The 118972-nt window shown below is 49.1% G+C and overlaps 7 protein-coding genes, 2 long non-coding RNA genes and 1 pseudogene across 17 annotated transcripts; 5 read left to right on the plus strand and 5 right to left on the minus strand.

Annotated features, from left to right (window-relative positions):
• Positions 1-905: 905 nt before the first annotated feature.
• On the minus strand, positions 906-44207 carry LOC105473001 (uncharacterized). The gene is made up of 3 exons (XR_011615349.1): positions 43935-44207; positions 12744-23241; positions 906-12128 (listed from the first exon to the last, which is right to left on the minus strand). It is a non-coding gene; the product is annotated as an uncharacterized lncRNA (long non-coding RNA).
• On the plus strand, positions 28214-42506 carry LOC105473015 (arachidonate 12-lipoxygenase, 12S type). 2 transcript variants are annotated; one of them, XM_071082257.1, is made up of 14 exons: positions 28214-28303; positions 29194-29395; positions 30566-30647; positions 30759-30881; positions 30997-31100; positions 31347-31507; positions 32381-32524; positions 33646-33855; positions 37420-37506; positions 38011-38180; positions 38626-38747; positions 41521-41621; positions 41730-41900; positions 42002-42498. In XM_071082257.1, the coding sequence occupies exons 4-14, from the start codon at positions 30829-30831 to the stop codon at positions 42179-42181; spliced, it is 1503 nt and encodes a 500-aa protein (XP_070938358.1). In that variant the 5' UTR covers positions 28214-28303; positions 29194-29395; positions 30566-30647; positions 30759-30828; the 3' UTR covers positions 42182-42498. The 2 variants fall into 2 exon arrangements, with proteins under 2 accessions (XP_070938358.1, XP_011724883.2); XM_011726581.3 differs by lacking the exon at positions 28214-28303 and adding an exon at positions 28342-28609 and having other exon boundaries at positions 42002-42506.
• A 134-nt stretch (positions 44208-44341) lies between the features above and the next one.
• Positions 44342-46264, plus strand: LOC139359432 (ribonuclease K). 2 transcript variants are annotated; one of them, XM_071082259.1, is made up of 3 exons: positions 44342-44500; positions 45402-45478; positions 45875-46264. In XM_071082259.1, the coding sequence occupies exons 1-3, from the start codon at positions 44423-44425 to the stop codon at positions 46014-46016; spliced, it is 297 nt and encodes a 98-aa protein (XP_070938360.1). In that variant the 5' UTR covers positions 44342-44422; the 3' UTR covers positions 46017-46264. The 2 variants fall into 2 exon arrangements, with proteins under 2 accessions (XP_070938360.1, XP_070938361.1); XM_071082260.1 differs by lacking the exon at positions 44342-44500 and adding an exon at positions 45105-45252.
• A 187-nt stretch (positions 46265-46451) lies between these two features.
• BACC1 (BPTF associated chromatin complex component 1) lies at positions 46452-49252 on the plus strand. Of its 5 annotated transcripts, none has more exons than XM_071082258.1 (6): positions 46452-46609; positions 46793-46887; positions 47510-47611; positions 48233-48423; positions 48642-48746; positions 48989-49252. In XM_071082258.1, the coding sequence occupies exons 1-6, from the start codon at positions 46589-46591 to the stop codon at positions 49051-49053; spliced, it is 579 nt and encodes a 192-aa protein (XP_070938359.1). In that variant the 5' UTR covers positions 46452-46588; the 3' UTR covers positions 49054-49252. The 5 variants fall into 5 exon arrangements, with proteins under 5 accessions (XP_070938359.1, XP_011724857.1, XP_011724864.1 ...); XM_011726555.2 differs by having other exon boundaries at positions 48993-49252; XM_011726562.2 differs by lacking the exon at positions 48642-48746.
• On the minus strand, positions 47061-51394 carry LOC105472943 (uncharacterized). The gene is made up of 3 exons (XR_981945.3): positions 51112-51394; positions 48801-49120; positions 47061-47750 (listed from the first exon to the last, which is right to left on the minus strand). It is a non-coding gene; the product is annotated as an uncharacterized lncRNA (long non-coding RNA).
• Positions 51395-54797: 3403 nt separating this feature from the next.
• LOC105473068 (BCL6B transcription repressor) lies at positions 54798-61394 on the plus strand. 3 transcript variants are annotated; one of them, XM_011726684.3, is made up of 9 exons: positions 54798-54852; positions 55414-55604; positions 55835-56056; positions 56153-56503; positions 56831-56955; positions 58223-58387; positions 58471-58601; positions 58716-58853; positions 59274-61394. In XM_011726684.3, exons 2-9 carry the CDS (start codon positions 55426-55428, stop codon positions 59388-59390), a joined length of 1428 nt encoding a protein of 475 aa, XP_011724986.1. In that variant the 5' UTR covers positions 54798-54852; positions 55414-55425; the 3' UTR covers positions 59391-61394. The 3 variants fall into 3 exon arrangements, with proteins under 3 accessions (XP_011724986.1, XP_070938362.1, XP_024645995.1); XM_071082261.1 differs by lacking the exon at positions 55835-56056; XM_024790227.2 differs by lacking the exon at positions 54798-54852 and having other exon boundaries at positions 54863-55604.
• Positions 61395-65758: 4364 nt separating this feature from the next.
• Positions 65759-71516, plus strand: LOC105473076 (solute carrier family 16 member 13). Its single transcript, XM_011726694.3, has 4 exons — positions 65759-68329; positions 68476-68619; positions 69545-70282; positions 70987-71516. Exons 1-4 carry the CDS (start codon positions 68131-68133, stop codon positions 71187-71189), a joined length of 1284 nt encoding a protein of 427 aa, XP_011724996.2. The 5' UTR covers positions 65759-68130; the 3' UTR covers positions 71190-71516.
• Positions 71517-72463: 947 nt separating this feature from the next.
• LOC105473079 (solute carrier family 16 member 11) lies at positions 72464-75322 on the minus strand. Its single transcript, XM_071082262.1, has 5 exons — positions 75009-75322; positions 74544-74751; positions 74162-74305; positions 73231-73998; positions 72464-73143 (listed from the first exon to the last, which is right to left on the minus strand). The coding sequence occupies exons 2-5, from the start codon at positions 74743-74745 to the stop codon at positions 72914-72916; spliced, it is 1344 nt and encodes a 447-aa protein (XP_070938363.1). The 5' UTR covers positions 74746-74751; positions 75009-75322; the 3' UTR covers positions 72464-72913.
• Positions 75323-81880: 6558 nt separating this feature from the next.
• LOC105474427 (peptidyl-prolyl cis-trans isomerase FKBP3 pseudogene) lies at positions 81881-82571 on the minus strand (annotated as a pseudogene).
• Positions 82572-104399: 21828 nt separating this feature from the next.
• LOC105473087 (C-type lectin domain containing 10A) lies at positions 104400-110369 on the minus strand. Its single transcript, XM_011726715.3, has 9 exons — positions 110122-110369; positions 108810-108907; positions 108037-108153; positions 106740-106835; positions 106581-106652; positions 105839-105925; positions 105590-105744; positions 105221-105327; positions 104400-105082 (listed from the first exon to the last, which is right to left on the minus strand). Exons 2-9 carry the CDS (start codon positions 108868-108870, stop codon positions 104914-104916), a joined length of 864 nt encoding a protein of 287 aa, XP_011725017.1. The 5' UTR covers positions 108871-108907; positions 110122-110369; the 3' UTR covers positions 104400-104913.
• Between the last annotated feature and the right edge of the window lie 8603 nt (positions 110370-118972).

The raw sequence follows: 118972 nt of genomic DNA on the forward strand, positions 1-118972 counted from the left end.
TAAAAAGGAAATGATTCCATTTGTGACCATCGTATAGACCTAGAGGGCACTATTTTAAGTTAAATAAGGCAAGCACCATCTAAAATGGTCAAATTCAGACCAGGCACAGTGGCTCACGCCTGCAATCCCAGCACTTTGGGAGGACGAGGCGGGCAGATTACCTGAGGTCAGGAGATCGAGACCAGCCTGGCCAACATGGTGAAACCCTGTCTCTACTAAAAACACAAAGATTGGCTGGGCATGGTGGCGGGTGCCTGTAATCCCAGCTACTCGGGAAGCTGAGGCAGGAGAATCGCTTGAACCCGGGAGGCAGAGGTTGCAGTGAGCCAAGATTGTGCCATTGCACTCCAGCCTGGGCAACAGAGTGAGACTGTGTCTCAATAAAAAAACAAGGGATGCAGGGAGGGGAAAATGAGGAGGTGGTAATTACAGGGTACAAAACTTCAATTATGCAAGATAAATAAGTTCTGGAAATCTACTATGCGGCATACTTCCGGTAGCTAACAATGCTATATTTTGTACTTAAAATTGCTAAAAGAGTAGATTTTATGTTAAATGTTCTTGCCAAAAAAAAAAAAAGCATCACACATCATCATCATCATCATCATTATCACAGACGGGGACAGGAGGAAACTTTGGGAGATGACGATGGGTTTGTCGTGTTGGTTTCCCAGGAATATATTTATCGGCAAATTCATTGATACGTGATCATTAAATAGGAATAGCTTTTCATATCAATCATATCTCAATAAAAGTGGTTTTAAACTTTTTTTTTAAGACTTCATTATTAACTTCTCATTGAAAACTCTCCTGACTCTTCCAATCTCTGTGCTCCTAGGCTTCAGTCAGGATTCTTCTTTTGTTTCTTTTTTTCTTTTTTTTTTTTGAGACAGAGTTTTCTCTTGTTGCTAGCCCAGGCTGGAGCGCAATAGAGCGATCTCGGCTCACCACAACCTCCACCTCCCAGTCCCAGGTTCAAGCGATTCTCCTGCCTCAGCCTCCCGAGCAGCTGGGATTACAGGCATGCGCCACCACCCCCGGCTAATTTTGTATTTTTAGTAGAGATGGGGTTTCTCCATGTTGGTCAGGCTGGTCTCAAACTCCCGACCTAAGGTGATCTGCCCGCCTCAGCCTCCCAAAGTGCTGGGGATTACAGGCGTGACCCAGCACTCACACCGGACCCAGGCCATGCCAGTCAGGATTCTTACACACTTTATTTTTGTTGTTACTGCAAGGCTTCTTTTCCCAGTAGACAGTGGGTCATAATAATAATACTTGTTATCATACACTAAACCAGTGCTTACTAGTTACTATTCCAATAATTTCATTCGTATTGATCTTTAATTTTCGCAAATATCATTCAATGTAGGTACTTTTTTTCACAATTTACAAATGAAGCAACTGAGGCACAAAGATGAAATAGCTTTCCTAAGGTGACACATCTAGTAATAACAGAGACAGAATTGCAAACACAGGTCGTCTGGATCTGTGGTCTGCGCTCTTAACCACTATCCTACGCAGAACAGCCTCTCCACACAAAGTGCTGGGTGCTTGGCTGCAACCTCTGCTGTACGTCATTTTAAGGTTTGCCAAATGTATTTGTCTAAAGAATGCATTTGGCCAGGCACGGTGGCTCACGCCTATAATCCCAGCACTTTGGGAGGCCGAGGCGGGCAGATCACCTGAGGTCAGGAGTTCAAGACCAGCCTGGCCAACATGGTGAAACCCTGTCTCTACAAAAATACAAAAATTAGCCAGGCATGATGGTGCGTGCCTGTAATCCCAGCTACTCAAGAGGCTGAGGTGGGAGAATTGCTTGAAACCGGGAGGTGGAGGTTGCAGTGAGCTGAGATCACACCATTACACCCTAGCCTGGGCAACGGAGCAAGACTCCATCTCAAAAAAAAAAAAAAAAAAAAAAAAAGATATCAATTCTTCCTAGGTTGATCTAGGCATCAATAAAAATCAAAACCTCAGACAGCTATTTTATAGAAGGGGACAAGCAGAATCTTAAGTTTAAATAGAAAAGCAAAAGATCTAGAACATCCAAAACAATCTAGAAAAATAAGAACAAAGTTGGAAGACTTATACTATCTGACTTTCAAGACTTAGCTAACTATAAAGCTAGCTCAGTAATAGATATTAATATATGAAACAGTAATATATATTATTAGCAAGAGTATTGGCATCAGGATAGACATATAGATCAATGGGACAGAGTCCAGAAATAGACCTACATGTATATAATTAATTGATTTTCAACAAAGGTATAAAGATAATAGAGGATAATCTTCACAAAAGGTGCTGGAATAATCAGATATCCATATGCAAAACAATGGCGCTCAACATCTCACACCATGTAAAAATAATTCAAAATAAATAACAAACCTCAGTATATGAATGGAAGCTATAAAACTTTATTTATTTATTTATTTATTTATTTTTGAGACAGAGTCTCACCCTCTCACCCAGGCTGGAGTGCAACGGTGCGATCTCAGCTCACTGCATTCTCCTTCTCCTGGGTTCAAATGATTCTCCTGCCTCAGCCTCCCGAGTAGCTGGGATTACAGGCACCCGCCACCATGCCCAGCTAATTTTTGTATTTTTAGTAGAGACGGGGTTTCACCATGTTGGCCAGGCTGGTCTCAAATTCCTGACCTCATGCCTCAGCCTCCCAAAGCTATAAAACTTTCAGACAAAAAACATAGGAGAGAAATGTGACTTTGGCTCAACCCAAGTTTTCTTAAATAAGACACAAAAATACAAGCTACCAAAGAAAAAAAAAGAACTTCATCAAAATTTAAAACTTGTTATCTTCAAAAGACACAGTTAAGACAATGGAAATTTCAAGTCCAACAAAGCTTTCTTTTTTAAAAGACAGCAAAAACTCAAGGCACTGACTGAGAGAAAAAAAAAATTGTAAAACATATATCTAATAAAAGATGGTATTCAGAATATATAAAGAACTTCTACAACTTCATAACAAGAAGACAGCCCAATAAAAAAAAAATGAGGACAAATTTGTTAACAGACACTTTACTGAATAAGCTATATGAACAGCAAATAGGTACATGAAAAGATGTCCAACTTCATCACTCACCAGAGAAACGCAAATTAAAACTAGAATGACTAAAACTTAAAAGACTATTAAAACCAAACATTGGGGAGGTTTGTAGAGCAAGTGGAACATCGCTGGTAGGAAAGTAAAATGGTACAACAGCTGTGAAAAAGAGTCTGACAATTTCTCATAAAGTTACACACACAATTACCACATGACTCAGCAATTCCACTCCTAAGTGTTTACCCAAGAGAAGTGAAAACAGCCCACACAAAGACCCAACAACATATGTTCATAACAGCATTAAATTACGTTCAAAGTGGCCGGGCGTGGTGGCTCATGCCTGTAATTCCAGCACTTTGGGAGGCCGAGGTGGGCAGATCACGAGGTCAGGAGATCGAGACCATCCTGGCTAACACGGTGAAACCCCATCTCTACTAAAAATTCAAAAAATTAGCCAGGCGTGGTGGCGGGCGCCTGTAGTCCCAGCTACTGGGAGGCTGAGGCAGGAGAATGGCATGAACCTGGGAGGCGGAGCCGAGATCGAGCCACTGCACTCCAGCCTGGGCAACAGAGCGAGACTCTGTCTCAAAAAAAAACAAACAAAAAAAATTACATTCAAAGCAGCACTGTTTCCTAAAGCCAAAAGCTGGAAACAATCCAAATGTTCGTCAACAGGCTGATGAAATGGATGATCAAATTGTGACATTTCTATACAATGAAATATTGCTCAGCTACAAAAAGGAATGAACTTAAGATTAAATAGATTGAATAAGTTCAAATAGAGGCACTTCTTCCTATACTTCTCACTAAGTATAGCTAAAACCATGGATATTATAGACAAAACAAACACTAAAAAGCTCTTAAAGGTGGAGAGAAGACGAGCGGGTGGAAGCCTTGGGACCTTGGGAATGGCATGGCAGTGAGTCCCCTGGGTTTTCTTTTCCTCCTCATATATCTGGAACTGGATGCTGGAGAAACCACTGGAAAGACCAATGGGCACAAACCAAAAAAAAAAAAAAAAATCCCCAAGAAATCCTGGTCTCTCTGGCCAAAAGACCAGAAAGGAGTAATTTGGCAAGACAGAAAACTTTTAGACAAAAATCACACCATCCTGGCCAAACATCATAGAAAGAACCACAACCCTGTTGCCATCCCATTAGCAAATGCTGAGTGGCAGCCTGGATTTCTACCCTCACCTGGCTGGGACAAGGCACACTTAAAATTCCCCTGCTGGGCTGGGTACAGTGGTTTAAGCCTATAATCCCAGCACTTTGGGAGGCTGAGGGGGGTGGATCACTCGAGGTCAGGAATTCAAGACCAGCCTGGCCAACATGGTGAAACCCCATCTCTACTAAAAGTACAAAAAAATTAGCCGAGCATGATGGTGCATGCTTGTAATCCCAGCTACACAGGAGGCTGAGGCAGCAGAATCGCTTCAATTTGGGAGGCGGAGGTCTCAGTGAGCTGAGATTACACTATTGCACTCCAGCCTGGGTGACAGACTGAGACTTTGTCTCAAAAAATAAAAAGAAGTTTCAATGACCAATTATAAACACACTTGAAACAAATAGAAAATGAAAACTATCAGCCGGGATATAAAAAATTTAAAAAGAACCAAATGGAAATTTTAGAACTGAAAAATAGAATAACCAAGGTAAAAAGCTCAGTATATGGGCTTAATAGCAGAATGAGGGAAACAGAGGAAAACTCAGTGAAATGCAAGCCAGAATAGAAATTGCCCAATCTGAACAACAGAAAGAAAATAGGAAAAAAAAAAAAAAAAAGAATCTCAGGGACCTGAGGGGCTACAACAGAGGATCCAGAAATCACATCACTTTAGTCACAAAAGGAAAGGAGACAGGGGGTGGAGCTGAGAAACTATTAAAAAATATAATAAATGAAATTTCCCCAAATTTGGCAAAAGATCTAAACCTACCTTAGCAAACCCCAAACAGAGTAAACTCAAAGAAATCTATGCCAAAGACACATCATCATCAAATGTCTGAAAACTATCCCAAGACAAAGAAAAAGATTTTGAAAACAATGGGAGAGGCAGACAACGTTATACCTTCAGGAAGAAACAATTTGAGTGACAGCAGATTTCTCATCAGCAATCACGGAGACCAGAAGGAAGAAGAATAGCCTTTTTGAAATACAATCGCACATCACTTAACCATGGAGATACATTCTGAGACGTACATCACTCTGAGAAATGCATCACTAGCCAATTTCAGCGTTGTGCATACATCATAGAGTGCACTTAAACCTACATGGTATAACCCACTACACACCTAGACTATATGGTATAGTCCATTGCTCAAAAAAACTGCACAGCATGTTACTATACTGACTATTGTAGGCAATTGCAACACAATTGTAAGTATTTGTGTATATCAACACAGAAAAGGTACAGTAAAAGTATGGTATTAAAGATTCAAAATGGCACACCTGTACAGGGCACTGACCATGAATGGAACTTGCAGAACTGGAAGTTGCTGTGGGTGGGTCAGTGAGTGAGTGGTGAGGGAACGTGAAGGCCTGGGACATTGCCGGACACTCCTGTACACTTTATAAACGTTGTACATCTCCCCTACACTAAATTTATCTTTAAAAACTTCTTTCGGCCAGGCACGGTGGCTCATGCCTGTAATCCCAGCACTTTGGGAGCCCGAGGCGGGCAGATCATGAGGTCAGGAGTTCGAGACCAGCCTGATCAACATGCTGAAACCCCGTCTCTACTAAAAATACAATTTAGCCAGGCATGGTGGTGCGTGCCTGTAGTCCCAGCTACTCAGAGGCTGAGGCAGGAGAATCACTTGAACCCGGAAGGTGGAGGTTGCGGTGAGCCGAGATGGTGCCACTGCTCTCCAGCCTGGGCGACAGAGTGAGACTCTGCCAAAAAAAAAAAAAAAAAAAAAACAGAAAACTTTTTTCTTCAATAATAAATTAACTTTAGCTTACTATAACTTTTTTACTTTATAAACTCTTAATTCTTTTTAACTTTTTGACTCATTTATAGTAATGCTTAGCTTAAAACACAAACATATTTTACACTTGCACGAATTTTTCCTTTATATCCTAATTCCATAAGCTTTTTTCTATTTAAATATTTTTTTACTTTTTGTATTTTATTTATTTATTTATTTTTTTTTTTTTTGAGACGGAGTCTCACTGTATCACCCAGGGTGGAGCATAGTGGCACCATCTCTGCTCACGGCAACCTCCGCCTCCCAGGGTCAAGCAATTCTCCTGCCTCAGACTCCCGAGTAGCTGGGATTACAGGCACCCTCCACCATGCCCAGCTCATTTTTGCATTTTTAGTAGAGACAGGGTTTCACCATGCTGGCCAGGCTGGTCTCAAACTCCTGACCTCAGGTGATCCACCTGCCTCGGCCTCCCAAAGTGTTAGGATTACAGGCGTGAGCCACCGCACCCCACCTATATATGCAGGTTTCTTACAAAGGTAGATTACATGATGCTGAGGTTTGGAGTATAACTGAACCTGTCACCCAGGTAACGAGCATAGTACCAAATAGGTAGTTTTTTAACCCCTGCCCCGTGCCCTCCCTCCCCACTCTTGTATTCCCCAGTGTCTATTGTTCCTGGTTTTATATCCATGTGCACCTAATGTTTAGCTCCCACTTATAAGTGAGAATATGTAGTATTTGGCTTTCTGTTTATGCATGAGTTTGCTTTGGATAATGTTCTCCACCTGTATCTATGTTGCAGCAAAGGACATGATTTCATTCTTTTGATGGCTGCATAGTATTCCATGGTATAGATGTACCGTGTTTTCCTTATCCAGTCCACCATTGATGGGTACCTAGGTTGATTCCACGTCTTTGCTGTTATGAATGGTGCTGCAATGAATGTATGGATGCATGTTTTATTGCTGGAATGATTTATTATCCTTTGGGTGTATAACCAGTAATAGAATGGCTAGGTGAAATGGTTGCTTAACTGTTAGTTTTTTGAGAAATCTCCAAACTGCTCTCCACAGGGGCTGAACTGATTCACATTCCCACCAACAGTGTACGAGCATTCCATTTTCACTGCAGCCCCACCAACATCTGTTATTTTTTTTACTTTTTAACAAAGCCCCTTCTGACTGCTGTGAGATGGTATCTCATTGTGGTTTTGATTTGCATTTCCCTAATGATTAGCGATTGTGAGCATTTTTTTCATATGTTTGTTGGCTGCTTTTATGTTGTCTTTTGAGAAATGCCTGTTCATGATCTTTGCCCACTTTTTAATGGGGTTATTTGGTTTTTGCTTGTTGATTTGTTTAAGTTCCTTATAAATTCTGCCGTTAGGCCTTTTTTGGATGCGTAGTTTGCAAATATTTTCTCCCATTCTGTAGGTTTTCTGTTGAATCTGTTGATGGCTTCTCTTGCTGTGCAAAAGCTTTTTAATTAGGTCCCACTGGTCAATTTTTATTTTTCTTGCAATTATTTTTGAGGATGTAGCCATACATTATTTGCCAAGGCCAATGTCGAGAAGATTATTTCATAGGTTTTCTTCTAGGGTTTTTACAGTTTAAGGTCTTACATTTAAGTCTTTAATTCATCTTGAGTTAATTTTTGTTTACGGTGATAGGTAGGAGTCCAGTTTCAATATTCTGTATATGGATAGCCAGTTATCCCAGCACAATTTATCGAATAGGAAGTCCTTTCCCCATTGCTTATGTTTTTTTTTGGCCGTGTCGAAGATCAGACAGTTGTATGTGCAGCCTTATTTCTGGGTTCTCTATTCTGTTCCATTGGTCTATGACTATGTTTTTGTACCACTAACAACTACCATGTTGTTTTGGTTACTGTAGCCTTATAGTATAGTTTGAAGTAAGCTGGTGTGATGCCTCTGGCTTTGTTCTTTTTGCTCAGGATTGCTTTGGCTATTTGAGCTTTTTTGTTGTTGTTGTTCCATATGAATTTTAGAATTTTTTTTCTAATTCCGTGAAGAATGACATTGGTAGTTTGATAGGACTAGCACTGAATCTGTACATTGCTTTGGGCATGATAGCCATTTTAATGATACTGATTCTTCCAAACCATGAGCATGTTTTTCCATTTATTTGTGTCATCTACAATTTATTTCAGAGTGTTTTGCAGCCCTCCTGTAGAAATCTTTCCCTATCTTGGTTAGCTGTATGTCTATGTATTTCGTTTTCTTTGTGGCTACTGGAAACGGGATTGTGCTCTTGACTTGACTTTCATCTGATTCTAGATGTTATTGGTGTATAGAAATGCAACTGATTTTTGTACATTGATTTTGTATCCTGAGACCTTGCTAAAATCATTTATCAGATCTAGTAGCCTTTTGGCAGATTCTTTAGGGCTTTCTCAGTATAAAATAATATTGTCAGTGAACAGATATAGTTTGACTTCTTCTTTTCCTATTTGGATGCCTTTTATTTCTTTCTCTTGCCTGACTGCTGTGGCCAGGACTTCTAATACATTATGTTGAATAGGAGTTGTGAGAGTGGGCATCCTTGCCTTGCTCCAATTCTCAAGAGAAATTTCTTCCAGCTTTTGCCCATTCAGTATGATGTTGGTTGTGGGTTTGTCATTGATGGCTCATATTATTTTGAAGTATATTCCTTCAATGCGTAGTTTGCTGAGGGTTTTTATCAGGCAGGAATGTTAGATTTTATCGAAAATTTTTTCTGCATCTATTGAGATGACCATATGATTTTTGTTTTTAATTTTGTCTATGTGGTGAATCACATTTATTGATTTGTGCATATTGAACCAACCTTGCATCCCAGGAATAAAGCCTACCTGATCATGGTGAATTAACTTTTAGATGCGCTGTTAGATTCAGTTTGCTGGTATTTTGTTGAGGATTTTTGTGTCTGTGCTCATCAGGAATATTGATCTAAAGTTTTCTTTTTTTCTGTCTCTGCCAGATTTGGGGATCAGGATGATGCTGGCTTTGTAGAATAAGTTAAGAGAGGAGTCCCTTCTCCGTGATTTTGGGGAATATTTTCAGTAGAATTGGTATGAGCTCTTCTTTGTACATCTGATAGAATTTGGCTGTGAATCCATCTGGTCTGGGGCTTTTTTGGTTGGCAGGTTTCTTTTATTACTGATTCCATTTCAGAACTCATTATTGGTCTGTTCAGGGTTTTAATTTCTCCCTGGTTTGATCTCGGAAGGTTGTGTGTTTCCAAGAATTTATCCATTTCTTCCAGATTTTCTAGTTTGTGTGTATAGAGGTGTTCACAATAGTCTCTGGAGATCTTTTGTATTTCTGTGGGGTCAGTTGTAATGTCATCTTTGTAATTTCTGTTGTGCTTATTTGAATCTTCTCTCTTTTTTTTTTTCTTTGTTAATCTAGCCAGCAGTTTATTAATCTTGTTTACCCTTTCAAAGACCAACTTTTGGTTTCATTGATCTTTTGCATGGATTTTATGCATTTCCACTTCATTCAGTTCTGCTCTGATTTTGGTTATTTCTTTTCTTCTGCTGGCTTTGGCATTAGTTTGTTCCCATTTTTCTAGTTCCTTTAGGTATAATGATAGAGTGTTCATTTCAGATCTTCCTAACTTCTTGACATGTTTAGAGCTATAAACCTTCCTCTTAACACTGCTTTGGTTCTTTCTTCCTTCCTTTCTTTCTTTCTCTTTCTCTTTCTCTTTCTCTCTCTCTCTCTCCTTCCTTCCTTCCTTCTTTTCTTCCTTTCGTTCTTTTTCTTTATTTCTTTCAAGACAGAGTTTCACTCTGCCTCCCAGGATGGAGTACAGTGGCACAATCTCAGCTCACTGCAACCTCCGTCTCCCGGGTTCAAGCAATTCTTCTACCTCAGCCTCCCAAGTACCTGGAATTACAGATGTGCACCACCATGCCTGGCTAATTTTTGTATTTTTAGTAGCGATGGGGTCTCACCATGTTGGCCAAGCTGGTCTCAAACTCTGGACCTCAAATGATCTACCCGCCTTGGCCTCCCAAAGTGCTAGGATTACAGGCATGAGCCACCGCGCCCGGCCTTAATGCTGCTTTTGCTGTATCCCAGAGATTTGGGTATGTTGTGTCTCTGCTTTCATTAATTCTGAACAATTCTGTGATTTCTGCCTTGATTTTGTTGTGTGCCTAAAAGTCATTCAGGAGCTAGTTGTTTAATTTGCATATAATTGTGTGGTTTTGATCTTCTTGGTAATTTTTTTCTTTTTAAACTTTTTTGTTAAAAACTGGCCAGGTACAGTGGCTCACTTCTGTAATCTCAGTAACTGAGGAGGCTAAGGCAGGAGGATCACTTGAGGCCAGGAGTTCAAAACCAGCCTGGGCAACATAGTGGGACCCCATCTCTACAAAAAAAACAACAAAAGATGTACATGGGACCTCTTAGTCCTATCTTTGCAATTTCCTGTGAATCTAGAATGATTTCAAAATAAAAAAGGTTTTAAAAATGAATGAGCTACATACGCCCCTTCAGAAATGAGATATTTTGTATATGATTAATTTTAGAAAGATTTTGAAGCTGGAATTTGTCCATGTTATTTAAGATCAAAGTATAGTATAGTATAATTATAATGTTCACATTATAATTTCCTATCATAATAGTCTTTATTTATATCTATTAAAGTATTGCTTTGCCATGTGGTTTGTTAAGAAATTTTTTTTTTTTTTTTTTTTTTTGAGACTGAGTCTCACTCTGTCTCCAGGCTGGAGTGCAGTGGTGTGATCTCGGCTCACTGCAACCTCTGCCTCCTGGGTTCAAGTGATTCTCCTGCCTCAGCCTCCTGAATAGCTGGGATTACAGGTGTACAAAAATTTTTGTATTTTTAGTAGGGACGGGACTTCATCATGTTGATCAGGCTGGTCTCGAACTCCTGACTATGTGATCCGCCTGCCTTGGCCTCCCAAAGTGCTGGGATTACAGGCGCGAGCCACCATGCCCGGCCAAGAAATTTTTTTAGGTAATGAATTACTGATAGCCACAATAAAGTGAATAAATTACAAAGACATGATGCTGAGTGGATAAAACCAGATACAGAAGAGTATATTATAAACAATTCTATTTATATACAGCTTTAGAAAAGACAAATCTATAGTGACAGAAAGCAGACCAGCTGTTTTCCTGGGGCCAGGGAGACTGACTGGTATGGGCACAAAAGAACATTGAAGGTAATGAAAATGTTCCCTATTTTTATGTAGTGATGGATACACGGGTGTATACTTTTGCTGAAACTTGGAAATGTACATTTGAAATGAACACATTGTATTGTACATGAGCTATACCTCAGATACACTTGATTTAAAATTCCTTCACAAAACATTAGAAAGATAATCAAATTATATCATTTTATGAAAAAAAAGAACAAAATAACATACAGTAAAATATTTAACTGTGTATTTTTGTTATAAAATATGGCATATTTGGCCATTTGGGTTTAAGATGATTGAGAGAGTCCAATCCAATTGTAAGACATATCCTACACATATCAAAAGCCTTACTAACATTGATATTTGATATTTGTATGAAACAAAGTCATATATTGTGCATCCTCATATTATCCTCAAAATCTGATAGGTGGAACCTTAAAGGCCTGTTTTCATTGATCAGTCACTTCACTGGCTGTGCAGAAGTGTATCCCACCATAAACCAGAAAGCAATCACAGTTGTACAGATATAATGAGGGGGAAATGCTGCTTCAATAGAAGACTTTCTTGATATACTCTACTCAGATTACAGGAGACTGAGATCCAGCTACTACTTGAAATATTTCACTTAGCCATTATACAAAAGTACAGGGTCACCACAAATAACCCCGAAGAGAACCCCAAACCTAAAAATTTTTAAACAAATTTCAAAACGTTGGTGATAAATTCTCTGTACTATCTTTGCAATTGTCCTGTAAATCTAAAACCATTCTAAAATTTAAAGTTTATTTTTTAAAGCTATTGTTTTATAAAATCAATCACGGAATATTTTTTAATGTTGGTCACACTGTGGCATGAGCGGGTAGTGTGACATTTCTGAATCACACATCAGTGGAATCTTGATGTCACCAATTTTACATGTCACTTTTTGAGGTTAGGTGGAGACCGCACGTCCTCACAGATTAATGCTGTAAAGTAGATTTATGAAAGGGAGACTTTAGCCGGGCGCGGTCGCTCAAGCCGGTAATCCCAGCACTTTGGGAGGCCGAGACGGGCGGATCACGAGGTCAGGAGATCGAGACCATCCTGGCGAACACGGTGAAACCCCGTCTCTACTAAAAAATACAAAAAACTAGCCGGGCGAGGCGGCGGGCGCCTGTAGTCCCAGCTACTCGGGAGGCTGAGGCAGGAGAATGGCGTAAACCCGGGGGGCGGAGCTTGCAGTGAGCTGAGATCCGGCCACTGCACTCTAGCCCGGGCGACAGAGCCAGACTCCGTCTCAAAAAAAAAAAAAAAGGGAGACTTTAAAAACCCCACCCAAGACACACTCCCAAAAAGAGTATTGCTGCTGCTTGCAAAAACACCTCCAGATACCAGAAACCACTGAAAAGATAATAAATATTACTATAAAATTAACACAAACTAGTGCCGAGCGTGGTGGCTCACGCCTGTAATCCCAGCACTTTGGGAGGCCAAGGTGGGTAGATCACCTGAGGTCAGGAGTTCAAGGCCAGCCTGGCCAACATGGTGAAACACTGTCTCTACCAAAAATACAAAAATTAGCCAGCCGTGGTGGTGGGTACCTGTAATCCCAGCTACTTGAGAGGCTCAGACAGAAGAATCACTTGAACCTGGAAGGCAGAGGTTGCAGTGAGCCGAGATCAGCCATTGTACTCCAGCCTGGGCGACAGAGTGAGACTCCGTTTCAAAAAAAAAAAAAAAAATTAACACAAACTAGCTGGCCAGCGGTAAGGTGATCTCTACATAATGATAGAGAAATTTGGAAGATTATCTGTGTAAAAATACAAGTTGAATAGGAGATGCCAAATCAAGGTGGCTGACTTTAAAGGACCTCCTGTAGGAGCTGGTGGACAGAACTGTCGATATGATTTGAATATCCGGCCCCTCCAAATCTCATATGGAAATGTGACCCCCAGTGTTGGAGGTGGGCCTAGTGGGAGGTGTTTGAGTCATAGGGGCAGATCCCTAGTGAATGGCTCGGTGCCATCCTTGAAGTAGTGAGCAGTAATGAGTTCATACAAGATCTAGTTGTTTTGAAGCATGTGACACCTTCTCCCTCAGTCTCTCTTGCTTACTCTCTTGCCATATGACATGCCTGCTCTCCCTTTGCCTTCCAACATGACTGGAAGCTTCCTGAGGCCCTCACCAAAAGCAGAGGCTGGCACTATGCTTCTTATACAGCCTGCAGACCTGTGAGCCAAATAAACCTCTTTTGTTTATAAATTACCCGGCCTCAGGTATTCCCTAATAGCAACGCAAAGCAGACTAATGCTAATACAACTGTCTTCTATCCCTCCTAAGTTTAATGGGCAGGAACCAATATAATAGTAAAATAATAGTAATAATAAATTCTCCTGAAAAAAAAGGGGATGACTACTTCCAACTACATAAAGAATTTAAAAAGAAATATTAAATAGTGAGTCAACATAAAACTATAAGGCCAGTTACCAGGCAATCTTCTCATACCCAAATGCATCGACATTTATCGTGGCTGACCCACCCATAGAAACATGAAAAAAAACCTACGAGGTGCCAAATTCCCATGCCTGAGGGGTGAAGGTCCCAGCAATTTCGAGAAAATATCCCCACAAAAAGGAGCCAGGTGGTTGGGCACGGTGGCTCACGCCTGTAATCCCAGCACTTTGGGAGGCCAAAGGGAGTGGATCACCTGAGGTCGGGAGTTCGAGACCAGCCTGACCAACATGGAGAAACCCTGTCTCTACTAAACACACACACACACACACACACACACACACACACAAATTAGCCAGGTGTGGTGGCGCATGCCTGTAATCCCAGCTACTCAAGAGGCTGAGGCAGGAGAATCACTTGAACCTGGGAGGTGGAGGTTGCAGTGAGCCGAGATCCCACCATTGCATTCCAGTCTGGGCAACAAACGCGTAACTCTGTCTCAAAAAAAAAAAGGAGGCAGGTATGAGAATAGCAAGAAATTCACTCCACGTGCAAACTTGCTTGCACAAATCCTGGACTGCCAGGAAGAATGCCACTTACAGGCTGCTACATTGTTAGTTTTGTAGCCCCAGTCTACAGCTGCCCAGGTGCTCCAGCCTAGAGACCGTACCTCTGCTTCACCTCTGGCATTACTCAGGGCTCTTTTGTCCACATGTAACAGAAAGTGAATTCAAAGTGGCTTTTAAAAATAGGCATTCTTAGGCCAGCAGTGGCTCACACCTGTAATCCCAGCAGTTTGGGAGGCCGAGGTGGGCGGATCAGCTGAGGTCAGGAGTTCGAGACCAGCCTGGCCAACATGGCGAAACCCTGTCTCTACTAAAAATACAAAATTAGCTGGGCATGGTGGTGCTTGCCTATAATCCCAGCTACTCAGAAGGCTGAGGCAGGGGAATCACCTGAACTGGGGAGGCAGAGGTTGCAGTGAGCCAAGATTGCACCATTACACTCCAGCCTGGGCAACAAGAGTGAAACTCCGTCTCAAAAAAATAAAAAATGCAAAAATAAAATAAAATAGGCATTCTTGTCTCACGTAAGTTGGAGGGAAACAGAAAAGAAACAATAAAAATAAAAGGAATTTATTGGTTCCTATAATATAAAAGGTCAGGGTTAGTCTGACCTCAGGCATGGTTGGATCAAGGGGTTCAAAGAATATCATCAGGACTCAGGCTCACTCTCTTGCTCCCTCTCCATGACCTCGATTTGCTTTCCTGTATGTTGGCTTTATTCTCTGATAGGCTTTCTCCAAGAGGGTCACTGGAGTCAACAGGCCTGTAGTCTACCAGCTTGGCAGCCACCATGGAAACACAAAGATTTCATTCTATTTCCATCAAAGCCCCAGAAAAAGCCTCTTTAGCTCTGATTAGCCCATCGTGGACCACATGTCCATCTCTGAACCAATCACTGTCCAAGAAGATGTGATACTCTCATCGACCAGCGTTCAATGAGGACCTACTCTCCTAGCAGTAGACTAGCAGAAAAATAGTAGGACACCCTGAGATTCACCAGAAATATCACAGGTGAGTAAAAGCAACAACAGCCAAAGAGAACAGGAATCTCTGGCTGACTGAGCAGGTTTTCAGGCTTTGTTCTTCCAAAGATAATAACCCATAAAACTTAACAAGCCTCTCTAAGGAGTCTGGGGTTGTTATGAGTTATTATATGTAAATAGCACTTAGGAAAATGTCTGGCCCAAAGTGAGTACTGTAGAACTGTTAGCGAACATCATGGAAGAAGGATCCTGGGGAAGGGAAAAGCACATACTCTAGTAGTCAGGGTGGAGGCACAGAATTGTGTAAATATGAAAAGGAGCGTAACCTAATTTTGTAACAAACTGGTGAAACAGGATATATGAGTTAAACTACTTTTTGCTTCTTTGATTCATAATTTGAGAATGACAAAACTGTTTTAAAAAAAATCTTTTCTGTCACCAACACAAGGGGATTTGATATAAAATAAAATATCTGGCCAGGTGCGGTGGCTCATGCCTGTAATCCCAGCACTTTGGGAGGCTGAGGCGGAAGGATCCCTTGAGTCCGGAGTCGCAGAGCAGCCTAGGTAACATAGGTTGACCCTGTCTCTACAACAGTAAGAAAATTAGCTGAATGTGGTGATGCCTGCCTATGGTTTCAGCTACTTGGGAGGCTAAGCCAGAAAGATCACTTGGGGCCAGGAGGTCGAGGTTGCAATGAGCTATGATCACATCACCACACTCCAGCCTAGGTGACAGAGTGAGACCCTGTCTCAAAAAAAAAAAAAAAAAAGAGAAGAAGAACAACAAAATATCCAATACTGGTTATGATGATGAACTGATACATACTGCAGTCTACCCTTCTACACCAAATTCTAACCACAGAAAGAATAGAAGCATATTATAAATAAATTAATAATTATGCTCAAAAACCAGAAATGCTTGCTGGACTGGGGAGAGAGAACATGCTAAAGGCAGAAATCATACTGAGGTAGGAGGCAGGTGGGACTCATCTCCAGACCAGATTGAAAACTGACTGAAGGCTGGGCACAGTGGTTCACGCCTGTAATCCCAGCACTTTGGGAGGCCGAGGTGGGCGGATCACCTGAGGTCAGGAGTTTGAGACCAGCCTGGCCAATATGGTGAAACCCCGTCTCTACTAAAAATACAGAAATGAGCCAGGTGTGGTGGTGCATGCCTGTAATCCCAGCTACTCAGGAGGCTGAGGCAGGAAAATCGCTTGAATCTGAGGTGGAGGTTGCAGTGAGCCAAGATCGCACCACTGCACTCCAGTTTGAGCGACAGAGCCAGACTCCATCTCAAAAAAAAAAAAAAAAGAAACAAAACTGACCAAAACCAGAAGAGGCGCTGAAAGAACCTCACTGCCCATCACCGTAAGACGCTCCTATCAGCACCATGACGATGTACCATTGCCACAGCAACACCCAGAAACTCCTGCCCGTTTCCTAGCTATTCCTGAATAACCTGCCCCTTCATCAGAACGTCACTAAAAGTGGGCATACATATGGCTTCACACCACCCTGGGCTGTCCTCTCGGACAGGCTCTGGCGTAGCCCTGCTCCCCGGGAGCAGTCACAGAGCTGTGACACGGCCACCTCCTCAGTAAAGCTGCTTTCTTCCAGCACTGGCTTGCTCTTGAATTCTTTCCTGAGCAAAGTCAAGAACCTGCCCTGCGTCAATACTAGACTAGATGGAAAGGGGGAACTGTAGCCTAGAGTACCTGCAGGAATACACAGGAATACACAGGAGAATTCTCCTTCAGGAGGAAGCAAAGAGCATGCCTTGAGGCGTGGTAGCCACAGGAAGCACTCCACAGGGAGTATGGAGCCATCACACCCAGCACACACGCCTCCCATACACCTCATGAGCAGCCCAACCCACCCACTCCCAGCTTTCAGTGAAAATAAATACCTATCAGCCGGGCGCGGTGGCTCATGCCTGTAATCCCAGCACTTTGGGAGGCCGAGGAGGGCGGATCACGAAGTCAGGAGATCGAGACCATTCTGGCTAACACGGTGAAACCCCATCTCTACTAAAAAATACAAAAAATTAGCCGGGCGTGGTGGCGGGCACCTGTAGTCCCGGCTACTCAGGAGGCTGAGGCAGGAGAATGGCGTGAACCCAGGAGACAGAGCTTGCAGTGAGCTGAGATCCGGCCACTGCACTCCAGCCTGGGCAACAGAGGGAGACTCCATCTCAAAAAAAAAAGAGAAAGAAAATAAATACCTATCATCCCATCGCCTAGGTATTATGTATTATGCCCAGCAATGCATTTGCTCTTTTTCCTAATGCTCTCCCCCTACCCTCTGCCCTCTTCTGACAGGCCCCAGTGTGTGTTGCTTCCCTCCCTGTGTCCATGTGTTCCTATTGTTGAGCTCCCACTTATAAGTGAGAACATGTGGTGGTTGATTTTCTCTTCCTGCGTTAGTTTGCTGAGGAAAACAGTTTCTAGCTTCATCCGTATCCCTGCAAAGGACATGATCTTGTTCCTGTTTATGGCTGTATGGTGTATAGGTACCACATTTTCTTTATCCAGTCTGTCATTGATGGGCATTTGGGTTGACCCCATGTCTTTGCTATTGTGAATAGTGCTGCAATGAACATAAGTGTGTATGTATCTTTAGCAGAGTGATTTATATTCCTTTGGGAATATAAATCCTTTAAATTTGGGAATATACCCAGTAATGGGATTGCTGGGTCCAATGGTATTTCCCGTTCTAAACCTTTGAGGAATCACCACACTGTCTTCCACAATGGTTTAATTAATTTACATTCCCACCAACAGTGTAAAAGCACTCCTATTTCTCCGCAACCTCACCAGCATTTGTTCTTAACTTTTAAATAATCACCATTCTGACATGGCACACATTTATCCATGTAACAAACCTGCACATCCTGCACATGTACCCCAGAACTCAAATGATTTAATTTTTTTTAAAAAAAGAAAATAAACACAACGTGCAACCCTGACAGCAGTGGCAGCACCCTCTCCCCAACTGAGCTGTGAAAGCCAAAACAGCAGTCTAGTAAATAACATCAACTGTAAACAGCTGTGCTTCAAAAAAGAATCACCAAACAGTTGAGAAGTTCCTAACACCATAAGAGAGAAACAAACTCAAAAAATTGGAGGAACTTACACCCAATAAAATTAATAAGGTATCAGGATATGACTTTAAAATAAGTATAATGAATATCTTCCAAGAGATAAGTGTGGGTAGTACAATCATGAAACAATAACTGGAAGTTACTAAATGAAGCAATTTGTGATCTTCAAAGTAAAAAATCAGAACAGTTGAAATTAAAACTCAATGGCAGGATGGATGGAGCTGAAGAGCCAACTTGTAAATTGGAGGACTCAGCTAAGCAGTTCTCTGAAAGTGCAACACATAGAAATAAGGCTTTGTAATGTGAGGAAGAAACATTGAAAAACATGGAGAATAGGTCCAGAAGTTCTAATCAGCTTTTAACAGTTCAAAAAGGAGAGACTAGAAAAATGGGGGGAAGGCACTATTTAAAGAAATAATGTATTGCAATTAATTGTGAAGGACTGAACCAATGCTCCCTTCTTCACTCCCCTCCCTTCCCATGAAAATGCCAGTTGATGGGTTAAAAAGGAAGGCATAAACCTACCAATACAAAAAGAATTGCAAAGGATACATGAGTATATAAGAGATGGCATCTGACTGGGTGTGGTGGCTCACACCTGTAATCTCAGCACTTTGGGAGGCTGATCACCTGAGCTCAGCCTGACCAACATGGAGAAATCCTGTCTCTATTGAAAATACAACATTAGCCAGGTGTGGTGGTGCATGCCTGTAATCCCAGCTACTCGGGAGGGTGAGGCAGGAGAATGGCTTGAACCCAGGAGGCAGAGGTTGCAGTGAGCTGAGATCACACCATTGCACTCCAGCCTGGGCAACAAGAGCGAAACTCTGTCTCAAAAAAAAAAAAAAAGAAAAAAGAAATGGCATCTACATTTTGGTAGCTGAAAGCAGATAAACAAGGGGTCATCAATTCGCAGACCAGGGAAAGTTAAAAGTCAAATGCCTGCAGTATGCAGAAGCAGCAATAAGCACAAACCCTGAGAAAGACTCAGGAAGGGGAGTACAGTCGTTCCCCCTTATCTGTGATTTTGCTTTCCCTGGTTTCTGTTTCCTGCAGTCAGCCACAGCCCAAAAATAGGTGAGTACAGCACAGTCAGATATTTTGAGAAAGGCCACATTCACCTAACTTTTTTTATAGTAGATTGTTATAATTGTTCTATTTTGTATTAGTTATTGTTGTTCCTCTCTTTTTTCACATTTTTCTTTTTTATTTTTCTATTTATTTATTTATTTTGAGATGGAGTCTCGCTCTGTCACCCAGGCTGGAATGCAATGGCACGATCTCAGCTCACTGCAACCTCCACCTCCCAGGTTCAAGCGATTCTCCAGCCTCAGGCTCCCAGGTAGCTGGGATTACAGACACCCACCACCACGCCCAGCTAATTTTTTAAATCGTTTTTTTCTTTATTTTTCATTTGCATTTATATTTGTTTATTCCTAATGTTCTTAATCTCTTACTAGGCCTAATTTATATATTAAACCTTATCATAGAGATGTATGTACCATATAGGAAAAAACATAGCATAGTATCCCTCAGTATCCATGGGGAGATTGTTCCAGGACCTTCCATAGTCTAAGACAAGTCTCCTCTCTCTTATACCAAAATCCTTGGATGCTCAATCCTCAAATGCTATATAAAATGGTGCAGTATTTGCATTTAACTTACGCACATCATCCCACACACTTTAAACCATCTCTAGATTACTTATAATACCTAATAGAATGTAAATGCTATATAAATAGTTGCAATACTATATTGCTTAGGAAATAATGACAGGAAAAATTCAAAAATTTTGAATTGTGGTCAGTGCAGATGCAAATTTTTTCTCATATTTTCGATACACGGCGGGTTGGATCTATGGGTTCTGCCCCCATGGATAAAGAGGGCTGACTGTATCTATAGGTTTGGTATGTCTATGGTTTCAGGTATCCACTGGGGATCTCGGAAGTTGAAAGGTCTCCCCACTAGATAAGGGGGGCTACTGTACCAGTAACTCCTGAAGGTGGGGGTACACATGAGGCTGAACACAGTAGAATTGATTGAAAGTCTATAAAAGTTCAGGCGCAGTCGCTCACGCCTGTAATCCCAGCACTTTGGGAGGCCGAGGCGGGTGGATCGCCTGAGGTCAGGAGTTTGAGACCAGCCTGGCCAACATGGTGAAACCCCATCTCTACCTAAAATACAAAAAATTAACTGGGCGTGGTGGTACGCACCTGTAGTCCCAGCTACTCGGGAGGCAGAGGCAGGAGAATTGCTTGAACCCAGGAGTCAGAGGTTGCAGTGAGCAGAGATCATGCCATTGCACTCCAGACTGGGAGACAAGAGCGAGACTTCGTCCCAAAAAAAAAAAAAAAAAAAAGAAAGTATATATAAAAAGCAAATGAGCCTCATATTCCTTTATCATCCATTCAGTGGGGCAGTTCCCCCTCCCCTCCTGCAGAAGACTGGAAGTTCATCATCTGATAGCAGAGGGATGCTGGACTTGGGACATCAGGCAGATGTGCCCTATGGAACAAAAGAAAATGTAACAAAAGCAACACACTGAATGGTGACTCCCCAGTCCTCTTCAAATACTGCCAATAATGCTGACGGTTGGGCATCTACACCCCAAACAGGAAATTAGAAGGTTGGTCTCTGAAGACACCAAGCATCCCAATAGAGAAGACCTACAAATACTGACCATGGGAGGAACCGTATCCATTATCAATTGACCAGATCTCTGCTCATCACATTGAAAAAACCCACAAACAGTCCTGATTATCTTTTTTGGTGCCTCGCTCTTAAACAAAGTCCAGGACCAGGTGCCGGGCGCAGTGGCTCATGCCTGTAATCCCAGCACTTTGGGAGGCCGAGGCGGGTGGATTATTTGAGGTCAGAAGTTCGAGACTTCGAGACCAGCCTGGCCAACATGGTGAAACCCCATCTCTACTAAAAATACAAAATTAGCTGGGCATGGTGGCGGGTGCCTGTAATCCCAGCTACTAGGGGGCTGGGGCAGGAGAATCGCTTGAACTTAGGGGGCAGAGTGCAGTGAGCCAAGATCGTGCCATCGCACTCCAGCCTGGCGACAGAGCCAGTCTCAAAAACAAAAAACAAAAAAAGTCAAGGATCAACAGATATTTAAAAAGAGGGACTCAGAGAGAACAGGAATAATGAAGAAACAGATTTTTTAGACTGTATTTACTATGTCCAGAAATACTAGAGAAGATCAGCGTCATTGAAACACAAGCAGGATGTTTTCTGAAAGCAACAAAGAACAAGACAGAAAAGGTTCAAGAGCAAAAAAATGTTTTAATTCAATAGAAGAGGTGGAAATCTTCAAGAAAGTGGTAAAAAAAAAAAAAAAAAGAGAGAGATGGAGATTAGAAGAGACAATGACAATATAATAAGTTTTTGTTTTGTTTTGTTTTAACTGAGTCTCTTTCTGTTGCCCAGGCTGGAGTGCAGTGGCACCATCTCAGCTCACTGCAACCTCCGCCTCCTGGATTCAAATGATTCTCCTGCCTCAGCATCCCCGAGTAGCTGGGATTACAGGGGCCCGCCACCGTGCCTGGCTAATTTTTGTATTTTTTGTAGAGATGGGGTTTCACCATGTTGGCCAGGCTGATCTTGAACTCCTGACCTCGTGATCCACTCACCCCAGCCTCCCAGAGTGCTGGGATTACAGGCATGAGCCACCATGCCCAGCCAATATAGAAACTATTAATCAGATGTTTAAGTCACTGTATTTGGGAGAGGTTTGTTACAGAGCTTAGCCTATACTTTCACTAACAAACATACATTCAAAACTTTGAGGGAAGTTTATTTCCCATCCAGGATTCTAGTCTTAGGCAAATTACCAGTCAAGTTTAAGTTGAATAGAGACAGTTTCAAATATGCAAATGTCAAAAAATGTACCTCTTAAGCACTCCTTCTCAGCAAATGACTGGAGCAAAGACTAATGTCACGTGCATGTGTATGTATGCTAGGTGCACAGTAACCAAGACATATGCCCAGGCACACTGGCTCACACCTATAATCCCAACACTGTGGGAGGCCAAGGTAGGAGGATCACTTGAGGCCAGGAGTTCAAGACCAGCCTGAGAAACACAGGGTGACTTTGTCTCTACAAAAAATAAAAATAATAATAATAATTAGCCTGGCATGGTGGTGAGAGCCTGTAGTCCCAGCAACTCGTGAGGCTAAGGTGGGAGGATCAGTTGAGCCTAGGATTTCAAGGCCATTAATGAAGAAACTAAAGAAGGAATAAATGAAGTTTATCCCTTCATTTGTTAAACAGATAAATAATATCTACCACTTAGGGTTTTCTAGGATTCAATTGAACACATTACTTTTCTTGCTTCCATCAAAACCATTCACACACACACACACACACACACACACACACACACACAGAGCCCTGATTGCAGCCAATTGTTCTTGAGGATAGGAAGGCAATGTATGAATCTTAAGAGAGTCCATCTGCATTTTTCAGTTTACAGACACTGGTGGAGAAGACAGTGAAACCTGAGAACTTGACCTTGGAAAAGCATTTATTTATGTTAAGAAGTAGATGGCCCATTATTATTTACGAAAAACCTTCAAGAGACATTTTGGTTTTGGAAAGAGGGCTGACAGAGCAGTGCTCGGAAAGGAGCACTGAGAGATAAGGAAAGGAGCACTGAGAGCTCGGAAAGGAGCACTGAGAAACAATGAGAGATAAGTTGTTTTACGTAATAAAAGAATACAGACTTCACCTGATTATACTAAACAGAACCGAGATAAAGTAAGATTTTCCACAACACGGCACTCAGGGATGGCGATGGAGGCGCTATGGATCAAGTCAGCCAGAGAGAAATTTCTGGGGGCTGGAACGGTTACAAAACAATGTTAAGAATATAGCCAGGTGTGATGTCACACCCCTGTGATCCCAGCTACTTGGGAGGCTGAGGCAGGAAGATGGCTTGAGGCTAGGATTTCAAGGCCAGCCTGGGCTACGTGGCGAGATGCTGTCTCTGAAAAAAAAAGAAAGAAAGAAAGAAAAGAATGTTAGGAAGATAGATGGCTAATATCAAGCTTTACAGCTGATCCTGTCCTTATTTAAAATTCTAATAGTTTGTTCATTATGGATTTCTTCCATTCATTTGGGTGTTTTAAATATTGCATTAAATTGTTATTTATTTGAAGCACTGAGTTTTTGGTGCCCCCTTAAATATGGCACTCAAGGAGAGTGCCTCGCTGGCTTCACCCTGGTCCCTGCCCTTCTAAACCTTCAGGAAAAGTCTGCGACATGGACCAGCTCTGTGTTGATGATAGCTGCCAAACTGGGTTCAGCTCAGGGTGGAACAAAGCAGGCAAGACATGAAAATTCTCTATAAATCAGTGAGAGCGATTTGAACAATGGAGGATTACAAGGTAAACCTTAGAGCAAAGAGAAAAGTAAACAGAGCATGGAATAGTGACGGGGTGTTGCTGGGGATCCCAGAGAAGAGGTGAAGTTTTGCTGTCCCCCGTGCCCACTGTTGGACCCTAAAGCTCAACCGTTCGTTTAGCTGAGCTTTTTCTAGATAGAATGAGAAATTCAAAATACCCTGGCCGGGCTTCCCGCTGGGTCCTGAAAGGAGAGTCCGAGGGTTGGGTGCTGGGTCCCTGAGGAATAGTCTAGCAGTGGGGGCTTGAAGTGGGGGGCCAGGATGGGCCTTCCAACCTCTTTACAGGAATGTTAGAGGCTGGGCGCAGTGGCTCACACCTGTAATCCCAGCACTTTGAGAGGCTGAGGCAGGTGGATCACTTAAGGTCTGGAGTTCGAGACCAGCCTGGCCAACATGGTGAAATCCCAACTCTACTAAAAATACAAAAATTAGCTGGGCGTGGTGGTGAACGCCTGTAATCCCAGCTACTCAGGAGGCTGAGGCAGAACAATCGCTTGAGCCTGGGAGGCGGAGGTTGCGGTGAGCCGAGATCGCACTACTGCACTCCAGTCTGGGTGACACAGTGAGACCCTGTCTCAAAAAAAAAAAAAAAAAAATAGAAATGTCGAGTAGAGCCAGTTCCAGAATAAGTGAATGCAAGGCGTTCAGAGATGCCATTCAGCGCACAGTATGTGTAGGATGGCTGTTTTGACATCATGTTTGCTTAAAATACAAATTGATAACAAATAAGAATGGTGCTCGTGTTCATCCCTGCTCCACCACTGATGTCTGGGGAGATAAGAACAAGGAAGGGGCTCCTGTCGGCCTCTGTCAGGCAAAGCCTCGGGGTACCTGTTCCACCCCTTAATGTTCTGATGAGTCCAATGTTTTATTTTTCCAGTGTCAGCAATCGAGCAGTGAGTACTACTAGAGGAATCATACCCTTGACTGGGCGCGGTGGCTCATGCCTGTAATCCCAGCACTTTGGGAGGCTGAGGTGGGCAGATCACCCGAGGTCAGGAGTTCGAGACCAGCCTAACCAACATGGGGAAACCCCATCTCTACTAAAAATACAAAATTAGCTGGGCATGGTGGCACATGTCTGTAATCCCAGCTACTCGGGAGACTGAGGCAGAAGGATCGCTTGAACCTGGGAGGTAGAGGTTGCAGAGAGCCGAGATCATACCACTGCATTCCAGCCTGGGCTCAAAACTCTCTCAAAAAAAAAAAAAGAAAGAAAAGAAAAGAAAAGAAAAAAAGAAAGAAAGACATCACACCCTTGAACAAACAGGTAAATTCATGATCAACAACTTTCGCCTAGTGTCTCAGCCATGCCAAGCACTCCTCTCCCAGCCCCTCATTCAGCTCTCTCACTTATGCCCTCAGAGTCTATTCAGACTTTCTCCACTCTCCTTCTATCTCTGAAATGCCCCTACAACTCCCTTGACCCTCAGAAGCCAGATCCTTGTCAACCACTTCACAGAGAAAAAGCAACTCACCAGATGGGATATTTCCCCACACGTTATTTTCAAGTTAATTTGCTGCCAATTCCATTTGTTTTGATTTGTTTTCTATCACAAAGGAAGAATTGTCTCTCTTGCTTCAGGCCATGTTCCTCTACTTTTTTCCATCATTGCCCCCTTACGGAGCCTTTAAGACTTTTTTTATTTTTTATTTATTTATTTATTTATTTTTTGAGACAGAGTTTCACTCTTGTTACCTGGGCTGGAATGCAATGGCACAATCTCAGCTCACCGCAACCTTCGCCCCCCAGGTTCAAGTGATTCTCCTGCCTCAGCCTCCCAAGTAGCTGGGATTTCAGGCATGCGCCACCACGCCCGACTAATTTTGTATTTTTAGTAGAGATGGGGTTTCTCCATGTTGGCCAGGCTGGTCTCGAACTCCCAACCTCAGGTGATCCACCCATGTCAGCCTCCCAAAGTGCTGGGATTACAGGCGTGAGCCACCACACCCGGCAAGAAAACTTGTAAGTTATTTTCTGTCTCTTCAAAATGTGTATAAATCTTTTCAGAAGCCACACAGCCCTTTGCCAGCTCTACTACTCAGGAATGTCTTTCACAAAGACCTGGGAGCCATCTCCTTGAAATGTAAACACCAAGAAAGATGGAGCCTTCATTTCCCAGTTTCTGTGGGAGGGTAGGACTAACTTAGATGGACACTTTGCTTAAGCTGCAAAACTATCTGCTGTCATAAAAATCTGAAAAGCTGGCTGGGCATGGTGGCTCATGCCTGTAATCCCAGCACTTTGGGAAGCCGAGGCGGGTGGATCACCTGAGGTCAGGAGTTTGAGGTCAGTAGCCTGGCCAACATGGCAAAACCCCATCTCTACTAAAAATACAAAAACTAGCTAGGCTTGGTGGCTCACACCTGTAATCCCAGCTACTCAGGAAGCTGAGGCCGGAGAATCGCTTGAACCTGGGAGGTGGAGGTTGCACTGAGTTGCGATCACGCCACTGCACTCCAGCCTGGGCAACAGAGTGAGACTCCATCTTAAAAAAAAAAAAAAAAAAAAAAAAAAGTGAGAGAGAAGTTTTTCTTCTGATTAAGCCAATTAGCTAACATAGATGGTCATCACAATTGTCAGATGCCTCTAGACTGCACTATATGTGACAAATGGTGCTATCAAGTCCTCCTAAGGATTAGTTTTTCTTGAGAACACGTATGTAATGGGCCGTAACTGCTTAGCTAGATAAGAGTGACACTTCCTTCTGCCTCTGCAGTCTCTTAGCAACTGCCTGTGGTGTGCATCACATTCTGGTTTAATGTTTATTCAATAATAAAACTGTTTTCTTTCTTCACTACTTTCGGGGAGAGGTTTTTTCTGGGTTGGGAGAACATTGTGCTTCTAATTATATTCTCCCAACATAGCACATGTGCTTAAAAGGGAAACAAAAGGGGGAGGGGGAAAGGTCTAGAGTGGTAAGAGCTCTAGTGAGAGGCTAGGCCTAGAGAGGGACATGGAGAAACAGCATGGGAAGAGGAACGGTAGAGGAGCAATGCTAACATGTGCTTGTAAATAATAAAATCATAGCAGCTAATACATAGAGGGACTATGCGCCACGCACTGTTCTCACTGTTTAGCCATATTCACTTATTTAGCATGCGCAGTAGCTTGAATCTGTTCTCTCAATTATTCATTCCCTCTCTCTGCACATGGCCGTAGAGTACACTGGAGTGGGCAGAAAAGGAGTCACAAAACAGCAGAGAAACAGTGCTTTTGGAAGTAGGTATGAGACAAACTCTTTTCTAGGCAAAAGTAACTCACGAAAATGTGTGTGGAAAGGCCAGATCCTACTATTAAGCAGGATGGGAATTTGAGCCATTTTATTTGGATATTACAGAAGAGGGTGACCCCAGAAAACTGGAAGAACTGGGGACCAGCAAATGGCAGACCTGCAGTCCTGAGTACAGAGAATGTAGGCCAGAGTGGACCTAGAAGACAAGAAAGGGAATCGAATCCAGTAAGGGGCAGACACTTCTGGGAGGTCTGGAGGCTGGAAGGTGGGGCTGAAACTCCCACTCACTTACCTCTACCAACAACTAGGGCACCAAGTCATTTTTGAGGACTGGCTCAAGAAAGCAGATTTACCTTACACAGATGTACCTAGCCCAGGCCACCAGATACATCCACGGAGAGCCAAATGCATATCATCACTTGGATCAAGATCTAGACAGAGACCCGTGCAGCAGGCTTCATCTGACTGATTCCTGGACGGGAGACAAAGCCTGAGCTCTGAATCATCCTTCAATGTTTACAAAGGCCCTAAACAGCAGTTGGCCAATTGCTGTTCCTGGATTTCCAGGAGACCTGAGACCCATGAAGGACCAGGAAACAGCTTGGGGATAAAAGATTAACCTGGAACCTACTGGAGCGGAAAGGGCTGCGCTCACCTGGAAAGGACAAAGCTCCTGGGAAAGGACAAAGCTCGTGGGAACTGCCCATGTAGGCCAGGTCCCTAAGAAATTCCATCCGCACCGGAACAACCCGACTGGTGTTCCTGGGCCCCTAACACTGTCCGTACCCGCTATGGAGGTTGGACAAAATAAGATTTTCACTGCCCTGCCTCAGGCCTCTCTCAAAGGTCTGGCCCATGATATTTGGTGTACATTGGCACCCCAAAGCCCAGATATTTGAAACGGGGTGGGGAGCAGGTGTTGAGCTGCTACATTTCCAGGTTCTAGGTAGCCTGGGGAACCCCTGGTCGTTGACGGAAGCACAGCGTTCAAGGCCGGCAGAGCTCAGGTACTAGAAGACACATGGGCAGCGCCGGGTCTAGCTGCGGGACATCCCCAGACCCCAGCACAGCCTCCCAGGCCGACCTTCCAGAAGCCGGCCCACTGCCTTCCCCGGGTCCCAGCCCAGAAAAGCGGAGACCTTCCCCTCCGTTTGGAAGATGGACTCGTCCCCTACTTCCTCCTAGCTCCCTAGAAGACCTGGAGACCTCGGGAAGTGTCCTCATCCATGTTCGCTCCAACCCAGGGGCTCCTGCCCACCCCGATCCCGCTTCCCGGGAGGTCCAGGAAAGCCAGCCGCACCCACCCCGTTGGCCTCACCCCGGCTCGGGCCCCTTTATCATCCCGCAGCCACGCTCCGACCAGGAGGCACAGCCAGTCCCCGCAGCCGGCTCTACCGCTCTGCTCGCAGGTTTGGGCTAGTCTGGGGCGGGGACTTGGGAGCGCCTAAAACTTGCGAGGAGGGCGGGGCCGCAGACCCGTCACTTAAAGGTCTGAACTGGCCCTGAGGCGCCAGCAGCCCTGGGCGGTCCGGGAATCGCGCAGTACCGGGATCCCCTCGCCTAGGCTGCTGGGGGGCGCCATGGGCCGCTACCGCATCCGCGTGGCCACCGGGGCCTGGCTCTTCTCCGGGTCGCACAACCGCGTGCAGCTTTGGCTGGTCGGGGCGCGCGGGGAGGCGGAGCTGGAGCTGCAGCTGCGGCCGGCGCGGGGAGAGGTCAGCTTGGGGAGCGAGGAGAGCGGGGGCAGCGGGGGGAGCGGGGGCAGCGGGGACCCAGGGCCGGGCCGAGCTGGGCTTGCGGCGGGAGGGCGGGAGGCTGGGGGCGAGGTGACAGCGCGACCTCGCGGACTGGGACTTCCACGAAGTTGGGACGCGTGGGGCAAGATCAGGGACAAGGTCTGGAGCTGGGATCCCGGGCTGGGCTCAACCCCATCTCCCTTCCCCGCCCCTGGTCCCGGCAGCCTCCAGTTCCTTCTCCCACTGACCCAGAGCCAAAGTAAGTGTAAGGCGAGGGGCCAGACGTGAAGCTCCTCCAAGCACCGGCGCTGGGAGAGCTCAGTTAATGGGACCCACGGGGGCGATGCTGCTCCAGCATCAGCTCCAGGCACTGCGGGCCCTCGTTCTCCACCTGACTCCGGACGTCTGAGACCCAAAGAGCCGATCTTGCGTGGGCGGGAACGAGGCGATGCTGTCTTTGGCGGCCCTGAGAAACTGAGGTTGCACAGGAGAGCGGCTCCGTCCTCGAAACGGCGTCGGTCGGGTCCCTCCTACTAAGTCTGGCCTGGGTCTGGCCCGCACAGGAGGAGGAGTTTGATCGTGACGTTGCAGAGGACTTGGGGCTCCTGCAGTTCGTGAGGCTGCGCAAACACCACTGGCTGGTGGACGACGCATGGTTCTGCGACCGCATCACGGTGCAGGGCCCTGGAGCCTGCGCGGAGGCGGCCTTCCCGTGCTACCGCTGGGTGCAGGGCGAGGACATCCTGAGCCTGCCCGAGGGCACCGGTGAGAAGGCGGCGTCGGGGAAGGAGGCGCAAGGTCCCGGGAACTGCTGCGGGGCTAGGAGGACAGAGCTAATGACGGTCGGAGCGGACTTAGAGGATGTATGGGCCCAGCGCAAGCGAAGTGTAGGGAACCCAGGGTGCTGGACAGGAAACGGGAAGGAGTTATGAATTCCCAAAGTTGTACACAGGCTAAGAGAGACTGCACTTGAGGCTGGAGGCAGGGAGTAAGTGATCTGGAGATCCCATCTTCCAAGAAGGCAAAGACAGAAAGTGGGAGTTGCAGCGATCCAGGAAAACAGAGATGCAAAGTAAACGTAGGAAGGAGATGTCGAGGTGACTCAGAAGTCAGGTGAGGGGACCACATGGAACAGGAGGGGGTGGGTGACCCGTGAGAGCAGATAGCTAAGGGAAGCAAACATAGGATGCTGGAGAGCTGGTTTGGTTGAAATAACACGGAAGACACCCGCGAAAGACAAGCAGCGCACTGGCCAGCAGGAGGCAGGGAGGAATGAGGATGGCAAATACTGAATTTTTAACCACTGGTAACGAGTAAAAGAGAGATGAATCCAGAGATGAGTGAGGGTGGTAGGGATGGAACATCAAATCTATGACTTTGAGACAGGTGAGTGTAAATGCAGAAAAGAGCCAGAATAAGTCAATAGATACAAACTATGATGGTAAATCCAGAAAGGTGAGGTTAAAAAAAAAAAAAAAAGGCAAATGTAGAATCTTTTGAGCACAGGTGAAGGTGTGGCAGGTGAGGTTTAAGATGTGAAATTAATCAAAGCAATTTGTAGTAGACAGTAGGCGTAGGTGTACAGGTGACTAAGATTTCATCACCTTAATTAAGGTGATTTTTTTCCAACCATAGATATTGATGAAGTAAGGCCAGGTAGGGGAAGATGAGAGAAGGAGCAAGAAATGGTGGCAAACAGGAGGTTTTTATCTATAGGCGAAGGATGAGGGCTGAAATAAGAGAAAGCAGGGGTGCAAAGTTGGCAAAGATGGGAAAAATGTGTCTGGGGGATAATCAAATGAGGCAAAGCCAGAGATGAACGCAACAGTGCATGGATGAAAACATGGAATACGGCTACCCACAGGGAGATGAGGACAAGAGGCGGGCATAGGACCAGACAGAGCCGTGAGGCCAATTGTCCTGATGTCTCCCCAGCCCGCCTGCCAGGAGACAACGCCTTGGATGTGTTCCAGAAGCATCGAGAGAAGGAACTGAAAGACAGACAGCAGATCTACTGGTGACCACCCACCCCTTAAACTCCCCCTGCCACCACCATCCCACCCCTTCCCTGCCCTGCCCCCATCACTGACCATGACATCCTTCCTGAAGCTTTGTCCCCAACTCCTAGCTGGGCCACCTGGAAGGAAGGGTTACCCCTGACCATCGCTGCAGAGCGTAAGGATGACCTACCTCCAAATATGAGATTCCATGAGGAGAAGAGGCTGGACTTTGAATGGACACTGAAGGCAGGGTGAGAAAAAGGCTGGACCTAGGAGTGAAATAAGGGCTGGGAGGTCCAAGAATGATGGTAGATGGTGAGGAACTGAAGGATCAGCTGATGAGTTAAGCCTCAATACCTGTCCTAGGGCTCTGGAGATGGCCCTCAAACGTGTTTACACCCTCCTGAGCTCCTGGAACTGCCTAGAAGACTTTGATCAGATCTTCTGGGGCCAGAAGAGTGCCCTGGCTGGTCAGTGGTTCCCCCAGGTCTCCATAATCCTTTAACGGCCCCTCTGGATGACTCATCACACTCCAGAGTCCCCTGTAACTCTTTGCAAGAAGAGACCTTATATCTGGTCAACTCAGAGAGGCCTTGAGAATGAAAACTCAGAAGCTGGGTTCAGGGTGGGTCATATACCCGAACCCCTGGGGTTGACCCTGGAGGAGGGATATGCAGGCTGTGGTACATATATCCTCCTTCCACCGCCCCTCACAGAGAAGGTTCACCGGTGCTGGCAGGATGATGAGCTGTTCGCCTACCAGTTCGTCAATGGTGCCAACCCCATGCTGTTGAGACGCTCGACCTCTCTGCCCTCCAGGCTAGCGCTGCCCTCGGGGATGGAAGAGCTTCGTGCTCAACTGGAGAAAGAACTTCAGGTACCTCTCCTTCCCTTGCCTGGCACTGTTCTCTCCTTAGTAGTGTGGTGAGAACGGACAGAGAGAAACCAAACTGAGTAGAGGAAGGCAGGCTGCAGTACTGCACTGCCCCTTGGTGCAGTCCTGTGCTGGAAAAATACAGAAATAAAATATGTAGGGGAAAAAACTATGAGGAGCTCCCAGCATGAAGGGGAAAACAGAATGGATCCCCAGCACACAGTGAGGGGCTGGAGATGTTAGCAGGAACAGTGACATGCCCTGGCCACAGTGTTTTGGACTCCAGTGTTCACGGGCAGGGAGAAAAGTGAGGAAGTGCCATCAGGTGCAGAGAATCTGGGCGGCTTTCTAGACAAAGAGAGCGGGGTTTGGAAGCGATGGACTGTACTGAGGACAAGCCCAGGCAAAATGTGTGTGTGTGCACGTGTGTGCTGTATGTGGTGGCAGGGGCAGCGAGGAGAAGCTCTCTGGAATATGTGGCAGAGGAGGTGAGATTTGAATAGGGAAGGAAAGAGCATTTGCTGAGCTGATAGGAGCCAAAACCAGAGCGCACACCATTCAGGAATGATCGGAAAGGTGCCTGGCCATTTGACAGGGGATCAGTTTACAATGCCTGTGATGCCAACTGGATTGAGCAGGCCTGGTTCCAAACCCAGATCTGCCACCACATCCACGCACAAGACATCTACCCTCACCAGACTGTTTCTTCACTTTAAGATGAGAGGAACTGGACCAGGGGCTCTAGTTCTCCCAGCAGGACTCCGGTACTGACACAGGAGAACGGCAAGCAGCCAGACTAAATCTCTTGCCCTTTGCCCTGGCCCCCTGGGGGTAGACTTTGAACTCTCAAAATGGATACATCCCTCCTGTCCCCAGAATGGTTCCCTGTTTGAAGCTGACTTCATCCTTCTGGATGGAATTCCAGCCAACGTGATCCGAGGAGAGAAGCAGTACCTGGCTGCCCCCCTCGTCATGCTGAAGATGGAGCCTAACGGGAAACTGCTGCCCATGGTCATCCAGGTAAGGGTCCTGGGCCTCTCCTGCAACGCTGCGCTCTGTTCACCTCAACCTCTGCTCCCAGGGACCCAGTCCCCGGCTCTTGGCTCCCAAACCCCATCCTCACTCAGTGAGACTTGCCTTCATGTCACTATTTGCCTGTACTCTCGTCTCCCCTGCTCTCGTCTCCCCTGCCTCATCCAACTAGAAGTACTTGTTCAAGAGTCAAAATGGCCTCTTGGAGTTCTCATCCTGTATCCAATGGTCCTCAAACTTCAGTGTGCATCAGAATCACCTGAAGTGCTTGTTGAAATGCAGATTTCTAGATCCCATGACCAGACTTTCTGATTCAGTATGTCTGGGGTGGGAACTGAGAGTTTGCGCTTTTGTAAGTTCCAAAGTGATGCTGACACTACCAGTTCAGGACTACACTTTGAGAATCACTATTTAATCTCTCTGTGGCCTCTGACTCTGAACCCTCATCGTCTCTTCAATGTCTTGTCTCTCAGTTGTTTTTTTTCTTTGAGACATAATCTCACTGGATCACCCAGGCTGGTGTAGTGGTGCGATCTCGGCTCACTGCAACGTGCGCCTCCTGGGCTCAAGCGATTCTCCACCTCAGTCCCTCCAGTAGCTGGGACCACAGGCATGCGCCACCACGCCTGGCTAATTTTTGTATCTTTTGTAGAGATGGGGTTTCGCCATCTTGCCCGGGCTGGTCTTGAACTTCTGGGCTCAAGTAATCTGCCTGCCTCGGCCTCCCAAAGTGCTGGGATTACAGGTGTGAGCCACCGCACCTGGCCTTCTCTCACTATTCCTAACAGTCAGGTGACGAGAACTGTCAATAATCTCACACCTCCTGCTTCTCTTTCACATTCCACCACCCTCTGAGGGCCAACCACCATCTGGCCCAACCAGAGAACAGGGCCTCCTTCTGGACCCCCTTCCTCCAGCCCCTCCTGCCCTCCACCTGACATCAGGGCACTCCAGCTAGCGAGCAGCAGGCTGGGAGGGTTCGCAGTCCTCCTGCCAGACTGTAACCTCCTAGAAGGCAATAATCTTACTTAGTCATCTCTGTTTCCTCGAGAATGCTGACTAGAATGTCATATACGGAATGGGAGTTCAATCATTTCTCTTTGTCCCAGATTCAGCCTCCCAACCCCAGCTCTCCAACCCCAACACTGTTCCTGCCCTCGGACCCCCCACTTGCCTGGCTCCTGGCAAAGTCCTGGGTCCGAAATTCAGATTTCCAACTGCACCAGCTCCAGTACCACCTGCTGAACACACATCTGGTGGCTGAGGTCATCGCTGTCGCCACCATGCGGTGCCTCCCAGGACTGCACCCCATCTTCAAGGTACTTACTAATCTATTCAATCACATATCCCTCAGACCCCAGAGAGAGGAACAGCCCAATATCAAATGATATTGCAGCAGCAAAAACTCTTTGTCGCAATATGTGAGTGAAGAGGAGACTGTATCGATATCTTGAGATGTTGATTTTAATTACGAGTATTAAGTTTAGTCACTTAACATTATACAGGAACCCTCTGAAATTCTCAGAGATCTGACCGTCTAGCAGTGCACTCACAGTGAGATCTGACCGTCTAGCAGTGCACTCACAGCAAGGCTTGAACACTGTTAGTAAAACAAAAGCCGTATTCCTACCTTAGATTTAGTATTCAGCCAGAAAAGCAAGTGGTGCCCATAAGAACCAACCAGAGAACAGTATCTGGTACTAGAGTTTGAAATGACAAGGGACAGCCTATAGCAGTCTAGTATTGATGAAGAATGTTTCTCCCCAACTGAGGAGTCAGCTAAGTAGAAACAGATCAAAAGACAAGGAAGAGCAGCCAGCAAGCCACTCATACCTGCCCAACAGTAAGGTAGATAGAGATGTACGTTAGCATGGTAATGACAGGAATGAAAAGGAAAGAATCTAAAATGTAGTGAAGGGAGGAAACAGTAGCTGCAGCTTGCCTGGGTGTAAGAGAGAGAAAAGCCAGAAGTCCAAGCTTCTGCCACACCTGTAAGTCCATGGGGCGGGTGTGTTATACTGACCTAGAAATACTGTGGTTTTAAGAGCTGGGTGTGGTAGTTCATGCCTGTAATCCCAGTGCTTTGGGTGGCCAAAGCAGTATGATTGCTTAAGACCAGGAGTTCAAGACCAGCCTGGGCAACACAGCAAGTCCCAGTCTCTAAATTAAAAAAAAAAAAAAAAAGAAAGAAAGAAAGAAATACTGTAATTGTATAAAACAGTGAGTTCAGTATATATCGCTAGGGAGAAGGCAAAATGAGACCTGTGCTTGCTTAAGAAAATGTTCTTAAAATCTTGATGAGGCCAGGCGCGGTGGCTCACGCCTGTAATCCCAACACTTTGGGAGGCCGAGGCGGGCGGATCATGAGGTCAGGAGATCGAGACCATCCTGGCTAATGTGGTGAAACCCCGTCTCTACTAAAAATACAAAAAAATCAGCGAGGCGTGCTGGCGGGCACCTGTAGTCCCAGCTTCTCGGGAGGCTGAGGCGGGAGAATGGTGTGAACCCGGGAGGTGGCGGAGCTTGCAGTGAGCGGAGATCGCGCCACTGCACTCCAGCCTGGGCAAAAGAGCAAGACTCCGTCCCAAAAAAAAAAAAAAAAAATCTTGATGATACTTTACATATAGGGAATGTGGCAGAGGGAGCATAAAAATGATACAAGCTTACAAACCAGAGTAATTGTCAGAAACAGTAAAGTTAGGAGAAACCAGAGTTGGCAAAAATAAGGTGTCCGGTTTCAGGTACACGGAGTTTGATGTATTGGCAAGATATGCAAGTAAGTCCTGGGCAAAAACAACTGAATTGTTTTCAGCTGGGGGCCTCCACCCGGACCCCTCCAGCCTGGCCAGCACAGCTGTGCTGCCTCTGGAGTTACCCTTTCAGTAACATAGACAAGATGGAGACCAGTCTGATGAATGGAATCTTGGATTGCCTTCATCTCATGCTGTCTCCTGCTTCTCCATCCTCTGCTCCACACGAACAAGAGAAGCCTCTATTTGCACTTACAATTCCCTTTCCTAGTTCAGTGGTCTCCGTGTCTCCACTCACCACAGTAATGCCATCCCCCGGCAGACAGCTGACTTGCTGGCAGGTGCACACAAGGGTCAAACCTGCAGCTGTTCTATTTTTTTTTTTTGAGACGGAGTCTCGCTCTGTCGCCCAGGCTGGAGTGCAGTGGCCGGATCTCAGCTCACTGCAAGCTCCGCCTCCCGGGTTTACGCCATTCTCCCGCCTCAGCCTCCGAGTAGCTGGGACTACAGGCGCCCGCCACCACGCCCGGCTAGTTTTTTGTATTTTTTAGTAGAGACGGGGTTTCACCATGTTAGCCAGGATGGTCTCGATCTCCTGACCTCGTGATCCACCCGCCTCGGCCTCCCAAAGTGCTGGGATTACAGGCTTGAGCCACCACGCCCGGCCTGCCTGCAGCTGTTCTTAACAGTGGCCTCTGCAGGCTCTGGCTTTGGATTGCTGGGGTCTTAGTCCTGAACCCCGGCCTCAATAATTTCCAGATGTCCTCATAAGTTCCATCGTGAGGTTGTTAGAGGTTAAAATGACTTAATGGTGTGACACAAGCTAAATGCTACAAAAAACGTTAGTTCTTGCAATTTTTTTTTTTTTTTTCCAGAGACAAGTTCTCACTCTGTCACCCAGGCTGGAGTGCAGTGGCGTAGTCATAACTCACTGCAGCTTCAAACTCCCAGGCGGAAGCGATCCTCTAACCTCAGCCTTCAGAGTAGCTGGGACTACAGGTGTGCACCACCATGCCTGGCTAATTTTTTTATTTGTTGTAGAGACAGGGTTTTGCTATGTGGCCCAAGCTAGTCTCAAATTCCTGGGCTCAAGTGATCCTTCTGCCTCAGCCTCCCAAGTAACCTGGATTGCAGGCACACGCCGCCACACCCGGCTAGTTCTTGCAATTATTATTATTAGGGATTGTTCATCCTTAGGCATCCTCTCTCCTCATGTGAACTTTGGCCTTTCTGTGACATTTGGCATCTTTCATGAATCTTCTGAAAAGCTTCAGATTAACGTGAGCTGCTCTGATATCTTAACACCCAAGGTATCACTTGGGTCACTGCCAGCATCCAGCATCAACAATTCAGACAAATACCAAAACTGCTTAAAACCTGCATATTAACTATGTGGAAAGGAAGACAAACAGTCTAAGATAAAAAGAAACACATGTAAGGACCAGGTGGCCCGTTTTTAATAGCCAAGGAAAAGCAGGAGAGGAGGGGTCCAACAGTGCCTAAGTAGAGGTGGAAAAAGATTTGCTTAAACAGGTAGCTGAATACAGCTCTTCTAGTTCTGACCGAAAGTACTCTCCCCACCCATCCCCTGAAGAAACCCAACCGTGAAACAACTAAAAGATGGAGATGCAGCTCTGATAATAAGCAGGGAGGCTAGTTTAAGAGAATGTGAATGACAGAGGAGGTAGCAAAGAAAATCAGAAGGGGCTGATCCATAAGACACCTATACTCAAGGTGGAAACAATGAAGCGGACAGCTACTATTCCAGGACTCTTGCGTGGACTGGACACTCTCCAACATCCTTAGGTGAGCAGCACCACAGCCCCTGAGATAAGAGAGTCTATTACTGCCCCCTGTTGACAAATGAAGAGATTGCAGATTCAAGGGTTATTAACTTGGCCAAGTCTCAAAATGAGGAGTAAAGTGTAGGTTAAAATCCTGGTCAGTCTGGCTCCAGGGCCCAACTCACAGGGAAGTTGGGGAGCACGAGGGTGAGTGATCAGAGCAGCAGGAGACCAGCCTGTCAAGCAAAGCATCAAGAGGAGAAGGCGCCATGCTGGGTGCCACGCCCTACCAGGAAGGACCCCAAGCATGGCCTCCACCAGTCACACCCTCCAATCCCCTCCTCTCCAGCTCCTGATCCCCCATATCCGCTACACCATGGAAATCAACACCCGGGCCCGGACCCAACTCATCTCAGATGGAGGAATTTTTGATAAGGTGAGAAGGGTACGGGGCATGGGACTGCCTCATCCATCTCTCCATGAGCTACCCCTTTCGGGATCCAAGACCAACTATGTGTGAATGTCCTCACTCTTAACCTATGAACCTGTCCCTTTTATACCCATGTCTTTTTTTTTTTTTTTTCTGAGACACAGTCGCTCTGTCACCCAGGCTGGAGTGCAGCAGCGTCATCTCAGCTCACTGCCACCTCCGCCTCCTGGGTTCAAGCGATTCTCCTGCCTCAGCCTCAAGTAGCTGGGATTACAGGCGCCCGCCACCACGCCCAGCTGATTTTTATATTTTTAGTAGAGATGGGGTTTCACTGTGTTGGCCAGACTGGTCTCGAACTCCTGACCTCGTGATCCACCCGCCTCGGCCTCCCAACGTGCTGTATACCCATGTCTTAATATCTGAAAATCTCACATCTGCCCCGCTTTATGGAAGATGCGATGGTTCTCCAGCCCTGTTTCCCCTGCTAAGACTTGTGATCTCCTGTCCCAGGCGGTGAGCACAGGTGGAGGGGGCCATGTGCAGTTGCTTCGTCGGGCGACGGCTCAGCTGACCTACTGCTCCCTCTGTCCTCCTGACGACCTGGCTGACCGGGGCCTGCTGGGACTCCCAGGTGCTCTCTACGCCCGTGATGCTTTACGGCTCTGGGAGATCATTGCCAGGTAAGGATGAGCTGACGAATGGGGGAGGAGGAGGGCTCTGGCCTGAGGCCAGCATGGGGCAAAAGCAAGAAGGTCCAGACAGGAGAAGCAGAGAACTCAATCCTGGGGAGAGATGAGGAAGAGTGAAGACACAGGGGGTGGCTCTGAAAATGTGGAGACTGGGATGGGGCAGAGAGAGGAGGTGAGGGGAGCTGTTGGGGGAGACTGGGGGAAGTGTCTGGAAAAATCAGGATTTCTGAGGATGTGTGACAGCAACCATGTGAATTCCTAGAACTAAGGACCCACATCTCCCATGAGATGCCAGTGTGTTTAGAGGGCTGAGGATGTCCCAAAGGCAAGGTCTCTTCCCAGATACTGTGGAAACATTGGGCAGATGCCACAGAAAGAGGAATGGAGGTCAGAGGCCGGGGCCTTCTGCTCTCAAGTGCCTTTTCCTCCTGGGCAGGTATGTGGAGGGGATCGTCCACCTCTTCTACCAAAGGGATGACGTAGTGAGGGGGGACCCTGAGCTGCAGGCCTGGTGTCGGGAGATCACGGAGGTGGGGCTGTGCCAGGCCCAGGACCGAGGTAAGATTCATTCCAGAGAGAGAAGCAGCTCCTGGGAGACTCTGCTAGGGCCCCTTCCCAGCCCTGCCCTTCTGGGGACAGGACCCCAGCCTCTCATCACAGCTCCCTTTCTCCCTCCACACAGGAAAGCATACGTATCCCATTCCCACCTCCTCAAACTCAGGACAATTCTAGAGACCCAAGGACTGTCCTCCTCAGATTCCCTGGCCATCAACCCCTAGTCCCACCCCACCCCCATCACAGATGCCCCTGAACTGCCATATCCTGGGGCCCACCAGGCCAGAGCCACAGCTGAGAGGGGTCTGCACAGTCCCTGCTGGGCTCATATTCTCCCCTGATGGTTCCGTTTTCCTAACTGAGGACGTAAATGGGAAGATTTTCCCTCCAAAACCCATAAGGACCCACCCTGGCTTTCCGTCCCTCTCTTCCTGCCTGCCACTGTCCAGCACGCCCAGAGGGTCCAGGAATACTGCACGCTTGCTACAGTGCAAGGTCAGCTCTTGATGCAAGCTCAATCCTATACATGCTTTGCCTCAAACCCAAACTCAGCACCCTGATCCTTGGGGCTCAGGTTTCTTTGGCTAATCCAACCCTCCCACCCGAACCACCCCTTGGCCAGAATCTAGCCACTACCATATTTGAACCTCTGAGGAAGAAAAAGCCTTTGCTGAGCTCTTAGGTTTAATCACACAGGCCCCAGCCTGGACTGCTGTCACTCATCCTTTGGCCCCTCCCCTTCACACTTCAGATCTAGGCCTTGAATACCATCCTCTGCCTCTGTGGGACAACTACAGACGTTTACTGGGGAGCCCTTATGGCCAATCCTGGGAATGTGGCAAACATCCTTACCCTGGAGGGAGCCTCTCCCTGGCGAAGCTGCACCACCCCGCCCTTCCAGGAACAAACTGTCTCTAGTTCTTCTCAGTACAGTCCCTTAGACTCCTAGCAGTTTGGGCTACTACAACAAAACACTGGCCAGGCGCGGTGGCTCACACCTGTAATCCCAGCACTTTGGGAGGCTGAGGTCGGTGGATCACGAGGTCAGGAGTTCGAGACCAGCCTGGCCAACATAGTGAAATCCTGTCTCTACTAAAAATACAAAAATGAGCCAGGCATGGTGGCACACACCTGTAATCCAGCTACCCAGGAGGCTGAGGCAGGAGAATTGCTTGAACTTGAGAGGCGGAGGTTGCAGTGAGCCGAGATCACTTCATTGCACTCCAGCCTGGGCAACAGAGTAAAACTCTGTCTTAAACAAAAACAAAAACAAAAACAAAACCACACACCATAGACTGGGTGGCTTACAAACAACAGAAATGTATTCCTCACAGTTCCAGAGGCTGGAAGTTCAAGATCAGGTTCTGGCGAGCGCCCTCTTCCAGGCTGCCCACAGTCGATTTTTCCCTGTATCCTCACATAGCAGAAAGATAGCAAGCTAGCTAGCTATCTACTCTGTCCTCTGCCTGTTCAGGAGGGCTGTATCCTCATGCCCTAATTATCTTGTGGGGCTCCACCTCCAAATACTATCACAATGGGATTAGATTTCAATATAAAAACTTTTCAGAGCCAAAGATACTCAGTTCATGACACACGTTAATTTAACCTCTACTAACTGCCCTCCCCCTTGTTCTCTTTCAGTTCTCATAGCTCACCTCTGTCTAGTTTTCCCAACAGGCATTTTAGAGGCTAAAATTAAAAATGCTGTGGGATTAGCAGTCAGGAACCTGAGTTCAAGGTCAGCCTCTGCCTTTTCCCGACTATGCAGTCCTGACAGTGTATTCTCTATGGGCTTTGATTTTCTTACCTATGAAATGAGAGTAATTATATTTATTCCACTTAACTGATAAGATTATCGGGTCTCCCAGCACTTTGGGAGGCCGAGGTCAGCAGATCACCTGAGGTCAGGAGTTCGAGACCAGCCTGGCCAACACAGTGAAACCCCATCTCTACTAAAAATACAAAAATTAGCCGGGCATGGTGGTGGGCGCCTGTAATCCCAGCTACTTGGGAGGCTGAGGCAGGAGAATCACTTGAACCCGAGAGGCGGTGGTTACACTGAGCCGAGATTGTGCCACTGCACTCCAGCCTGGGCAATAGAGCAAGACTCCGTCTCAAACAAACAAAAAAAAGATTATTGGGTCTCTGAGCCCCCATATCCACTGTAAGATGAGTGGCCTGAGATAACCTTTGTGGGAGCCCCCCTCGCTGTGACACTGGACATCCATGACTTATTCCCCACCTTATAACACAGACACGTGTAATTCTATCTGGGTATAGGAGTAAGCATTCCTAAATTATTTATTTATTTTTTAATTTTTAAATAGAGACAGGCTCTTGCTCTGTCACCTGACACCAGCAATCCTCCTGCCTTGGCCTCCCAAAGTGCTGGGATTACAGGCATGAGTCACCGACCATGCATCCCTCAATTCTTAACCACTTTTTGAGGCAAGGGATATTTGGTCACTCAGAACTTTTCAGCCCCCAATGCTTCCATAACAATAATTATTACTTATTGAGCATTTATTACCGACCAGGTGATTTTGATACACCATCTCATTTATAATGAAGGTATCATCCATATTTTACAGGTGAAAAAACTGAGGTTCAAAGAGGTTAAGCTGGCCTATGGTAACTAAGTGTAAGTGACTGAGCCAGGACTCAAACCCATGTCTGATGCAAATATGTCTAAATAAAATGAACAAATACTCATCAATTCTAAAATACGGGCATCCCAAAACAATAGCCTTTGTTCCTCTATTCCTTTCCTGCCCAGGTTTCCCTGTCTCCTTCCAGTCCCAGAGTCAACTCTGCCATTTCCTCACCATGTGCATCTTCACGTGCACTGCCCAGCATGCCGCCATCAACCAGGGCCAGGTATGGACAGCTGAAAGCCCAGGTCCCTGAAGGCAAGGTGACCTGAGGGAGAGATGGGAGTTCAAACCCTAAGCACCAGGGTTCTAGGGTTACAGTTTCTTCCTCCAGCTGGACTGGTATGCCTGGGTCCCTAATGCCCCATGCACAATGCGGATGCCTCCACCCACCACCAAGGAAGACGTGACAATGGCCACAGTGATGGGATCACTACCTGATGTCCAGCAGGCCTGTCTTCAAATGGCCATCTCATGGCATCTGGGTCGCCGCCAGCCAGACATGGTGAGAGGGGACTCTCGGGAGAGGGAAATGACAGTTGGAAAGGAAATATTAGAGTGGGGGCTGGGCTCTTAGAAACTGACTGATCCTTTGTTCTGTCTCAGGTGCCTCTGGGGCATCACAAAGAAAAATATTTCTCAGGCCCCAAGCCCAAAGCGGTGCTAAACCAATTCCGAACAGATTTGGAAAACCTGGAAAAGGAGATTACAGCCCGGAATGAGCAACTTGACTGGCCCTATGAATACCTGAAGCCCAGCTGCATAGAGAACAGTGTCACCATCTGAGCCCTAGAGTGACTCCACTTGCAAGATTTCACATCCGCTTTAAGACTGACATTTCTATCTTGAATTTCATGCTTTACTAAAGTCTCTGCTGCTAAGGCTCTATTTCCTCCCCCAGTGAAACTACATTAGTATCCCACTAGCCCAGGGGAGCAGTAAACTTTCTCTGCAAAGACTAGATCCTTTTTTACGCTTTGCAGGCCCCGTAGTCACTGTCTCAACTACTCAGCTCTCCTGCTACAGCATGAAGGCAGCCACAGACAACATGGAAATGAGTGTGACTATGTTCCAATAAAACTTTATGGACACAGATATGAACGTTACATCACAAAATAGTCTCTTTTGGTTTTTATTCAACTATTTAAAATGCAAAAAAAATCCACAAACAAATGTGCTTTGTTTGAGACACACACAGCCAGGCTACAGACTGGATTTGGCCCTTAAACTCTGCACTAGCCTAAGGCCCTGACCCTACTTCCAAAACATCCAAGATCATGGAGCAGGGGGATTTCTTAGAAAAATCAACTTACCCCAGCTAACTCTCCATTCCCGGGAACTAACCTTCATGCCGGGTGGCCGATGTATAAATTCCTGACTCGGTTCTTTGGCAATTTCCTTCCACCCATATTTCTCCTGTTCACCCATGTACCCCAAAAGTCCCTGAATAAGAATGATGCTTTGGGGGCAGAATAAAAACCACTGCCCCAAAATCGCTTCTTTCTCCAAACAGTCCCAGATGACAGGCACATACTTCATGTCTCAAAGCTACTTTCCCAACCCCTTTAATACTCTGGGATCTATGTGTTTGTCACATTCCAAGTTATCTTTCACAAGCCTTTTAAGAACAATATGCACAAAATAAATGGACAAGAACTACAAAGTTATTCTAGCCAATGACAGTGTTTATTTGTTAGGTCCTGGGGCCTCAAGGTCAAATGATCCCTCTCAATTATTCTGAGGTCACTGTCCTCACTAGAGTGGGTACAACTTGCTCAGTGCAAAATTGTGCTCTTCAAACATTCCTATTTCTTTTTTTTCTGAGACGTAGTCTCCCTCTGACGCCCAGGCTGGAATGCAGTGGCGCCATCTTGGCTCACTGCAACCTTTGCCTCCCAGGTTCAAGCGATAATCCCGCCTCAGCCTCCTGAGTAGCTGAGATCACAAGCTCGTGCCACCACGCCCGGCTAATTTTTGGAATTTTTAGTAGAGACGGGGTTTCGCCATGTTGACCAGGCTGGTCTGGAACTCCCGACCTCAGGTGATCCGCCTGCCCCGACATTCATATTTCTAAATAATTATTACAGATCTGTCACTCATCAGTTAAGCATACAAACGGCTTTTTTGGAGAGGATGACCTATTTGTATTTTTAAATCCTATATCCTACCTTATTCAAAAGACCTATCAGTTTTCCTAGTTTAAAGTAGAGAAGCAAAGTGACATTTTTATGTACATTTAACAGGACTGCTTACCTTTACAACCTGCTCAGTCGGCTTTCCCTGGACTTCTCCTAACTGCCCATTTTTCCTGAATTTGGCATCGAGAGTTACAGTATTTCAAGTGTGATGAAAAAATGTTACTTAGGAGAAACAGTTCCAATGCCAAGAACCTTAAGCAATTTTAAAGCGTTCTAGCCACAAAACCATGCCTGACCCCCAAAAGGGGGTCCTAACTCCTTTATACTGTCAGAATCTCAATTTTAAAAGGGAGGAGTAGAGATAGAAACGCTCTCTGTTGGTGATAATCTGTCTTACTTACCATTTCCCCAACACAGGAGAGACTAAGGAATTTCAGGTAAAAATCGGATGGTTCCAATCCTCCGATCCTAAGAGACCATCGCCCCAGTTCCCAAGAGCTCCGCCAGTTTGACTTTTTTGCCCAACGCCTGGTTACAGATAGTTCCTCGTCACGTGACTTCACAGATTTGGTCACGTGACATGCCAGCTCCTTCCATTCCCGTCTGCGGGGGGAGGTGGACCAAGAAACCGGAGACCCTCGCTCTTCCAATACTCACGCCCTAGCTACAGAGGTCAAGAAGGGCTTCCCCAGGAGCTGTTTCGGTTTCGGACGGCGCCGTTTCCCGCGAAAGTCCTGAGAAGAGTCCAGCCTTGTCCTCCTGCCGCCCCCGGGCGGGATGGTTGAGGCCGGGGCCACGCCCCCTCTGCACCCCTCCGAGGGCATCCTGGGCTTTCTCCCACCGCTTTCCTCGCCCGCTTGCACCTCGGCGATCCCCGACTCCCTTCTTCATGGCGTCGCTCCTGTGCTGTGGGCCGAAGCTGGCCGCCTGCGGCATCGTCCTTAGCGCCTGGGGAGTGATCATGTTGGTGAGGGGACTCCCCAGCAAGGATCGGAGAGGGCCTGAGGGGCTCCGGGCTAGGAGGGTTTGGAGGCAAGGAAACTCTGGGCCGCAGGCAGGCCGGAGGGGCCGGGGATCTACAGGCCCCGAAGAAGGAGACAGACTGAAATTGAAAAATGGGAACTGTTCGAGACCAGCCTGACCAACATGGTGAAACCCCGTCTCTACTAAAAATACAAAAATTAGCCGGCGTGGTGGCGCGCGCCTGTAATCCCCGCCACTAAAGGAGGTTGAGGCAGGAGAATCGCTTGAACCCGGGAGGCGGAGGGTGCAGTGAGCCGAGATCGCGCCACTGCACTCCAGCCTGGGCGACAGAGCGAGACTCCGTCCCAAAAGAAAAAGAAAAAAGGGAACTGGAGCAAAGGGCCCTGGAGTGGGAGGAGCTGGGGCTGGTAAATGTGGAGACCCTTCAAGGTAGGATAAACAAGAGCGGGGTTCCTGAGAGATGCTTGAGTTGAATGGAGGACATGGGGGGAAAGAGTGCTTGTTCCAGAAATGGGTAGCTGGGCCTTGTTTTCCCAGTAATCCACCCACCGCCACTTCAAGAAGAAATGATACGAAGAAGTGCCGATTCTCCCTCCCCTCTTGCGCACTGTCCCGTGATGATGACGCCTCCAGGGAGGACGATAATCTGGGTTCCTGGGAGAGAAGGCTTGGTCACTATTCCTACCCTTGCCTCGGCCACTTGTCTCAATGTCACCACCTCACGCCCTGTTCCAGGTGGCTGAGTCCGAATCCAGTAACCACCACCTCGTTTTGGTTCATCTTAGGCACGGGTGTGGTAGCAACATTAGAAATGGGAGGGGTTTACGAAGTGAACTTGAGGTCAGGTGCCTGAATTCAACAACCTACCCATTCCCCTTTTCCAGATAATGCTCGGAATATTTTTCAATGTCCATTCCGCTGTGTTGATTGAGGACGTTCCCTTCACGGAGAAAGATTTTGAGTAAGTATTCGGGTGGGGGAGGCGGGCTGGGATCAGGTGGGAAGTGGCGAGGTCAGATTACGTCTGGGAGGTCGGGTGCTTGGGCCCCTAGGTTAGGGAACAGGGAGAGGAGAGCTGCTTTCTTGAGAATGTGGTTAGGAGCTAGGGAGTCAGACCTCAGCGGCCATTCCAAACCCACCACTTTAGGTGTGGCCTCTTTACGTATTTTACTTTTCTGTGCCTCTCAGTCCACCTCTGCAAAATGGCTGCTATGACAGATCTCACCCCATAGGATTGTCAAGAAGATTGAATAAAGTAATACATGTAACAGCGCCTAGACAGGTGCTGGGCACATACTGCTCAGCAAACGTTGGCTGCTATTAACGTTTGACACCTTTGCTTCATTCCCACCCCCAGGAATGGCCCCCAGAACATATACAACCTTTACGAGCAAGTCAGCTACAACTGTTTCATCGCCGCGGGCCTTTACCTCCTCCTCGGAGGCTTCTCTTTCTGCCAAGTTCGGCTCAATAAGCGCAAGGAATACATGGTGCGCTAGGGCCCGGGCGCCCTTCCCCGCTCCAGCCCCTCCTCTATTTAAAGACTCCCTGCACCGCGTCACCCGGGTCGCGTCCCACCCTTGCCGGCACCCTCTGCGGGACTGGGTTTCCCGGGCGAGAGACTGAATCTCTTCTTCTCCCATCTCTGGCATCCGGCCCCCGTGGAGAGGGCTGAGGCTGGGGGGCTGTTCCGTCTCTCCACCCTTCGCTGTGTCCCGTGTCTCAATAAAGAGAATCTGCTCTCTTATGCCCTGTGTCTGTGCTTCAGTGGGGGCGAGCACGGGGCTGAGGCTGGAGGTCGGCCTCTGCCTGGGGAGTCCCGACCCCTGAGCGGAAGTGGAGTGAAGTGGTGCGGAAGTGAGGCGAAGGCTTCCCCCTTGGCCTGGGCGCGCCAAGCTGTCCAAGCGACTGCATCTGATGGGGCGGGGAGCCACAGGGTTGAGCCTATCCGCTGCGGGAAGGGCGGGACTTCCTGCGCGGGGGCCTGAGCCGCTCCGTCTCCCTGCTCTCCGTGGTCCCGGCTCGCGTGTAGCGGCGGCGGCGGCGTCTCCGTGAGGAGGCGCGCGGGGCCATGACGTCAGCGTCCACAAAGGTTCGACCTCCCCCGCGGACAGCGCTCCCTGGCGGCCACGGGAGGGCGGGCCCCCCACTTGGCTCGCGGCTCTTCCGCCCCGGGCGGGGGGCGGGCGGGAGCCGAGCCTGGGGTGGGGCTAGGGGCTCCAGGCGGGACGGGGAGGGCGGGCGCCGGCCCCCCGTGACGCTGCCCCGCCCCCAGGTCGGAGAGATCTTCTCGGCGGCCGGCGCCGCCTTCACGAAGCTCGGGGAGCTGACGATGCAGCTGCATCCTGTGGCCGACTCTTCCCCTGCGGGGTACGTGAGCCCGGACTGGGACGTGGACGCTGAGAGCGGGCGCTTGGACTCGGTCACAGACACGGACCCTCTCTAGCACAGGGACAGACGTTAGTTTCCCTTTGTGCCTGGCACAGCACAGAGTAGGTGTTAATAAATGATCGTTGGATGAGGGAATGAATGACAGATAAAAATACAGACAGGCCTATGGCCCAGACTCCTATTTCACAGTTCTCCCTGCTGCGAACGGGTCGACCACAAACCACCGCCACTCCCAACCACCCCAGTTCATGGAATTCCCCCAGACGGCTGCAGGCTGTTGGTGGGTCTGTTTGAAAAGCCCTTCTTGGCGAGTTGGTTTCAGTGTGCTGTGTACAGCAGCCGTTTAACGTTCATGGTGGAAAGGGGTGTCTAAGGTGGAGGTGGTTGTGATTTCTTTTGATTGGGGTCCTCCAGGTTCCCGCAGGGCCCTCAAGAGCTTCCCGCCCGTCCCCCGCCCCTATGGAGGACCTCTTTATGCATCCGTGAAAGGGGTCCCAGAAGTCGGAAGGAGGCGGCTGGTTGACTGTGGGATGCATAGCCTGTGGGCTGGCTCCACACCCCCCCTCCCATTTTTGCTATCCCCCCTCTCCCCTTCTGACAGTGCGAAGTGGACGGAGACGGAAATAGAGATGCTGAGGGCTGCTGTGAAGCGATTTGGGGACGATCTTAATCACATCAGCTGTGTCATCAAGGAACGGACAGTGTGAGGGAGGGTGGCTGCCAGAAAAGGGCGGGTGGGCAGCCTTCTTCCTCCTTACCCAAGGTTCCATCGTCCTCAGAACTCCTTTCCAGCTCAGCTGCTTCCCTACTTTGTCACTAGTTTTTTAGAATGCCCTTGAGAACTGAAAGAACAGAATTGTCACAGTTGGTCAGAAGTTCCTAAAATGCTGTGGTAGTCCTTCCAAGAATGTGAATTTAGGTTGCCTGAGATGCTCAGTTATTGTATTTGATGATGGAAGTCCCCTGGTTATTTATATGAATTTTGGGGGACTCCACTGCAGTGTTTCCAGGGATATGGTGATCCTGAACTAGTTGATCAGTAAATCCCAATCCACCTGTAAATCACCAAGCCTTACCCGATGTCTCTCCCGGAAGAGAATGAGGAGATGGGCCTTTCCCGCTACTCATCTCAGGGACTCCACTCTCCACATTCCACCCACCCTGAGTGAGTGTAAAACTTTGGGAAAGTGAGAACCCTCCCAATGGGTTGGGGCCCCGACCTGGATTCTTTTCAAGGGACTCCCAGAACCCCTTCACCTCCCCTCCCTTCTTCTGTTAGTCTCTCTGATGACTCCTTTCCTAACCTCTTCTCTCTTTTCTTCAGGGCTCAGATAAAGGCCACTGTGAAACGCAAGGTATATGAAGATTCTGGCATCCCCCTTCCAGCTGAGTCACCCAAGAAAGGGCCCAAGAAGGTGGCATCTGGTGTCTTATCACCTCCTCCAGCTGCCCCTCCTCCCAGCAGCTCCAGTGTCCCCGAGGCCGGGGGTCCCCCCATAAAGAAACAGAAGGCTGGTGAGGGCTGTGGACTTGCTACCTAGGGGTTAAAAGTCCATCTGAGGTTCAGTGAGAGAATTGGGCCTGGGTCAAAGAAGGGTCAATCTCTCTTCCTGTCCCTGTGGAGGTTCCCAGAGAGGGGCAGAGGGGAGGGGAGGCACGAAGCTTTGGGAAGCTCGGGGCTGGGGGTGAGGCCGTCAGGGGAACCTAGAACCTAGCTTATGCCCCCTTCCCAGATGTGACACTCAGTGCTCTGAACGACTCCGACGCCAACAGTGACCTGGTGGATATTGAAGGGCTAGGAGAAACTCCTCCAGCTAAGAAACTCAACTTCGACCAGGGTAGGAGTCCTCCTCCTCCCACACAGCTGACAGGGTGGGGGAGAAAGGGCTCACCTGGATGGCAGGGCACGGTCTCCGCAGGGGCCCCTCCCTCGTACAGGGGTTTCGGAAGAGAAGGTGCTCTCATACACAGCGCAGGGCATTGGGTCAGTACGTAGCAGGGTGTTTCAGGGAGCTGGGAGTGGCCTCGGAAGCACACTGGGGGCTCGCTCCATCTCGGCCCATTTTACTTCCTGTTCCAGACAGCCTGACCCTGGATTCTGGCCTTCTCATGACCTCTGCTGATCCTCCTCTCCTCTCCTGCTGAGCCTTCCACCTCTGACCTCTCACTGTTCACGCTGGACCTGTGGATCTCCTGGGACTCCGAGCAAGGCCTGCACGAGAGAGGGCTGAAAGGCTGCTGGGGCTGCCACCTCGCTGTGCCCGCATAAGCATCTGCCCCCAACCCCCTTGACCTTCATCTGATGGACATTTTTATACAGAAAACAATAAAGATTTCCCTCTCAGCTTCGTGCTGTCTGCTTAACATTATTAGCAGGAGAGGGCTGTTCCCTCTTCTCTCCTCGGCCCGTGGGGGCTCAGCCCCTCCTCGGTAGTTTTCACCACCCCGCCTGGAGCAGCACAGCCAATATTGGCAGACTTGCTTCCCTGTGCCAATATTTCTGTGCTGCTAGAGCCAGGGAAGCTGGGTGTGGGTAACAAAGACCCCACTTGGTTCTCTTGAGGCAGAACGTGCTCCCAGGGTCTCTGGCCGTCAGTATTCTTGAAACTCTCCTGGAGATTTTAGAGGGGTGCTTACATACCCCACCCTCTCCTCCCCCACCTGGCAAGAAGTTTGTCACAAGGCCCCAGATGTTTTTTTGTGTCACTTCTCCAGGATGGCCTCCCAGGGCCAAGCCTCGGCGGTGCCTCCCCCACCCTCGCTCTAACACCACAGTGTGGTTTGGACGTGGCCACAGTGCCGTACAAACCACAGTGTGCTGCTGGGGCGGGAGCAGGACCGGGGTGGGCTGAGAGGAAGAGAACACACAGCAGTGCCGGGAAGACCCCAGCACCGCCTCCAGGAGCGGGGGGATAGAGAAGCCTTAAAAGGCAAACATGGCCCCCAAAAACGTTTGGGAGGAACCAGGGACGGACTGAGCAGGCAACTGGAAGGTGATGGACCACAGGGATGAGCTCATAGTATAGGAAGACTGGACCATCTTCCCTTTGTAGGAACTCAGCTCAGGGGATCCCTAGGGTGGGGTCAGAGGCAAAAGAAATAGGCAATGACTGGGGGGACCAACACACTGCCTCCTGTCTCAGCAAGGGCAGGGACCCAAGGTTTCCTGTGTCCGTCCTTCCTCTCCCGGGGGTCAGAACCCAAGAGAAAAGCAAGGAGAGACAGAGGGCCAAGGCCAGCAGGGTTGGGAGTTGGCAGTCCAGAGGTGGTGGGGCCGGAACATGGCTGGGAGAGGGGGGCCGGAAGTCGCCCTGGGCCCTGGGCCTGCCACAAGATGGAGGCCAAAGGCAGGAAATGGAGACCAGGGGGAAGGGGAGCAGCAGAGCCCAGGAAGAGGGCCATCTGGACCTGGGGGGCCAGGTATTCAACCCCCAGTGCTGTTCCCACTCCCCAGGGCCCCCCAGGACCCGAGCTGGCCCCCACAGCCACGTCCATCAGTCCATCCACCAGGCCAGGGCAGGCGGGCCCACCCCAGGGAGCCACGTTTAAGCTGAGACAAACATGGCTCTCCCCACCCCCAACTCCAGGCCTTCCCTCAGCCCTTTCCTCCTGTCCAAGACTTGATTTTTTAAAAATACCCCTCGGAAAGCAAAATCCAAGGACCAAAATCCCTTCTGCAAATCAAAATATGACCCTCTAAAATCCAGAAGTTATCTTCTCATATCCCATCGCATCTTTTACCACCCCCTCTTCCGACACACCCCCCAAAACTCTTAGCAATCTGAAAGATCTAAGGTGGTGTATGTAAGCAGTCTTTTTAGGCCCCCGAAGATGCCAGAGCCCTCCCGGACACCCCTATCTGTCCTCCATCAAATCTTGCCAAGGCCGCCTGCTCCTCCACCACCCTCCATAGCCCCCAAGCTAACAGTTGCCCCCAGCTCCCACCTCGGCAGAGCCTTTGTGGGGGGTGAAAGAGAAATTAAACACTATCCTAACGGCTGGGGATGTTGGGGGGCTCTCTGGTCTCAGCCTTTGGTTTCCGTCTGGGGGGCTGCAGTTTAGGGGTGTAAGAGAAAGCCTCTCCAATCATCCCCCCAATTCCAAGACTGACAAAGCCAACCCCACCCCAGCACGCACCTCCAAACCTCCCCCCCAACCGCCACGTCTCTCCTGAAAACAGAGGACACTTCCCTCCCCACTTACCTCAGCTACTCTCCCCTGAGATCCTGGTCCCCTATTTTGAAAAGAGCAAAATTTAGGGTGCATCCCTCACATTTGGGGTGCAGGAGAAAGGAACCGCCCCAGTCGCATCGCTGGCCTCCTTCCTCTCGGCTGGCTCAGGGACTGGGGAGTGCCCTGGGGAGGGGGCACCCCCACAAGAGAGCTCAGGAGGGGTTCCTCCACTCCCAGTCAGAATTGGGGACACCCCCCCAAAACCCGTCCCAGCCCATCCGTCTCCAACTCGGCGGGAGAGGCAGCTGCAATGCCCCAGTCAGATTCACCCAACACTACATTCCTCACCCCATCTAGAGGGGTCCCGGGGTCCCCAAAAAATCCCAAAAAAATCTAGGATGTTGGGAGAACGGTCCTGGACTAGCTCCCCAAATTTGGGGTCCTCAGATACCCCCGTTTTTTCAGGAAAATTCCGTCTTTTGCCTGCCTCCCGCCAGCCCTGCTCTGTCCCGATGCCAATTTTGGAAGTCACTCCCTCCTTCCTCCTCCCCGTCTCTCCAGGCCCCCCCCACCGCTCGGGGGCTAGGGTCCAGGACACCTGGCTTCCAGACCGGGGGGAAGCACTCCTCAAAGGGCTAGGGGCCAGGAGGTCAAGCTCATTGCCCCTGTCTTAAGGAAGCAGGAAAGCCCGTTCCTCCCTTCCCCTCCCCCCTGGCTGGTCTCCGTGGTGGTTTAGGAAAGCCTGGAGGATTGGAATCTGCCATTGCTGTTGCACAGGCAGTTTTTTTTTCTTGGGTTGGGGGGGTGGGCGGTGGGAGGGAGAGAGGGGAGGAGAGCCGAAGAGAGAAGGGACCCAGGCGCGAAGAGCTGGCCTGGCTTACCCTGTAGCCCCGGCTGCCGTGGGGAACCCCTCCCCCCCATCTCACCCACACTCTCAGTCCTCTGTCTGCTTTCTGTTTGGGGCTCATCCTAGAAAATCAGGGTACAAGAATCACCTCCTTGTACCCCACCAGCACCCCTCCTTGCCACACTTCCAACAGCACTGCCCTGGTCAGGGGTGTCCACTTTGTGAAGGGACACCCCGTTTTCCTCCAACTTCCCCCAAACTAAGGGGTGCTCCCTTAAGAAATTGGGATTCAGAGCCTGAAACCGCCTTTTCTCCCTCACTTCTCCCTCAAGCCACATAATAATAAAAGGAGATACCACACCCTTTCCAAGTTTCTCCCTTCAAATCCTAGGCTTATTTGGGGGTTCACTAAAGAAACTTCTCGAATCTGGGGTGAGAGGGTACTATAAGCAAAAGACATCCCAAACCAGGGTCCCAATTACGTGAACCCCCAAATCAGTCTCACCTTATGATTATCCCTTAGCTTCACCAAAAGCATCCAGAGTGACAAAACACCCCCAAAATAAGGACACCCCAGAACTTTAGTCTCCTGTCCTCGCGGCCCTCACCTTGTTTCTCCCCCAGGGAAAAAGCTTCTTGGGTATCCATAGATACACTGGAATACCCCACGTCTTTCCACTTTGTGGAACATGAGTTTCCACAAGACTCAAATACAAAAGTTTGCTCCCCCCTCCCCAGACCCCCAATCACAGATAGCCTCGAACTTGCTCCCAGCTTCCTATAATGTTCCACCTCAAACTAATTTTTAAAACTCCAAATTGAACTTCTTATCCCCCAAATCTAATCTGAGCCTTGAAACGTAGATGGCACCCCAAAATAGACTGCACCCCCAAATCGGCATGAGTACTTTGGTTCTGCTGATAGTCCAAAATGACACAGATGAGCACAATCTCCAAATTGTGGGTGTCAGAACCCGCAGAACTAATGTAGCTTCAAAGTCAGCCCCATACCTGAAACTTACCATATAGGCCTCAAAGGCTGAATGCAGCCACCGGTGCTCACAATCAAATCAACACCCCATAATAAACAGGCACCCCACAACTGACCAAATAATACTCCATCCTGATGCCAGAGGGAGCCCTTAGTCTAATTCTCATCTCCAGGCTGGGCAGAGACCTAAATAACCCTCACATGTCAAAGCCACCTCATCGTCACCTCATCGTCCTGAATTTCCCAATTCCCGGTTTCTCAGCTGTTCTTTCATGCATTCAAATAAAGACACACTCCGGTCTGAAGGCGAGGGCCCCCGGCCTGATATCTAGCCTCATGGACCATGGCCGGTCAATCCTGGCCGACTGTACACTCTTCCCAGCCCAAATCCGGGGAGCTTCTGCCTTGCAGCTGGATTCAGCTCTAGCACCCCTTCTCCAAATGAGCTTTGCCTTGCCTCCCCGAAATGTCTCCCGAAACAAAATATGAGGGTGTGATCCATGCCCATCTCTCAGATCAGGGACTTCAAATTAGGGTTGTTAAGCCCCCTCCTGCCCTCTCTCCCTTCTCCTCATTTTCCCTTCTCTTGTTTACCCCACCCAATTTTAATATTAATGTGCAATTAAAAGTCACCTCCAAAGACATCTGGGTAGCAGTGTCTAGCTTAATTCGAAAAGAAACCCGGAGTTCCCAGGCTCAGGTCCCCCTTCTTGTCGCACCCATTCCCCTGGCTCCTAAAGCCCACGATTTCTCACCTCAGGTAGGAACCCCAGCCTGAGGAGAAAGTCCCCTCGGTCCCCTAACTCTAGCTCCCTCCGCCCAACCCTAGTCCCCTCCTAGGAGACAGAGGTGCAAAATAAACCCGCGCAAACGGGAGGAGGCTAAAGGTTTCAGCCGCCCAGACCGAATGGATCCTGCGCCCGGGTCTGAGCGCACCCCCGGCCGGGTGGAGACGAGGGGCGAGGCGAGGCCAGTGCTCGGCCGCCCCCTCGTGGAAGGAGCCGCACATTGCAGAGCCTTGCCTACTTGCCGCGCTGGACCCCGGCGTCCCGCCAGCCTTCAAGCGTAGCCGACGGGCGGGTGCCCGAGGCCCTCCTGAGCTGGGATTGGGGGAAAGCGAGCGGGCTTTGGGCGGGAGTCCGTCTCTCTGGATCCCTACAAGGACTCAGAAGAGAGTCGGGAGCAAGAGAGGCCGGACGCCTGGGTCTCCCGAGCGTCTCTCGCCCCTGCACCCCCACCTCGGGGCTTTCCCCACCTCCTCGAGGGGAAGCAGCTGGCGGAGCCGTCCGGTCGCAGGACAATGGAAGGAAACCGACTAGAAATCATATCCGCCCTCTCCCTACCCCGCCCGGCCAGAGCCCCCCTTTTTGTAGGCCCGGGTACAGGAGCCTGTCATTCACACCACACCCTCCCCCGTCTGAGACCCCACGGGAGCCCACTGTCGTCTGCCCAAACCTGCTTTCTCGTTGGGATCCCCCTTTTCTCCCTTAACACAGTACAAGAAGGGGAGAGGGGGTGCCGTATGCACTTTGTCCTGCAGCAAAGGTTGGCTCCTGGCAAACCCTCCCAAAAGCCAAAACACCAATTTTCACTGGCCCAGGCCTTCCGACGACTCAGACTCCCGTATTTCCAACCTCGATATCCCTAACCTCCTCCCCAATTCCAATATCCCCGTCCTCGTGTCCACTTGCAGTGACCCAAGACCCCCTACGTTACGACCACCCCTTGTTTCTGAGGTCCCGCCCTCGAGACGGAGACCCCGCCCTGGGCTCGCCATCTGGAGAGCGAGGGAGGAAGGAAGGATACAGACCCAGGCGTTCACCCCACCTCCACCCCCGCCCCCGACATCCCGGCCAGATAAAGGAGCCCAGGCCAAGAGGGGAGAGAGACCCCGCCCCCCTTAAGAAGAGAAGACGGGCCCCTGCAGGACGGGGGTAAGAACAAGAGACTGAGGGAGCCAGACTCCTGGGTCCCCCAAGAGGGTTGGAGCTCGTGTGGAGCTTGCCATCAGCAAGCCTGAGTCCCAGAAACTGGGCTAAGCTAGGGATCTGGGGACTAGATAGGAGTCGCAGAATTCCGTAGTTCGGGGGAGAGAGCCTCGGCTGGGGTTTGGAGGTGTGTGGACGGCAGGCCGTCAGATCTCTAGGCAGGGTCGGACACCTGAGACACAGGCGGGCAGAAGGGAGTGGCGGTGCTGGAGGGGCACTGGGAGTCGAACCCAGGGCGATGGGCGCGGGATTCCCCACGCTCGCCAACGACGCAGCGGTGTGGAACCTTCAGCTGGCTCCAAGCGCTGTGGGATCTGGAAGAGGCAAGGGAGCGAGGGTGTCGTAGAGGGTATAATGAACAAGAAGAATTAGGAGGGAGGCTGCGTGTGCCGGGGCTAGGGGCTGGAGGCCCTGGCTCTAGCTGCACCACGGAAGGAAAAGGCAAACAGAGGAGGGAAGGCGTCTTAGAACTGCCCGGATCCAGAGCACTTTCCACGGCCTCTACAGGCCTGCGTCGCTATGGGTTCCCCCGCCGCCCCGGAGGGAGCGCTGGGCTACGTCCGCGAGTTCACTCGCCACTCCTCCGACGTGCTGGGCAACCTCAACGAGCTGCGCCTGCGCGGGATCCTCACTGACGTCACGCTGCTGGTTGGCGGGCAACCCCTCAGGGCACACAAGGCAGTTCTCATAGCCTGCAGGTTCGAGGGGTGGGGCAGGGGCGGGGCCAAATGGGAAAGGGGTGGGACCACAGGGCCTTTGAAAGGGAATCCGAAGCCAAGTCTTTCAGAAGCAGGAGGCGGAGCGTCCGAGAATTGGGGGCGGGGTGAGAGTGAGGAGGCGGGACTTTTCAGGGGGCGGGGCTTCCTAAAGGGGCGTGTGTCTCCCTTGGTTCCCCAGCCCCTAAGGGACCTATCTGCTCTCTCTCCAGTGGCTTCTTTTACTCAATTTTCCGGGGCCGTGCGGGAGTCGGGGTGGACGTGCTCTCTCTGCCCGGGGGTCCCGAAGCGAGAGGCTTCGCCCCCCTACTGGACTTCATGTACACTTCCCGCCTGCGCCTCTCTCCGGCCACTGCACCTGCAGTCCTTGCGGCCGCCACCTATTTGCAGATGGAGCACGTGGTCCAGGCATGCCACCGCTTCATCCAGGCCAGGTGAGGGACCCCGGCTCAGCGTTCTCTGTGGGTGAGGTGTTAAGGGCAAAGGCAGAGATTAGGCAATGGCACTAACGTTCATCACACTTTCCCCAGCTATGAACCTCTGGGCATCTCCCTGCGGCCCCTGGAAGCAGAACCCCCAACACCCCCAACGGCCCCTCCACCAGGCAGTCCCAGGCGCTCCGAAGGACACCCAGACCCACCTACTGAATCTCGAAGCTGCAGTCAAGGCCCCCCCAGTCCAGCCAGCCCCGACCCCAAGGCCTGCAACTGGAAAAAGTACAAGTACATCGTGCTAAACTCTCAGACCTCCCAAGCAGGGAGCCTAGTCGGGGAGAGGAGTTCTGGTCAACCTTGCCCCCAAGCCAGGCTCCCCAGTGGAGATGAGGCCTCCAGCAGCAGCAGCAGCAGTGAAGAAGGACCCATTCCTGGTCCCCAGAGCAGGTACAGAGTCTAGAACCTCAAGAATTTGTCAGAGCTGGCCTCAGCTAGAAGACAGACTCATTGGGCCTTCGTGGTCAGGAGGAAGGATGAAGGGAAATAGGGGGTGCGTTTCAGAGACACTAGCTCACCTTAAGAAGCTGGCCAGAGACCAGGTTTATTCAGCAGGGTGGCACTTGGGCAGTACGATGGATGTGGCTCATTGGTCAACAATATTGGCTCACCTCCAGAGGGCAGGCCTTTGGCTCCAAATTTCCCAGGAGAGAACCCCCATCCCCCATCCACACAATCTCTTTTAACCCTTTCCCCTGGGCCTTGCCATCTGCCTAGGCTCTCTCCAACTGCTGCCACTGTGCAGTTCAAATGTGGGGCTCCGGCCAGTACCCCCCACCTCCTCACATCCCAGGCTCAAGACACCTCTGGATCACCCTCTGAGCGGGCTCGACCACTACCGGGTAAGAGACCCTCTTTCCTGGCTTTTCTCCCATGACTGCTCCAGGCAAGTTTGTGCCAAAAAAGCCCCCCAGAAAGGCCTATTCCAATGGTTCCTAAACTTTATTACAAATTAGAATCACCTAGGAAGCTTTTAAACTCTCACCGCCCAGGTCACACTCCATAGACTGAAATATCTGGACCTGGGAACAAGTCATCAGTATTTTTCTAAAGCTCTCCAAGTGCTTCCAATGAGCAGCAAAGTTTGAGAATTTCTGGCCTATCCTCTTTCGGAGCTGAATGATCAGCCCAAAGCTTGTCAGGGCCTCTCTGGCAGGCTGTCATTCAGAGTGGTGCCGGTGGGGAGGAGATTTTAGCCAGGCATGGTGGCTCATCCCTGTAATGCCAGCACTTTGGGAGGCCAACGCAGGAGGATCACTTGAACCCAGGAGCTCAAGGCCAGCCTGGGCAACATAGTCAGACCTGGTCTCTACAAAAAATAAAAATAAAAATTAGCCAGGCATGGTGGTGCGCACCTGTAGTCCCAGCTACTCAGGAGGCTAAAGTGGAAGGATCGCTTGAACCTGGGAGGTGGAGACTGCAGTGAGCCGATATCACACCACTGTACTCGAACATAGGCAACACAGCGAGACCCTATCTCAAAAAACAAAAAAAAACAAAAACAAAAGAAAAAAAGGAGGAGAAACTGAAAACTCCTCCCACTAGCAGGGGCCTCCACCTACCACTGCTTTTTTTTTTTTTTTTTTTTTTTGAGATGGAGTCTCACTCTATCGCCAGGCTGGAGCGCAGTGCCGTGATCTTGGCTCACTGCAACCTCCATGTCCCAGGTTCAAGCGATTCTCCTGCCTCAGCTTCCCGAGCAGCTGGGACTACAGGCGTGCGCCACCACCACGCCCGGCTAATTTTTGTATTTTTAGTAGAGACGGGTTTCACCGTGTTGGCCAGGATGGTCTCCATCTCTTGACCTTGTGATCCGACCGCCATGGACTCCCAAAGTGCTGGGATGACAGGCGTGAGCCTCCGCGCCTGGCCACCACCACTACTATTGAAGAGGAGATTAGCTGAGTACTCAAGTCAGACGGATGTGGAGTCAGATCTGGCTCATCTTACTATCTCCTTACTTGGCCTTGAGCAAGGCGAACCAGCCCCAGAAGTCTTAACAATAAATTGGGAAAAAGAAAGCCCGCTACTGCGTGGTTTGAGGTTTCAGTAGTACCTAGATAGCCCTCATTAGTAACTATGGTTGCCATTACCCACTCCCCTTCCCAGGAAGTGAATTTTTCAGCTGCCAGAACTGTGAGGCTGTGGCTGGGTGCTCATCGGGGCTGGACCCCTTGGTTCCTGGGGATGAAGACAAGCCCTATAAGTGTCAGCTGTGCCGGTCTTCATTCCGCTACAAGGGCAACCTGGCCAGTCACCGCACAGTGCACACAGGTAGGGGAGGAGAGGGCCCTGGCCGTCCAGCCCACAGCTGTCCTAGGGCAGAGTCCCTGACCCCCCATCTTCCCTGCCTCCAGGGGAAAAGCCTTACCACTGCTCAATCTGCGGAGCCCGTTTTAACCGGCCAGCAAACCTGAAAACGCACAGCCGCATCCATTCAGGAGAGAAGCCCTATAAGTGTGAGACGTGCGGCTCACGCTTTGTACAGGTACGGAGCCAGCCTCCAAGTGGCTTCCAAGGCAAACCCACAAGAGGTGGGGTGGGCCAATAGGGAGGGATCTGTCCCTCTCAGAGACAGGACTTGAAGTCTCCTCCCTCCCAGGTGGCACATCTGCGGGCGCACGTGCTGATCCACACGGGGGAGAAGCCCTATCCTTGCCCTACCTGCGGAACCCGCTTCCGCCACCTGCAGACCCTCAAGAGCCACGTTCGCATCCACACCGGAGAGAAGCCTTACCACGTGGGTACCCAACCTGGCCTGCCCAGTGCCTTAGAATTACCTCTGCTTTGCCGAGGGGTGGGCTCTGAGAGGTGCAGGCCTGGCTGTCCCTGGATCTCTTAGAAATGAGTGGTGGCCAGAAGAGTCCAAGCAAATAAGGGATGGAGGCTGGGAGTAGGGATGGGCGGGTATAGAAGTGATGCCTCTGGGCTGAGCGCTGTTTTCTCAGAGAGGAGCTACAAGCGGGAGAACCTTTGCTAAATAAGGCAGGGTCTATCCCGTCAGCCACCCCTGAGGATTTGGATGTGAGAGTCAAAGAGCTGATCTTCCGCTGGACAGTTCCCTCTTGGGCGAGCTGGACAGGCCCCCCCTCTGCCCCGGCTCAACACCTAAAAGGTGATTGTGGATGAGGCAGGACCTGACCCACCTGTCCTCCCACAGTGCGACCCCTGTGGCCTGCATTTCCGGCACAAGAGTCAACTGCGGCTGCATCTGCGCCAGAAACACGGAGCTGCTACCAACACCAAAGTGCACTACCACATTCTGGGGGGGCCCTAGCTGAGCGCAGGCCCAGACCCCACTTGCTTCCTGTGGGTGGGAAAGCTGCAGGCCCAGGCCTTGCTTCCCTATCAGGCTTGGGCATAGGGGTGTGCAAGGCCACTTTGGTATCAGAAATTGCCACCATCTTAATTTCTCGCTGGGGAGAGCAGGGGGTGGCAGATCCCGGCTAGATCTGCCTCTGTTTTGCTGGTCAAAACCTCTTCCCCACAAGCCAGATTGTTTCTGAGGAGAGAGCTAGCTAGGGGCTGGGAAAGGGGAGAGATTGGAGTCCTGGTCTCCCCAAGGGAATAGCCCTCCACCTGTGGCCCCCATTGCATTCAGTTTATCTGTAAATATAATTTATTGAGGCCTTTGGGTGGCATCAGGGCCTTCATTCAATTGCATTTCCCACTCCCCTCTTCCACAAGTGTGATTGAAAGTGACCAGAAACACAGAAGGTGAGATCACAGCTCTGCTGGCAGAGATTACTAGCCTGGGCTCTCTCCTTTGGCTTGGGTATTTTATATTAATTCTGTCATAACTTTTATCCTTAGACTTGTTCTTGTTTGCTTGTTAGTTTGTTTAAAATGGAAAAAGGGGTTCTCTGTGTCCTGCCCCTGTAATTCTAGGTCTGGAACCTTTATTTGTTCTAGGGCAGCTCTGGGAACATGCGGGATTGTGGAATTGGGTCAGAAACCCTCTCTGGTATTCTGGATGTTGTAGGTTCTCTAGCAGTCTAGCAATGGATGCAGACTTTCTCTGTTCTTCAAGGGTGATAGGAACCATTATATTGAGCCCAAAATGGAGGTAATAATAAATGCCTCCTGGAAGCTGTGGGTGCAGGGGATTCTGTATCTAGATTCTGTATCACTCCAAGTGGAGGCTGGCAGCTTTTTCTGCAACATGGTCCAGAATCTAAAATGACCCATTAATCTGGTCACTTGGATTTGGCTCTACTGTATTCATCTATAATGGCAGAGACCCACCAGGGCTCAAGTTGAGTCCATCGTCCTCCCACGGGGGCCTGTTCTTAGCACTGAGTTCATCGCTCCATGGGGGAGAGATCAGACATTCCTTATCAGAGATGATGTGACTTTTTCTGACTCTGCCCAGTCTCTGTGAATGTTATGACCTATGGAAGAATCATGAAACTCTTTGGCTTGATTAGATGGTGAAGAGTGTTAACCCATCCTTTACTAGAGGCATCTGGGTTTGAATGTTACTTGGGGTTCTCTCTATTGAGTTGAGCCCTTCTTTAATAGGTTTTGGATATCTTCTGGCAAGTGTCCAGATGCCAGAACCTTCTTTGCCTCTAGAAGTGATGGTGCTTGGTAACCTTACCTTATAAAAGCTGGGTCTGTGACCTGGTCTTCCCATCACTGCATTCCTGTCTGGAACCAGTGAATGCGTTAGAACCTTCCATAGGAAAAGAAAAGGGGCTGAGTTCTATTCTGGGTTTGCTGTAGTTTGGTTGGGATTATTGCTGGCATTACAGAAAAGATTGGCTAGCTGATAGGCCAAAGGCCTGTTCTAGTTGACCAAGTTTCAAGTAGGATTAAGAGGTTGGTTGAGGGGTGCCGTTTCTGGTGTAGGCCGGGTAGGTAGAAAGTTAGGAATGGGGTTGCCTCTTGGCTGGGTGGAGGCTCTGAAATGTTAGAAGATGTCCTGAAGCCTTGATTTGTAGTTCTGCCCCTTGTTGCCCTGGGGCCTATTTGATTATGGGACAAGGGTAGAAAGTAAGAAGCACTTTTGAATTTATGGGGTAGAACTTCAAGGATAAGTCAGTTTTAGTGGCTGTCACCTGGGGACTAGTGAGAAAGCTACTCTTGTCCTTCTTCCCTCTTTCTCCCCATGACCCCATTGCAGAATTAAAGAAGAAAGAAGGGAAGGTGGAGGAGTCTGTAAGAAGGAACCATGATTTATATTTAGCAGATTGGATGGGCAGGTGGAGAATGCCTGGGGATAGAAATGTTAGATCTTGCAAGATGAGATCCTTGGAATAAAGAAGCTCTCTGTGCTGCCTGCTGTGTCCTGGGTTCTTGCCTTCGGGTCTTGGGGAGCGAGGAACAGGGCTCTTCCTCCTGGACAACATCTGGGATTCTGTACCATTCTGCTGTCCCTTCCCACCAGACCTTTTAAATGGTCCTCGTTGTCCCTTTCCCTGCCCTTGCCTTCCTGCTCATTGTGTAGGAACCAGTGACTTCATGAAGTTTCTCCGGAGCCACCTGCATCCTGCTGCTCTGAAGTCACTTCCTGCCTGAGGTGTGGAGGCGGCAGGGAGAAACCAGGAAGCCACTAATAATATCAAGAGGCTGGGGCGTGCATCTGTGCTAGGGATCTTAATGCTCGGGACATGCCTCCATCACCAAGGAAAATGGATAGGATTTTGGTTCCCTAAGGCCCACAGGGGCTGGCGGTGGCACTGAGAAGACTGAGTTGGAACTAACATGCCAGCCCACCCTCCCCCAGCAAGGGTATCTTGAATCTATCCAGGGTCCAGTGCATGCATCTCTCCCACCCTTTCCCCTGTCCTGTATGTGTGCTGGGCGCGGAGATCACTAATTTTGATGTTACCTCCCTCTGGGCCTTAAATTCCTCGTCTGTGGAAAAGTCAGTTACCACGATCTCTGCAGCTGCCTCCCACATTGAAAGTTTGTAGTTGTCTTAGTCCGTTTTCTGTTGCTTATTATAGAATACCTGAATCTGGGCAATTTCTAAAGAAAAGGAATTTATTTCTTACAGTTACGGACACTGAAAATTTTGCCCAAGGTCAAGTGGCCACATCTGGTGATGCTCTTCTGGTTGGAGGGGGCTCTCTGCAGCGCAGGGTATCAGCTGAGGGGTAGCAAGTGTGCAAACATGGCCAGCTCAGGCCTCTCTTCCTTTTCTTATAAAGCCACCAGTTCCCCTCTCATGATAACCCATAATCCAAGAATGGCAGAGACCCCAGGATCCAATCATCTCTTTGTTGTTGTTGTTGTTTGTTTTTGTTGTTGTTGTTGTGAGATGGAGTCTCGCTCTGTCTCCCAGGCTGGAGTGCAGTGGCGTGATCTCAGCTCACTGCAAGCTCCGCCTTCTGGGTTCACACCATTCTCCTGCCTCAGCCTTCTGAGTAGCTGGGATTACAGGCACCCGCCACCACACCCAGCTAATTTTTGTATTTTTACTAGGGATGGGTTTCACCGTGTTAGCCAAGATGGTCTCGATCTCCTGACCTCGTGATCCACCCACCTCGGCCTCCCACAGTGCTGGGATTACAGGCGCGAGCCACCGTGCCCGGCACCTGATCATCTCTTTAAAGCCTCAGCTCTCAATACTGTCATGTTGAGGACCGAAAGTTTCCATATGAATTTTTGGAGGAGACATGCAAACCATAGCATTCTGTCCCTGGGTCCCCAAAACTCATGTGCTTCTCACATACAAATACATTCATTCCATTCCCGTAATCCCAAAGTCTTCACTCATTGCAGCATCAAAGACTCACCTGTGAGCTAGTTATCTATTTCCAAGTTATGAAACAAGTTATCTACTTCCAAGATATAATGGTGGGAACAAGCACAGCATATACATTCCCATTCCAAAAGGGAGAAATTGGCAAGAAGAAACGGGTGAAACAGGCCCCAAGAAAGTCTGAAACCCAGCAGGGCCAACATTACACCTTTTCTATTTTTTTCTTTTTTGAGACACAGTCTAGCTCTGTCGCCCAGGGTGGAGTGCAGTGGTACAACCTTGGCTCACTGCAACTTCTGCCTCCTGGGTTCAAGCGATTCTTCTGCCTCAGCCTCCCAGGTAGCTGGGATTACAGGTGCCCACCACCACACCCAGCTAATTTTTGTATTTTTAGTAGTGATGAGGTTTCACTGTGTTGGCCAGGCTGGTCTCGAACTCCTGACTTTGTGATCTGCCCGCCTCGGCCTCCCAAAGTGCTGGGATTACAAGTGTGAGCCACCGCGCCTGGCCAACATTACATCTCAAAGGTAGAGGATAATCTTTTTTGACTACATGCGGAGCCTCCTGAACACAGGGTGGGAGTTGGCTCCCCAAGGCTTCAGGCAACCCAGCCCCTATAGCTTTGGTGGGTGGGTTGGAGTCTGGTGCCTGAAGTTTCCTGGGAGCGGGGTGGGGCACTGCCTGCTGCCTGTGACTCCAAAGTTCTGGGGGCCTGGTGGTGGTCCTGCTTCCACGGCTGTACTAGGCATTGCCCTCCTGGGGACTCTCTGCATTGGCCTTGTTCCTATGGCTCCACCAAGGACTACCCCAGGGGGGGACCCTGCAGTGGCCTCGCTTCCACAATTCCAATAGGCACTGTCCTGGCAGGCACTCTCTGAGGCAACTTCAACATCACATTTCTGCTGGGCATTGCTCTGGTGGGGGTTCTCTGCGGTGGCTCTGCCCCATGACAAGTCTCTGCCCCGGCCCCTAGGCTTTCAACAACGTCCTTTGAAATCCGTGTGGAGGCTGCCAAGCCTTCACAGCTCTTACTTTCTGCAAGACTGCAGAATTAGCACCACAAGGATGCAGTAAAGGTCTATGATTTGCACCTTCTGGAGCTTCAACACAAGCAACACACACACACACACATAAACACACACAAAAAAGCAACACCTGGGGCTACCTAAGCTACCACGAGGCTGGGGGGGGACCACAGAGTGCTACATTGGGGTGTGGGGTGTAGAGTCCTGAGGTTGCCCTGGGCAGTGAGCCCATGGAGAACACGCAGGTTTCCCCTGAAACCCTCTGTCCTCCAAGGCCTCTGGGCCTGTGATGGGAAGGGGCAGCCTCAAAGACCTCTGAAATGACTTCAGGGACTTTCTTCCATTTTCTTGAGGAATAGCACCTGGCTCCCTTTTAGCCATGTTAATCTTTTTAGCAAGCAGTGGCTTGGCCACACCCTTGGATTCATTTCCTGAAAATGCTCTTTCATTCTCTACCACATGGCCAGGCTGAGAATTTTCCAAATTTTTCCACTCTGTTTCTCTTTTCTCTGTGAGATCATCATAAGCAGTTAGAAGAAACCACACAGCAGCCTCAGCATTTTGCTGCTTAGAAATTTCTTCTGGCTGCCAGATACCCTAGTTCATCACCCTCAAGTTCAGCCTTCCACAAAGCCCTTGGGCATGGACACAGTTCAGCCAAGCTCTTTGCCAGTTCGTAACAAGGATGGCCTTTACTCCAGTTTTCAATACCTTGCTCCTCTGTTCCATCTGAAAGCTCACCAGAATGGCTTTTGCTTCCATATTTCTTTTTTTTTTTTTTTTTTGATGAAGTCTCGCTCTTTCGCCCAGGCTGGAGTGCAGTGGCACTATCTCAGCTCACTGCAACCTCCGACTCCCCGGTTTAAGCAATTCTCCTGCCTCACCCTCCCGAGTAGCTGGGGTTACAGGCGCGTGCTACCACGCCCAGCTAATTTTTGTATTTTTAGTACAGACGAGTTTCACCATGTTGGCCAGGATGGTCTCAATCTCCTGACCTCATGATCTGCCTGCCTCAGCCTTCCAAAGTGCTGGGATTACAGGTGTGAGCCACTACGCCCAGCTGCTTCCATATTTCTATCAACATTCTAGTCCCAAACACTTAACCAATCTCTAAAGAATTCCAAGCTTTTCATAGTCTTCTTGTCTTCTAAGCTCTCACCAGAATCTAGGCTTTTTCTAGCTTACTCCTCCAAATGCTTCCAGCCTCTGTCCATCACCCACTTCCAAAGCCACTTCATCATTTTCAGGTATTCATTAGCAGCAATACCCCACTTCTGGGTACCAATTTTCTGTCTCATCCGGTTCATTTTCTGTTGCTTACAACAGATTATCTGAAACTGGGTAATTTGTAAAGAAAATGAATTTATTTCTTACAGTGTGGAGGCTGAGAAATCCAAGGTCCAGGGGCCTGACCCTCGAGTGAGGGTTTTCTTGCTGATATGGGCTCTCTGTGGTACAGGGTGTCACATGGCAAAGAGGGCTGGACATGCTAATGTTCTAGGTCAGATCTCTCTGAAAAAGCCAGCAATTCCTCTCCCATGATAACCCATTAATCTATTAACCTATTAGTCCTTTATGATGGGGTTAGTCTGTTAACCTATTAATCCACTATGGTGGGCTAATTCATGGGGATTCATTAATCCATTAATCCCATCCAATCCCCTTTTAAAGGTTCCACCTCTCAGTACTGCCATGTTGGGGATTAAGTTTCAATATGAGTTTTTGGAGGTAACATTCAAACCATCGCAGTGGTTCTTTCTCAATCTTTTTAAACCCATGACCTGGATTTGATTTTTTTTTTTTTTTTTAAATCAAAAAACAAAAACTAGGCCGGGCGTGGTGGCTCACGCCTGTAATCCCAGCACTTTGGGAGGCCAAAGCAGGCAGATCATCTGAGGTCAGGAGTTCGAGACCAGCCTGACCAAAATGATGAAAGCCCATCTCTACTAAAAATACAAAAAATTTAGCCGGGCGTAGTGGCAAACACCTGTAGTCCCAGTTATTTGGGAGGCTGAGGCAGGAGAATCGCTTGAACCCAGGAGGTGGAGGGTGCAGTGAGTTGAAATCATGCCATTGCACTCCAGCCTGGGCGACAAGAGCAAAACTCCATCTCAGAAAAAAAAAAAAAAAAACACTAAACTAAAACCTTCCTTCACCTCCCACTACAGCAGCTTATCCCCTGTTGAAAATAAGACCAATAAGACCAGCTATTACTTGGCTCCTGCTGCATGTCAGGACATAAACTAAGCATTTCAGTGCACAGATTTTCTAACTGAACCCCACGGGCAACCCTTAATAGTAGGTACTATTAACTCCAATTTACAGATGGGGAAACCCACTGAGAGATTCAGCATCTTGATGGAGTTAAGTAATGAAGCGAAGATCGGAACTGTGGGCCGGGCACGGTGACACACACCTGTAATCCCAGCACTTTGGGAGGCCAAGGCTGGTGGATCACTTGAGGTCAGGAGTTCGAGATCAACCTGGCCAACATGGTGAGACCCTGTCTCTACTAAAAATACAAAAATTAACTGGGCGGTTGTGATGGGAGCCTGTAATCCCAGAAACTCAGGAGGCTGCAGCAGGAAAATCACTTGAACCTGGGAGGCGGAGGTTGCAGTGAGCTGAGATCATGCCACTGCACTCCAGCCTGGGCCACAGAGCAAGACTCCGTCTCAAAATAAATAAATAAATAAAAGACTGGAACTGTGATCTGATTCTAAAGACCGAGTTCTTAATCACTATGGAATACAGCCACACCAATTTCTGCGTCTTTGGCATATTCCCCACCAGCTGACATTTTGACTCTTAGAAAGTATATGTGTGTATTATTGATGATTACTTTTATTTCCCACATATAAAATTATTTAAGGCTCAATATGTTTTTTAAGACTACACAGCCTCCCTCCCTGCCTCCGCTTCTTGTTTGCTGCTTTCCCCAGTAATCTGGGAGTGAACCTTGAGTCTACAGTTTCCAGGTCAGGGTCTGGGAAGTATGGCTTATAATGAAGGAACAGGAAATCCAAGCCGTTGGTGTTATGGAGACTGGGAAGGACTGGGGAGTGTTTGCTAGGGGCCTGAGGACTAGTTGGGTAAGAGGGGGCTGACTGCTCCAGTGGCCGCGGTCATAGTTTCTCTCTTTAGTCTACCCCACCATCAGAGCAAAAAAGGTGGTTAGGAAGTGGTTGTTACTAGAGGGCAGAGGAAAAGGTTCCAGCCCCAGTGAGGAAGAGGCAGGTGGTGGTGGTGGGGCCCGGCCCTGTGTGAGCTTACAGCCGCCCTTCCTCTCCTCAGTTATTTTTGGTCTCTGTGACCTGTAGGTTTCCTGTTAGTGGGAACAGAAGTGACAGGAACGAGTTCCCACTATAGAAATGAACGCCGGGAGTCCAACTCATTCCCCTTCTCTCTTCCCTTAGCCTTTGAACTTCTCAGGGATCCAGGCCTCTAAGACAGCGTGTTAGTGGCTTCAGGCGCTGCGCCAGACACTTCCTTTGAGTCTCATCTCCTAACCCCTCCCCTATCCCCAGTAGGGCCTTGCAATTCCTGGACCCCTCGTTAAAGCAAGACAGTCCTTTCCTCTGCAGAACCAGTTTACCCACCAGTAACCCTTCCGTGTGGCTCTGGGTGCTGAAATGGGGAGGAGTTGGCCGCCAGGTGAGCAGGAGACAGAAGCACCCCGGAAGCTTCCAGGCAGTCCCCGCGTCACGTGGGGCTCTACCTAGTCGGCCTCCTAAGGCCCCTCCTTTTACGCATGCGCCCATTCACTGCCGGGTCCCCATCTATGCCTGAATCCCGCCCTGCCCTTCTGGTTCCGCCCCTGCCCGGGAGCCCCGCATCCTCATTGGCGAGCTCTGGACGTGGATGTTGGCCAGGGTGGCCCGGCGCGGACACCCCAGTGATAAAATGGACCATCCACGAGGAAACTAGCGCGCTCCAGGGGTGTGGCTCAAATCGCAGTTCCGCCCTCTGGCTCCCAGCCCAACACCGAACCGGGATCGATCTGGCGGCGGCTTGAACTAGCTCAGCTGCGAGCTCGCGGAACCACGCCTCCGGGAGACTCTGGCCCGGCCGGCGCGGGCCTGGTCTTCAGTCCTATATCGCCCCCGCTTGGGAAAAGGTGCAGGGGCCTCTCGCCGCCTCGTCGGGACCGTCCTCTCTACCTGCCTCTGCAACCCCTCTCGGCCCCGAGCCACCCAGCAGCGGGGGTGGGTGTGCAGAGGTGCAGCGTCCAGAACCCGGCTCCCGCAGAGGCTCGGGGTGGCAGCAGCCCTGTTACGGCTTAGATGGCGCGCAGGACCGAGCCCCCCGACGGGGGCTGGGGATGGGTGGTGGTGCTCTCAGCGTTCTTCCAGTCGGCGCTGGTGTTCGGGGTGCTCCGCTCCTTTGGGGTCTTCTTCGTGGAGTTTGTGGCGGCGTTTGGGGAGCAGGCAGCGCGCGTCTCCTGGATCGCCTCCATAGGAATCGCGGTGCAGCAGTTTGGGAGTGAGTGCGGCGCCTGCATCTGGCGGACTGCGACCCTCGGAAGGGAGAGGGAATGCGGGGACTGGGAAGGAGAAGGGCGAGGGGCGGGAGATGCTAGGCGGGGAGACGCCTGAGATCTTCTCGCAGCGCCCCTTCCACTTCCTCAGGCCCGGTAGGCAGTGCCCTGAGCACGAAGTTCGGGCCCAGGCCCGTAGTGATGACCGGAGGCATCTTGGCTGCGCTGGGGATGCTGCTCGCCTCTTTCGCTACTTCGTTGACCCACCTATACCTGAGTATTGGGTTGCTGTCAGGTGAGAGCCTGCACAAGGGCAGGAGAGTCAAATGCTTAGATCTTTGAATGTTCATCTCCTTCCTGCTCCTTGCAAAGGGTTCAGGGAGAAGCTGAGGGAAAGTTTAGCTAGCACCTGTACCCAGAAGGGAATTCTTAATAGGAATGACTAAACCGACAAACATGATGAGGAATTAGGAAATTCAAGGATGATGCAACCTGGCCTGGCGCCGTGGCTCACGCATGTAATCCCAACACTTTGGGAGGCCGAGGCGGGTGGATCACGAGGTCAGGAGATCGAGACCATCCTGGCCAACATGGTGAAACCCCGTCTCTACAAAAAAAAAAAAAAAAAAAATACAAAAAATAGCCGGGCGTGGTGACAGGCGCCTGTAGTCCCAGCTACTGGGGAGGCTGAGGCACGAAAATGTCGTGAACCCAGGAGGTGGAGCTTGCAGTGAGCTGAGATCGCACCACTGCACTTCAGCCTGGGCAACAGAGCGAAACTCCATCTCAAAAAAAAAAAAGAAAGAAAGAAAGAAAAAAAGGTGCTAGGTACTGTGACTGTGAAATCGATATCATTATTCTATTTACAGCTAAGGAAAAGCTCTAAAGCTTATACAACTTGGCAAATGAAGGTCACACAGCCAGAAATGGTAGAGCCCAGGTCTAACTCCAAAGTTCTGTGCTAATTACCTTACAAACTTTGTCTCTAATCTTCCACAATCCCAAAAAGTGTATTATTACATTTTGCAGTTGAGAAGGTTGAGGCTGGGAGTGTTAAAACACACAAGGTTACACAGCTAGAAAGTATCCAAGCCAAGATTGTATCCCAGGTCTGTTGGACTCCACAGCAAGTGCTACATTCTGCTGCTGGGCAATGCGGGGATTACTGGGTGCCTTGAGCTCCCTAAGAGTTCCTAACCCCACTTCTTCCTTTTTGACAGGCTCTGGCTGGGCTTTGACCTTTGCTCCGACCCTGGCCTGCCTGTCCTGTTATTTCTCTCGCCGTCGATCCCTGGCCACCGGGCTCGCCCTGACAGGCGTGGGCCTCTCCTCCTTCGCATTTGCCCCCTTTTTCCAGTGGCTCCTCAGCCACTACGCCTGGAGAGGGTCCCTACTGCTGGTGTCTGCCCTCTCCCTCCACCTGGTGGCCTGTGGTGCTCTCCTCCGCCCACCTTCCCTAGCTGAGGACCCTGCTGTGGGTGGTCCCAGGGCCCAACTCACCTCCCTCCTCCATCATGGCCCCTTCCTCCGTTACACTGTTGCCCTCACCCTGATCAACACTGGCTACTTCATTCCCTACCTCCACCTGGTGGCCCATCTCCAGGACCTGGATTGGGATCCACTACCTGCTGCCTTCCTACTCTCAGTTGCTGCTATTTCTGACCTCGTGGGGCGCGTGGTCTCTGGATGGCTGGGAGATGCAGTCCCAGGGCCTGTGACACGACTCCTGATGCTCTGGACCACCTTGACTGGGGTGTCACTAGCCCTGTTCCCTGTAGCTCGGGCTCCCACAGCCCTGGTGGCTCTGGCTGTGACCTACGGCTTCACATCAGGGGCTCTGGCCCCACTGGCCTTCTCCGTACTGCCTGAACTAGTAGGGACTAAAAGGATTTACTGTGGCCTGGGACTATTGCAGATGATAGAGAGCATCGGGGGACTGCTGGGGCCTCCTCTGTCAGGTAAGTGGAATGGGGTTCCCAGGGGGTGAGGGCTGCCATGTTGCACAACTAGGGGAGGGTACTATTCTCATTCCAGTGTATGTGAATATTGCCCTCTGGTGTAGTACAGTACACAGCCTGTGTGGCCAACCATAGCATCCCTGAAATGGGTCCATGGGGCAAAGAACTTGGGGCTGGGAAAGTCTGAGCGGAAAGACAGAGAAGCTAAGTGGAACCTTTGGCAGGGCGCCTATAGCTTGGGTTTTCAGAGGACCTGGCAGAACCTGGCCAGACACAGACGTAGCATTCCACTGTCCACCCTTTCCTTTGGCCCACTGGGCCCCAAACCAGGTATCTGAGGCACCTGGTCAAAGTTCTGCTGGCTCAGGTTGCCAGAAGTTTCAGACCTTTATCTCCTCTTACCCATTAACTGAAGCTTTGGAAAGGCTACAGTTGCCAGAAAGAAAGGCCCAAGTATGCCTCACTCAATCTGGATCTCCAGATCCCTGCAGGCTGGTTTGGAGGTCCTTTCTGAAGGCGGGGAGGTGGTTGAAATTAACTTTTGAGGCCCTTTTGGGAAACCAGAGTTCTCAAGTTTATCCAACTCCATGGGAGTTCTAACTCCTCTGAGATGATAAGTCTTCCCTCCACCCAAAAATGTATCTGAGACATCAGCCCCAGTAAATAGATCACTCATGTGTATTGTTTTTCTCTCTTGGACCTAGGCTACCTCCGGGATGTGACAGGCAACTACACGGCTTCTTTTGTGGTGGCTGGGGCCTTCCTTCTTTCAGGGAGTGGAATTCTCCTCACCCTGCCCCACTTCTTCTCCTGCTTCTCAACTACTACCTCCAGGCCCCAGGACCTTGTAACAGAAGCACCGGATATTAAAGTTTCCCTACCGAAGGAGGGGCTGGAAGAGGACTGAACTTCACAGAGTCAGGCCCGGAAAGCCAGAGCTTGACAGCTCCAGGTCTTCTCTTGCCACGTCTTGGTCTCCACAGAACCACAGTGCCTTAAGATTCTCCATCTGCCTCCCCCTAGAGCAGGCCTGGGGCTCCTGCAATGTGTGTGCCAACCCTTTGTATTTTTGTATTTTGTTGAGGACTCTTATTTATCCTCCTTTACTGTCCTAACATTTTCTTTTTTTTCTTTTTCCCGAGATGGAGTCTTGCTCTGTTGCCCAGGCTGGAGTGCAGTGACATGATCTCGGCTCACTGCAACCTCCGCATCCCGGGTTCAAGTAATTCTCCTGCCTCAGCCTCTCAAGTAGCTGGGATTACAGGTGGAAGCCACCGCTCCTGGCTATTTGCCTTTTTTTTTTTTTTTTTTTTTTTGTATTTTTGGTAGAGACGGGGTTTCATCATGTTGGCCAGGATGGTCTCGAACTCCTGACCTTGTGATCCACCCTCCTCAGCCTTCCAGAGTTCTGGGATTACAGGCATGAGCCACCGCACCCAGCCTCTCCTAACCTTTTCTAAAGGACCCAGGAGTTTTAAAGGATCCGGGAGTTCCTGCTTCAGTGAGTGTGAATCAACTGTGAAAATCAAAGGCCAAGAGACTTATCATGTTTTATATACCATCTCTAGTGTTGCCTCCCAAGTTTCTTCTCTGAAGATATATGTTTGGGAAACATGACTGTCTCTTTGAGATAAAATCAAGTAAGAAAAATAGATAATAATCACAACCTCAGAATGAGCTGGGGCCCGTATGCTTGGGTTGGCCGAATGGTGTCATGCCTGGAAGTGGAGGAGGATGTCCAGGAGCTCTGATGACCCAAGGCATTTTAACCCTGGACTCTGCTCTACAGGCCGCCACCACATACCTCCCTCTTCCCCATTATCCCTGTGGCTTAGAAAAGAAATTGAGGGCCGGACGCAGTGGCTCACACCTGTAATCTCAACACTGTGGAAGGCCGAGGCGGGTGGATCACGAGGTCAGGAGTTTGAGACCAGCCTGGCCAACATGGTGAAACCCCGTCTTTACTAAATACAAAAATTAGCCGGGCGTGGAGGCATGTGCCTATAATCGCAGCTACTGGGGAGGCTGAGGCAGGATAATTGCTTGAACCCGGGAGGCGGAGGTTGCTGTGAACCAAAATTGCACCACTGCACTCTAGCCTGGGCGACAGAGCAAGACTCTGTCTCAAAAAAAAAAAAGAAAGAAAAAGAAAGAAAAGAAATTGAGAGAATGCTGAGGACACAGGTTATAGATGTGTGGATAGCTTTGGTAGAACTGAAGTCTGAGCCTAGGATTCTTGTATTTCCCTCAGGCTCATAGAAGGAGATTGAAATGCAGGGAAGAGTTAGTCTGGGAGGTCTGGGGACTAGGGTAAGGGACATGAAGATGGGGCAGATAGCACCCACGAGCAACCCACCTCCAACCCCAGCAACACACTGAAACCGGCTGCCAGACAACTTTGCAAAGATTCCCTGTTCCGGCCAGGACTTGGGCAAAGAGAAATGGGTTGCCTGGACAGACAGTCGCCCTTCTTCATACCCAGGGCCTCCTGGGATCCTGTTCCTTTGAACCAGCCTTTCTGGCTGTCTTAAGTAGAATATTTTCAGGGTCCTAGATTGGTGAACAGTTGGAGGTTTCAGGAAAACCCAATAAAAATTCTTTATTGGGGGAGGGGCTCAAACAGGAAAATAATCAACAAGTGGTGTCCAGAGTGGAGCGAGGGCCTCCTGGGGACAGCAAGACTGCCTGGGGAGCGGGAAGCAGCTCCCCCCTCTCTGGGGGAGGCGTGGCTGGAGGGGAGGCTGGACCACAGGAGGGCAGCGCCTTGGGCAACCCTATGTAGATGAAGCTGCCGGAGAGGATCAAAGAGCCAGACACGAGGAAAGAGGTGGTGAAGTCTCCTGTCTCATCCCTTAGGAAGCCTGAGGAGATGGGTAAGGGAATTTAGAAGACCCTAACCCCAGGGGCAGAGGATAGTTGTAGGCAGATCTGCGAGCTCAGGTCCTTACCTGATAGGGGAGGGCCCAGGAGCCCTCCGAGGCTCATCAGCATCATCACCAGTCCCGTGGCCTGCACCACACCTCCGATGCCCACCAGCCCGGGGAGCACACCGAAAACCAGCGGGGCGTAACTGCCCGCGCTCAGCCCATAGGCCACAGCCGCGGCCAGCAGGGGACCCCCCCAAGTCTCTTCGCCCCCCACCACGGGCACCAGTCCCACTACCCACAGCCCCAGCCCAGTCAGAGCCCCGAATACGGCCAGCAGCCGCGGGAGAGGCACCCAGCCTTGGTCTGCCAGCCACCCGCAGACCAGCCGGGCGCCCGCATCGCCCACCGCAGCCACGGCCACCACCAGCGCTGCCCCGTATCCCCCCAGGCCCCGGTCTAAAGCGTGGGGGGCCAAGTGCACGTAAGGAACGAAGTACCCGCCCCCAACCAGGGCTGTGCCTAGAGCAAAGATCGAGAAGGCCCGGCGTGTGAAGAGTCCCAGGCCGAGGGCAGCTAAGGGACTACGCGGTGGGGCTGGGGGGTCGCCAGGAAGGGCCAGGGGTAGCAGCAGGGCGCCACAAGGGGTGAGGTGGAGGGTGATCGCGCCGAGAAGGAGCAGAGCGCCCCGCCAGCCGAAAGTATCGAGGAGAAGCTGCAAGGCAGGCGCCAGGAGCAGCGAGGAGGCCCCGTTGCCAGTGAGCGCCAGCCCCACCGCCAAGACTCGACGGCGGGAGAAGTAACGCGAGAGGGTGCCTAGGGCAGGGGCGAACACCAGGGCCCAACCAGAGCCTGCGAATGAATGGGAAGGGATGGGGGCCGGCACTGGGGACGCCCTCCCCAGCATTCCCAGTCCTGCTCTCCGCACCAGGCCCTCGCCTCTTTCGCTACCCCAGTCCCATAAGCTCCTGTCCCCAGTTCACCCTGAATGACCCGGGCATCCCCCTTCCCTCACCAGCGAGGAGGCCCAGGCCGAGGTAGAGGTGCAGCAGACTGCGGGCGAAAGCCGAGAAGACGAAGCCCAGCGAGGCGAGGACACCCCCAACCATCACCACCGGGCGGGCTCCCCAGCGCGTGCTCAGGGCGCTGCCCACCGGGCCTGGAAGGGGGCGGAGTCAACAAAAGACACGCCCCCGGGCCCCCAAACTCTCTCCAACACCTCTCATTGGCTGTTTACCTCCCTCCAACTAATGGTTCCTCTCCTTGACCTTAAGATGCACTCTTTTCTAGAGCCGGTCGTCCTTTCTCAGGTTGTCGGGTAATCAGGGGGGTCTCCCATCCCTCCACTCACAGCCCCTCCTCCCCGTTCCCGTCTCTCGCCTCAGAGCCCGCCTCACTGGCTGCCTGCTGCACCGCCAGGGCCAGGGCGCTGATCCACGCAGTGTCCTGGGCGCTTCGGTCAAAGTGCTCCGCAAGGTCAGGGAAGGCAAGGCCCAGCGAGCGCAGCAGCCCGTAGGACAGCCCGTTCACTGCGAAGGCTGCGGCCGCCACCACCCAGCCCCAGCCCCCGTCCGGGGGTCCGGCGGGCTGGGGGGTCATCGCCGTCTGCGGGGGTGGGCAAACACCTGTGAGAGAAGCCTCTACGCCTGTGCTTCCGCTGGGAAGCTGGCATCCCTGAGATCCAGCCTCTGGCTGCTCCTCCGGGGTGGGCGGGTCACCCCGAGCGCGATGGCGCAGAGCAGAGGGAGCCGGAGCCAGGCCTAGGGCTGGAACTCCCGGGTCCGCGCAAGGTACCGGGACGGGGACAGCCAGATCCCCCAGGCCCGGGGCTCCCCGTCCCACGTACACTCCTTCCCCCTTACCCGACCTCTCCGGGCTGTGCGGGGAGGGGAAGGGCGAGGAAGGGCTGGGCCCGGCTTTCTCTCCGCTTCCCAGGCGGGCGGGGGCCCCGAAGGGGAGCGAGAGCAGCGATGGAGCCCAACTTGGACAAGCTCTCTCGGTAAACAGAGATCACCACAGGGGCCCGAGCCACCTGGGACGCCGGGGGTACGGAGGGCGGGGGCGAGCTGAAACAACCAATCAGCCAAGCCGCGGGTGAGGCCAGACACCAGTCCCACGGGGATTGAATTATGTACACACACAACCCCCAGTCCCGGGGAGGGAGCGGAGAGGAATGAATGCCGAGGGGCCCTGCCCTGCTCACACCCATGCACCTGCTGCCTGCTGCGCGCAAGGGAGACACGTGGATTGCAAACCCCAGCGAGCCCGAGCCCGGGGTCCACCGCCAACGCGGGGAAATATGGATGGTCCCAAAAGCCTGAGGGGATGAGTAGTTTTGTTTTCAGGAACGTTGCTTAGGACCAGGTAGACCTCGGATATCAGATCACAGACTTCCACTGAGTGCCAGAGCTGTGCTTAGAATAGCAGACCCCCAGGCCGGGCGCGGTGCACACCTATAATACCAGCACTTTGGAAGGCCGATATGGGTGGGTCACCTGAGGTCAGGAGTTCGAGACCAGCCTGGCCAACGTGGCGAAACACCATCTCTACTAAAAAAACAAAGAAATTGGCCAGGCATGGTGGCACGAGCCTGTATTCCTAGCTACTCTGGAGGCTGAGGCAGGGGAATCTCTTGAACCCAGGAGGCAGAAGTTGCAGTAAGCCAAGATCATGCCACTGCACTCCAGCCTGGGCGACAGAGCAAGAGTCTGTCTCAAAAATAAATGAATAAATAAATAAAATAACAGGCCCCCAAGGATAGAGGGTGAAACAGGACTCTCTCAAAGTGAAGACCTGTGATGTGCCAGGCACTGTTTACACATGCTATCATTTCATCTTATAATAACCCTATGAAGAAGTTGTTGCTCTCTTTTATTCATTTATTTTTTTTTAGATGGAGTCTCACTCTGTAGCCTAGGCTGGAGTGCAGTGGCGAGATCTTGGCTCACCACAACCTCTGCCTCCTGGGTTCAAGCGATTATCCTGCCTCAGCCTCCCGAGTAGCTGGGATTACAGGCACATGCCACCACTCCTGGCTAATTTTTGTATTTTTTAGTAGAGATGGGGTTTCGCCATGGCCAGACTGGTCTGGAACTCATGACCTCAGGTGATCCACCACCTCGGCCTCCCAAAGTGCTAGGATTACAGGAGTCAGCCACCGCGCCCGGCTGGTGTCGTGCCTCTTTTATAGATGCAGTAACTGAAGCTCACAGGGAAAAAATGGTGTGAATATTTGAATTTAGGTCTGTCCAACTGTGGGACCTACAGGGAGAACAATCCCGGAACTGAAACAAAATCTGGCACAGTTAAGAGAAATATCCTGGATACAGCTTGATGCAAACTGCCCTGGAAAGGGCGGAACCATTGCAGGGACAGAAAACACAGGATTCTAAAATAAGGGGTCACTGGGAATAGAAAGGATTCTTGAGATCAGAATCTCTAAACACTTAGGTTAGAATTTTATTTTTTACGTATGTATGTATGTATTTATTTATTTATTTACAGAGACAGGGTCTTGTCCAGGCTGAAGTGTAGTGGTGCCGTTATGGCTCCCTGCAGCCTCGACCTCCCAGGCTCAAGCGATCCTCCAACTCAGCCTCCCGAGTAGCTGGGACTACAGGCTCCACGCCACCATGCCTGGCTAAATTTGTTCATTTTTTGTAGAGAGGGGTCACAGTATGTTGCACAGGCTGGTCTCAAGCTCCTGGACTTCAGCAATCCTTCCACCTTGGTCTCCCAAAGTGCTGAGATTACAGTCTACCATGCCTGGCCAGGTTAGAATTTTGAAAGCAAAGTAAGAAATCAGGTCATGGAACCCAGGTATTGATTTTTTGAAACACTTTATAGAAAATGTCCTTTTTGACAGGTTGACATTCTTTACCTCAGCTGTTTGAATTCCCAGGTGTGTTCTTTGGTTTAATTATTAAACATACAATAGAACATTCAGCAACCTAAGTTGGGATCATGCATCCACCAAGCCACATGATGGCAGTGTTTCCTAATTGTTGGGAAAGAATCTGCCTGTAAAGACAAGAAAAACGCTTCTTAAGGAGCGAAACTGTAAACATGAAAAACACAGCATGACCTTCAACGGCTCTCCACTGCCTAAAGAGGGAAAAAATTACATTTCTGTACTCTGTACAGGCCTTTTACAAGAATCAAAGGCAGACCTAGGTTACCGTTCCAAACCGTCTCTCCTCCCTCCCTTTTGCAGCCTCCCATCAGCCACTATCTTCTCTGCTCCGTGGACATGCCTAGCTTTTCCTCACTCCTCAATTTTTGCAAATGTCATGCTCTCTGCTTGAAACGTCCTGTTCATGAAGGTCTAAGGTGACAGACACACCTTAGGAAAGTGGCCCCACCGGTTTCCCAGCCCGGAGTGCTGTTGTGAAAGCAGGTCCTCAGCCACCGGGGAGGGCAGGGATCCTGCCTCCTGAGAAGGCTGCTGAAGACTCTGCTCCAAGCTAAACGAAATCACTGTCTCCCCATGGTGAGGCAGAAATGCAGGGCACTCAGAGCGAAGACCGGGCCCTCTGCGTCTGGGAGTTGTGCTAAGTGATGCTGAGCACCTTCGCAGGATGCTTACGAAGCCAGAAGGGTATCCTAGAGCCTGGGACTGGGGCTGTGCAAGGGTACATTCCTCTTCTACCTCAGGCTCCCTATATTCTTAGCAAAACTTGTCATCTTTTGCTGACAGAATAAAATAGCACAGAGATTAGGAGAATAGACTCCCAAGTTAGATTTCCTGGGGTTGAATTCCAGCTCTACTGTAGGATCCAGCCCTACGGGGCTTAGGGGGTGTTCTCCCCGTGTGCGGAGATGAGACTGTAATAAATACACAAGACAAAGAGATAGAAGAAAAGACAGCTGGGCCCTGGGGACCACTACCATCAAGACATGGAGATCAGTAGTGACCCAGACCGGCTGGGCGTGCTGATATTTATTGCATACAAGATAAGGGAGCAGGGTAAGGGGCATGGATCTTCTAATTGATTGACAAGGTGAAGCAAGTCACATGATCACAGGACAAGGGTCCCTTCCCTTTTAGGTAGCCGAAGTAGAGATGGAGAAGGCGACATACGTCAGCGTTTTCTTCTATGCACTGATAAGAAAGATCAAAGACTTTAAGACTTTCACTATTTCTACCTCTATCTACTACGAACTTCAAAGAGGAACCAGGAGTACGGGAGGAACATGAAAGCGGACAAGGAGCGGTGACCATTGAAGCACAGCACCACAGGGAAGGGTTTAGGCCTCCGGATGACTGCGGGCGGGCCTGGATAATATCCAGCCTTCCACAAGAAGCTGGTGGAGCAGAGTGTTCCCTGACTCCTGCAAGGAAAGGACACTCCCTTTCACGGTCTGCTAAGTAATGGGTGTCTTCCCAGACACTGGTGTCTCTGCTTGACCAAGGAGCCCTCAAGCAGCCCTTATGTGGGCGTGACAGAAGGCTCACCTCTTGCCTTCTAGGTCACTTCTCACAATGTCCCTTTAGCACCTGACCCTACACCCGCCGGTTATTCCTAGGTTATATTAGTAATGCAACAAAGAGTAATATTAAAAGCTAATGATTAATAATGTTTATAATAATGACTGATAATTGTCCATGATCATCTCTATATCTAATTTGTATTATGACTGTTTTTATTCTAACTATTTTCTTTATTATACTGAAACAGTTTGTGCCTTCAGTCTCTTGCCTCAGCACCTAGGTAATCTTTCGCCCACATTCTACTACTTAGTAACTATATGATCATGAGCAAGTGTGACTCAATCTCTCTGTGCCTCAGTTTCCTCATTTCTACAATGGGGATAATAACAGTAGCTACCTGATGGGTTGTTATAAGAATTAAATGAGTCACTGTGAATACATATATAAGTAAGTAATGTAGAATGGTGCCCAAATATGACATGCGTTAGAGCTCATTGCCGCTATTTTCTTTTTTCTTTTTTTTTTTTTTTTAAGATGGAGTCTTGCTCTGTCACCCAAGCTGGAGTGCAGTGGCCTGATTTCTGCTCACTGCAAGCTCTGCCTCTCGGGTTCATGCCATTCTCCTGCCTCAGCCTCCCAAGTAGCTGGGACTACAGGCGCCCACCACCATGCCCAGCTAATTTTTTGTATTTTTTTAGTAGAGACGGGGTTTCACCATGTTAGCCAGGATGGTCTTGATCTCCTGACCTTGTGATCTGCCCGCCTCAGCCTTCCAAAGTGCTGGGATTACAGGCATGAGCCACCACGCCTGGCCTCTTTTTTTTTTTTTTTTGAGACAGAGTCTCACTCTGTTGCCCAGGCTGGAATGCAGTAGCACAATCTAGGCTCACTGCAACCTCTGCCTCCCAGGTTCAAGTGATTCTCCAGCCTCAGCCTCCCAAGTAGCTGAGATTACAGGTGCCCGCCACCACATTCAGCTAACTTTTTTGTATTTTTAGTAGAGACGGGGTTCCACTATGTTTGCCAGGCTGGTTTTGATCTCCTGACCTTAAGTAATCCACTCACCTTGGCCTCCCAAAGTGCTGGAATTACAGGTATGAGCCACTGCACCCGGCCTCCATTGCCGCTATTGCTGTGAGTTGAGGAACCTGGCTGGACCCAACAGCACCGCAGCCCTTCCCCACCTGGCTACTTCTGCTAATGCCTCAAGGTCAAGGCAGCACATTGCCCTGGTAAGTTCTCAGTAGCGCCACATGGGTTATAAAATGTGAATGGCTATAAAGAGATTCAGTGGAAATTTCTGCTTTTTTTTTTTCCTTTCTTTTCCCTTAGCATTTTCCAAAGTTTGTGCAAAAATGGTGGTCTCCCTGTCTTAACTCTAAAAACAAAAGAGAAGGCCAGGTGCAGTGGCTCACACCCATAATCCCAACACTTTGGGAGGCCCAGGCAAATGGATTACCTGAGGTAAGGAGTTTGAAACCAGCCTAGCCAACCAACATGGTGAAACTCTGTCTATACTAAAAATATAAAAATTAGCCGGATGTGGTGGCGCATGCCTATAATCCCAGCTACTTGGGAGGCTGAGGCAGGAGAATCACTTGAACACAGGAGGGGAGGTTGCAGTGAGCTGAGATCATGCCACTGCACTCCAGCCTGGGCAACAAGAGCAAGAATCCGTCTCAAAAAAATTAAATAAGGCCAGGCGCGATGTCTCACACCTGTAATCCCAGCACTTTGGGAGGCCAAGGCAGGTGGATTACCTGAGGTCAGGAGTTCAAGACCAGCCTGACCAACATGGAGAAACCCTGTCTCTACTAAAAATCCAAAATTAGCCAGGCGTGGTGGCGGGCACCTGTAATCCCAGCTACTTGGGAGGTTGAGGCAGGAGAATTGCTTGAACCTGGGAGGCAGAGGTTGCCGTGAGCCGAGATTGCGCCATTGCACTCCAGCCTGGGCAACAAGAGTGAAACTCCGTCTCAAAAATAAAAAATAAAAATAATAAAATAAATAAATAAATAAGAATAATAAATAAATAAAAAGAAAAGAAAAAGTCAGAATAAGTTTTAGTCATTCAGTCCTTCATACAAAATATTTATAGACAGCTACCATGTGCCAGGTGCCATGCTTAGCGTTTGGGATACAAATGTGAATAAGATACAGCCTCTCCCCTCCCAGTCCCACAATCAAATCGGAGGATCATCGTATGAAGAAAAGAATTCTCAGCACGAGGACAGGGACACATACACCATAGAGTGGTGCATGGGAAAAACTGACTCATTCTTCTTAGGACTGCTGGGAGGCTTCACAGAAGAGAAGCCCCTTGTGCTGGGTCTTGAAGGATGAGTAGGAGTTTGCCAGATGGATCTGTGGGCAGGGGCATTCCAGGCAAAGGGAGCAGCTTGTGGAAAATCACAAAGGCATGAACCAACTTGGCACATTGTTTATTGTTTGGGGAGCTATAAATAGCTGCTGTGTGGAGAACCGAGCATGTGTAGGAGGATAATGTAGGATTACGCTGCTGGGCAGCGGGCCCCGTCTGAAAGGCCTTGAAGTCCAGGCTAAGGAATTCAGATACTCCTCCAGAGGCTGATACTACTCCAAAATGTCCACTGAAGTAGCACTCACTAATAATGGAAACTGAATACAGAGGAGAGGCTAGTCATGCCACAATCAGAGGGGCAAGGAGAGTTTGCCTTTTGCATGTGGGAAATTTCTTGGAAATATCTTGTTTTATGTTAAAAATTCATGTAGAATTTTTCATTCTACTTTTTCTTTTTTTTAAGACAGAGTCTCACTCTGTCGCCGAGTACAGTGGCACGATCTCGGCTCACTACAACCTCCACCTCCCGGGTTCACACCGTTCTCCTGCCTCAGTCTCCCAAGTAGCTGGGACTACAGGCCCCCACAACCACACCCGGCTAATTTTTTGTATTTTTAGTAGAGACGGGGTTTCACCGTGTTAGCCAGGATGGTCTCGATCTCCTGACCTCATGATCCACCCGCCTCAGCCTCCTAAAGTGCTGGGATTACAGGCGTGAGCCACCGTGCCTGGCCTATTTTTTTTTTTTTTTTTTTTTTGACAGTGGATAAATTTTTATTGAGCCACTTAGTTTACAACATGAGGTAAAAGGAAAAAGTTCTCCTTGACCAGTATTTTACACAGCTGTAGGAAAGTAGTTTAGACTTCACGGATTCATAAGGGATTCCATCTCTCAAAAGCTGGGATCAAGTCAACAAATTTTATTAACTCCTCGAATTTTCCAGTTGACTCTTCCTTTACAATAGTAACAAGTTCTATTATGTAAGTTTCTTCAAGGCCAAGTTTTATCATAGTTACTAATATCGTTAGAGCTGAACTATTTCAATCAATATCCACTAATTCCACTTCAAAAATGGGTTTTGCATTTGGTGGAATTTTGGCATCAGGCTGTCCTTTCTTTCCATAAGCCCATTCTGGTTCAATCTCCAGTCCAGCCTTTTCTCCTTTACTCATAGTCAAGAGGGCTTCACCCCATCCTCTGACAACTTTGCCTACTCTGACCTTAAAACTTAAAGGCTTGGCATTTTTCTTCTTCTTTGCACTTGTTTGAATATTAGTATCAAAAACAGTCCCATCTTGTAGTGTTCCTGTATACCAGCAGTGAACAACATCTCCCCTTTTGGGAAAGTTGGTTTTATCTCTCTTTTTCAGAACAGATTTAGTATATTTTGGTGGACCCTTATCCAGGGTCTCTTCAGACTTGGTTTCTTTGGGTTTATCTTCATTAAGCTTCACATTTTTTAACTTGCTCACTTTACTTATACTTTCAGTACCCTTAAAATGCTTAGTTTCAAAAAGATGGTTATAGGCTGTAACCAAGTGGTCCTTGTTAGCTGTCTCGGCCACATGTTTAATGTTTCCTAATAATTTATGTTTTGCAAGAAACGAATCTGAACCGTGTTCCTGCAGAAACTTGATAATATCCTTCTTGGGCAGCTGCTCACTGTGCACCATGCCCGGCTAATTTTTGTACTTTTAGTAGAGACGGGGTTTCACCATGTTGGCCAGGCTGGTCTCGAACTCCTGACCTCAGGTGGTCCTCCCACCTCAGCCTCCCAAAGTGCTGGGATTACAGGCGTGAGCCACCGCACCCGGCCTAAATGTGTCTTACCTGGCATATTCTATTAACAGTCTAGGCCAGGCATGGTGGCTCACGCCTATAATCCCAGCACTTTGGGAGGCCGAGACGGGCGGATCACAAGGTCAGGAGATCGAGACCATCCTGGCTAACACGGTGAAACCTTATCTCTACTAAAAATACAAAAAAAATTAGGCCGGGCACGGTGGCTTAAGCCTGTAATTCCAGCACTTTGGGAGGCCGAGACGGGCGGATCACAAGGTCAGGAGATCGAGACCATCCTGGCTAACACAGTGAAACCCCGTCTCTACTAAAAAAAAAAATACAAAAAGCTAGCCAGGAGAGGTGGCGGGCGCCTGTAGTCCTAGCTACTCGGGAGGCTGAGGCAGGAGAATGGCTTGAACCCAGGAGGCGGAGCTTGCAGTGAGCTGAGATCCGGCCACTGCACTCCAGCCTGGGCAATAGAGCGAGACTTCGTCTCAAAAAAAAAAAAAAAAAAGCAACAAAACAAAACAAAAAAAATACAAAAAAATTAGCCGGGCATGGTGGTGGGTGCCTGCAGTCCGAGCTGCTGGGGAGGCTGAGCCAGGAGAATAGCGTGAACCTGGGAGGCGGAGCTTGCAGTAAGCCGAGACCGCGCCACTGCACTCCAGCCTGGGCGACAGAGTGAGACTCTGTCTCAAAAAAAAAAAAAAAAAACCGTCTGGGACTTTGGCCAACATCTATATCAAAGTTGTGAGTCGTAAGCCATGGGCACTAACTCTGACTTATTTACAGAAAGAAATGATTTATTACAGGATACTGCATAGTTCACAAAATCACCAAGAAACCTACGGAGCCAAGATTGGCAGGAGCACAGACGGCCACAAGCCTAAATGGGTTGCTAAAACCACTGTTGTCACCACAGGACACTAGATGTCCCTGCTGGCAGCCCTCTGTGACCACTGGGCCTGGAAACCTCTGCGGGGCCTCAGAAATTTTCTCTGCTTCTGCGCCCTCAAATCCACATCCAGTGATCCTGACCACCAGAACCTAGGCCACATGCTCTCATCCTAGCTGGAAGGGGTGGCAGGAAGAGTGAGAACCTGGTGCTGTCAGTGTCTACAGGCAGATGGATTCTGCCTCCCTTCAAAAATAATAAGGTGGGCCCAGGCACAGTGGCTCACACCTGTAATCCCAGCACTTTGGGAGGCCGAGGCAGGTGGATCACCTGAGGTCAGGAGTTTGAGACCAGCCTGGCCAACATGGCAAAACCCCGTCTCTACTAAAAATATAAAAATTATCCGGATGTGGTGGCATGCACCTGTAATCCCAGCTACTTGGGGAGACTGAGGTGGGAGAATCGCTTGAACCAGGGAGGCAGAGGTTGCAGTGAGCTAAGATGGTACCACTGCACTCCAGCCTGGATGATAGAGTGAGACTCCATCTCAAAAAAAAAAAAACAAAAAAAAAATTAATAATAAGGTGGAAAATTTCTGAAAGGAAAGGCTTCAGATGCAAGAGGGCCAAAAATATCTTAAAACTGTGTAAGCCCGGCTGGGCGCAGTGGCTCATGCCTGTAATCCCAGCACTTTGGGAGGCCGAGGTGGGCGGATCACGAGGTCAGGAGATCGAGACCATCCTGGCTAACACAGTGAAACCCCGTCTCTACTAAAAATGCAAAAAATTAGCTGGACGTGGCGGTGGGCACCTGTAGTCCCAGCTACTTGGGAGGCCGAGGCAGGAGAATGGCACGAACCCGGGAGGCGGAGCTTGCAGTGAGCCGAGATCATGCCACTGCACTCCAGCCTGGGCGACTAAACGAGACTCCGTCTCAAAAAAAAAAGAAAAAAAGAAAAAACTGTGTAAGCCCAACTAAAATGAATTATTAGAATAGGAATGAGACTACAGTTAGACCTGGTGACTTTTTTTCTTTTTTTTCTGAGACGGAGTCTCCTCTGTTGCCCAGGCTGGAGTACAGTGGTGCCATCTCGGCTCACTGCAACCTCTACCTCCCAGGTTCAAGCAATTCTCCTGCCTCAGCCTCCTGAGTAGCTGGGATTACAGGTGCCAGCCACCACGCCTGGCTAATTTTTGTATTTTTAGTAAAGACAAGGTTTCACCATGTTGGCCAGGCTGGTCTTGAACTCCTCACCTCATCCCCCCAACTCGGCCTCCCAAAGTGCTGGGATTACAGGCATGAGCCACCGCGCCAGGCTAGACCTGGTGAGTTATTAAAAGCACAGTTCCTGAGTTCCAACTCCCACCATTTCCAGGCATCTATAAAAAGGGGGCAATGCTTCAAAGGATGGTTGGTGAGATTTCAGTGAATTAAAGCTTGGAAAGGACCCAGCACCACTCCAGGCACAGGGCAGGCATCCTACAAATGTAGGTTCCCGTCCATTTCATTTCATCACATTTTCTAGCCACGGGTAGCCACCCCTTCATCTCTATGCCAGTCCAATTCTACTCCAAGTCACTGTGCCCCTCCTGTCTGGATTTGTGAGGGGCAGTCAGACCAGAAGGGGCCACAGGGTGATATTTGTCATCTCCCTGCTGCTATACCAACCTCTCAGCTACCTGAGTAGCTGAGTAGCTCCCTTTGTCTGCCTTCCCAGCCCCAACCTGAGACCTGGGCATCTGACTTGAAGGACACAGGTTCTTAGTGGACATGATAACAACGCCCACATCAGCCCTTAGGGCTGCAGCAGCCCTGCCTGGCCAGAGTCGCTACCTCCCCAGGGAATGTCAACCAGGACCAGAAGCCAAGGCGGGAGGGGACAGGAAGTCAGATAACAGGCTTTCTGCAGGGATGTAAATTACACATCTTGGAGAATCTAACATTTGCAAGGCGGAGTTTTGGGGGCCAAGAAAGCAAATGGTGCCTGTTTTCTTGGCTCAAGGCAGAAATGCCTTTGTGAACACTGGGAGGAGTTGCGCGGGGGCTAAGTCCTGAGAAAGTCCCAAAGCCATAGGAGGGCCCAGACACTGAAGAGGCTGCGACTGGCTGCAGTGGATGCCACACAAACCTCTTCCTGTCCTTGCACAGGGTGGATCTTGTCCCTCCCAGTGTGCTCCTTTCTGTACCTCTTGTTGGCCGTGAATCTCCTTTACCCCTGTCCACGTCTCCATGCCATTTCCTCTGCGGAGCCTTCTCCTGCCTCTCCCCTACTGTCCAAACATTTTAAGTGCTGGGCAGCCTCTCTTCCTTAGGGTTCCTTCCCTCTATCCCATTCAAAGAGCTGTACCCAGCTTTGTCTACCTCCATCTCAAGCTTTCATCCTATCTCTCTCTCCTCTGTTCATAGTCAGGAGTCCCTTGCAATGAGACCGATTCCGGTTTAAAATGCATTTGTGAGGGAGGGTGTCAGGGTCTCACCTGGAGGGAAGTCACACCTGCACAGGCCTACAGAGAGGTGAGACGGGGCCTCAGGCATCTCGTCAACTGGGTGCATAGAAAGAGCACCCTTATTTTTTTATTTATTTTTTTGAGATGGAGTCTCCTTCTGTCACCCAGGCTGGAGTGCGGTGGCGCAATCTCCATGCACTGCAACCTCCGCCTCCCGGGTTCAAGCGATTCTCCTGCCTGAGCCTCCCGAGTAGCTGGGATTACAGGCACATGCCGCCATGCCCGGCTAATTTTTTGTATTTTAGTAGAGATGGGGTTTCCCCTTGTTGCCCAGGCTGGTCGTGAACTCCTGAGCTCAGGTGATCCACCTGCCTCAGCCTCCCAAAGTGCTGGGATTACAGGCGTGAGCCACCGCGCCCAACGAGCACCCTGATTCATGGGTCATCAGCTTCCCCCCTTCCATGGGCCCAGGGATCTGGGAGATAGGAAGTTGATGCCACAGCCCCAGTAGTTGATGTTTCAGGACAGTGGCCAGTGAGTGCTGAAAACAGTGAGCAGCAGGGTGGGCTGAGACCTGAGCTCCATGACTCGTAAAGCCCCCCTGTTCTTTTTTTTTTTTTTTTTTTTTTTTTTTTTGAGACGGGGTCTCGCTCTGTCGCCCGGGCTGGAGTGCAGTGGCCGGATCTCAGCTCACTGCAAGCTCCGCCTCCCGGGTTTACGCCATTCTCCTGCCTCAGCCTCCCGAATAGCTGGGACTACAGGCGCCCGCCACCTCGCCCGGCTAGTTTTTTGTATTTTTTTTTTAGTAGAGACGGGGTTTCACCGTGTTAGCCAGGATGGTCTCGATCTCCTGACCTCGTGATCCGCCCGCCTCGGCCTCCCAAAGTGCTGGGATTACAGGCTTGAGCCACCGCACCCGGCCAGCCCCCCTGTTCTTGCATGGCGTGTGGTTTCTGGGTTTATTTCCCTGTTCTCCTTGAGGAGAGTATATTTATTCCCTGAGTATGCAGGTTGTAGGGCTCAGGGCTGAAAGCATTCCCCGTCCTTACAGAAATGCTAGGGATATGAAAAAGTGCACAGGAGTCTCGAACTCCTGACCTCAGGTGATCCACCCTCCTTGACCTCCCAAAGTGCTGGGATTACAGGCGTGAACCACCGCGCCCTGCCCAAGAGTGTTGACTAAACCATCTAGAACTGCCTGTTGGTGCCTGAAGGGACTTGGGGAGGTTGTAAAACCAAAGATTACTCTGAAGGGGACTCTTCTTGGGAATCTGGTGAGGTTTTTCTGTTTATTACTAGTAATATGATTTGTTCTGATTTTTACCACCAATTCCTCCCTCCCCCACTAAACATATACCGCCCAAGGAGCAAGAAGAAACACCTACACTGTGTGTGAAGAACCTGGCATTCTATCATATCTGGCACGGGCATCGGTGTAGCAGCAACGAATGAACGTGTGTCTCTCTTCCCCAGCCTCGATGACTACTGCTCCATTCTAACTGGTCTTCCTGCTCAGTGTGGATCCCACAGTGTTGACAGAACCGGCTTCTAGTTTCGGCAAGGAAATGGGGCTGATTCTCAGGCAGGAGGAGGCAGAGTACGTATGACTCAATCCCTCTTTGCCTTTAACGAGAGTGACGGAGAAGATTTTCCCTTTAAGAAGGGGGATATCCTGAGAATCTATAAAAGCCTGAAGAGCAGTCATGGAACACAGAGGACAGCAAAGGCAAGAAAGGGGTGATTCCAGTTCCTTACGTCGAGAAGTAGAGACCCGCCTCTGCCTCAGTATTGGCTCTGATTGGATGTTTGGAACTGGTAAAGATCTCTGGGTTAATGTGAGTGGTCAGAGGGCAGGAGAGTATAATGGCAAATGAAGTTACTTCCTCTTCACTCACGTCCCTCTGATAGAGCAACAGAACCCACTGAGGATGGTAGCTCAACAAACAGTTTTGCTGATGTATGGGAACAAAGGCTTTATGGTTTTTGCAACTGCCATCTATAGTTTTTCTACAGACATCCAAGCCAGTCTCGCCTCATTCTGTTCCTTGTGAGCTTCCAGAACAGAATTACTCCATTCCTAGTCTCAGTTCATCACGGTCAAGGTATAAAAGTAGAGGGCTGGTCGGGTACGGTGGCTCACGCCTGTAATCCCAGCACTTTGGGAGGCCGAGGCGGGTGGATCACAAGGTCAGGAGATCAAGACCATTCTGACTAATACGGTGAAACCCCATCTCTATTAAAAATACAAAAAATTAGCCGGGCGAGGTGGCGGGCGCCTGTAGTCCCAGCTACTCGGGAGGCTGAGGCAGGAGAATGGCGTGAACCTGGGAGGCGGAGCTTGCAGTGAGCTGAGATCCGGCCACTGCACTCCAGCCTGGGCAACACAGCGAGACTCCGTCTCAAAAAAAAAAAAAGTGGAGAGTTTTATGTGTTAACTTCTTTATTTTACTTTATTTATTTATTTATTTTGAGATGGAGTTTCACTCTTGTCACCCAGGCTGGAGTACAATGGCACAATCTTGGCTCACTGCAACCTCCGCCTCCCGCATTCAGGCGATTCTCCTGCCTTAGCCTCCAGAGTAGTTGGGATTACAGGTGCCTGCCACCACGCCTGGCTAATTTTTTTTTTTTTTTTTTTTTTGGTGTACTTTTTAGTAGAGACGGAGTTCCACCATGTTGGTCAGGCTGGTCTCGAACTCTTGACCTCAGGTGATGCACCCACCTCAGCCTCCCAAAGTGCTGGGATTACAGACGTGAGCCACCGCACCCGGCCATATGTGTGAACTTCTGAATTGGCTGATTTTAGGTGGTAGTAGCTATGCCTGAGTGTATAGAAGGTATAGCTATCTTGCTCTCTCATTCTTAGATGGTGCAAATCAGCCTGTGGAAAACTGACGGGAGCGGTGCTCACTGCTCATTCCGATTTATTTCACGGTTTTCTTTTCTCATTCTGAAACCATTCTATCAAATGGCAATAGACTGTTTCTGTCCACCCCCATGAAGTAATCATGTACCACACGAATAATACACAATGAGATTGCTTTTCCACTTATAAAACATGACCAGTTATGACTCATTCTGACATTTCAAAGCCTAAGAATTCCAGGGGCACTACTAGAAGCATCTGTCTACCTTTCCAGCATGATTCATGCATTCGCTTCAGATTCTGTTAACCCTTGCCATTCTTTTTTTCCCAAACCTGGAAGTAGGTTAACTGTAAGATAAGTGTATCTTTTCATTCCAAATGACAGGCAGGACGTGCAGGTCAGTTTACTCTGTGCCAGGCATTAAGCTTGTGGTGGACCCACTACGTGGACAGTTAAACTCCCAGCCTTCTGCCTTCCCCCAAGGGTCACACCATGTTCACGTTCACCTTGCTACAGCCGCTAAACAGACTTGACTCAGCTTTCCCTTCAGAGTCATGAGACAGCTGCCACTGTTCCAAATCTCCTGCCCTCACAAGGAAACACCCACGACAGGAAGGTAACAAGCACAGCTCCTCTTCTACAGCCCTTTTTTTTTTTTTTTTTTTTTTTTTTGAGAAGGAGTCTCACTCTATCACACAGACTGGAGTGCAATGGCGTGAACTCAGCTCACTGCAACCTCCGCCTCCTGGGTTCAAGTGATTCTCCTGCCTCAGCCTCCCGAGTAGCCGAGATTACAGGCACCCGCTAATTTTTGTATTTTTAGTACAAAAGTTAGTTAGCCCGCTAACCCATGCCAGGCAAATTTTTTATTTTTAGTAGAGGCAGGGTTTCACCATGTTGGCCAGGCTGGTCTCGAACTCCTGACCTCAAGCGATCCACCTGCCTCGGCCTCCCAAAGTGCTGGGATTACAGGTGTGAGTCACCATGCCCGGCCCATGGCTTTCTTACATTGTGTGTCTGTGTCTTTTCTCTTCTTGTAAGGACACCAGCCATATTGGATTAAGGACATGCCCTACTCTGACATGACCTAATCTTACATCTGTAACGACCCTATTTCCAAGTAAGACCACCTTCTGGGATACCGGGGGTTAGAACTTCAACCTTTCTTTTGGAGGACACAATTCAACACATAACAGGTGGTGTGAGACGCCCTTGTATAATAAATAGTCTCTGCATTACCTAAATCCAAAGATTTTCTGTAGTTTATGACCCAAAAGTCCTTTTTTTTTTTTTTTTTTTTTTTTTTTTTGAGACAGTGTCTCGCTCTGTCACCCAGGCTGGAGCGCAATGGTGCGATCTCGGCTCACTGCAATCTCTGCCTCCCGGGTTCAAGCAATTCTCCTGCCTCAGCCTCCTGAGTAGCTGGGTTTACAGGTGCACGCCACCACACTCAGCTAATTTTTGTATTTTTAGTAGAGACGGGGTTTTACCATGTTGGCCAGGCTAGTCTTCAACTCCTGACCTCAAGTGATCCTCCCATCTCGGCCTCCCAAAATGCTGGGATTACAGGCGTGAGCCATGCACCCGGTCCCAAAAGTCCTTCTGATATAGGACTCTGCTATTATAGGAGTTCAAACCAGTCCAACCAAACAAGCATCACACATCTCTTCCACAGTCTCATCCCCTCCTTACCTAAAACTCCTTGTCTCCAGGAGCAACCTAGAAAATGTATATGATCACCAAAGAGCAGTTTTATCTCCTTCTAACCAAAGTCCTTTTTCAGAAGAGGGTCTTGTATAACTTTGAATAACAGAAATGTGTTTGCATAATCCAAGAGCCAGCATGAGAAGTTTCCCAAAATTAAAGAACAGTCTTCTTTCAAAATGCATCCTTGCCATCCGCCTGGACAACATAGCAAGACCCCATCTCTACAAAAATTTTTTTAAATTATCTGGGCATGCTGGTAGACACTTGTGGTCCTCGCTACTCGGGAGGCTGAGGCAGGAGGATCCCTTGAACCCAGGAGTTCAAGGCCACAGTGAGCTGTGACAGTGCCACTGCACTCCAGCCTAGGTGACAGAGTGAGGAGAGCCTGTCTCAAAGGGAAAAAAACGTGTTCTTGCCAGACAGAGGAACATTCAGGGTGGTGGTAGTTGTTTTAATATGTGAAAATGTAGCTTTTAAACAACACTATTTTGGCCAGGCACGGTGGTTCACACCCATAATCCCAGCACTTTGGGAGGCCAAGGCGGGCCAATCACTTGAGGTCAGGAGTTCGAGACCAGCCTGGCCAACATGGTGAAACCCTGTCTCTACTAAAAATACAAAAATTAGCTGGGCATGGTGGCAGGCGCCTGTAATCTCAGCTACTCGGGAGGCTGAGGCAGGAGAATCACTTGAACCCAGGAGGCAGCGGTTGCGGTGAACCAAGACTGTGCCACTGCACTCCGGCCTGGGTGACAGAGCCATACTCCATCTCAAAAAAACAAAATATACTTGGTAGGTTAAAGCAGGAGAACCTATTGAACCCGGGAGGCAGAGGTTGCGGTGAGCCAAGATCATGCCATTGCACTCCAGCCTGGGCAACAAGAGCAGAACTCTGTCTCAAAACAAATAAAAATAAAATAATACTGTTTTGTTGCATCAGCTGTGCCCGATCGGCTGAACTTCCTCCCGGTCCCTGCCCCACTTTCTGAGTATGCTTAATGTATGGAGCCTGTCACCACTTGAATGCCCTAATTTAACCTAATCCCACTCCAAGCATTCCAGCTTCTCAGAGCTGTGACAACCTCCCCTTTCTGCCCCTTCCTGGTGCCTGCAACCCGCCTGACATCATCCTCTCCCAACCAGGCTGAATTGTTTGGTTCTGTTTTCACTGTGGGGGTGACCATTATAGCATGATCTTAACTCATTCATTTGTTGGCTTTTAATTTAAATCATACAATTTATGCAGGTAGAAAATCCAAGCAGTGCAGAAAGACATTAAATGAAAGGCCTGCAGTAGATAATATTTGGAGCAGCCAATGAGGCCTCCTTGTCACCAGCATCAAACCCCTGTGTAACCATTATCCTGCCCCACCACTCGGGCCTCAGTGACAGCTCTCCTTAGTCATAGCCCTAAACTGGGGGTGGGTATGAACAACAGACAATATAAGTCAGCTGCATTTCTGAATGGATTTTCAAACCTCTAACAAAAGCGAACTTCTGAAAGCCAAAATGTGATTCTAGATGGCAAGAGTCAGGCCATAGAGGAGAGAAAAGATTTTTTGAATTTCGAAGGTTTGACTTTCAACACCAACAGCCAACGTTTCCATGATGCAGATCATAGAGGTGACTGCCTAAGGCTGAGTCCAGAGACGAGACAATAATCCAGGGCTAGCCTCACTGCATTGCAGAATGAGATACAGTTCCACTGGGGAAAGAGACAGGAGGATCAGAAAGTGAGTCATTGGCGTGGTTCATTGTAAAAGGGATCAGAGCTCTGCCCACTGATAGGGTCGAACTTCTGGGAACAAGGATGATTGAATGTGCATGGGGTTGGGGTTGAACAGAGCAGAAAGGGTTGTGCTTTGCTTCTCAGGTGAAGGGCAGGCAAAAGACATCAGGGAGACGCCCTTGCAGCAGCAGGCACCGGTGACAGAAGGCAGGGATGACAGCTGGTGTGTGGGCAAAGGGAGCCGAAGAAAAACTCTGCATCTCCCATCACCCCAAAGAGCGGCAAGAGAGTTATCTAAAGATTCCTGCATCCTCAGAGGTTTGTGGAAGAGGTAAGGTTGAGCCAGCAGACACAGAGGCATGGTCCATGGGGCAGGGGGCATGCAGGGTGACCTGTGCTACCAGGAGCCTGCAGAACAGAAAGAAGTGTGGACAGCTCAGGGGAGGAAGAGAGAGAAGGAGAAGCAGACCCTGTGAGGAGAAGGCCCCACTCCAAAGAGATACATCATCCCCAAGAAAAGCAGGGAGAAAAGGGAAGGGAAAGAATCCAGAATCGATGGAGGCCAAAAAGGACAGGAAATCTAGCAGTGACTGGTGATTCAGAGTCGGCCACGTGGTTTTCTGCTGTTGGTGATAACGTGTGCACCACAGCATTGCCAGGGTCTGGTAGAGAGAACTAAGCAAAATTCCCGTGTGAGCCCTGGGGCTGTGGAACACCTTGTCTGCTCCTTGGGAACCTCCTTCCCTCCACCCACCTCCCAGCACCAGGAGCTGAGATTGCATCAGTGGAGGGGCAGCTATGGTTCCCCGTCCTGGGCTCTGTCCATAAGGTAGGACAGACATCTGGACTAGTGATGGCCAGGGGATGGGAGCACAGAGGAAGAAGTCCAGAGTTACAGAGGGACTTAGAACTGCAGGAAGTTCCTTTTTCTACAGGGAATGGAGCAGCCCACCCTGAAAGAAGTCATTCTGTTCTGTTTTGTTTGGAACAGCGTCTTGCTGTGTCATCCAGGCTGGAGTGCAATGGCCCAGTCTTGGCTCACTGCAACCTCCACCTCCAGAGCTCAAGCGATCCTCCCACCTCAGCCTCCCAAGTAGCTGGGACTACAGTCATGAGCCACCACACCTGGCTAGTTTTTGTATTTTTTGTACAGATGGAGTTTCGCCATATTGCCCAAGGCTGGTCTCGAACTCTTGGGCCCAAGCAATTTGCCCACCTCGACCTCCCAAGGTGCTGGAAGTACAGACGTGAGCCACTGTGCCTGGCCATGAAAGAAGTAATGTTTAAACTGAGATCTGAAGGATGAAGAGATTTTTACCTTTTTAAACATTTAATTGTATTATTTATTTATTTTAAGTAGAAATAGAGATGGGGTCTCACTAGGTTGCCCAGGCTGGTCTTGAGCTTAACTGATCTTTCCACCTCAGCTCCCCAAAGTGCTGGGATTACAGGCATAAGCCACCATGCCTGGCCATTTAATTCTTTTATTTTATTTATTTATTTTTTTGAGACGGAATCTCGCTCTGTCGCCCGCCCAGGCTGGAGTGCAATGATGCGATCTCAGCTCACTGCAACCTCCGCCTCTCGGTTTCAAGCGATTCTTCTGCCTCTGCCTCCTGAGTAGCTTGAGATTACAGGCGTGCACCACCACGCCCAGCTAATTTTTCAATTTTTAGTAGAGACGGGGTTTCACCATGTTGGTCAGCCTGGTCTCAAACTCCAGACCTCGTGATCCGCCCGCCTCAGCCTCCCAGAGTGCTGGGATTACAGGCGTGAGCTACCATGCCCAGCCCTTTTATTTTTTAAATTGGCAAATAATTATTTATGTATTTGTGAGGTACAGTGTGATGTTTTAATATATGTGTAGTTATGGGATGATTAAATAAAGCGAATTAACATATCCATCACCTCAGATACATTTTTTTGTGGTGGTGCAAATATTTAAAATCTATTCTCTTAGCAGTTTTGAAATTTACATCATTGTTACTAACTTTAGTCACCATGCTACATAATCAATCTGGAAAGCTTATTCCTCCTGTCTAACTGGAACCTTGTACCCTTTGACGTGTGTCTCCCACTCTCACTCCCTTGCTTGCCTGCTTGCCCCTAGCCTCTGGTAACCACCATTCTACTCTCGATTTCTATGAATTTGACTTTGTTTTTTTTTTTTTTTAGATAGAGTCTCGCTCTGTTGCCCAGAGGCTGGAATGCACTGGCACGATCTCAGCTCACTACAACCTCCGCCTCCCAGATTCAAGCAATTCTTCTGCCTCAGCCTCCTGAGTAGCTGGGACTACAGGCACACGCCACCACACCTGGCTAATTTTCGTATTTTTAGTAGAGACAGGGTCTCACCATGTTGGACAGGCTGGTCTCGAACTCCTGACCTCGTGATCCGCCCACCTCAGCCTCCCAAAGTGTTGGGATTACAGGCTTGAGCCACCACAACAGGCCAAATTTGACTTTTCTAGATTCCACATATAAGTAAGATCATGAGGTGTTTGTCTTTCTGTGCCTCGCTCATTTGAAGGATGAGTAGATTCTCAACCGGGGGAAGATGAGGACTACCAAGATGATCATGAAGGCCAGTGGAGCAGCATACAGGTCAGGGACAGAGGGGGCGAACGCGGACCATGAAGGCAGAGCCGAGCAGACAGTGCCAGCCATGGGAGGATGATACAGTCACCCGAAATGTGTCCCATCATCTGAGCTGTCCCTCATTCCCAAGCTCCCACATGTTCACGGAGGCCCATCCTGACATATATGCTGCCTTTGAAGGTCTGGACAAATACCTGAGACACACGTGGGCAGTGTTGACTTCCCTCCACCCCAGATGTAGGTGCTCCTAGGCTGGGAACCTCATCAGCTCTTCCTGGAGTGGACAGCAATCAGGTGGGGGTTCTCCAGCTGGTGGAGTGTTCTCAGCCTCGGGCCAAAATGCCTAAAAGTGGGATGGCTGGTGGCAGCTGTCTTTGGGCTCTAACCAGCTCCTGGGGCAGCAGGTTCCCATGGAGCCTGATGGACAGAGGTCAGGATCCCATAGGGGAGGGCAACATGGCAGGATGAAGGCTGGGCATGGAGCCCTCCTTACTGGGGCTCTCAAGGGCAGCCATGTTACAGATCAGGACATTACAGGTCAGTCACCAGCTGCGGGACTTGGGGGAACATGGTCATCCATCCTGGGGACATACACAGTAGGCAGCGAGGGACAGCAAAAGTCCCAGGAGGTCAGACACCCCTAATCCCTTCAACAGTGCCCTGGCCTGGCCCTAGCAGCTCTCAAACCCTCCACGCACAACATCACAGGGTGGTCTCAAACCTGCTGAGTTCCTGTGCCTGCTTCTCCAGCTTGTTTTCCACACTGTACCATGTAGTGTCACTCACATTGCAGGCTGGAGGGAAGGGTGGCTCAGCACTCGCAAGGTTGCTCCCACCCCTGCCTTTGTCCTGAGAGCCTAACAGACACTTCCAGCCACACTCCTTGGGGGTCTCTCACCTGCTTGCTGTTCCCGATCATGTTTCTGTACCTTGACTTCCAGAGCAGTCAACCTTTTTTCGCAAGCTTCCACCTGAAAGATAGGGGAACTCAGTCCCCAAGAGTCAGTTCCCCCCACTCCCCACCAGCCTCACTCCAAGCCAGGCTCACCCTGGGAATTCAGTGGAAGAACCTCACCCACATTGCTTAACGTGAAAGGGCTGAAAAGTTTTCAGGGCCTTCAGGTCCAGCTATGTGGAGAACCTGATCAGGTGGGAATGTGTTTGGGGTGATCAGAGCTGAGACTCATCAGGTGGCCTCTGTGCCAGCACTGAGCAGGGCACTCACACACAGTGTCTCCTTCAGTCCTCACAGTCACCCAGTGGGGCAGGCACTATCATAGTCCTGATGTTATAGAGGATGAAACTAAGGCTCAGAGAGGTAACATGATCTGTCCATGTTGTACAACTAGTAAGAAAGAGCTGGGATTCAAGGCTCTGGTGTGTTTGACTACAAAACACCTAGTGCCTCCTCATGGATCCATCACCATCATCATCACAGTCCAACACTTCCCTCATGTCTGTCCCACAGTTGCCACACAACTGACCCAAAGCTGCCCTCGTCACTGTCCCCAAACACTCTGCCATAATTGCCTGTATTAGTTCATTCTTGAACTGCTATAAAGAAATACCTAAGACTGGGCAATTTATAAAGAAAAGAGGTTTAATTGGCTCATGGTTCTGCAGGCTGTACAGGAAGCATGGTGGCACCTGCTTAGCTTCTGGGAGGCCTCAGGAAACTCACAATCATGGCAGAAGGCAAAGGGAAAGGAAGGCATCTTACATGGCTGAAGCAGGAGAAAAAAACTGGGGGGAGGTACCGGCCAGGTGCAATGGCTCACGCCTGTAATTCCAGCACTTTGGGAGGCCGAGGCAGGTGGATCACGAGGTCAGGAGTTCCAGACCAGCCTGGCCAACATGGTGAAACCTTGTCTCTACTAAAGATACAAAAAAGTTAGCTGGGCACGGTGGTAAGCACCTGTAATCCCAGCTACTTGGGAGGCTGAGGCAGGAGAGTCGCTTGAACCTTGGAGGCAAAGGTTACAGTCAGCCAAGATCACACCATTGCACTCCAGCCTGGGTAACAGGACAAGACTCCGTCTTGAAAAAAAAAAAAAAAAAGAAAAGAAAAAGTAGGGGGAGGTACTATGCACTTTTATACAGAAAAGAGGTTTAATTGGTTCACACACTATCATGACAGCAGCACCAAGGAGAATGGTGTTAAACCATGAGAAACTGCCTCCATGATCCAATCACCTCCCACTAGGCCTCACCTCCAACACTGGGAATTACAATTGAATATGAGATTTGGGTGGGGACATAGATCCAAACCATATTTTTCCACCCCTGGCCCCTCCCAATCTCATGTCCTTCTCACATTTCAAAATATAAGCTTTCTTTCCCAATAGTCCTCCAAAGTCTTAACTCATTCCAATACTAACTCAAAAGTCCACAGCCCAAAATCTCATCTGAGACAAGGCTAGTACCTTATACCTGTGAGCCTGCAAAAATCAAAAACAAGTTAGTTATTCCCAAGATACAATGGGGATACATGCATTGGATAAATATTCCCATTCCAAAAGGGAGAAATCAGCCAAAATAAAGGGGCTATAGGATGCATGCAAGTCTGAAACCCAGCAGGGCAATCATTAAATCTTAAAGCTTCACAGTAATCTCCTTTGACTCCATGCCTCACATCCAGGGCACACTGCTGTGAGGGGTGGCCTCCCAAGGTCTTGGGCAGTTCCACCCCTGTGGCTTTGCAGGGTTCAGCCCCTGCAACCACTCTCATGGGCTGGTGTTGAGTGCCTGTAGCTTTTCCAGGCACAGGGTGCAAGCTGCTAGTGGAGCTACCATTCTGGAGTCTGGAGGATGGTGGCCCTCTTCTCACAGCTTTACTAGGCAGCGACCCAGTGGGGACTTTGTGTGGGGGTTTCAGCCCCACTTTTCCCCTCTGCACTGCTCTAGGAGAAGTTCTCTATAAGGGCTCCACCCCTGCAGCAGGCTTCTACCTGAACATCCAAGGTTTTCCATATATTCTCTGAAATCTAGGTGGAGACTCCCTAGCCTGAACTCTTGTATTCTGTGCACCTGCAAGCTTAACACCACATGGAAGCCACCAAGACTTATGACTTTCACCCTCTGAAGCAGTAGCCCAAGCTGTACCTGGGCCCCTTTTACCCACATCTGAAGCTAGATGCAGAGACCATTGTCTCAAGGCTGTGCAAGACAGTAGGGCCCTGGGCCTGGCCCAGGAAACCATTCTTCCCTCCTAGGCCTCCAGACGTGTGATAGGATGGGCTGCCATGAAGGTCTCTAAAATGCCTTCGAGGTTTTTCCCCATTGTCTTCACTATTAGCACTTGCCTTCCTTTCAGTTATGCAAATTTCTGTGACCTGCTTGAATTCGTCCTCTGAAAATGGGCTTTTCTTTTCTACAACGTGGCAGAGCTGCAAATTTTCCAAACTTTTATGCTCTGCTTCCCTTTTAAATGTAAGTGCTAGTTTTAGATCATTTCTTTGCTCATGCATATGAATATGTGCTGTTAGAAGCACCCAGGTCACATCTTCAACACTGCTGCCTAGAAATTTCTTCTACCAGATACCTTAAATCATCTCTCGCAAGTTCGAAGTTCCATAGATCCCTAGGGCATGGGCACAATCCAACCAAAATTTTTGCCGAGGTATAAAAAAAGTACCTTTGCTCCTGTTCACAATAAGTTTCTCATCTCCATCTGAGATCTCATCGGTCTGGCCATCTCTGTCCATATCACTACCATCATTTGGGTCACAACCATTCAACAAGTCTCTAAAAAGTTCCAAACTTCCCCTCATCTTCCTGTCTTCTTCTGAGCCCTCCACACTTTTCTAACCTCTGCCCATTACCAAGTTCCAAAGTCGCTTCCACATTTTCAGGTATCTTTATGGCAATGCCCCACGTCTTGGTACCAATCTTCTTTATTAGTTTGTTCTCACACTACTATAAAGAAATACCTGAGACTGGGTAATTTATACAGAAAAGAGGTTTAATTGGTTCACAGTTCTGCGGGCTATACAGTGAGGATGGTGGCATCTGCTTGGCTTCTCGAGAGACCTCAGGAAACTTACAATCACTGCAGAAGGTAAAGGGGAAGTATGGCATCTTACATGGCCAAAGCAGGAGGAAAAGAGAGCAGGGAGGTGCTACATAGTTTTAGACAACTAGATCTCACGTGAACTCACTACCATGACAGAAGTACCAAGGGGGATGGTGTTAAACCATGAGAAACTGCTCCCATGATCCAGTTACCTCCCAGCAGGCCTCCAGCATTGGGGATTGCAACTGAACATGAGGTTTGAGCAGGGATAGATTCAAACAACATCACTGCCCCACCATTGCTCCAACACTTTTGCAAGATTTTTTTCTTGCAAAAAAAAAAAAAGACTTTTTCTCTGACCATCCATTACTAAACCTGTACCTCACCATTACCACCACACCACTGCACCCCCTTATTTCTGTCTTCTCTGTCCACCTGTGACCCTCATTTTGGGATCTGACCACACAGATGACAAACAGAAGTAGGAAGCCGAAGTCCAGGGACAGTAGGAGGAGGCAGGGCCCAGAGTGGAGATGCTGCAGGACGGACTGGGGAGGAGGCGGCCCTCAAGAGGAGGGGGTGTCAGGATGAGGACGGTCCAGGACATGACAGAGATGGGAAGAGGAGAGGGTCCAGGGAGCTGTCTAGAGAGGAGGGCTGAGCATAGGGGACACCAGGAAAGGGCGGGATGGGAAGGATTTCAGGGTGGGGGATGACCAGGCCTTTGACCTCAGGGACCAGCACAAGTCCTCAGTCACACAGGCCCCTCACAGCCATGGGAACCCCCAAACACACACACAGCTGGGGGGATAATGGTGATATGTGAGGTCCCGTGGTCAGAGCTGGGGGAAGCGGCATAAGGACACAGGGAGAACTGGGGGCAGCCAGGCCCTTCATAGGCTCATGCTCATCTGTGAAAGCAGGTTAAATTATGATCTCCTTTCCTAAATAACCCATGTTTTTCCTGCTCCCTGTCCCTGTGCCACTGAGGACCCTAACTCCCCTGAAGACGAGGACCACAGAGGCCAGGCCCTGAACCCTCAGAGAGGGGGATCTGCACAGTCCATACTGGAGTCACAGAAATGACCAGAACCAGGAGCCCTGGAGCTACAGCACAGGGGAGACATGAGAACCCCTCCTTGCAGATAGAAAGAGGCGCTGTTGGCCGGGCGCGGTGGCTCACGCCTGTAATCCCTGCACTGTGGGAGACTGAGGCAGGTGGATCACCTGAGGTTGGGAGTTTGAGACCAGCCTGACCAACATGGAGAAACCCTGTCTCTACCAAAAATATAAAATTAGCCAGGCATGGTGGTGCATACCTGTAATCTCAGCTACTCAGGAGGCTGAGGCAGGAGAATCACTTGAACCCAGGAGGTGGAGGCTGCAGTGAGCCGAGATCATGCCATTGCATTCCAGCCTGGGCAACAAGAGAAAAACTCCATCTCAAAAAAAGAAAAGGAGAGAAAGGAAGAGGAAGGGAGGAAGGGAGGAAGGGAGGAAGGGAGGAAGGGAGGAAGGGAGGAAGGGAGAAAGGGAGAAAGGGAGAAAGGGAGAAAGGGAGAAAGGGAGAAAGGGAGAAAGGGAGAAAGGGAGAAAGGGAGAAAGGGAGAAAGGGAGAAAGGGAGAAAGGGAGAAAGGGGCACTGTCTGAGAGGAACCATCCTTGGACTACAGACCTCCTGGGCTTCACTGACTCCATCCCTCCCTGTGGGATGGGGAATCTCCAGGGCCAAGGTGATGTGCTCACCCCAAGCCATGCCTGCCCTTCTAGGCCATTCCCTGGGTACCTGGGAGCCCATATCATCCACCCAGGCAGCTGTATACCTGTCTTCCCTGGGCCCGTCCCCTGGGTGGCAGACCCTGCTGCTGGTGTGCACACCCTGAGGCCCAAGCGGTAGCCATGAGCAGGGGTTTGGGGGTGAATGGAGGGTGTGGACCATGCTGAAGGTGTCTTCACGTGTCCCCCAGGCTCCTCAAGGTGCAAGACTGAGCTGGGGGAGGGGAGCAAAGGGAAGTTGGCTCAAGAGGAACTAGTCCAGGCCTCTGCAAACTTTGAGGGGCGGGCCTGTCTCTGGGGGCTTCTGTTTGTCTTATCTTTTCTTTTTCTTTTTCTTTCTTGAGACAGAGTCTCACTCTATTGCCAGACTGGAGTGTAGTGGCGTGATCTCAGCTCACTGCAACCTCCGCCTCCCGGGTTCAAGCGATTCTCCTGCCTCAGCCTAATGAGTAGCTGGGACTACAGGCGAGTACCATCACCCCGGCTAATTTTTGTATTTTTAAGTAGAGACAGGGTTTCACCATGTTGACCAGGATGGTCTTGATCTCTTGACTTCATGATCCACCCGCCTCGGCCACTCAAAGTGCTGGGATTACAGGCGTGAGCCACTGCACCCAGCCCAATTTTGTATTTGTAGTAGAGACAGGGTTTCGCCATGTTTGCCAGGCTGGTTTCGAACTCCTGACCTCAGGTGATCCACCCACCTTGGCTTCCCAAAGTGCTGGGATTACAGGCATGAGCCACCACACCTGGCCTGTCTTACCTTTTCTAAGATCATGTTCCTTCTCACTCTCTAAGCACTTGAGGTCTTCACACTTCATTGATATCTTGGCCCAAGTGGTCTCTGTGGCTGTGGGAGCTGAGACGGAGGCAGAGAAAGTACTGCAAGGGGGAGCCTGAAATAAGGGCTGAAAGTGGGTGTGGAGCTGGTTTCGAGGTAGGAAAGGAGGATCTGATAGAGGCTGAGCCAGGCGTGAGGACTAGGAGTGTGGATGGGGCTGGGTTTGCAGGTGAGGTTGAAACAGGGATCACAATTGGGGTTGTATCTGGGGTGAGGATGGCATTGATGTACTTGGGGCTAAAAATCAGACTGGGTCTCAGGCTAAGATTATAGACAAGTTTCCTCTGGGGTTGGGTCTGAGTTTGGGGCTAAGATTGGAAACACGTGGGGCACAGCGTGGGGGTGTAGTACAGCTAGGCTGGAGCTGCAGTGGGGACAGAGATTGAATTTAGGGATGAATTTAGAGCTGACATTGGGACTGAAATTGGGGCTAGAACTGGGATTGGTTTGGTTTGGGGCTGTCCAACCCAATCTGGAAGTCAGTGGAGAGATCGTTTCAATCTCCTCCAATGACTAGTTCAATCTGTGATCCATCTTCCCAGTTATTTCCACCTATAACACAAAGTCGTCCTCTCCGTATTTTCCCTAATGCCCTCCCTGCCTCCCCAGTCCAGTTACCTGTATAAAACTAGAGAATGGAACTGTTGGCTTTTCTTATCTAGCACAGTTACCAGGTCAGGAAATTCTGGAGGGAACTGCCTTGTATTGGTTCTCCTGCTGCCCTCTGCATTCTGTGGCACTGGTAGAACTGGGATCTAACGCTCCTGCGGGGTGGCTTCTCTTCCATGATCCAAAATCTTTCAGACCCGAGGAGAGAGGCACACAGCTGCTTGGGTGGGTGATCTGTGCCTTCAGGCCTCAGAGTGGTGATGCCTCTGCTGTTCTTAGCCACAGGGACTTCAACTTTTGTTGGCTTCCTGAACCCTGCTCACACTCTGTAAATGTCATTAAACTCTTTTCAATAAACCCTCTTGTGGCCAAGCACTGCGGCTCATACCTGTAATCCCAGCAGTTTGGGAGGCCTAGGCAGGACAATCGCTTGAGCCCAGGAGTTCAAAACCACCCTGGGCAACATAGTGAGACTCTATCTCTACAAAAAAATAAACTTAGCCAGGCATGGGGACACACACTTATAGTCCCAGCTACTCAGGAGGCTGAGCAGAGAGGATTGCTTAAACCCAGGAGTTTAAGGCTGCAGCGAGCTATGATCGCACCACTGCATTCTAGCCGGGGTGACAGGAGAACCTGTCTCTCTATACATATGTAGAGAGAGAGAAAGAGAAAGAAATCCTTTGGTTTTGACACCTGTATCTTGCTGGAACTGATTTTAAAAAACATTTGAATAAAATTATAAATGTCTACTATGGTACACAGAAAAATAAAAAAGAATAAACTCCATTTGGAAGTCTAACAGCCTCCTCAAACTCAACATGTTCAAAACAAAGCTTCTTATCTCCTCATCCCACCCACAAAACCAACTTCTCACACAGTCTTCCCCATCTTAATTAACTGGGACTCCATCCTTCTAGGTTTTCAAGCCCCAAACCTGGAATTATCCTTGACTTTCTCATTCTCCCAAACCCCTCAGACAACCCATCAGAAAATCCTGACAGCTAATTGAGACATTCCCATATATCAGGGAGATTTCTGGGTACAGTAATACAGCAATGAATGGGTCCTGCCCTCGCTTAATGAACTTAAAAAGTTGGTTCTTAACAGCTGAGATGCAGCCAGGTGCAGTGGCTCACGCCTGTAATCCCAGCACTTTGGGAGGCCGAGACGGGCCTATCACCTGAGATCGGAAGTTTGAGACCAGCCTCATCAACATGGAGAAACCTCGTCTCTACTAAAAGCACAAAAGTAGCCGGGCATGGTGGCGGGCTCCTGTAACCCCGGCTACTCGGGAGGCTGAGGCAGGAGAATCGCTTGAACCCAGGAGGCGGAGGTTGCGGTGAGCTGAGATCACACCATTGCACTCCAGCCTGGGCAACAAGAGGGAAATTCTGTCTCGAAAAAAAAAAAAAAAAAAAAAGAGAAAAAGAAAAAAATTAAAATAGCTGAGATGCTTCCCCTGGTATATGCCGGATTGATTGAAAAAATAGAAATCTCCACCCCTCTCTATATCCATTCTCTATACAATATGAATGATTTTGTAGATCCTCCCCACCCCCCACTAAAAGGTGGGACCTATTTCTCTGATACTTGAACCTGAGCAGCCTTGGAATCTGCTTTGGCCAATAGGATGCAGAAGAAGTGATGGTTCAGTTCCAAACAAGGCTCTGAAGTCCTTGCACTCTTCCAATTTCTCTCTTGGACCCCTACCCAGCCATTCTGTGAACAAGGCCAGGCTAGGCTAATGTGACCCAGTCATCCCCATTGTCCCAGCCCAGAGCCAGCCAAATATGAGACATGGGAGCAAGGCTACCCTAGACCAGCCAACCCCAAGCCAACCCACCAGCTGACCACAGACGCATGAACAAGCCCAGCCAAGATGACCCAAACCTGACCAGACTGGACCTATAGCCTCATGAGCTATAATCAATGCTTATTGCATAAGCCCTGAGCTTTGGGGTGGTTTGTTACACACCAACTGCTAACCAATACACCTGGGGATCTTATCTACCTCTCCCAATAACTCTGGGATCTTCAGAGAAATTAAACAATGGCTTTTCCTAATCATCCTACGTTTATGCCATCTTTAAGTGACAGAAAATATTTGAACTCAAATCTATATAAGAAAAAAATGCTATTTTCTCAATTGCATAGGACTTTCGAAGGCTTCACCTGGCTTCTCCACTCTGCCATTTTTAAATTGCCAAAAATCAAGCAACACAAAGTACGTAAGTTAGTTCTCACAAGAGTATGTATTCACTTATATGAAGTATATACATGAGAGTGTATGATTTCACTTATATGAAGTTCTAGAAGCTCTAGAAGAGGCAAGGCCAGTTAATAGTGGAAAAAAAGTAGACCACTAGTTGCCTGGAAACAGGGAAGTGGTTGGACTGCCTAGAGGCATGAGGGTGGGGGCGATGGCAGTGTTATCTATTGCGATCGGAGCAGTAGTCACCTAGGCATGCATATTTGTCAAAGTCATCTCTACTCTTTAAATGAGTGCATTTTTATTATGTAAAAATTATACCTTCATGAAGTTGACTTTCAAAAGTTGGAAAAAAAATAAAAGTTTAAGAACTCTATACCATCTTTTTAAAGTTAAGGAGAAAAAACATTCAAAATGTTGGCAGTGCTCCCAATCTCCCAGGGCTTATTCCTCTGCCAGAGCGGTCTTGAGAGGAGGTGCTGGGTAGAGTCCTCCTCCCCACCGCCATTTCTGCGGCCAGGTGGTCCCACCAAAGGCAGCTCAGTGACTCTCCTGGCTGGCCTGGGTCAGACCAGCCTCGCAGACCCAGTAGTAGGGCCTCTGGCAGACGTCGTCATTCCACCTGCCGTCTGGGTGGAAGTGGGCACAGTCCTCGCCTCCGCCCAGCCCGTGCCCCTGCCAGTCGTCTGGCTGGCCTGGCTTCCAGTTCCTGAGAGGAGAAGACAACAGCAAGCTAGGAAGGGTAGGTGGAGTGGAATTCAGTTTAGGGGAGGAGAGGCTGGCAGTCAAATCCCTGGGGGGCAGCGCTGATGAAGGACATTGGCACAGAAAGCCAGAGTGCACTCACTGGAAGCCGGTCTCATAGTCTGTTCCATCCACCCACTTCCAGGCTCCTTCACGGTCACTGAGGCCCATCCAGGTGTATGCGAAGCTTAGATGTTCCTGGACAAAATTCTGGGTTGACAGAAGGGCAGTGGTGACTTCTCCCCATCCCAGCCAACTCCTTAAAGCAGATTCTCAACTTTAGCTCTTCGTTAAATCAGTTGAGGAGTTTGGGGATGTTTCTCTGGATGCTCAGGCCTATTAAATCGCTGAGGGTGTGGCACAGATGACAGTCATTCTGGAAGCTCCCAGATGATTCTAATGTGAGGCCAAGATTAAGAACTATTTCCCTAAATGGGACTTGTCTTAGGAACTGAGTACCAGAATCCCTCACCTGCTCCTCCCTGGAGTTGATGACCACCAGGTGGGCGTTCTCCAGCTGGCAGTGCTTCTCAGCCTCGGCCCAGGGCATCCCAGAGCGAGAGAACCAGTAGCAGCTGTCTTGGTGCTCCACCCAGTTGACGGGGCAGCAGGTCCTTTCAGTAGAGGCTGAGTGGGAAGAAATAGAGTGGAGAGGTCGAGGCTCTGCCCACTGGGCCGTGGGCAGAAAAGCAGGGCCGGGTACTCCCCACACCTTCCTCACCATTGTTCTTGAGAGTAGCCACCTGACAGGTCAGTTTATTCAGGTCTTGCATCAGCCGCTGGACTCGCAGGAGCATTTCAGAATGAACTGGGACACACACAGATGGGCAGTGGGGACAGTGGCCTAGGTGTGCTTCTGCTTAGTGTGTTCCTGGAGCTCAGATGTCCCTGCACAGGGCCAAGCCCAGGAACTTTCCTTCCTGTCCCCACCCACCCCCTATATCATGGCCAGATACAGCCATCAGATACAAATCCGCTTTGGATTCCTCCACTCCGTTTCTCCAGCCTGCTCTCCAGAGAAAGCATGCCACTTTTTTTTTTTTTTTTTTTTTTTGAGATGGAGTTTCACTCTTGTTGCCCAGCCTGGAGGGCAATGACGCAATCTCGGCTCACCACAACCTCCATCTCCCAGTTTCAAGCAATTCTCCTGCCTCAACCTCCCGAGTAGCTGGGATTACAGGTGCCCACCACCACACCCAGCTATTTTTTTGTATTTTTTTTTTTAGTACAGATGGGGTTTCACCATGTTGATCAGGCTGGTCTCGAACTCCTGACCTCGTGATCCGAAAACCTCGGCCTCCCAAAGTGCTGGGATTACAGGCGTGAGCCACCACACCCGGCCTGCATGCTGCCTTTCAAGCTGCTGGTGAAGGGGAGGGCAGGTCAGCACCAGGAGCCTGTTCCCACCCCCACCTGCGTCTGAGAGCCTAGCCTCCCAGACCCATACTTGGAGGGTCTCTCACCTGCCTGCTGTTCCTGCTTGATAACCTCCACCTCAGCTTTCAGAGACGCTATCATTTCTTCCACGCTGCTGCCTGGAGGGCATGGAGACTTCACTTAGGGGTCAACTTCCTCCTCCCTGGCCTGGCCCCAGCCCAGAGCCCCATCCAAGCCAGGCTCACCCTGGGAAGTCAGTGCCTGGATCTCAGCCACAGTGTTTGAGGTGAAGTTGCTAAAATCTGTTCTCAGGGTCACCAGGTCCCTCTGAAATTTGGAATCTAAACAGGTGGATGGGAAGGTCAGAGCTGGGATTCATCGGGTCCTCTGTGCCAGCACCGCCCCGGGCCCTCCATAAGCATTGCCTCATTAGGTCCTCACGGCAATCCAGTGGGGCAGGCACTATTATTGTCCAATATTGCCAATGAGGAAACTAAGACTCAGAGAGGTGAAGTAAATTGAGTACATAACCCAACTAATCAGTGACAGAGCCAGCAGCCATCCTATTTATGGGTCCATCAACTCTCTTCATCAGTGCCCTCACCACTGTTCCCGTCAATCACTCCATCAGTGCCTCCACCACCATTCCCATCAATCATTCCATCAGTGCCTCCACCACCATTCCCATCAATCACTCCATCAGTGCCCCCCAACCATTCCCATCAATCACTCCATCAGTGCCCCCATCACCATTCCCATCAGTCACTACATCAGTGCCCCGGACCTTCCCATCAGTCACCCCATCAGTGCCCCCATGACCGTTCCCATCAATCACTGCATCAGTGCCCCCCACCACCATTCCCATCAATCACTCCATCAGTGCCCCCACCATTCCCATCAATCACTCCATCAGTTCCCCCATCACCATTCCCATCAGTCACTACATCAGTGCCCCTGACCTTCCCAACAGTCACTACATCAGTGCCCCCATGACCGCTCCCATCAATCACTGCATCAGTGCCCCCCACCACCATTCCCATCAATCACTCCATCAGTGCCCCCACCATTCCCATCAATCATTCCATCAGTGCCCTCCACCATTCCCATCAATTACTCCATCAGTGCCTCCACCACCATTCCCATCAATCATTCCATCAGTGCCCCCACCATTCCCATCAATCATTCCATCAGTGCCGCCACCATTCCCATCAATCACTCCATCAGTGCCCCCCACCATTCCCATCAATCACTCCATCAGTGCCCCCCAACCATTCCCATCAATCATTCCATCAGTGTCCCCCACCGTTCCCATCAATCACTCCATCAGTGCCCCCATCAGTGCTTCAGTGGCCCTGTTGTGACCCCCATGACAGTTGGTAGCATTGTCCTCACCATGCCCCATTGTCATCTCCACAGCTGCCCCCAACACTGCGTCCTGCATTGCTCTTACTGCAGGCCTCACCTCTGCCCTACTGTAGCACCCCATTATTTATATTCTACCCCATTATTTATCTCTTCCCTGTCCACCCCTGTGACCCTCACTTTGGGATCCAACCACACAGATGATGACCAGCAGCAGGAGACCAAGGCCCAGGGACAGCAGGAGGAGGCCGGGCCCAGAGCGGAGACGCTGCAGGAGGGACTGGGGAGGAGGCAGCCCTGCAAGAGGAGAGGGTGTCAGGATGAGGAGGGTCCAGACATGACGGAGATGGGAGAAGGAGAGGGCCCAGGGAGCTGTCTAGTGAGGAGGGCTGGGCACAAGGGACACCAGGGGAGGGTTGGACAAGGAGGATTTTCGGATGGGGGATGCCCAGGCCTTTGACTTCAGGGACCAGCACAAGTCCTCAGTCACACAGGCCCCTCACACCCGTGGGGACCCACGTGCACACACACAGATGGGGGATGATGGCGATATGAGGGGTCCCATGGTCAGAGCTGGGGGCAAGGGCAGGAGGACACAGGGAGAGCTGGGGGCAGCCAGGCCCTTCATGGGCTTGTGCTCACCTACCTGCTGGACAGTCAGGTTCACAAATGAGTTTCCTTCCAAACCCAACTACTTATCTTCCCCTCCACCAATGTGCAGCTCTCGTCCCCACCCCACAGGGCATCAGAAGCTGGGTCCACTGTGATCCTCCCTGTCCCAGTCTTTCTGGGGACGTTGCATCCACTTCACACTAGGCCCATCGGAGGCTGGGGCCTGACCTCCTCAGAGTGGGGACCCATCCGCGCACATGGTGGAGGTACAGAAATGACAGGAGGAATCCTTCTAAACGTATAAAGAGAGCATTTTAGGAGAGTTTCCCCTTTCCTCTTACCATTTCTAACCCCTTGGACTTTCTCCTCACTCTCCAAGTCTTGGAAGTTTTCATATGTCATTGTCAAGCTTGGGCCAGCACGGCTCTGAGGTTGTCACCTGAAACGGAGGCAGGGCCGGTGCCCAGGCTGGGGCAGAGCTGGGGCATAGGAGGTTGGGACTAGGTTGGAGCCAAGGGCAGGGCTGAAGTTGAGTTGGGAGATGAGGTTCAGGTTGAGAATGGGCCCAGGGTTAAGGCTAAGACGGAAATGGGCCTGGGTTTGCAGTTGAGATAGAATTGGGGTCGAGATGAGTTTGGGAGTGAAACTGGAGGGTAACGTTGGAGCTAAATGCATTGCTAGGACTGCCCAGTGGGCCAGTAATCAGGCAGGACTGGCGATTGTGTCTCATGCTAGGATTGGGATCGGTACGCAAGTTGGAGCCATGGATGGAATTGGGGTTAAGTTTGGTGCTGAATTTGGAAATAGAATAGAATTGAGGTTCAATTTTGGCTTTGGGTTGGTGTTAAGATTCAAGTTGAATATGGAGTTGGGGTTAAAGTAGGAGCTGGGTCAGGGGCAACAGGTGTGGTGGCTCATGCCTGTAATCCCAGCACTTTGTGAGACCAAGGCAGACACATTACTTTAGGTCAGGAGTTTGAGACCAGCCTGGCCAACATGGTGAAACCCCGTCTCTACTAAAAATACAAAAATGAGCCGGGTGTGTGGTGCACACCTGTAATCCCAGCTACTCGGGAGGCTGAGGCAGGAGAATTGCTTGAATCCAGGAGGCTGAGGTTGCAGTGAGCGGAGATAGTGCCACTGCACTCCAGCCTGGGCGACACAGTAAGACTCAGTCTCAAAAAATAATAATAATAAAGTAGGAGCCAGGGTTTGTATTGAGGTTAGGGCATGGCTGGGCTGGGGCTGAAGATAAAGCTTGAAATTGGCCCGCCATGAGGCTGAGTTTGAGTCTTAGTTTAATTTTATTTTTATTTATTTATTTATTGAGACAGAATTTCACTCTTGTCACCCAGGCTAAAGTGCAATGAGGCCGTCTCGGCTCACTGCATCCTCCGCCTCCGGGTTCACGCGATTCTCCCACCTCAGCCTCCCAGAGTCGTAGTTTATGAGAGGGGATTGTGGCTGCTGTAACCCAATCTAGAATCCAGTGAAGGGCATAGAGTCTCAAATCTTCACATAGTAATTAAATCCCACACTGCCACCTTATATCTATTTTCATTTAGTCCCACCCAAGACCCAAAGTCCCCCTCGCCCTGCTTCCTCTGACATCCCCTGTCCCCTGGGTCTCACCGGCACCCACAGCACCATTACCTGTGGGAGGTCTGGAGGGTGTGATTCTCACGTTGGTTGTGAAGCAAGGACCAGAGTTGGGACGTCACTCAGAGTTGGAAGCGCTGTGTCCTGGAGAGCTGGGGTAGAGGTGACTGGAGTCCTGCTGGTCTTCAGTCTGAAATCCCAGGAGCCCTATCATCTGGGACACCCCATCTCCTCAACTTTCGACAGTAAATGAGAATGAACGGGGATTGGAACACACAGAGACCGTGTGTGGGTGGAGAGAGTTGGGTCTGAAGCCAGCTCTGCTCTCCTCCTCCAGGCCATGCCTACTTCCTTTTCTCTTTTTGGAGTTTCCTCATTTTTACCATCTGGGAGCAGGACTGGATAGAGGTACACAATCTGCTGTTGCTCCTCTACCCTACACTTCCTTTCACTTCCTGCCTCTACATTTCCCAGAATTGCTGTGTCTCCATCATCGCACCTCTGATCCTAGAGAAGCCCAGTCTGTGCTTTGGCTCAATGCTGGCCTGAGTCCCTGGCATCAGCATCCTCTAGGTCCCAGTCATTCAGCGGCTCAGCTCTGGCCTCACTCATCTCACTCCACTCGGAAGGAGGGAAGGGGGTGACAGAGAATAGAACTTCTTGGCCAGAATAGGAAGGGAGAAGCCAAGGAAAACAGCAAACTTTTATTGAGTATCTAATCTGTGATGGGATTATGCCAGACACTTACCTTCCACAGACATTCCCCGCAAGCACCGGGGGAGGCATTTTGGATGACGGGCTAAGGCTCAGAGCCCAAGATCACACACAGCTTGTAAGGAGAAAGTTTGGCACCCTGCTCTGGCTCTCAGCACAGGCGCTGTCTTCATGAACAGGATTCCATTTCATCCCATGATCCCTGCCCAGCCCCTAAGGGAGCTGCCCTGAGTCCATGCACACATCCCTTTGAGTAGGAACGAAACTGAGTATCTTACAAGGTGGAGAAGGAGGAGAAGAAATACATTTTAGGTTATATTTTCTATGTACATGGGGTTGTGTTCTGCTATGTGCTTTTTTTTTTTTTTTTTTTTTGGAGTTAACAATCTATGAGGAACATTTCTCCACATCAGTTTATAAAATGTACTTGATCTACCTGCACCTCATTTCATCATAGGCATCATAATTTATTTATTTAGCATTTCTCTATTGACAGAAACCAGAAATTTAAATTGTGTCTTTTTCTTTTCTTTTCTTTCTTTTTTTTTTTTTTTTTTTTTTTTTTTTTTGAGACAGAGTCTCACTCTGTCACCCAGGCTGGAGTGCAGTGGCACAATCTCGGCTCACTGCAACCTCCATCATCTCCTGGGTTCAAGTGATTCTTCTGCCTCAGCCTCCTGAGTAGCCGAGATTACAGGTGTCCACCACCATACTCAGCTAATTTTTGTATTTTTAGTAGAGATGGCGTTTCACCATGTTGGCCAGGCTGGTCTCTAACACCTGATCTCAGATGACCCGCCCACCTCAGCCTCCCAAAGTGCTGGGATTTCAGGCGTGAGCCACCACACCCGACCAGGTTGTTTCTGGTTTTGTTTTTATTTTGTATTTGGTATTTTAATTAGTATATGTTGCAGGTTATGTTTTTGGAAGCCAAGGTTGAGGCTGAATTTGGGGTGCGAGCTATTTATGAGGGATTAGCACTTCGAAAAGGAAAGTGGATGAAACGGTGCTGGGCAGAGGGAGAAGCACAGCACTTTGGAGTGTTTCAACCAAACCAACAGGGAGCTCTGGGTTCAAACAATGCCAGCCCTGGGAGCTGTCCAGCATTGGACTGCCACAGGGTCCTGTAGAGCACCACCTTCTTCAGTCACTGGCAGTCAACCCTGACATGGGTGTGACCTCGGGAAGCAGCTGTCTGCAGGTTACACTCCCCACGGTGGGTCACCACATCCTTCCTAGAAGGGGGACCTGGGTAGCTCTCTGTGTGTTTACCACAGTCTTGCAGTGTATTCACGTATTAATTTGGAGATAATCAACATTTTGACATAGATGAATCTTCCATGAAAAGAACGTGGTATTATGATATTTCTCCATTTACTCACTTTTTTTTTCAGTCTGGTTCAGCGGGTTTGAAGCTTTTTTTTTTTTTTTTTTTTTAAGTTCTGGGATACATGGCTGAACGTGCAGGTTTGTTATACAGATATACATGTGCCATGGTGGTTTGCTGCACCTATCAACCCATCACCTAGATTTTAAGGCCCACATGCATTAGGCATTTGTCCTAATGCTCTCCCTCCCCTTTCCTCCGACCCCCCAACAGGCCCCGGTGTGTGATGTTCCCCTCCCTGTGTCCATGTGTTCTCATTGTTCAACTCCCACTATGAGTGAGAACATGCGGTATTTGGTTTTCTGTTCCAGTGTTAGTTTGCTGAGAATGATGGTTTCCAGCTTCATCCATGTCCCTACAAAGGACATGAACTCATTCTTTTTTATGGCTGCATAGTATTCCAAGGTGTACATGTGCCACAATTTCCTTATCCAGGCTATCATTGATGGGCATTTGAGTTGGTTCCAAGTCTTTACTATTATAAACAGTGCTGCAATAAACACATGTCCATTCACTCTTACATGTATGTATTCATCCATTTGAGTACTTATTGAGAGTCTATGGTATGCCAAGCACTTTCCTTCCTAAGAGGCAGAGTTCAGGAGTTCAAAAGTGAGCAGACAAACACGGCCTGCCTTCATAGAGTGTGCCTTCTAGTGGGTGACCAATCAACAAAATAAATGAGTAAAATACCCGTATGTCACATGGCAACAGTGCTTTGTGGGAAAAGAGCAGGGATATGAGATAGGGTCAATTTTTAATGTCCCTCAAGAATAGGGCCATTCTCACATTGCTCTAAATAAATACCTGAGACTTGGTAATTTATCAAAGAAAGGGGATTAATTGCCTCGTAGTTCTGCAGGCTGTGCAGGAAGCCTCTGCTCAGTTTCTGGGGAGGACTCAGGAAACTTGACGATCATGGTGGAAGGTGAAGGGGGAGCAGGTGCCTCACATGGTAAGAACAGGAGCAAGAGAAAGCCAGGGGATCAGATTTTAAATGACCAGATCTCGCGAGAACTCCCTCACTGTCATGAGAACAGCACCAAGGAGATGATGCTAAACCATTCATGGGAAATCCACCCCGTAATCCAATTACCTCCTACCAGGCCCCACCTCCAACACTGGGGATCACAATTCAAGATGAGATTTGGGCAGGGACACAGATCCAAACCACACCAGAGTGTCAAGAAAGGCCTCACTGGGAAGGCAATATCTGAGCAAAGTTTGAAGGAGGCAAAGAAGCAAGTCACAAGGGGCTCTGGCAGGAAGAGTGATCCAGGGAGAGGGCAGAGCAGGTGTAAAGGCCCTGAGGTAGGAGAATGTCTGGTGCATATGAGGATCATCCATTTGACAGAGTTGCCAGAGATTTTATAGAGAAGTGAGTCAGGGAGGAGAAGAGTAGACAAGCGATGGGGGAAAATGTGGGCCTTGTTGGCTGTTATTAAGGATTTGTTTTTACTCTGAGTCAGAGATGCAGACTTTGAAGGGGTTGGAGCAGAGGAATGACATAACTTGACCTATATGTTAACTGTAACAGTGTGTCTTTTGTGTTATGAATTTGATATGAAGAAGAACAAGCTGGAAACGGGGGGCTAGGTAAGAAGCTGCTGTCATATCCAGGTGAGAAATGAGGTGGTCAAAAGTGTTGTGATTCTGGATATATGGTGAAGGTGGAGCAGACAGAACTTCGCCGATAAATTGCTTGCGGGTTTCATGAAAAAAATAGTTCTCCTAGTCCCCAAAATAAATTAAACATTGAGCATTTTCTATAAATTGCTGACTCCCTAGGAAAAACAAGTCTATCCCTGATGTTTGCAGTGCTGACGCCTGGGTATGTCATGACCTTTTGTGCGTATGAAAATCATGTGAGAAAAGCACTGGGTTTTGCCATCATGAGTAGACTGATAAAAACTTGCTTGCAAAGGTAATCTTGCAGAAATTCCCTTTCAATGCCTGTTGTGGTCTTAGTTTGGATTTCTTTGTCAGGTCCTGGCAAGCAATCTTCTTGTCTTTTCCTAAACGCTTCTGTTCCTGAGACCCCTTTCACAGTTGACAATGATCATTTCCCTCTTCCACCACATTTTCTGTGAATTCTTACCCTCTCCTAGAACCTCTACTGGTCAGGAATTTTTTTTTTTTTTTTCAAGCTAGGAACAAGAGAAAGCACGCTCGTGCCACCAGTTCTCCATGAGATTCTTCCAGACCATACAGAAAGACAAGTGATTGGAACATGTGAAGGTTGAAAGCAAAAGAAAACTCTCATTATTGGTAAATGACATGATTGTCTACTTTAAAAATCTAAGAGAATCAGCCCCTCCTGGATTCAAGTGATTCTCCCACCTCAGCCTCCTGAGTAGATAGGACTACAGGCATGCACCACCACACCAGTTAAATATTTTATTGTGTAGAGAACAGACCTCACGATTGTTACCCAGCCTGGTCTCAAACTCCTGGCCTCAAGCAATCCTCCCACCTCAGCCTCCCAAGGTGCTGGGATTACAGGTGTGAGCCATCATGCCCAGCCTGTGTTTTCTTTGATAATTTTTATAGTTTCAGCTTTGATGTGTGTCTATGATCATTACGAATTATATTTTTTCATATATATACAGTTATTCCAGCACCACTTATTGAAAATACTTTTCTCCATTTAATTAACTATTTCTACCTATATAGTTGATAGAATTCATCAGAGAAGTCATCTGAAACTGGATATTTTCTTTGTTGAAAGATTTTAAATTGTGAATTTATTTGAATTCAGGTAAGTGTTCAGATTTCCTAATGCGTTTTTAGTTTTGATAATGTGTATCTTTCAAGTAATTTGTCCATTTTATTCTATTTATGGGCAAATTTGTTGGCAAAAACTTGTTCATATTATCCTTTTGATGTATGTAGGATATGTATTTATATTTTCTTTAATTCCTAACACTGGCAATTTGGGGGTTTCTTTGTTTGTTTTTGAGACAGAGTCTCACTCTGTTGCCCAGGCTGGAGTGCAGTGACATGATCTCGGTTCATGCAGCCTCTGCCTACCAGATTCAAGAGATTCTTGTGCCTCAGCCTTCCAAGTAGCTGGGATTACAGGCGTGCGCCACCCTGCCCAGCTAATTTTCGTATTTTTAGTAGAAATGGGGTTTTACTATGTTGGCCAGGCTGGTCTCAAACTCCCAACTTTAAGTGATCTGCCCACCTTGGCCTCCCAAAGTGCTGAGATTACAGGCATGAGCACTGTGTCCGGCCAACACTGGCAACTTATGTCTTCACACTTTTTTCTATCAATTTTATCAATTTTATCGATCTTTTCAGAAACAGTTTCTGGTATCATTCATTTTCCTTATTTTTGTTTGTTTGTTTATTTCATTGACTTCTGCTCTTATTTTCTTCATTTTTGTACGTTGGATATAAACATCTTTTCGTGGTCTCTTCAGGTAAAAGCTCAGATTCTTTGATTTTTGACCCTTTTTCTTTTTCTAGTTTAAGCATTGAATGTTGTACAATTTCATCTAAGCCCTGTTTGGATGTAGCATCTTCTCATTTTCACTCAGTTGAAAATATTTTCTTTTCTTTTTTTTTTTTTTTTTTGAGATGGAGTCTTGCTCTGTGGCCCAGGCTGGAGTGCAGTGGCGCGACCTCTGCTCACTGCAAGCTCCGCCTCCCGGGTTTACGCCATTCTCCTGCCTCAGCCTCCCAAGTAGGTGGGACTACAGGCGCCCGCCACCAGGCCCGGCTAATTTTTTGTATTTTTAGTAGAGACGGGGTTTCACCATGTTAGCCAGGATGGTCTCGATTTCCTGACCTCGTGATCTGCCCGCCTCGGCCTCCCAAAGTGCTGGGATTACAGGCTTGAGCCACCGCGCCTGGCCAAAAATATTTTCTAATTTACCTTATGGTTTCTTTTTTGATCCACAGGTGATTTAGAGGTGTATTGTTTAATTCCAAAATATTTGGAATTTTTTTCCACTTTTTTGTTATTGATTTAATATATTTAATATTTAATTCCATTTTGATCATAGAAAATGTATTATTTTGAGCTTTAAACATTTATCGAGGGCTTCCAGTTCCAGGTAAAATGACGGAAACACATTCCATCCTTTCTCTCCCATTGAACACAACTCTAAAATGTGGGTAGAACGTATGCATCAGCTTATTGAAAACACTGAAAACTGAATTGTAACATGTTTGTTGCAGAAAAACACCAGAATTTGAAGTACCACTGAATTGGCAGCGAGTTTACCATTTTTTCTTCTATGGTTCCCCAACCTGAGTTCAGCATGGCCAAAATTCTGGAAATGAACACTGAGGCATGGATAGAGGGAGCTCCAGGAAACCCATTCTAGGCCTGGCCTGAGGAACTCCTAACACTCACAGGAAATATAGAAATCTCCTTTGGGGTTTTTCCACCCCTTTCTTTTCTTTTTCTTTCTTTTTTTTTTTTTTTTTTTTTTTTTTTTTTTTTTTTTGAGACAGAGTCTTGCTCTGTCCAGGCTCAAGTGCAGTGGCAGGGTCTTGGCTCACTGCAACCCCCTCCTCCCAGGTTCAAGCGATTCTCCTGCCTCAGCCTCCTGAGTAGCTGGGACTACAGGCACCCACCACCACACCGGCTAATTTTTCTATTTTTAGTAGAGACAGGGTTTCACCATGTTGGCCAGGATGGTCTGGATCTCCTGACCTTGTGATCCGCCCACCTCGGCCTCCCAAAGTGCTGGGATTACAGGTGTGAGCCACCGCGCCCGGCCTCCCCCTTTCTTTTCTTGTGCCCATGTCCATGGTCAATCTCATGGCAGCAATGGCAGCAGTGGGAAAACTAGGGCCAGCGGAGGCCAAAATTCTAAGGGAGAAGAACCTTCCTTTCTGTCTAAGGGAGCTGCAGTTCTAATAAACTGAGAATGCCTTTGTACTGTTATTGTTTCTTTTTTCTCTGTGCCCTTCCTCCATTTAGACCTTTGAGTTTCTCACGGTAGAGCCAAAAAGAAGAACTGCAGGAAACCAGAGGGTACCAGGGAGATCATGAAGATATGTATGCTTGGGAAAGCTACACCATCAAGCTGTTGATGAGCTCTAGGGGTGACCACTGAGCCGTGCCTGTAAGGATCTCATCCTAATTAGCATCCTGAAGACTTTGAGATCTAAACTAATGAATTAACTACAGCTTATGCCACACACTAACTACTGAGTGGCACACAGCCATGACAGACCTAAAGAGTTCTAAAAAAAAAAAAAACAGAAGAGAACATAAGATATCAAAAGGCTTTAGAACTGAACTGACGTTGGAACCATACCCTACAGAGGTGTGTTGGAACATACAGCCTCAACCTAACCAGGTCAATTGCCTGCTAAACAAAAATATCAACAGTCTCTACAGAATTTAAACAAGACCTAGAACATCATAACTTAACATTTAAAATGTTCAGAATAGGCCGGGCCCAGTGGTTCATGCCTGTAATCCCAGCACTTTGAGAGGCTGAGGTGGGTGGATCACCTGAGGTCAGGAGTTCAAGACCAGCCTGGCCAGCATGGTGAAACCCCATCTCTACTAAAAACACAAAAATTAGCTGAGCATGGTGGCATGTGCCTATAATCAAGGTTGCAATGAGCCAAGATCACACCATTGCACTCCAGCCTGGGTGACAGGGCAAGACTCTATCTGAAAAATAAAATAAAATAAAATGTCCGGAATACAATCCAAAATCATTTGATATATAAAGAACAACTAAAAGTTTGACCTGATGGTAAAAGGCAATGCCAAGATGACAACGATGTGGAAATTCTCTGACAGACTTTAAATCAGTTATTATAAGAATGCTTGAGTGAGCAATTGATAACACTCTTGAAACAAATGTTAAAATAGAAAGCCTTGGTAAAGAAATGGAGACTACAAAGAAGAACCAAATAAAAATATTAAAACTGTCCAGGTGCAGTGGCTCATGCCTGTAATCCCAGCACTTTTGGAGCCCAAGGCAGGAGAGTCACTTGAGCCCATGAGTTCAAGACCAGCCTGGGCAACATAGTGAGACTGTCTCTACAAAAAAAAAAAAAAAAAATTAAAAATTAGCTGGGCATGATGACATGCACCTGTAGTCCCAGCTATCGAGAAGGCTATAGTGGGAGTATTGCTTGAGGCCAGGAGGTCAAGGCTGCAGTGAGCCATGATCACACCACTGTACTCTAGCCTGTGCAACATAGCAAGACCCTGTCTCAAAAAAATTAAATCAATAGAATTTTAAAAATTAAAAAATAAAAATGTTGAAATTGAAAGGTACAATAATTGAAACAAAAAACTCAATGGTTGAACCTAGAGCAGAATGGAATAACAAAGGAGTCAGTGAATTTGAGGCTATATCAATAGACATTACCCAAGCTGAGCAACAGAGAGAGAAAAAAAAAAATAGGAAAAAAAATAGTAGAGCCTCAGGGACCTGTTGCCCAATAAGAAACGATTTTTTTTTTTTTTTCTGAGACTGTCTTACTTAGTCACCCAGGCTAGAATACAGTGTGAGACTCCATCTCAAAAAAAAAAAAAAAAAGAAAGAAAAAAAAAGAAAAAGAAACACACAACAAACTCCAAACAAGCAAAAGAAAGGAAATAGCAAAGATCAGAGCAGATATCAATGAAGCTGAAAACAGAAAAACGGTAGAGAAAATCAATGAAACCAAAATCTGGTTACTTGAAAAATCAATACAATGGATAAACCTCTAGCAAAACTGATGAAGAGGGAAAAAAGCAGACACCACAAAATACTATTATCAAGAATAAAAAAGGGGATTTCACTACAGACCCTGAAGAGATTACAAGGATAATAAAGGACC

Source organism: Macaca nemestrina, chromosome 17, assembly GCF_043159975.1.
Source record: "Macaca nemestrina isolate mMacNem1 chromosome 17, mMacNem.hap1, whole genome shotgun sequence".
Taxonomy (NCBI): Eukaryota; Metazoa; Chordata; class Mammalia; order Primates; family Cercopithecidae; genus Macaca; species Macaca nemestrina.

Bases quoted from the DNA above. Each gene is read 5' to 3' on its own strand.
- LOC105473015 (XM_011726581.3), top strand. From the start codon at position 28,475: ATGGGCCGCTACCGCATCCGCGTGGCCACCGGGGCCTGGCTCTTCTCC. The intron at 30,648-30,758 runs GTGACCACCCAC...CCCAACTCCTAG, and splicing joins GACAGACAGCAGATCTACTG to CTGGGCCACCTGGAAGGAAG. The intron at 41,622-41,729 runs GTATGGACAGCT...TTCTTCCTCCAG, and splicing joins CCGCCATCAACCAGGGCCAG to CTGGACTGGTATGCCTGGGT.
- LOC139359432 (XM_071082259.1), top strand. From the start codon at position 44,423: ATGGCGTCGCTCCTGTGCTGTGGGCCGAAGCTGGCCGCCTGCGGCATC. The intron at 44,501-45,401 runs GTGAGGGGACTC...CCCCTTTTCCAG, and splicing joins CCTGGGGAGTGATCATGTTG to ATAATGCTCGGAATATTTTT. The intron at 45,479-45,874 runs GTAAGTATTCGG...TCCCACCCCCAG, and splicing joins TTCACGGAGAAAGATTTTGA to GAATGGCCCCCAGAACATAT.
- BACC1 (XM_071082258.1), top strand. From the start codon at position 46,589: ATGACGTCAGCGTCCACAAAG. The intron at 46,610-46,792 runs GTTCGACCTCCC...CCCCGCCCCCAG, and splicing joins TGACGTCAGCGTCCACAAAG to GTCGGAGAGATCTTCTCGGC. The intron at 47,612-48,232 runs GTGAGGGAGGGT...TCTTTTCTTCAG, and splicing joins GTCATCAAGGAACGGACAGT to GGCTCAGATAAAGGCCACTG.
- LOC105473068 (XM_011726684.3), top strand. From the start codon at position 55,426: ATGGGTTCCCCCGCCGCCCCGGAGGGAGCGCTGGGCTACGTCCGCGAG. The intron at 58,388-58,470 runs GTAGGGGAGGAG...CCCTGCCTCCAG, and splicing joins TCACCGCACAGTGCACACAG to GGGAAAAGCCTTACCACTGC. The intron at 58,854-59,273 runs GTGGGTACCCAA...GTCCTCCCACAG, and splicing joins CCGGAGAGAAGCCTTACCAC to TGCGACCCCTGTGGCCTGCA.
- LOC105473076 (XM_011726694.3), top strand. From the start codon at position 68,131: ATGGCGCGCAGGACCGAGCCCCCCGACGGGGGCTGGGGATGGGTGGTG. The intron at 68,330-68,475 runs GTGAGTGCGGCG...CCACTTCCTCAG, and splicing joins CGCGGTGCAGCAGTTTGGGA to GCCCGGTAGGCAGTGCCCTG. The intron at 68,620-69,544 runs GTGAGAGCCTGC...CCTTTTTGACAG, and splicing joins GAGTATTGGGTTGCTGTCAG to GCTCTGGCTGGGCTTTGACC.
- LOC105473079 (XM_071082262.1), bottom strand. From the start codon at position 74,745: ATGACCCCCCAGCCCGCCGGACCCCCGGACGGGGGCTGGGGCTGGGTG. The intron at 73,999-74,161 runs GTGAGGGAAGGG...ATTCATTCGCAG, and splicing joins CGGCCTGGGCCTCCTCGCTG to GCTCTGGTTGGGCCCTGGTG. The intron at 73,144-73,230 runs GTAAGGACCTGA...CCATCTCCTCAG, and splicing joins CCTGGGCCCTCCCCTATCAG to GCTTCCTAAGGGATGAGACA.
- LOC105473087 (XM_011726715.3), bottom strand. From the start codon at position 108,870: ATGACATATGAAAACTTCCAAGACTTGGAGAGTGAGGAGAAAGTCCAA. The intron at 108,154-108,809 runs GTAAGAGGAAAG...CTCCTCTTGCAG, and splicing joins AGTCCAAGGGGTTAGAAATG to GGCTGCCTCCTCCCCAGTCC. The intron at 105,083-105,220 runs GTGAGTGCACTC...TTCTCCTCTCAG, and splicing joins GACTATGAGACCGGCTTCCA to GAACTGGAAGCCAGGCCAGC.